General features: G+C 58.7%; 1 protein-coding gene across 1 annotated transcript; it reads left to right on the top strand.

Annotated features, from left to right (window-relative positions):
- Positions 1 to 21,409: 21,409 nt before the first annotated feature.
- Positions 21,410 to 110,166, top strand: RASA3 (RAS p21 protein activator 3). The gene is made up of 24 exons (XM_059995896.1): positions 21,410 to 21,529; positions 57,122 to 57,239; positions 69,163 to 69,266; positions 78,152 to 78,246; positions 84,638 to 84,714; positions 87,912 to 87,992; positions 88,218 to 88,290; positions 88,874 to 88,950; positions 89,694 to 89,798; positions 90,800 to 90,956; positions 91,252 to 91,400; positions 91,940 to 92,054; positions 92,747 to 92,821; positions 93,416 to 93,539; positions 93,866 to 93,972; positions 94,764 to 94,841; positions 96,196 to 96,273; positions 96,732 to 96,805; positions 97,605 to 97,711; positions 98,066 to 98,148; positions 102,810 to 103,018; positions 103,154 to 103,257; positions 106,689 to 106,872; positions 108,844 to 110,166. The coding sequence occupies exons 1-24, from the start codon at positions 21,475 to 21,477 to the stop codon at positions 108,917 to 108,919; spliced, it is 2,505 nt and encodes an 834-aa protein (XP_059851879.1). The 5' UTR covers positions 21,410 to 21,474; the 3' UTR covers positions 108,920 to 110,166.
- Positions 110,167 to 139,639: the final 29,473 nt, after the last annotated feature.

Here is a 139,639-nt window from a genome sequence, read left to right as displayed (position 1 = left end):
GGCAGCCACACACCCTCACCTGGGGCACGGGCTGAAACAGCCCTGGACGGAGACGTCCCAAGATGCCGAGAAAAAGCGATGGCCTCCCTCCAAGGCCCCGAACTTTCCCAGTGTCTCCAGGGCACGACCGTCTTACAAAGTGAGTCGATGTGAGTAGAGCCAGCAGAAGCCTCAGAACCGACGCCCAGAGATGACAGCTACCGAAATCATGAGACGATTATGGGACAACGGCGCTTACTGTGTTTTAAGGGGGAAAAAAAGCCGAAATTTGAAATACCTGCAGGATACAGGAAATCACAAAACTTTTCAATACAGGAGGACCATTTACAGAATTTGCAAAATTTGACCATATGCTGAGCTATAAAAATATCTCCACAAGTTTCAAAGGACCACAATCATACAGATAACATTAAAGTGAGATTGCGCTAAGAATTAACGACAGAGATCGCTAGGAATCGCGTGTATTTGGATGAGCTCTAAGGTCAGGAACAGGGGTGTTCCTGTGACCTTCGTGTGCTTTTAGGATAAACTGGATGTATTTGTTGGGTGTTTTGAAACCAAGGAATTTTAGTTGCCAGTAATTAGTGATGTTGGGCTTATTTGTAGCCTCAGTTATGCAACCACTTCTCAAGAATGTTAGTCCCAGAAAGATTCACTTAGGTCTGTTAATCCTACTCTGAAGATGGTCTTATAGGGAGTTAATCCAGAAAAAAAAGAAAAGCTAAATATACACGGACGACGAACTTCAGTGTTTCTAATTTTACTGCTAGCGGAGCGATGCGCCTGCAGTGTCCTCTGTGGGGGAAGGTCACCTGTGCACATCACATGATGGGATATAGTGCAGCCGAACTACTACGATTACAAAGATTGTAAACCCACTAAAGCAGATACACAATTGTTCCTCTTCCAGCACATAGGCGTCAGGAGAGCTCACAGAGCCTAGAGGACGTCCTGGAAAGGCTGATTTGTTATAGGTGGGAATGAAGCAGGTGTTGATCTTTAAAATGGACCTATCATATGGATGTGAGTACTTAAAAAGTCTCCTTGGGGTGCAGAGTGGGCCTTGTTGACACCATCTGCAGCCCACCCGGCTCCCTAACCCCTGCTCTCATCCACTGAGCCTGGAGAGTTCCAACCGCGGGCCACCCCCCATGACAGAGCCTCTGGTGAAGCGCACAGAATCCCTGGGGCCTCCCATCTGAACAGGGCCTCCCTGGGGTCTCCTGTTTTCCGGTCACGCGGCCTCCCGCTGCTTTCAGGGCATTCGGCTGCCCCGGGCCCTGCAGCGGGGAGCCCACGTATGGAGGAAGAACCAAACACGGAGAAGTTTTCAGGCCACAGAGCATTCCCGGGAAGAGTGTCTGGAAGGATGTGAGGGGCACCTCCCTTCTGTGCCTTCCTGCCTCTTCCAAGCCAGGCTGAGTGAGAGTGGATTTGAATTTTCAGGCAACTGGGAAAAAGGCAAAGAAGTGACACGTGAGCGGCTCCCAGTGGGCTCCTCCAAGGCCAGGCCGGGTGCCCGGGTTTGCACCAGGAACCAGTCCTGCAGGGCCTCTACCCCGGTTCACTTTTCCATCTGGCTCGAGAAGGCTTTTGTGCAGCTAGATAATTTTGTCGCCAGTTATGGGTCCTGCGGTGTGGCCTCTGGCAAAGCCCTGCCTCTGCAGGGCAGGGATGCGGATGCTGGCGGGACCTGTAGGACCACCTGCCGGGAGGCCCCCGGGAGTGCCTTTGACCCACCGGCGGCCGCAGACACTGTCTCAATAGCCCTGAAGTTCGGGCTCTGCAGGGGCGCAGGCTGAACAGGACGTGTGTGTTCTGGGCCCCAGGGCTGCGTCCAGGGGACCCTCCAGATGCTCGTGAGCTCGTCGGGAGCCCAGGAAAGGAGCGGGTCCCAGGTCTCAATCCCACTGTCCCTTGCTGCCATTTTAACGTAGATGCCACTGTACGATAAGAAGCCATTTCCTCCCTCATGGAAACAAGGAGACAAGGAAGCGGTTGACCAGTAGTCTTGGCAGCACGTTGAGGAAAAGGAGAAAATGTACCTGGAAAGAAAACTGCACCCCCCCAACTAGAAGAAAAAGGAGATGTGAGAAGAGTGCCGTTCACCCACGCCGTAACAAAGGGCCTCGGCCTCCGTGTGGGAAAGCAGTTCTGGGGGCATCTGCTGCCCCGTCCGCACCTCTGTGCGGCCACCCTGGGAGGCGGCTGGCTCGGCCGGGGGAGGCCGCATCTCAGCGCAGCTGGCGAAGCCAGTTGAAGTAGTTATGTGTATGGTCTCCCTCCTTCCACACTCTCCCCCAACAGTGAGTGGATGAGTTCTTAAAGTTTGTTTCCTCTAGGACAAAATTGAGGTTAAATGCCAGAAAAGTGTCGTGTTGTCATCTTGTCCTCGGGCCAGAGGCACTCGTGAGCTACTTAATTTTTAAAAATGGAAGTGATTGCTGTCAAAGTGGCAGCAGATCCAGTTAGCAGTAATAATAACAAGGGTTCCAACCTTACACAGTAGGCCCGGCTCCGGTGGAGACAGAGCTGGGCCCAGGGGCTCTGACTCTTGGTCCAGTGATGTCTCCCTCTGCCTAGATCTCGGTGTCTGTCGTGTCTTGGTGAAATAAGCCAGATGTGTCACTGGTAATAGCTTACCTTCTTCTACAGACATCACAGTAGCTATCTTGGTGTCAAGGACATACAAGTTAGAAGGTCTGACCAGGTCTCTCGTTGAAGATGAGCTGTTGCTTTCCTTGAGGCCATGATGTGCAGGCGAAGTGTGTTCACTCTGCAGTGTCACTGACAGTGGCCTGGAAAGGGGAGGGCAGGGCTGGGCTGTGGTTTCCCCCGCTCCTTCCCCTGGCTCACCAGCTGCTACAAGCTGTTTCCTCTGCTGTGTGAGCTTCCAGGGCCCTTTCAGTCAGGCTCCTGACCGTGAGTCTCCATGGAGACCACACCAATGAAAATCTCCAAAATCTGACCTGCTCACTGCCCAGCCCGAAGGTTCCTGTCCCGCCCCTGACGTCGCCTCGCTTCTCTCCCACCTGCTTCTGTACCACTGGTCCCTCCGCAGGAAAAATGCAAGTTCACCCTGAAGCTGAGGAAGCTGACGTCCGGAGCCTACACTGCACCCCCCAGACCCCAACCCCGAGGCCTTGGGAAGAGGCTGCCATTTTCTCTTTGTAACTTTAACCCCTTTTCTTTTTGACAGACAACCTCTCCCAATGTCAAATCATATCGGCTTCAGGGTCTGCCCCTACCTTTTCCTTCTCTGCAAAATGCTTCCTGTTCCCGTGTTCTCTGCCGGGTAGACGTCTCCTGAGGTGGCCCCTGAGCCACCAGAGGGGTTGAGGCTGACACGGCAGGACCCCGGGCGCCTTCCAAACCCAAGCAGAGCAACTCCTCCTGAACACGCTTAAATATGTTGGTTCTGTGCTTTTGTTGGAAGAAAACGTCCTGACGCTCACAGGAACTATGAAAAACTAAGTGATCCGTAGCTGGAATATCAAGTGTTCAGGCTAATAACTGGTGCGTGTGACATGTGATATTTGCCCATAAATAAGGAATAGTAATTTGCTGTGATGTCTAATTTTAAAAGATGTCAGTGAATTGGGCAATGAATCAGCACAATTCTTCCCAATTCAGTGGAGCTGCTGAGCTGACACATGCAGGTAAGTAGAAGACACGGTCGTAGATACTGTTTTCCCCTCTCTGTCCTCGAGTATAGGGATTTGGCCTATTAGTGAGGCCAGGAGATTTTTACCCATGCCACAAGGCACCCTCACAGAGATGAGTGGCACAGGGAGGGTTGATGGGACCTGCGACATCCTGCAGGCCGTCCAGGAGAGCGTGACGGGTCTTCTGGGAGCGCCACACAGACCAGTTCAGAACGGAGCAGGCAGAGCCCTTCCCCGTAACCCCACAGGTATGTTAGGCCCCCCGCTCCGAGCCTGGCCTTTACTAGAAAACCGATTCACCCAAAAGGTCGACAGTCAATAGTGACAGAGCGGCGTCTGAAGACCCCAAGTGTCCAAGCACTTCCGCACAAGCTGAACCTTAATGACCAGACAACAGGACAAAGGAAAGACGAGCGAGGGTCCTGTTGTGTTGAAGGTAGATCAGCAACAGAGGCGATTTTGAAAAGATGATAACCTGCTGCCCACTGCTGTTTCCAGGGAAAGACCAGAGACAGTAACTACCCCGTCTCAGCACTTCTCGAGCTCCTAGAAGAGTGACAGGTCAGTTTCGCTCCACACCGGGGGTCGTGAAGTGGCAGGACGCCCCCAGACATCTGGGCCTCCCCCCGCCTCAGGCCCCACCAGCGGGGAAGGAGACACACGCAGGCAGGATGACCCCAGCGCTGCGGAGGCTGCGCTCACCCGTGGGAAGGGCCCTAGGCCCGAGGTGTGGGCGTCACGGGGCGTGGTTTTGTGCACGAGCTCCCGCGCCTGCCCCCTGCCCCCCCAGCCCCTCGGCTCGCCCGTGGGGCAGACACAGAGGGCCCTCCTTCAAAGACCTGGGTTGGGCTGCAGCTTCTAACCGTGTCTGTGGACCCCCGAGTAAAGGCTTCCTTATTCCGCTTGGGTTGGGATATGGTGGGGGTGGGGGAGGGGGATGGCCCGTCTACTTCCCAGCTGACTCCTCGCCCATCTACCCAAATAAAGCAGCAAAACCCATCTGTGGACGCACAACCCCAGCTAACCTCTCCACTTTGAGCACCCAGGGGATCCCACAGCTGCTCTCCAGAAACAGCCTGATTCTTAACCTAGAGCCTTCCAGAAGAAAGTCAACACAGAGGAGAGACATGAATCTCTACAGAGACGCTGACCTTGGAGCAGACAGCTAAGTAGAAAACAAAAGAGAATTAAAAGTCCAATTATTGTCCTCAGAAACGTTCCAGAAAATATTGCATGTCCATAACGTAAGAACAGGATGCTCTTTTCAAACAGGCAGAGAACAGGAAAGAAATTAAAGAATGACTGCTGAACTTAAATCCCACGGAAAAGCTGGCGGCCAGGATGGAGCTCAAATGGGGAGAGATGGGGAAACACACAAGGAGAGGAAGGGCGATCGATGATCAGCCTGGGAGCGATATGCCTGACTACTAGGGTGTCAGAGAGAAAAAAGAAGGGTGAGTACTCACTAGCACGTAACAGAGAAAACTTCCCAAGCAGGAAGAAGCCGTGGCTAAGGAGACTGACCCCATGGAGGCTGAGGACGTCAGGAGTGGGACGGGCTACCCAGACCCGGCCCGAGGGGATCTGGGGACACCGGACCCGTCAACGCCAGTTCACAGGACGCGAGCCATCAAGCCACACAGGGTGAAACAGCAGAGGGGAGGTGATATCCACCCCCACTTCTGGGAACAGAAATACACACAGGGTGAAACAGCAGAGGGGAGATGATGTCCACCCCCACTTCTGGGAACAAAAATACACACAGAAAAGGAGAAGAAACACATTCCACCTCCAGCGAGACAAGGAGCCAGCCGAGAGTCTGAACTACGCGGACTGGAGACATGCGAGGGGCAGGAGACTGCGGGCCACGAACCTTCGGAGTCAACGCCAGGCCCCCAGCGAGGAACAGAGCGTGGGCGTCAGGGCTCGCGGCGCGAAAAAGCAGCGGTTAGAGCCACCAGACCAGGCCTCGCGCCTCGCGCCTGCCAGCGGGCTGGGGGTCACCCGGGCCCAGCCCTGGTCTGGGGCGGGTGCTGCCAGCTGGACAGGCCCCACCCCCGATGGAGCCCCCTGTAAATAGCTGATCCAGGGAGGACTTGCTACGCACAGGTGAGTCATCATCAGAAAGGAACCAGCACAGGACCTGTGCAAAGACACGGTGAGAATAAAACACACAAAATAAAGGGAAGAGAGCAAGCAAAACACAGCAGAAGGAGCAGAAAAAATGGCCATGAAGGGGGTGAAAACTGAGCAGACACCCCTTCGGGAACAAAAAGATTGCCCTTCCAAACGAGAACATGCAGCAAATGAGAGGCACAGCATGAAGTTTCTTAAGGAGAATTAATTATAACCAGAAGCTATAACAAGAAATATGATGACAAAACTAAGACTAACCGTGTCCTTGATATCAACAAATGTCCTTAGTTCAGCTCAGCTCGCCTTTTAAAAGAAGAAGGCCGTCAGGTCGAATCACAAAGCAGGAACCTGCCTAAAGCAGAGGGATTCAGGGTTTGCAATGAGAGGACGGGCAGAGGCATGCCAGGCAAATGATCCCGAAAAGAACATCAGAACGGGGTTGCATATTTTTTTAACTATAGACAAGGTAAAGAACCAAAGATAGCCGCAAAAAATATGTGAGGAAAAAGAATCATGGTGGTGGGGTGGTGCTAGTCTATAAATAGACCCATTAACAAGTTAGAAAACCCAGAACTACCCTCAAGTTTATACAAGAATCTATAATAAAAGTGGCGCTTCAAATAACCAGGGAAAGGATTAGTCCTCATGTGGTCCTGAGAGAAGTAAATAGCCATCTGAAAAATCAACTTCAGTCCACACCAAAATAAATCCTAGAGGAATCAGAATTTAACTGGAGGAAATGAAAGCATGAAAGTAGTAAATGAAAATATGAATGACTTTTAAAATAATATGAGAGGGGAATTTCTTTCTAAAGTATGATACAGAACTCCAGAAGATAAAGATTAATAAAAATAATTTTTAACATAAAATATCAATAAATTTTATCACATAAAAATAAAATATATCTTCAACAAAACACAAGCCAAAGACAAAAATTGCAACCTATAAGCATAAACAAAAGGTTAATTTCTTTAACAAATGAGGATACCAACAAATCAGTACAAAAGACCGCAGACCCAACAGAAAAGTGAGCAACAATTACGAACAGACGTTTCACAGCAAAGGAAATGCGCTGGCCTTAAAACCGTGAAAAGATTCACGACCCCAAGAAACACACACAAACGTTACGAGGAGTGTGGGGTGGGGTCTGCTGTGGTCCTGCTGGGCGTGTGGCTGAGTGCCTCTGTGCCCCCGTTCCTCAAAGCATTTTTACACTTCTTCAGAGCCAGCCGTGCCTTCTTTGGAGTATCCTTATATATGGCAAATCTCTGTCATTGAAGGTAAGTGTGAATTTTATTTTTCAACACAGACCACAGTAATTTGGAATCATGACTTTAAGTGACGCGAGTGTCGAGGACAAGGCAGCAGCACTTCCCAGAGCTGAAGGTGCCGCGCAGTGGTTCCAGGAGATGCCGTGGCGGCTACAGCTCTGGGCTCCGCCGCTGGACGGGTCCAGCCTCAGCCTGTGGCTTACTCACAAGAGCATCTGGGACAATCCGTTCATGCCCCCAGGCCCCGTTTCCTCCCCTGCAAGATGGGGTAACAGTGGGTGGGAGTCACGGGGTGATTACAGGGTGACTGCTGTCTCAGTTTGCCCAGGCTGAGGGGTGTCCTTGGACACTAGATGGGGGCTGTGCTGGGGGACTGTCTGATCGGCCCCAAGGAACTAGAACTGGACGTGCCTCTCGGCACGGATTTGGGGGGCACTCTGCTGGTGAGTGCCCTGCTGGTGAGTGCTCTGCTGGTTAGAGCTCTGCTGGTTAGAGCCCTGCTGGTTAGAGCCCTGCTGGTGCGTGCCCTGCTGGTTAGAGCTCTGCTGGTTAGAGCTCTGCTGGTGAGTGCCCTGCTGGTGAGTGCCCTGCTGGTTAGAGCTCTGCTGGTTAGAGCTCTGCTGGTGAGTGCCCTGCTGGTGAGTGCCCTGCTGGTTAGAGCTCTGCTGGTTAGAGCTCTGCTGGTGAGTGCCCTGCTGGTGAGTGCCCTGCTGGTTAGAGCTCTGCTGGTGAGCCTCTCCTTTCTCACAAGTTGCTTTGAAAGACAATTCAGAAACCATGAAGTTTTTGTTCAGAAATTGTGGCAAACTGCTTAAGGGTTTGTGGCTGAGCACAGGTGGTCCCTTTCCACGCTGTTTCTGGGCTCGGCCAGGTGACTTGGTTCGGCCGATGGGACAAAAGCAGATGCTTGAAACGTGCATGGATCTTGGGGTTTGCCACCTGTGCTGTGGGGAACCCCTTGGTACCGAGTTAGCAAGCCCACTTTGCTGGCCTGAGAACGAGTGACCAAATGGTGGGGCCAGCCCTGCACTGGTGAGTGAGGCCCTCCTAGGCCACCAGCCTGGCCACCAGGAGAACTGCCCACCAACCCCAGAATGAGAGAGCGACGCCGCTTTAAGCCACAAGATGTGTGGCGGTTGTTTTATAACCGGCAGAGAGATTTTGTTAAAAAGTTAGTGGTTGAAGCTACAGTTGCTTAGTGCATAAAATGAAGATGTGGAATGATTCTATGCGTGGACGTTAGAAAAGAACATAACACTTTATAAAGTGCAGAGCTAAGACCTAAAGAAGTGAAGTGTATACAATACATCTTTAGCTTAGATGCACAATGGTCTCTGAAAGGTTTTTTACCCCCGTTTGAATGGTTACGTCTTTCAAAGTTCCTCTTTGTAAGAGAAACTTTCTTGTAAACAAATCCAGGTTAGGTGTTGGGGCTTGTTCTGCTGTCTTCCTGGTGCGTTTATATCTCAGGAGAATGTCTGCCATGAACGCAACAACGTTCTGGACGATTCATTGGTACTACAGGTAGAACTCCATCACTGGGGTGGGTGCTCAGGTCAGGGTCTCAAAGTGCCCTCCCAGGTTTGCCCCAGGATGCTCCAGTTTTAAAGCTGAAGTCCCATGTCCTGAGAACCCCCTTTGTCCCTGGCAGACCAGGACTGCTGGTCATACCTTTCCAGGAACAACAGTGAAGAATCCTTTGGGACCTGACAGAAATGCCAATTCTGGGCCTGCCTTGGACCTGCTGAGTCAGAACCTCAGGCCGTGCTGTGCAGCTAAGGGTTGTGCGCTGGCTCCAGGAGGGGCTGGGGTCCAGGCGCGTCTGGCAGGGGCCCAGGGAGGGCTGGAGTTTAGCAGAAGCACCTCAGGAGCCCAGTGGCTGGGCAAGCCGGCAGACCTGTGGTCTGACCACCGGCTCTCAGCCCTAAGCAGCCAAGACTCAGGAAGCTGGGTTTTCCCGGCTGGCTCCAGGCCACCTTCCAGGCTTCCTTTTCACGTGGGGACATTGTCAATGTTTCCAGCAGGTGGCCCATGCTAATCACCCCGTCAGAAATCTGAGTAAACCCAGTGGTTGACTTGGTTGCTGAAGCATCAGGTGTCTCTATTGGCAAAGCACACGCGGTCAATCGCGCCATCAGCGGTGATGAAGAGAAACGTATAATTGGCGTAATTAGCGCTGCAGCGCGGTCGTGTGTAATTACAAAGAACTCTCTCCGGCTCCAGTCAGGCTGAAACTGGTAAGCACAGATTTTTGAGGAAAAAGAATAAAGGAGGATATTCTGAAATTCAGCCCATTTACTCAATCACATTTTAGCTTTTACTTTGCTTTGGAGGTGATGCGCCAATGTTGCCCGGTCCTGGTAAAGACCTATGGGGTACCTTCACCAGGACAGAGAAGAAAGTAAGATGGTTTAGTGACGAGTGTGGCCAAAAATGCAATCTCTTTTTTATTTCTTAAGGAGGAAATTTGAGACAAAGTAAAGACAGTAGCTGTATAAATTTTTGTAGTATTCCCGTTACTTCACAGTTGGCTTAAAATAAAACACACATAGTATAGGTTATTTCTGTTACCTGAGAAATTGCCCACATCACAGCGACTTCTGGTGACTGACTTCCACGAGTGACTGTCTACTCTCTTGGCGTTGGAATCTCCTGCAATGGCAGCAGAGGACGTGATCATGGGGCTGCTCTGAGCAGGACGTGAGCTGAGAGCAGCAGAGCCGATGCAACGCGATACCTGAGCTCCCAGCCCGGCCACGGCTGGTGCGGAAAACTTGGCAGGTCCCAGTAGCCCGTCGGGGCCACAGTGGAGACATAGCTGAGAACCGCAGCGACAGGTGTGCACAGAGCCTCGGCTGCCCTCATCACTGGCCAGATTTTGGGAGAAAAGTTAGCTTTGAGATCAGCAGTGACATGGGACTCTCTGAGTTTTGAATAGAGAGTCTTGTAACTTAACCAGGGATTAAGCATTTCAGCACAGTGTCGAGTAGGTAAATATGGCTGGTTATCCTTGACGCTCTGGGTTGAGCTGGGCTTTGCCAACCAGCTCTGAAAGTCTCATACAGAGATCAAGCCGTTAAGGGCACTATGAACATGGTTGGGAGTTTTTTAAAAATCTGTTAGTACAAAAGCCTTTGAATATCTAAGTCCATCTTAGGAGAGTCTCATACTGGTAATTACACAATGATGCCTATCTATGTATAGTTTAGATGTTGGTGTTTAGTTTAGAGCACACAAAAAAAATGAAAACAAAGATGAAACAGAAGTACCAGATCCTCTCCAAAATGAACCAAATACAGCCCTTTTGAATAAGAATTTCAAAATACCATGCAACCACCTTTTTCATATTTCTGATTATTTTATGGGGAGACTGAGACACAGATGACGCTAACACACACCAGCAGCTGAGGACAGAGCCAGGAGTGGCTTATGTCAATGCCAGATTCTCATCTCGAGCTGGAGCAGTTGTTTCTGCTTCCTTTTCTCAGTTCTGGCTTAACCCCACTTAAGAGTTAAAGAAATTAAATCTGTATGTGTTTCCGGCCCTGGGACTTCTCAGTTGCCTTTTTAAACTCAGCACTGAGGGCTAGAAAGGAATTCGGGGAAATCCGCCAGCGAGGTGCTCTGGTTTGCTTAGCGGTCCAGAAATCGCGCTGGGGGTTTCCCATCTCGACACCTGATGGGACCCACCAAACCTTAACTCCTGGCTGCTTGGGGGTCAGACAGCTGCTAAATCAGAAAACATCGTCAATCGCAACGACAAAGACGATGATGCCACACATCTTAATCCACCGTCTAAATTCCCTGTGGGCCGAGTGCCACGTGTGTGGAGGGAGGTCAGACCAGGGCACAGGCCACGCACACAGTGGGAGACCTGCTCGCGGGCTTCTGGGCCACGGGAGGCCGGGGCGGCAATGCTTCTCGTCTCCCTGGCAGGAAGCCCTCCTCCAGGGAGCAGGAAGGAAGTGACTGGAGGGCCGTGAGTCACCAGACTCCGGCTGAGAATCCTCCGGTGAGGGCATGCGGAATGTTCAGGCCCTGATTAGCTCTGTAGGCCAGACGGCCGCGAGCATCCCTGAGGCTCAGTCCCTCCCGCCTTCAGATGTACACTCACCGCGGTTTAGAGACGGAATGCCTGACATAAACATGGGGGGCAGATTGACTGACGCCTGGGGGTGCGGCCTGGCCCTCTTCCCACTGGGAATCACCTTTCAAGTAAACACGTGAGTCTCAGGAGGAGCCTCGGTGTCACTGTGGTAGACTTTTAAAAGTAAATTTCTCTTTCACTGGCTTAGAAATTTGGGATGAATTAGAGCACGGTCACTGCGACCCAGCCAGCACAGGGATAAACATCTTTTCCTCGCCTCGCAGCGAAAAGGCGACCCTCAGGAACCTGACAGCCGCTGCCGCTCTGTGCAGACCCCAGGCCGGCGGCCTCCGTCGAGTCTCAGGCCCTGTGTGACCAGGCACTGCTCTGGCCACCGGCCTCCGGCTCTTCCATCCAGCAGACTCATACATTTACGTTCTGAGTCCCGTCCACTGTGTGAGCTGGAATTACAAAGACAATTCAGCTGGGAGCCATGAGGCTTCCTGCTACCCCAGCCCCCAAACCTGGCACCTCAGCCCGGAGGCCCCGTCTGGCCCCCTCTGGCCCCGTCTATCCCGGGGCTCCTCCAGGGGCCTCTCCCTCCTTCTGCTTCAGGAAGCTGCTCTACACGATGGGGGTGGGCGCGGGACACTGAAGGCGGGACCTTTGGGTGGTTGGGGTCCAGGGTCATGATCTCGTTAGGGGCACACGGCGTTTGCCGCTTTCTTCGTCCAGAGGAAAAGAGGCCCCGCTAATTGCATCTGTCCTTAATCAAAGCTGGAAAAGGCAGGGAGAGAGTTGTGGTGGGAGAGGGAAATCGTGGCCTCACTTACCTCATCCCCTTCCAACGCGCAGAGCCCAGTTTCGCCGTCCATGCCAGGGAAACCCTCAGGCCGTAGTGCGCGCTCCGCTGGTGTGGTGCAGGGGTCCGGCTGTCCAGGACCTTGTGAAAATACAGGCGCTCAGGGACAGGACTGCTGCAGACGGGAGGGGGGCACGCGTGGGCTCTCAGGTTTCCCGTAGCTCTGCTCGTTCAGCAACTGGCAGCGGACACGCAGAGAAGTGCTCTGGGCGCTGGAGTTGGACGGAGTGCGTAAGCAACACACGGCCACATGCAGCTCCCGCCGTGTGCTGTCCAGAGGGGCGGCTTGGAGGACGACCCTCCGGAAGGCTGGGCGTTCTCACTCGGTCACTGGCCTCTCCCCACGCCTCCTCCGCCAGGTGTCTTGACAGGGACAGTGAAGACGCCCCCCGAGTCAGCAGGACGGCAGGAAGCCAGGGCCCACACCTCCCCGAAGCTGACGCCCGGTCTCCACGGCACGATTGTGGGTGTGACAGCACTGCACCCCCAGCTCAAACACCAGCCAGTCCTGGGCGCCGGGCCCTCCCACACCCCCGTCAGTCCCTCCACATAAAACAGAGCTGGGCAGGCGAGGGGACCTGCCTGGAATAGGGCGTTTCAATTAGTGGGTCATGGCCAGCGACGGGCAGGTAAGAGCTCGACAGCTGCCGGGGAGCGGGGAGAGGGGTGCGTGCAGGGCTTGTCCATTTCCATGGCATCAACCCTCTGGCCGGGAAGAGACGAAAGGGGCCCATCATATGCGGTGTTTCCACCGTGTAACAGCCAGTGAGGACTTCAAGAGCAGGGGTTTGTACAGTTTTATAAACTTATATAAAGCTTCTATAATTTAATTTAAAATAATGGTCCTGTTTAACAACGAGCTGGCAGAACTCCCGAAAATGTAGCAGTTGATCTCGTGGGCTGCTCCCTCCAGGCCACCAGTGGCTCGCTGGCTCATTGAGGTCCTGAAAGCAATTTCAAACTTATGTAAACCAGACGAGGTTAAGTGAAGCTGGAATAGAATACGAAATTTTAGAGCAGATTATATCTAGTCAGGATGTCAAGTACTTGTGTGAGTGCGTCAGGTTGTGACCTAAAGTGTATTTACTTTTGTGGGTCTTTTAACAAGAAGTGTGAGCAGTTCTGGAATCGGGACTCCAGCTGCCTTTCCGTCCAGCTTCAGAGTGACCGTCGGGAGGGCCGCGCCCATGACCTGCTGCCTGAGGGAGATGCCCCGAGAGCTTGAGGAGACAGACTCTGCGAAAGGAGACCCTGGAGGGGAAAGAAGATGCAGAGCCGGGTTTCTCCTCGGGCCCCTGAGCCGCGGGCGCCCGTCGCCGTCCTAGGTGTGGACAGGGACCCACACGTCACCGTCTCGTGACACCAAGGGCAAGGTGAGCGGTCGTGAGGGGACCCCTCCCGGGGCGCCGGGTCTCAGACTCCCCGCAGGAGGGACCTGGGTCCTGCGGGGCTGCAGCAGGAGCACAGGAGGGACGGTGAGTGCTCACCTACCACCGTCTTGTCCTTTGCAGAAAAATTATTTGGGGCTTCCCTGGTGGCGCAGTGGTTGAGAGTCCGCCTGCCGATGCAGGGGATGCAGGTTCGTGCCCCGGTACGGGAGGATCCTGCGTGCCGCGGAGCGGCTGGGCCCGTGAGCCATGGCCGCTGAGCCTGCGTGTCCGGAGTCTGTGCTCTGCAACGGGAGAGGCCGCGGCAGTGAGAGGCCCACGTACCGCAAAGAAAAAAATTTTTGTTATTTTGAGGTCATCGTAGGTTCTCGTGTGATTATAAGGCGTAGGACAGAGACCCCGCGTCGCCGTCCCCAAGGCCTCGTGTGGCGACGTCCTGCGTGACCATGGTGATTCCACAGATCTCAGCAGGAGGTGGGAGAGATACAGCCCGCTGCCCGCTCGGGGTGCACTGGGGCACAAGCACGCGCGCACGTGTGTGTGTAGATCTGTGTCATTCTGTCACACGTGCACACGCGTGTGGCCACCACCACTGTCAGGGCACAGAACGCGTCCACCCCCCAGGGTCCCTCCTGCTGCCTTGTTATGTCCACAGCCGTCGCCTCCCCCTTCCCCGGGCCCTGACCCCCACTGTCCCTTCCCTGACTCTGCAGTTTGTCATTCTAAGAAATTTGTGTAGGAAGTTCCTGGTGGCCTAGTGGTTAGGATTCCAGACTCTCACTGCCAGGGCCCAGGTTCAATCCCCGGTCGGGGAACTGAGATCCCGCAAGCCTCACGGCCAAAAAAAAGAAGAAAGAAAAGAAGTTGTGTAAGTGGCATCACGCATGAGCGCGGCAGGCTCTCCTCGGCCTCAAGGTCGCCGGGGTTACTGCGTCAGTCGTCTGTTCCTTTCTGTTGCAGAGCAGAGTCGGCTTCCGCTCCTACCTGCGGAAGGGTGGGTGGAGGTCGCCTCTGGTTTGCGGCGTCAGTGAGCAGCGTGGTTTTGTGAGTGTCCTGTCTTTCGAAGGAGACTTTCTTCCTCCAGGCGGAGGGTCTGGGGAGAGCGTAAGGCCTCCCTCTGCACTGGCTACAGGCTCACCGGGGGCGGGCGGGGGGGACTGACTCCTGGGAGGAGGTGGAGGTCTGGAGGGACCTGCGGGGACCGCATCCCAAGGTCCCAGGGCAGAGTCGCCGTCGCCCACCCCCCAGCGTCTCCCAGGCCCAGCACAGGTGCTGCAGGACAGCCAGTGTCTCCTGGGCACTGGCGGGGGGGAAGCACCCCGCCCTCACCCTGGGGCTGATGAAACCGCCAAGCCGGCCCGGGTGCTGAGCGCCGCACAGCAGCACACGGGCCCCACGGCAGCCGGGTGGGTGGGCACTGCTGCTGGCCCATTTCACAGGCCAAGACACTTAGAGACAATCAGGGGGGAAGAGTTCTGTTCACCTCAAACCATGTGGAAGGAAGAGAGGTAATTTAAGTGGGGTGTCGTGGGCTACGTCTGTAGTAAAAGCCGTGTCAGCCCGTCACTTTCACACTCAAAGTTGATTGCCACGTGTTCACACCCCCAGGTGCTGTGCTTGTACAGTCTGCCAGCTGCCACCGTCCACTCCCTCCTGTGCCACCCACGGCCCTGAAGCTGGGAGTGATGGCCACACAGCTCCCGTGAAGGGGTGAGGGGAAGTCCCGGCCAGGCCGTCCCGAGGCAGCTCCCCCGTCCCCAGAGTCAGCACAACCTCAGAAATGGGCTTTCCCACCATTGCAAAGCAATTATACTCCAATAAAGACGTAACAACAAAAAAGAAAGAAATGGTCTTTCCATTCTTCCTCAGTGCTGCCACTGTGTTCATAGCTTCGAGACCACGTCGGCTTCTGGGGTTGTCTCCTCTGTTTGTTTCCCTGCACCATTCCAGGTGGAACTCACTGCAGGCCGCGGGGTAGACAGTGATTTCCTGCTCTTCCCACGGGGTCTCGCGGCTTCTGGACATGTGCCCCGTGCTCAGTAAACGAATTGCTAAACAAGAGTACACACTCATTCAAACACCTTGTCCGGCCACTGTGCAAGATTGTCTATAGATATTAATAAAACCCTGGAGGAAATACAATGTAATGGTGGGCGCACAGGTATCATTTTGCCCTTTTCCAGTTTCTTTACTATTACGTTGCATCTCCCAACCTAATGTTTCACAAAAGCGGCAGCTCCTACTGGCCACTGATAGAATCTGCTGCGCGGTTGTAACAGCCTGCCGAGCAGTTTGCCACCGCGGCTGCCTTTGTCGCTGGGTCTCTGGAGCCTGACTCCCTGGACAGGAAGTGTCTGCGGTCAGAGCTCCTGGGTTTTCTCCTTTGCAGCTTGTGCTGTGATTCTGTTGTGAGGACTGACTGACAGCAAATCCCCATCTCCCGTGGTGGGGATCAGTTACCTCCTCCGCTCCTTTTAGCTTCTGGGATCCTTCGATGGAGATTTTAGAAGAAAAAACACACCATCCGTCCATAGCTAAGAAGGCAAGACTTGGAGGCTAGTTAATTGCTGATTTCAGGGGTGTCTTCAAGGAGCTACTTGATATTTGGCTAATTATGGTCAAAAATAACAAGTTAAACTTTACTATGATGAAAACGTAGATATTTTGAGCAAATGTTCTTGATAATAAGCGATCAAGGCATTATGCGAGTGTATTAACAGGTGACGCCATTAGGTACCTAGGGTTATATTTCACTATTAACTCGACCTGACAGGTATACTGATACGGATCAATGGCGTCGCACATCAGCGGTTAGGGCTCCTGTTAGTGAGGCCGGGCCAGGCGTGGGCTGGGCCCGGGATCCCTACATCTCGTTGGCTTTACACAACAGGGGCCATTTCTCACGTTTGTTCATCAAGACGGTTCCAGGGCAGCTGTCTCTCCACAGGGACTCAGGGGTCCACTTAGCTCTGAACTTTGAAGCGAGGCCTCCCAGTCGCCGTCGATGGAGAAGAGAGAGACGAAGCTACACGGTGGCTTTTCCTAGCTTCCAACCAGATGCACTCACTTCCTAGGCACCCGGTCCCTCAGCGAGCTGCCAGGAGGGAGGCGGCGTGGTCCCTGCTCCCCCCCGCCCCCCAGCCCATCCCAGGAGGAGCTCCTGGTGCTGGCAGTGGCTCTGGCGCTGTCTCCTTGTAGGCGGGCCGAGCCGGGCCTCCTTTCCACCAGCAGCACAGAACATCTGGGCTTCGAGCATCCAACGGGAACTTCAGTGCAGGCGTCTCCCCTCTATGGCTTTTCTCCCCAGTGTGGCCCAAACGACAAATATTGGAGAAAGATTATTTGAGGGTGTTATTACTCATCTCTCTGGATTCTCCAAATGCTTTCTCTCCTAGACTATCAGGTCACCAGAGCCACATTCCTTGACTCCTACGGGCCTGAGTAAACTATCAGAGAATTAGGATTGAACGTTACGTTCCCAACTTTTCCATGTGACAGTAGGAGAAACCACTATGTTCATTCAGAGAATATTAGTTGGACTTCTACCATGTGCCAGGCAGCGTTGTGAGCAGAGCAGCACAGGTCAGTCATTTGAGACGGAAAAATCCTTCCCTGACTTGTTGAATATCCATATGAAAAAATTTGTCTAAAAAATTCCTCCTGTTGCTTAGTTGGCCAAAATATTCTTTTCTGAAAAAGTGGATACACTTCCTTTTATGAAGTAATATATAACATACATGGAAATATGTTTCCATATTTCCCTTTTCACCTTGACTATCAGGAAACTCAGAGCTGAGCTCTACATTCATTGCAGTAGCTGTTTTCACTGCAGATGTTTGATACAATAATTTCTTCCTTCAAAAATTTTTTGAGTTCATTGTATACTGGTCATTTATTTTATGTCACTTCAGATCCTTTGAAAGTAGACTGAGCAGATATGAATAATAAACTATCTAATTATGCTGTTTTAGCCAATACATAAATATCCACTGGTTGATAGATTGACGCTTCTCAATAAATATTCTTTGGGGGGGTTGCAGAAGAGGATTCTATCAGAGAGAAAAAGACAACAGCGAGTTATAAACAAAGAGAGTATAGATCACCTTTTCCTTTAATCCCTCAGATCTTCCTGTCTCTTATAATCACAACTCTAAGGGAACAGATTCTAATTTAGAAAAGAAGGATCAGTCCCTTTGGGCAGAACACAGATTTAAGAAGGCACGGTGCCCGCACAGGGCTACGGAGGTGAGTCTTCTTAGGGAAGGAACAGAGGAAGGGTGCTGTGTGGGTCTCCGTGTTGCGTGGGGGGAAAGCGAGGTGCTCACCCACATCTGGCCCCACTGATGTGTGGCCCCGCATCCTCATAAACTTATTTCCTACCCTCTGAGCACACGCGTCTTATCAAACCCTCTGGTGAGCTGCCAACCTCGTGCTCATTTGGTCTGATTAAAATGATGTCATCGATATGGCAAACCAGACTGATGCTCTGCAGACTGTCCAGACTGCCCAGGTCTCTTTGGGCTGCATTATAACAGAGGGCAGGAAAGCCTAAGGGTGCAGTGAGATTCCAAGTGTGTGCTAGAGTCTATGGCATGTGATGTAAACGGCTTCTGCTTCTCCTCCTTATTCGGGACGGAGCAGAGGGCATTTCCCAGTTCCATGGCCATATACCATGGATCAGAGGCCATGCTGGTGTGGCCTGGAAGTGGCACCACCTCTGGCGTGGCAGCTGCAATGGGGGCTACTGTGTGGTTGAGTTTTTGGTGGTTCAGTGTCATCCTCCAGAACCTATCCGGCATCAGACATGGGACTGGCGAATTATATGATCCTTTAGGTCTTTAAGGGCGGTCTTGATCTCCATGGTTCCTCCAGGACGTGTCATTGCTTTTGAGCCTTCCCTGCTGGTATGGCTGTTAACCCACATACCAAGGAACCAAGGTGGGTGTTTTGACAACTGTCACATGCATCCCTACTGGTCCCTCACCTGTGGTGCAAGGAGAAATGATCACTTGGGGGTTCCCTGTGAGCCGCTCCTAGCAGAGTTCCATGTGTTTCTTGGGCCTCGCAAGTTTTGCTTTAACAGGGGCGTGACGAGCCCTCGACTCAGACCTCAGCCCGGCAGCCCTTCAAACGTCTAGGTGTTTCCCTTTCCATGTGGAATTACATGAGTAAATGGCCACAGGCCCCTCTGGGGACATCCCAGGGGCATCCTCACTGTCAACACGTGCAGCCGGGTCCTCTCCTCCAGTCAGCAGGCTCCAGGGCTGAGAACTGGCTCCCGCCTGGAAACTGGGTAAAGGGTTGTGACGTTTTATTGAAGCAACTTTCTTCAGCACCCCCGACCCCATCTACGATTTCCTTTGGCAGCATAAACTGACTTATACCGCTGCCGGCCGGCTCTCCGTCCTGCCCTGACACTGTGCTCGACTGACCATCACTACAGCCTCTGCAGGTCAGGGCGCCGGGGCTGCCGCTGCAGCCTTGCTGCACAGTAACTGCCCCTGCCTGGCTTCTGATGTTAAGTGTCACCTCTGGCCTCTATCATGTCACCACCCCATCATCCTCACGCTCTTAGGAGGCCCAGCGCTCCCTGTGACAGCGTCTCCGCCCTCGGCCCAGTCCTGCATGTCCAGCCGCGGTCGAGCTCTCTCCGGCACATTCCTCATCCCAGGCACTGACGAGGTTTCCTGGTCTCGTGGAGCGTATTTACTCTCCCGTGCCACCTCTAAGCACTGGGATGCCTTCCTCGCTGTCTGCCGTGACCACAGGGCATTTCCACTTCACTTAGTGTGGGATGATGCTTTTTACAAGCTTTCAAAGGCCACACTAGGGGCCTGGGGTCCTGGCCAGTGTGCCAAATCCTGCATCGTGGTTGAATGATGCCGTACCAGTGAACTCTAACCTGGTCCCCCTTGCGTGCTGCCTCTCCTGGGTCCAGCATTCTCTGGCTCTGCTTCTGCCTTTGCTCACCCACCCCCACTGGCATGCTTCCCGGGTCTGTTTGCAGACCCAGCGCTTCCCTGGCTGGGAGTGGAGCTGGACACAGCGCTGGTACCGTCCCGCAATCATCTCCAAGCGCAGGGGAAGGGGGACACCTCTTCCGGTCCAGAAGGTTTACGGAAAGCTGGGAGTCAAGGTTTTGAGTGCATTAATTCAGATGATGCTCCCCCAAGCTGCAGGGTTACAGCAACCTTCCTTGGGTTGAGCCTGCAGGCAGCCCTGGAGCACCACTACCTTCATGATTAAGTTCTCGCTCTGATCTGCACCTGTTTTGGTTCTCTGGGGTAGGAGATGAGGCTGTCTTTATATGGTAGCAAGAAAACCTTTTTGTCACACTTTTCTTTAAATGGGTGATCTTTTCACTGCCTTGCCCTCAGCAAGAACCACCTGATCCCAAAGTCGAGGTGATTCCTGCTTCCCAGCCTCCCCATGCCTGAGACGCTGCACCCCACTGTGTGCCCCCCACGCTCAGCACTGCTGCGTCCACCAGCGGGTGTCCTGCTCTCAAACAGAGGCTGCTCCTAGAACACTCCCGGCCCCAACCATCTTATGCCGGGTTCCTTTGGAAACAGACTCCGAAGAGACGTCCGTGTGCGGGCTTTTATTGGCAGTGTTCTCAGAAGGGAAGTCCTGTGAGGGTGTGAGGGAAGGTGGGCTGGACAGAGAAGCAGCTTGACAACAAGGCTGCTGCTCCCGGGGCTCCGGCCGATCCTCTGAGAAGCTCGGGAGCTGGGAGTGCTTTTCAGTTACGTTGATGGAGGCAAAGCCTTGGTCATGCAGAGGGATGGCGGCACTCGCTACAGAAGCCGCCTGAGGTCCAGGCTTGGAGACAGCAGCTCTAACTGGCTGCTTTTCTACGCTCCGTGTTAAACCTGAGTAAACACCTCCTATGAAGGTCTCGAGAAGATAGACTCAAGCAGAGGACTGAGGACCTGGAAGGAGGCGCGGGTAGTCTGGGTGAAGAAGGGTCATTAAGCTTTTTTAACACGTACCTAAGCATTTTTTTTAGGAAGTGAGGTAAAGCAATGAGAAGAACAGGCCTTTCTCTTTATTAAGCTTGTAGTGTGGTCTACACGTGCTGTGTGTGTGTGTGTGTGTGTGTGTGTGTGTGTGTGTGTGTGTGAGAGAGAGAGAGAGAGAGAGAGAGAGAGAGAGAGAGTGGTGTTGGGCGCTATGAAGCCAGAGGAGTAGGAAGTGGACAGGAAATCAGGAGACACAGAAAATGAGCTGAGGTTGGTGGCCTGCGGGTCAGCAAGGGCAGACAAGAGTGCACTTGGCCTGTGTGAGAAGCTAGGAGCCAGGGTGGCCCGAGGGAGGCCCGGAGACAGCAGAGGGGCAGGAGGGCAGCAGGAGGGACTGGACAGCTTTGGAGCCTGGTCAGGATCTCACCCGGACTGCGCACCCCCCCTGACCCCAGGTGGCCGGCAGCCCCTACTCTGAGGGGGCTGAGCTGGGCCAGGGAATTCTTTTCCTTTGATACCTGTAGGTCTGAGTTTCTTAAAACCCTGTGCATGTGCCCCCCTCCCAAGCCTCCCGGCCAGGTTCCACCGCCCCCGCCCGGTCCCCACCACCACCAACCCTAGCCCGGTCGCCCCCCCCCCCCCCCCCCGCTAATCTCGCCCGGTCGCCCCCGCCGCCCGACTAGGTACACCGGCACTCCCGGCCGGATCCTCCCCGTGAGGCGAGACGCCCCCTCCGGGTCCCTTCGATGCCTCCTCGGAGGCCAACCCCGCCCCGCTGCGGGCCTTGGGATGTGGGCGGAGCCGTCTTGCTCCCGCCTCCTAGCCCTCAGCCAATGGGCAGTTGGGGACGCGCTGTTGGCGGAACCGTAACGCTCCCGCCCCTCTGCGGGCCTTGGACAATCGGGAACTGGGCAGGGCCGTGGGCGGGACCTCCCCGCCCCCACCCGCGTCCTCGGCCAATGAGCGGGCGTGTGGGCGGAGCCGGAGGTGGAGGTGCAGCGGACGCGCGGGCACGGGGTAGGGCACAGAGCTCCGGGACTGCGCCGCCGCTCGGGCTCTGCTGCTCCGCGGGGCTCGGCGCGCGAATTCCGGGCAGACCCAGCATGGCGGTGGAGGAAGAGGGGCTCCGGGTTTTCCAGAGCGTGAAGATCAAGATCGGTGAGCTCCCGGGAGCTGGCGGGGGCGCTGGGGTCTTCGAGGGGGCTCGCGGCGGGCGCCCCCAGGCCCCCGACCCCTTTCCTGGGGACCAAGGCCCTGACGCCTCCTGGCCATGTGTGCTCCCCGGTTGCGGCCCCTCCCCACCCCCTGGAGATCCCCAGCCGCGGCCCCTCCCCACCACCCCGGAGGCCGCGGGCCTCGGCCCCCTCCCCATCACAGGGAGATGATGGGCCGCGGCTCCCTCCTCATCTCCAGGAGATGCCCGGCCGCTGCCCTCTCCCCACCTCCCCCAAGGACGGACTGGGCCGAGCCGGGCTGGCGGCTCCGGGGGACGCAGCTCCCTGCGCTGCCTCCACGCCACTAGCGGCCCCAGGTCCCCGGAGGTGGGGTCGCCTGCAGCAGAGGGAGGTGCGGTGCCGGTCTTGGGTCGGGTCCCCGTTGGGAGTGTGTATCTGCGTGTGCATGAGCGCGCGCGCGGGTGCTCTCCGGATGAGTGCACTTCAGGTGCCAAAAAGACCAACCCCGGGGTTCCGAGCCTCGCTGAGTGCGGTACCCAGACGCTTCCTTCGCTGGGGACGTGGAAGCTCTTTCACATTCCCCCAGGGGCGAGGGGCCGAGCGGGCGGCTGAATAGAGCCTGGGTGTGCACGCGACTGTGTAGGTGGATGTGTGGGCATGTGTGTGTTCCTGCGTGTTTGTGTGTGTGTGTGTCTGCCTGTGACTCTGTGGAACGCTCTGGCCCAGGGCTCCCTCCGGGCAGGTCGCCACAAGAGCCACCCCTCCCCCTTCCATTGAGAACTGGCTGCGGGAGCTTTTGGCCACCAGGGCCTGCCATTCAGGTCGTGTCCCCAGAGCAGTCCGCCTTTCTCACTGGACCCAGGAGCTGGGGGAGGGAAGTGCAGACTCTGGAGTGGCTGGAAGGCTGTATCAGGACTTCCTGGGTTCGGTTTTAACTTGGGAGGGTGATGTGCAAGTTTCTTCCCCCCAAAACAAGATCGGTTCCTGGAGTGACTGTTGCACGTTAATGCCGTAAATGCGCCAGCTGAGGGGACAGCTCCCCTTGGAGAGGGCTGCTGAGACCTGGTGTGTTGCCCGTCCTCGGGGCCCTTCTTGCCCACTGAATGCCTGGGTCCTCCACACTCCCGTGTGAAAAAGGGGCTCCGGGAACCAAGCCAGGCGCCCAGTGACTGCTGGAGCGTCAGTTGCTGGTGACATTCGATGCTGCTTAGGAATTCCAGCTACCCCAAGTCAGCGTGTTGTTTCCCGTCTGCTTTATTTTGGTTTATGGATCATCGCTGAGACGCTGTTGATATCTGGCTCAGAAGCGCTGCAGATAGGATGTGGTCGCGCTTCACCTCGAGGAGCCTGCCTGGAGAGGGTCTCTCTTGTTCACTTGGTTGAAATCTGCTGCCACTTCTGCTGAGAGGTTCAACATGGCACTCCACCTGAAGGCACAGGGAAAGTGCCTCTCAGTGCCAGGGTCCAGTGAGCATGAGGGGGATGCCAACCCAGAGGCCTTGAGGTGCTTCCTTAATCGGGGTACAGGAAGGGGTGGGGCACGGCTGTGAGGCCTGGGCCAGGCTTCTGGGTGCAGCAGGCAGGAAGGGGTCTGGGGACTTCGGGGCTCAGGCCCTGCACGGCCAGCCTGGACTCCACTCAGGAGGGCTCTGGAATGGGGGTCTGTTAAGCAGAGTGGATTGACTTCTTGCGAGAATGGCACCGAGATCTGCTGGCCTGGCAGGGCGCCCTCACGGGAGGTTCTGGACCTCACACACGGGGACCACGTGTGGAAGGAAGGGCTTTGAAGATGCTGCTCGGTTAGGCTTTCCCTCTTTTGTGCTTCAGTTTAAACAAGTGAGAGAAATGCCCAGCTCAGCTGAGGATTAGTGCAGCGACTGAACATCTGCTGGTCTAACTCCATGTGGGCACGGGGTATTATTAGAACCTTTGGAGCCCCGCCCCCACGTCTGGGGGCTGTGGCAGAGCGGATGAGCAGAAACGTCTGTGCGCAGTGGTCCACCTCCCTGGACGCGGCTCCAGCTCTCAGAAGCCCCTGTCTTCTCCCCTCTCCAAGGGTCTTCACCTGCAGCTCGGGGCTGCAGGAGGGAGACATCTGTGTCCCACCCTGGCTGCTGGGGCTTGCAGGGAGCAAGGGCCTGCGCACAGCACAGGCATTGGAGCAAAGAGGTGTCCTGGGCTGTGCTGCCGACTTAGAGGCGGGGCCGGCCCCAGAGGTGAGCTGTGGGGACTGGCCTGGGGCTTCATCTTGTTCCGCTGTGAGTAGACAGGGCCTGGTGGGTGGTGCCCCGAGCTCTCCGTTTCTCTCCTTAGTCCTCTGCTGTGGCCAGTCTTGACTCTGACTTGCCTGAGTGCCCCAGCCGTGAAGGTACAATGACGAGGAAGGACACCAGAGATGACCTGGAGGAGGGGCGGCTGTGCAGGAATCACAGGCATGCTCGCCTCCTTGTTCCGGGAGACCCTGGCTGGCTGGCCATTCACGCTGAGCCCTGTCTCTGGGCGGCTGGCAGCGTGCCCGTGTCTGCTGGTGGCCTGCCGGCCTGCCGGCTGGAAGACCCAGGGCAGGCGCCCCCGCCCCCCGCCCCCCTTTCATGGCCTCGTTTTTTCCATTTGCGAAATGCCAGCAGTCATTGTCTGCAGCATCCGGTGGGAGCCCCTCATCCCAGAAAGAGACAGAGAGAAATTCTCCCTCCAGTTACACCCTCAGCAGTGTCACCATTCCTGTTGCTGAGGGGAAAGGCGGAACATTTTGGGGGGCTGAAGAGTTTTTAGTGGGGGGGCCTTGGCCGTTAAGTCCTTCGAAAGTCTGGAGCGTGTGGTGGTAGTACGTGGTCACTGAGAGGCTAACGCTGGGGAAAATGAGAAGAATCTCTTCCTTTTTTCCCTCTTCTCCTTCTTCCTTCCACCTTAAGTGCCAAATAAAAGGGGGGTATTTTTATTGTAACCATTTCAAGTCCTCGTCCTGAAGAGCTTGTGTCTTTCCCCACTTAAATCTCGCAGTTATTTTGGGCCGTTCTGCTGCACACTTGAAAATCTTACCCGCGGTCTATCTTTGGTAACAGCAGTATCTCATGTCACGTAAGACTGAACACACTTCCTGTGAGGCTGCTTGAGGAAGTGTGCTCCTCTGGCTTTCCATGAGTCAGGGCTTCAGCCCTGGAAGGGAAGCGACGTGAAGATTTGTAGGCGGCGACGGGTGAAGACGCCTGGCGAGAGCACCTCTGCCCAGCAGGGTTGTTTTGGACCCAGCACTCCTGTAGGCCTTGCAACATAGCTTTACTTTCTGGTGATATTTCCCGTTTTCCTTGTTTTTAAAAGTGTCGTCTTGATAAATATGTCCAATTAAGAGCAATGTACAAAGGTATTTCTCTCAAGCTAAAAAAAGAGAAAATCCTGGCCTTGCCCTTGAGGGTGAGAAAAGCCCTCTTGGGCTGTGAGTGGGTCTCGTCGTTGTCAGGTTCGAGGGCAGCTTGGGGATGCGTGGCGAGGCCACAGGGCAGACCTTCCTTCTTGGACCCAGAGCAGCGGCCCCCCTGCTCTCACCGGGCGCAGAGCACCCACTCCTGTCCCTTCTCATTCAGATTAGAACCCGTCACCAAGAAGGGCCAGGGCGGTCTGTGCAGCGCGAGCACGGGGGAAGCGGCGCGCCCCCACTCAGCCAGACGTGGCCACGCAGCAGCTGGCTGTCGGCCCGTCTGCCCCCCAAACGTCACCCCCGTGGAAGCAGGCGGCCCCTCAGGTCGGGGAAGCGGGGAGCAGGCAGGGCCCCTGGGCGGCCTGGAGAAGAAGCCCCAGACCACAGGGGCTGGGAGCTCAGGGTTCCAGGGCCACGCTGCCGAGACTGTGATGTTTTTAACCCAATGTCCAATGTGGGAGGCAGTGGCGCACCAGTTCCGGGGTCTGTAAGACTCAGGCGGGGTGGTCCAGTGTATAAGTGGCAGTGGTTGTCAGCAGCCGGGCGTCACAGGCTCCGTTAGAGGACACGCTCTGTGCACACGATGGCCGACGTCTGCGCAAGGCTGCGCGTGAGTCGGGGAGTGGGGAGCTGCGCCGGCCACGCACGGTTCTTGGTATCAGGGGCTGCGTGTTCTCCAGAGCTCTCTGATGCTAAAATTAGCCTGGATACTCTATTAACCTGGGAGCGCAGCTCGTGAGCTATTTTTGGCCCCTGAGGACCGGTGTGCAGACTGGCGCTGCCCACGGGGCCGCGAGGTCGGCCACCTGGCCGCAGCCCGCGGATCTGAGCTCCTCCGGGCAGCGGCGTGTGCTGACGTGTGAGGTGGGGAGGGTGCAGACTTAAGGGTCTGGCGTGCGCCTTCTCTCATTGCACCTAAGCTCTCACAAGCCCGCGTGGAGTCACCTGCCCAGGGTCTTGGCCTGCAGGGGGCGGGAGCTCGCCTCGCGTGCTGCCTCCTACCCGGTAATGCGCATGGACAGGAGGGGCCCCTGGTGCCCCTGAGGGGAGGGCCCGGGCCACTGGCGCCTGTGGGAGGACCGGGGCGTGCGCACACGGCCCGTAGTGCAGGTGCTGGCCGGAAGCTGGAGGGGACAGAACTCATGAAGGTGCGATTGAACAGGGCACGAGATCCAGAGGCGACCCCTCGAGCGGGCCACCTGCAGCCCACGGAGCCCCGGGCACGCAGGGAAAAGGGTCTGCAGGTGGTGGGGCCCCGTGGATGGGTCATGGGGCTGCAAAACACCATTTGGCAGGAAACGTCTGGATTTGTTTCTCTGAAGCTAACGAGGCACTTGTGTGCGTCAGCACTCACACCTTGCGGAGAGTAGTTGGGAAATCAGGACATCGGAGCAGCGCGCTTTAGAAACAACCACAGCGGGAGCAGCGAAGCCCGAGAAGTGAGGTTTGCAAGTCACACTGGAAGGTGGAGGTTGCAGGTGCCCCAGCTGCTTCCGAGCGAGGAGGGTCCATGCTGGGCCCAGGCGGCTCAGGAGGGGAGGCTGGGACCTGAGACTGAGTCCCGGCCACCTTTCTCGCTAACTCTGCAACTTCAGGTTCATCGGAGCCCACTCTGCTTCAGTTTCTTCCTCTGCAATAGGGGAGAGTAAGGCCCTTTCTGTGCAGCTCAGCGAGCTCGTGTGGACACAGGCACTTGCATTGCTCCGGTCCTGATGGCAAGGTGTGACTGCTGGTACAGTTTGAAGCTTCTTGTTCTCTTAATCTTGTAACGGGTTAGAGATCAGCTCAGCAAGTCAGGAGGAGTTGGTGAGGCAGCAGTGGGGAGGGCTCACCGGTTGTCTGTCCCCTGCACCCAGTGTCAGCATGGGGGTCTGTGTTCCAGCTGTGCCCAGTCGGTGGGACGTTCAGATAGCAAAATGGGGAGACAGAGTATTGATAAACGCCAGATGAAGGGGCAGTTACATTATGGAGCCTCCACAGCCTGGAATACTATGCAGCTTTCAGAGAAATAAGTTGGAGCCCGGCCCGGCCATGTGACAGGCAGGAAGCCCGTGGGGTGACTGGAAAGAAAGCAGCATGCGGAGCGTGTCTCCAAAGGTCCCGGAGAAGCGCAAGGCAACAGCTACGGGTGTGCAGGTGTGGGGGTGAGACCCACACACGTCTGTCACTTGGACCCCGGGGCTGGGGAGAGTGGAAATGGTTTAGTAGGAAGAGGGAATAAAAGGTCTGTTTGAAAAAGCAAGAATATTACTGGGATGTATAAGATAGGTCAGTAAGGAGTTTAGAAATCACAACCACTTAAAAAATGGAATGAACACGTTCTGTAGGGGACACTGAGGCCCAGAAAGATAAAATGATCTCCTAGACACACACAAGGCTCACTCGGTGCAGGAGAAGTGCGGGGCTGCCGTCAGGTCCAGGAGCGAGTGAGTAGCGGGCTGAGGGCTGGCCCGGGAGGGGACCTCGAACGGACCCAGACACGCGGGCGGCGCGGGCTGCAGCCGTGTTCAGGAAACGCTGACCCGGATGAGAGGGGATTTGAAGTCCCACCATCCACACAAATGACCCTGTGCTTCTCTTTAAGTGTGAGGCAACTTCCAAAATTAACAGTGAACACATTCGAGTTGCGGTGTAAATGCACGTTTCGTGACCCTCCTTAGAGAAAAGCGGACGAGCGTCCCGACCGCGCGTCCCAGCTCTCGCCGTGGCCCGGGACCCACGTGTCGTTTCCGCACGACGGCTCTTGGGTCAGACTCAGAGCTGCTCGTTATCGGAAGCTTCTTTGCCGGAAGTGAGGGATCGACGAGTGGACCGTGGGGCCACAGGTCGTGACCCTAGTCCTCCGAGTGTCTGCAAACACGGGTTGTGTTTCTGCATGCAGGGCAGATCCCGGGCCGGCCCGGCCCGTCCTGAGGTTTGGCCTCGCTCGTTTGCATTTTCAAACAAGCCTGCAGCCCGTGGCAGGGCCAGTCAGCATCTGGGCAAGGGCCCTGTTGGTGAGGCCACGTGTCTACGCCTGAGACCTGCCGTGGAGGCCTGGGGGAGGCTGGACCGCCCCGCTCAGGGTTTGAGCCGAACGCTGTGCCCTTCACTCCTAAGTCAGACCAGTGCCTGTTTCCCTCTTCGCATAGTTTCTCTTCCTGTTGTCTGAATAATTTCCAAAGTGTGAAGGAGTGCTCTGTCTCGGCCCCCATTGCCAACGGGATGAAATCCAGAGGCCGGCAAAGTCGCCGCGTCTCTCTCGGACTCAGGGTGACTCAGAGCCTGGAGCCTCGGTCGGCGGCCGCTTCCCCAGCCAGGCCGCCCCGTTGGTGCTCCGGACACAGCCTCGCTCTCGACTTGGCGGCCACCAGTGCTGTTGGGGCCTGCGGCAGCGCCAGGACCAGGGCCTGGTCGCCGGCCTCTCCTGGGACCGGCTCCCCCTTCGCGCCCCCCAGGGCGTCGGGAGCCCAGGAGTGGGCCTGGGCTTCTGGGTTTTCGGGACGTTTAGCCGACTAGGGGGCTGGTAACCAGCCCGCCTTTCTCTGGAGCTTTGATTTGGACTCGACAGTGGGTCCCGTCGGGTGTGACCCGTGTGTGGAGTCAGGCCTGTCTCTCCTTCCTGTGACGCCCCTTGGCCCTCCCAGGAGCCCCCGTGGCCAGGCCCCCCGTGGTTGAGGGCAGCTACACGTGCCCCTGGATCTTCTCTGGGGCTTTGTCTTGTGTGGTTTTTCCTCTGAGGAAAAAGTTGTCGTTTTCCTTTTTTGCTCTGTGGGACTGGTCTGATTTTGTGCACTCTGTCCGTTTCCACGATGCCGGATCCATCGTTGCCCGCGGAGCCCTGGACACGCCGGGGAGCAGCAGGTGCCCCTGCAGAACGTGGTCCTGTCAGAGTCTCGCAACGACTCTGTGCCTTGTGCAGGCACGTGTCTTAACTGCCCCCCACCCCCCCGAGGCCCAGAGAAGCCAGGTCACTTTCCCGACGTCACACAGCAGGAGAGGTTGTGACTGTCTCAGTTGTCCTGTAATGAACTCGAAATTACCAAGGCCCAGGCACTCCTCCTGTGGTCAGTGAGGAACGGCCTTCTTGGGTGTGTTATCAAGTCACTTCCTCAGTAGACAGCTCACTTCCCACCAAGGCCTCTCCTTCCCTGAGAATCTTTGAACGAGCATTTCTGGGAGAGTCTCAGGAGAGTGACACCTGCGCCTGAACGTGTGGTCCTGAGAGGCCAGGACACCCAGGGCTCAGGGCCTGCTGACCACCTCCCAGCTGAGTGTCTTGAGCTGCTGGACACCTGAGCAATTTCACCCGAGACCATGCTTTCCACAGGGGGCCAGCCTCCGAGTGGACAGACTGCAGGCTGCCCTGGGGGCGGGAGCAGCCCTGTTTCTTCCTGACGCTGCCGTCTGGCTTCTGACCATCTCTTCCTCCTGCTGGGGTGGGACCCAGGCCCAGAGGTTGCCTTACGCAGGAAAAGCCCCCGGGCCAGGCAGGCAACAGCGGGGAGGGGTGAAGTGGGGCAGTTAAACTCCAGCCGGAGGTGGTTCAGCCCCAGGCCCGGAGCCTCTGGGCCTTTGCTTGTTTGGACCCAGCCGACTGGGGACTTCCCAGAGCCGGGCTCAGATGGTGGTACAGAGCTGCTTGCAGAGATCCTGGAACCCGAGCTGGTTCCAGAAATCCCATCGGTGTGCAGATCCCAGGGGGCCTGGCCGAGTGCCTTGTTGCAGAGGTCTGCAGTGGGCTGCTGTGCCGGGACTGCTTTTCCCATGGCCTTTGGGGTGAGCGCGGGCTGGGGAATTCCAGATTGTTCTGGGCTGCGGCTTGGCGAGCTCACCCTTCTCAGGGGGCCCTGCTGGCCCGTCCTGGGGCTGACGGCCACAAGCAGTTTTTAGCTTAGGATCTGACGACTGGGTGTTTTATCTACTTTTTTTTATCTACTAGGAGTGAGTTTCAAGGGCAGAAGACACCGTGTATGCGATGTTCCCATGGAGGGCACACCCCACCCGTGTGTGGTGTGTCCAGGACCTTCTGGAGGAGCGAGGTGTCCCCGGGCTCCCCTGAGAAAGGCCTGCACCCCACGAGGCAGAGCGTTCAGTTGAGGGAGGGGTGGTTCGCCCTGACCTTCTCACGGGGGCGCCTCACGTCCTAGTACGGGTGTGCGCGCACACGCGCACACACGCCCCCGGCCTGTCTCGGGGCAGAGGTGCGTGGTGTCCTGTCACCGCGCGGTGATGGCGGGGGAGGCCGGGAGGCCCACGGCGGCTCCTGCTGGCTCTTTCCCGTTGGCGGGACCCATGGTGCCAGGGAACCGGCCTCGTCTGCGCAGCAAGGCGCGCGGAGTTTAGAAGAGCTTCCTGTGTCTCAGTCATTCTTGCTGTCCTTTCTTCTGCCCGTCGTGGCGGAGGCTGCAGAGTCACGTGGCCCGTGTGGGCCCGACCCCGGGGGTCTGGGGGCGTGCGTTGGGCGGCACCTGCCGTCTGAGAGCCCTGAGGGCGGCTTCGCCGGGTCCCCGCCCCGCCCTGGGGCCTCGCTGCTGGGACGCCTGCCTTTGCGCTTTCTGTGACTCCAGCGTCTTTTCTGCACTTTTTGATTCTTTAATATTTTGTACGTGCATCAGACACCTTTCACATTTTAGGCCCACAGCCGGGTTTTTCCTGTAGCTTCTTTTCCTGTGCGTTTCTGGCCCGTTCTCTCTCCTGGCTGCGCTCAGGTGGGAGCCCCCAGACTTTGAGAAGCTCCGAGGACCCCGGGCAGGGCGGGGCTGCCTGGGAGAGTATGCTGGGATGGAGCGAGAGGACGTGAAGGTGAACAGGGAAGTACTGCAAACGGGGGTGCATGAGCCATAGTGGGTGGGGGCTGCCGGGGGGCCTCCTCGCCCCCCGAGGTGTGAGGCTCTTGTTTCCTGCCCGGCTGTACTGGTGAGAGAGCCCAGCTCCCTGGAAGTGGGCGCCCTGCCTGGTGGGACCCGAGCCGCCCGAGCCAGGTGGGCTGCAGATGCCCCATGGCCCCCTGGCTCTCCTGGCCGTGCTCCCGGAGACCTTGTAGCTCCTGGGCGATGCTTCCTGGGGCGTTGGGAGGGGAAGGGCAGAGGACCCTGTGCTTCCTGAGCCCCAGCTGGCCCCGTCCATCTGGAGTCCGTGGCGTTCCTTTCTCTGTTCATCATTTCCTGCTCCACTCAGCTCCGCCTCCGTATTTGGAGAAAGGATTTCTCAGCGTTTGGACCCGAGGATGTGTTTGTGCACATCCTGGCCAGAAGGAAGGGTCTCGGGGACAGAAAACCCCTGGTCGCTACGGTGTTGCTCAGTCTCCTGACTTTCTGTTTATTGGTTTTGCGGAGGGTGTTCTGGCCTTCTCTTCGAGGGCCTTTCCCTCGCTGCCGGTGTCCTTCCCGGACGGGCAGGCTGTCCAGTCAGGAGGGCAGAGCCTGGGTCCTGAACGAGACGCTTCCACCTCTTTTTCGCCCACACAGGATTCACTATAGTTAGTAGCAATGTAGTTCTAATTGTTACTAGACCTTCTCCTGCCTCTCCCCAGCCCAGCCCGCTTCCCTATCAGTATCTGTGTGAGGACCCACCAGTTTGGTGAATAATATAAGAGTGTTGGGTTTTCTTTTTCTTTTTTTTTTTTTTTTTGTGCTACGCGGGCCTCTCACCGCTGTGGCCTCTCCCATTGTGGAGCGCAGGCTCCGGACGCGCAGGCGCAGCGGCCATGGCTCACGGGCGCAGCCGCTCCGCGGCATGTGGGATCCTCCCGGCCCGGGGCACGAACCCGCGTCCCCTGCATCGGCAGGCGGACTCTCAACCACTGCGCCACCAGGGAAGCCCCGAGTGTTGGGTTTTCTTTAGCAGGAATTTCTGTGGCCGGAAGGAGCTGGCTGGGAGGCAGTGGGTGTTGGCCCCCAGCGCACAGATCTCTTCAGCCCTTCACGTGCAGGAGGCCAGCCCAGGTTTCCTGTCACCGGGGCCTGAAAGCGGTGGAGGCACCCTTTTCGACAGAATATTTCCGACGAGTGTGGGAGGGCTCCGTGCATCTGACCTGGGGCGTGTTGGGGGCGTGTACACACGTGTTGATTTTGTGTATCGGGGCCCGTGGAGGCCAGTGTAAGGGCCACCCTGAGGCAGCAGCAGGAACTCTGAGCCTGACCTAACGTGTGAATCACAAAGACCGTTTGGGAAAAGCTAGTTTCCAAAAGCTCTCCTCCTTGCAAAAAGTGCTCCGGCGTCGTCTGGGGGGCGATTCTGCCTCGCATGGGCTGACCTTTAGGTGAAGTCGGCCCGGGGGTGGGGTGGGGGGTGACCTTTGCCTCCCTGGTTGTCCCACGGCAGTTGGACGCCACCTGCAGATGCTGCACGTGGGCCCGTGGGGCCATAAATTGGGCATTTCACAGGATGCATGGGAAACGTTGGCCTTGCCTTCCAAGACTACAGATCAAAGGATAAATAAGACAAACCGTCAACATAGTCACGCTTTTATGGGAATAATAATAACTGAGATTTTCAGGTCTTGGGGAGGCGCTAAGGAAGACTGGAAGGGGTCTCCCTGCGCTCTTCCTGTTCTCCCAGGAACGGGAACCTATGCGTGCAGACGTGCGCACGCACACACTCTGCACACGGTGTATTTTCCAAACCTGGAGAGTTCTTAGAAGTAATAGAAACTGTATGTGCAGAATTAATTTCTGAATATGTAAAGTGACCCCCATCGAACAAGGGCAGCACTTACTCTTATCATTAAAACTAAACTAAACATTAACTTACCGTTTTCTACTCTAAGGCTTAGTCTGTCCCAAGGTGTACCTGCGCCCTGGTTAACAGCTCTGGGGAGGGGACGCCTCTACAGCGGCCCCTTGATGGTCACTGCTTCCCGCTCTTAGTAGCAGACGACAATAGTCTGTCTTGTTATGAAGGCGTCTTGGGGTCCTTGAAACGTGCCGTCTTCCTTGGAAAGCAGAGGCCGGGAGGGTGGCGGACAGGACACTGTACGTCTGTTTTAGTGTGTCTGAATTTCTGGGTCGCAAAGCACCTTAGGTAAAGCAGGGCCCTGGGCAGGGCGGGCCTGCTCCGGGGACCTGGCCGCCCCCTTGGGCCAGGCTCTTGGGCTGTGCCCCAGCTCGCGGTTTGGTCCTCTGTCTCTTCCTTTTCAGGGTTTTTGTAACCTGTGGGGTCCCTGTAGAGAAGGTGCAGAGCAGGGCACAGAGGAGGAGCACCATTGAGAACATGAGTTGCAGGTGAAGTGAGGGCGCAGCAGGCCCCCTTCTGCAAGGTCCCCCTGGCCCCGGGGAGCTTGCTGGGCTCTGCCCCCGAGGAGCAGAGCGGAAAACAGCAGGACGGCCCGTGGGTTCTCTAAGATGCGCTTGTTCCTGGGTGACCAGTGAGCGTAGTTCCTGCCTTGAGAGCAGACGTCCTGCGGGGGGGACAGTCTCCCCATCGGACTCCGAAAGACCCGTCCTGAGCTCCCTACCGCTGCGGAAGGCGTCTCCACTTTCCTCCAGTGCCCCGGTTCTAGCCAGGGAACCGCCCCCCGGGGACAGGTGGCCCTGCTCTGGGACTTGTTGTTTGTCACGCTGGGGGTGGGGAGTGCGGACCTAGTGGGTGGAACACCCCCCCCACCCCCCCGCAGCTCAGTGCCTGACTGTGCACGGGGCGTGCCCGGGAGAGGGGGCTGTGCGGGCGGCATCGGACCCCGGTGAGACCTGCGCGTGTGTCCTCTGCTCTCTGCCTCTCCTCAGCAGCGTGCGGGCAGGGAGCAGCTAGACCCCATGCTCGCCTCGGGGAGAGACGCCTGCGGTGTGGACCCACCACACTGCCTGACGGTTTAGGGCGTGGACGGGCCGGCAGGACCCTGGGGCAGCGGCACGGTGGCCAGTCCGCTGGCGACCTCCCGCTCTGCAGCTAGCTTGTGGCAAGTCGCTTAACCTCTCTGTGCCTTAGTTTTAGTGGCTGTAAAGTGAGGATACTGATAGCTGCTTTGCAGGGCTGTTAGCAGGCTGAGTGCAACTGTCGCCGTCCTGCCAGCTCTCACTTCACGCTGGAGGAGAGTGAGCCTCAGAGGGTCTGGACCTGCTCGGGTCGCCAGGTTGGGTCCGTGAGCCGAAGCTGCTTTCACGAGCGGTGGGAAGCAGGACCGCGCCGCGGACTCCCGGGGAGGATGTGTCTGTGCGGAAGGGCTGGGCTGGGAGCGTGTGGGCTTGTGTGGCCGCCCCTGGGGTCTGGCGGCACCCTCCCTGGCCGTGCGGTCTGAGCTGCGCTACCCGACCCCACGAGGGGACCCCGGGATGGTACCAGCTCCGCCGCGGGCTGCTTCCGAGCCCGTTCTCTTCGGAGTGTCGGTGCTCCTCTGGGCAGCCGCCGATGACTTAAAGGTGAAGTGTTAACCAAGAAGCATGATCTCGCATTCGGGTGTGGCTTTGCGGGAGCAGGGACCTGTAGCGGCGTAATTAGGGGCTGTGTTCCCCGAGAGAGGCAGGGAGGGGGGGCGGCAGGTGCTTCTGGCTCCCGGGCTAGCACAGAGCACTTAGCCCGGCTAAAAAGCTCGCACAGGGCTGCATGGGTCTGGGAAGAAACGGGAAGAGCAGTCCCCCTTTGGATACTGTGGACGTCAGGTGACAGTTGCTTGTCTGCCATGTTTTGAATTCTGTGACTTTTTCTGGATCATTCTGTGCTTTTATCTCTATGGCGCAATGCTTTCATGACAGGAGGTGCGTATTAATGAATCAGTTAACTATTTTGTAAATCTAGGGTGCTGTCTTATGAAGTCTTTGTAGCCCCCAAACACAGGCGCCACGGGCAGGACTTGCACAGGTGGGTAGGGACAGCTGCCCTGAACCCCCTGTGCTAACCTCGCCCGGGAGATGCTTGGGGAAACTGCTCAGCCTGTCACAGTGGGACAAGGGTGTAAATATTTACCCACCTCTGTGGGCTGGGAATACTGCACTGTCGCCGTGCCCCCCTGCAGCGGTGACCTCTCCATGGCCGGGGGTGCTCTCAGCATGCAGACATTAGCCAGGGGTGGTGGTGGGGGGAGAATCTAGCTCCCGTGTCCCCTGCTCGGGTGACGTGGATCATTTCACCAGTGATTTAGAGAGTCTGCTTCTCCCCACACATGGAAATGAGGCCGCTGAGAAACCAACACCAAACAAGTTTGGAGGATGTGTTTAACCCACTCTCAGGCTCGTCCAAAAAACTTGTCCCAATTTTATTAATGGATAAGAGTGAACAAAGGTTCGGGACTTCCCTGGTGGTCTAGTGGTAAAGAATCCGCCTTCCAATGCAGGGGACGCGGGTTCGATCTCTGGTCAGGGAACTAAGATCCCACATGTCGAGGGCAACTAAGCCCGCGAGCCACAACTACTGAGCTCCCACGCCCGACTAGAGAGCCTTCGTGCCGCAAACTACAGAGCCCATGCGCTCTGGAGCCCGCGCCACAGCTGCAGGCCCACACGCTGCGGTGAAGAGCCCGTATGCCACAACGAAAGATCCCGCATGCCTCAACAAAGGTCCTGCGTGCCGCGACTAAGACCCAACACAGCCAAAAAAAAAAAAAAAAAGAGTAAACAAAGGTTCGTGAAGAAAGACACGTTGCTTTTATAAGTAAAATCATACACATAATAATGTTCCACTCATTTTGGCCCATGCACCGTAAAGACCAGCCGAGAATAAGGCATTTTTAAAGGCAGGATGAGGTGCTGGCCCTTTGGCAGCCTGAGCAGTGTTGTGGCTGGTCCCTGAGGGCCCCAGAGCAGGGATGCGCCCACTTCCACGCCCCTCCGCAGGTTAACTGTCCTCCTCACCCCCTTACAAGTGCGAGGCCGACATGACCCAGAGTCCTTTCTGAGATAGACTTGGACTCGAGTCTAATAAAGGAAACCCCAGGAAGTCCAGAATACACAGTAGCACGTGACAAGGGAAGTTCACTTTTAAGCTCTGCAGATAAATGCGGTTTGGCCTCCTCACATCACGGCAAAGGGCAGGGGCGCGGGGCCCTCGGCGTAAACTGGGGTAAATTAAGGAAGCGTGTGGGAGCTAACAGGTCTCAGTCCTGAGTTCGGGTAACGAAGGCTACCGGACTGGTTTCCTTACTCGCACGTTTCTCTCCTTCTTAGAAGTTTGCTGAAAGCAATGGTGGTTATTCCCCGTGGGGTGACGGGGATCCGCACAGCCTTTTCACATATGTTTCTTTGATGTTCCTTTTGTTTGTTCGGAGGTGGCAGGAACGCCCCGAGCCACAGCTGCTGGTTAGGGTGTGGTGTGCAGGGGGCGGGGCCTGTCCTGGGGGAGACTCTCGGGACCAGAGGCCTGACGATGAATAAGCTCGATGAAGAGGCTGCCAGGCCCACCTGGACGTGGGAGAGGACAGGACCCTCCCCCTCCTGAGTTTCTCCCCCTCGACCCGCTGAGGGCTCTCCCTGGGGGGTCCTCTGGGGCGGGGCCTGGTGGTGTTGCTTAAGCGTCCCACGCGAAGGGGGTCCGAGGGCCCAGGTCCAAGGTCTGCTCCCTTACAGCTGAGCTGGGCACCCACGTGCTTCCTGCGTTGTCATCCTGCACTGTCATCGGCAAGGCTGCGCTTGGCCCTGGGCCCGGCTTTCCCGGCGGGCGGGGAAATCCTCCCTGCCCTGCGGCCAGGTTCCGGCTCCCACGGGGGCCAGCGGCTTTGGCAGCTCCGGAAGGACGCCCCCCCCCCACCCCGCGTCTGCAGGAGAGGGTGGGACCCCACGGTCTGATCTGCTTTTGGCTTCTGCTGCTTCCACTAAAATCCACCCCCTCCCCCATTCTTTGGAATTAGACGGAGGGTGGAACCTGTCAGCGGGACAGGTTTAGGATGGTTGCGTTCTGTGCGTGGTGACCCCGGCCACAGCTCGGGGGCGCACAGCCCCCGGAAGCGCCGGTTTCGCTCAGGTTGCACCAGGGAGGCCCCGATCGCCGGCCGGGCACGGAGACTCCACACGCTCTGCTCTTACTTCTGAGCTGCTCTGAGCAGCTCGTGTGGCTAGAGACTGTTCTGGAAGGCGATTGTCACGAATGTACTTGGAGCACCGAGGCTTTTCACGGTGCTGTTGAGAGGCTGGCCCTGCGTGCGAGCATGGGGTGTGGGACCTGGTGCTTCTTCCCTGGAGCCGCCAGCCCCCTGGAACTTTCTCTCTGCTCGTTGGTGGCATCAGCAGTGTTCCGTTCTGTAGTTCTACCTGGTTCACCTGGAGCAGCCCTGAGTGGCGGCGGTGCTGGTCCCACGTCCTCTGGGCTGCCACGCCGGCAGCTTGCAGGCCCAGGTCAGGGTCTCAGCGCCGTCCTGCGTGCCGACCGGTCTCCACGGGCCCCAGACAGGCGTGAACCAGGGCTCAGCTTCTTAGTTTCCAGAGCAGTGTGTCCCTGTGCAGTGAGGTGCATGCGGGCTGATGACCGAGTGGGTGGAGGCATCCCCCAACCCATAGGAGACGCCCACGGGGCCGGGGCCTACCTCTGTGTCCCCCTGACGCCCACAGGCAGTCAGGCAGCTGTGCCCAGGCGGCCCTAGAGAGCTCTAGGACAACAGCAGTGCCGGGTCCCCCCCAGGACCTGCTTCCGGGGGCTGGGCCAGGCGCCATCCACTTCCAGAGCCCAGGGTTGGAGACAGAGAACAAGGGGAGTGCAGCGAGGGGCGGGGGCGGGGGGCGGGGGGCTCCTGCTGCGTTGCCCTCGCCTCTCCCCTCGCGCTTCCGTCTCGGGGTCTCGGCTGCCCGCTCCCCAGGCTCGTCCCCTGAGGACTGAAGCAAGCGCCCTCTGGATGCCGTGTGTGTGTGTGTGTGTGTGTGTGTGTGTGTGTCTGTGTGTGTGTTTGTTCAGAAGTAAACATCTTCCCTGAAGAAGGTGTGGGGAACATAGAAAAGCAAAGTGAGAACGTGAACAGCTGTAATTGCACGTCGGGTGCCTCGGGCCTGGGTCACCCCAGCCCATCAGCCGGCAGCCGCGAAGTGGGGCACGTTTGCACTCCACGTGCACACGTCCGTGTGGGTTCCGACCTATCGGCCCGTTTCAAAGCTGGGAGGCCCCCGAATCAAAGGGCGGTCCCGCACCCAGGGCCAGCTGCAGCCTCTGCTCTGGGAGCCGGAGCGGAGAGGGGCCTGCGGGTGGCGGTCAGAGGCCGAGGGCCTTTGTTTCACCCGCGTGGGTGCGTGACCCTGGTGCCCGGTGAGTGGCGCAGGCTTAGAGGCGGCCTCGGCTTGGGAGAACGTGGCTCGGCCTCTCAGCCCGTGCCGCGCAGTGGCCGGCCCCGCGTCTGGAGCTGTCGGTGGTTGGGAGTCGTGACGAGACCCGGCTGTACCTGGGCCGGGCTCTGGAGGGGCGTCGAGAGAGAGGCAGCCGGCAACGGGCCCCGAGGACCTGGCTGGGCTTCTGGGTTGGTGGGAAGAGCTCTGTGACAAAGCAGAGCCGTGAAGGGGACCGAGAGCTCGGTGCCCAGCGCTGCAGAGTGCCTGCTGCCTGCCTATAGCTTTTCTCTGGACGAGAGCTTTGGACTGAAATAGGCGGCCGGACGCCCTGCGGCCGTGGGGAGGCTCTCGGAGCCCAGGAGTCTGGCCGGCCCGCGTGGCCTGTGGTCAGACCCGAGGGCCTGACGGCTCCTCGGAAGAGCCTCCCTGGGAAACGCCTGGGATGCTGAGCCCGTTGAAGGCTGTGGGCACCGCGTCCCTGCGTCTGGATCTGGATCTGCACTGACCGTCCACGCAGCCCGAGCCTCCTTCCTGCAGCTCTGAAGGGAGTGGTCACCCGTCTGCTCGCTGCTGCCTCTGTCATTCTGGACGCCTCTCTGTGACGAACTGGACCTTCACGGTGATAACTGTGGAACCAGAGTTCCGTGGAAGGACTCTGACTTACACGGGACGTTTGGCTCGGCTCAGAAACACGCAGGCTGAAGCGCTGTCGGTGTGATTGGGGGCGTGACACCCCGCCGTGGACCCGGCCTCCAGTGTGAGGCTGTGGACCCGGTGGGTCTGGGCGCGCAGCAGGAGCCTCTCCCCGCTGGTCTGGCACCAAGAGAGCCGAGCAAGGTGGTGACAGCAACGGCCCCTGTGTTGTGGCGGGAGCGGGAAGACGAGGGCTCCGATGGTCCCAGGGGAGCGCCTGCCCTGGGAGAGTGCCAGGAGCCGGGCATCTCGCAGGCGGTGTGTCCCCTTTTTACCGACGGGGACACAGGCAGCTGCCGATCTCAGGTGACAGCGGGGAGGCCGCTGGTTCGGAGCGTCGTGCTGGCTCTGTCCTGGAGAGCACAGCCGCGCCGTGAGCCCTGACCCCGGAGGCTTGGAGCGCCCCGGGAGGATGGGGGGACGCCCGCGTTGGGAGCGGGGCGTGAGGGGCAGGACCGCAGACCTTCGAAGGGCGGGTAACGGGGGTGGGAAGTGGCACCGCTGGGCCGCGCTTGAGGGAGGTGGGGACGAAACGTTACATCTGCCATCACCAGCCAGTGGAACAGAAAACGCGGGAAAGACACCCAGGGCGCTCGGGATGTGCGAGGGCCGTAGGCTTCTGCTTCTCCTCCCTCCTTTCTTCTGGGTTTCAGATGTCCTGGGCCGTTGTTCCACTGTTGTAACACACACACAGTGGTAGCTGCTTCCCGTGTTGCTAATTCAGGGAGCGTTCCCTCTGCCCTTGGGCCTCCACCTTCCCTGACGCCCCGCCCTGCCCTTTGGCCTTCGTCCCCGGCTCCCTGCCTGACCTCGGCCCTCTCCCGTCCTCTCGCCCCCGGTCCCCTGACCTGGCCATCGGGGCTGCTCCTCCGTCACTGCCCTGGGGAGGGGCCGCCAGTTGGCCGCTGCAGCTGGAAGCACTTTTCATTTCTTAGAAGTGGTGGTGGCGTTAGGACTGGGCTCTTCTACGAGTGCAGTTAATTTTAATTCATGGAAAATGGCGAATTGGCCCTTGGTTGATTAACGAACGGGCAGGCTAGGCCAGGCCAGGCCAGCCAAGGGCTCAGATTGTGGGAGCTGAAATAGAGGTGCTCTGGGGAGGGCGAGTGTCCCCAGGTGAGGTGCTGGGGCCCAGACGGCACGCGGCCGGCAGGGCACGCGGCCGGAGGAGTTTCTGTAGTTTTATGTTTTGCTCAGGCCCTGTAGACTGTTAAGCAGGAAGAGGATGGTTACATTCAGATTAGAATAAATTAAAGAGTAAGGGTGGAGCGTTCAGTGTTGGCTTATTAGCTGGTGTATAAGTTAGTGTGGGAAATGTGATTACCACTTGGAGGGTGACAAGTGATGGGGTTGTCAGCTTGCGTATATGTCAGTCACCTTTTAGTAGGCAGACATGGTCGACTCAAAAACGTTAGGTAGATATTCTTAGATTCCTAATAGAAAGAAAATATCACAGAGGATACGGAAGCAGATCAAAACGTATATGGGCACCTGATCCACAATGAAGATGCGTTTTAGTCCCTGGAGAATGTGGGAGCTGCCTTCTTTGGCATCCGGCTTGAAAAAAGTTACATCCTAACTCACACCATGTAAAACAAATGCCGAATGGATTAAAGGTTACAAAGTGAAAAACCAAAGCCAGATATCAGAAACATTTTGGAGAATATTGTGAATAACCTCTGGAATGTGGGAGAACTTCTAAGCAGTCAGTAGACTAAAAAGATAGACCGATCTGATTATATAAGAATAAACATTTCTGTCTAAGGATGACCTCATAGCGGCCGAGCGCTCATGCCCGGGACAGGCTGGCCGGGAGGTGGGGGACAGGCGGGCGGGGCCCAGGCCACGTGCTCGCAGACACTTTCCCTGGTGGCTCGGCCTCGCCCTCAGCCCTGCCTGCACGAGGTAGCGGGTGGACACTCCGTGTTGGTGCCACGTCCTGAGGGTGGCTGGCTCGTCCCTGGATCCATGGGTGGAAGCAGACGTGTCTCGTGGTAAAGAGAAAATCGCTCTCGCCAAGCCGTGATCCGTGATCCTGTTTCAGTGACCAAGTTGAGGCTCTCCCCCCACCCCTGACATTTCCTCCCTGTGGGGCTGTGAGGGTGCAGCGCAGGGTCTGGAAGTGAACCAGCAGGGCTGGTGTAGCTCAGGGCTGTGGGGCGGGCAGAGGGAGGCTGGTGACGAACCTTATCTGCAGGTGCTTAGGCAGCATTACCGGTTACAATGAATATGTATTTCTTTTGTAATAAAAAGTGTTCAAAAAGAGGACGAAGAAAGAGTTTCTCTATAAAACTCAGTTTCAAACATAGAGCTTCTAAAAGAGCCTGTGCCTGTCCTTCGGTGGCCATGGACTGTGTGCCCCCCGTGTGCCCTGAGACGGGACAGGTGACTTCCTGGCATGTGTCACAGTTTGGACCCAGCTGGTTCAGGACTTAAGCAGAAAACACTTAATAAGATTAAGTGATTAATTTACCATCTGCCAGGGACTCAGCCTCTGGAGCTGGAAGCTCTCGGCCTCAGTGGGGTTTGTGAGTGAATTTCTAGTTTAGAGTTAATAAAGGGGGCATTTGTTCACAAAGCCCTGAATTACACTCTGTCATTTTACATTTAAACTTACTTATCAGCAATGGCTGTTAGCATGACACATAATAAATTGACTCAGTGTTTAATGTAGAAGGAAGGAATAGCTGCTAGGCGAAAGAGAGATTAGACCTAAAATTTATATTTAAAATAAATCTCAGATGCGGTTGAATTTCGAAGCATTTCTGTTCAAACAGTGCAGGCTCTACAGAAATTTTAGAAAACCTAGTTCTTAAGTTTTCAGGGTTGAGAGAAAGGTGACTCATCTCCCCGCTGAGAGCTGTGCCCCTGTTAGCATGTTGGTCCTTCTGCTCAGTTGTTTCCATTTTTGTTTTTCATATGCAGATATATTGTGTGGGCACATATACTTATTAGATATTAAATACACACATACATACGTGTGCATTACGTTTGCCCCTTAAATTTCCCCTTCAAACATTTCTGTGTGTTACTGGAAGTTCTTCGTAACCTCCACTCTGGTTGCTGTGTCGCAGCCCCCTTCCCTCCTGCAGCCCCCGGCCCTCGCCTCTCCTGCGCTCTGGACACCGGGGGTCCTGCCGTCGGCTCTGGAGGCCGGGCCCAGGCCGTTGGAATCTCCTGTTTTTGGACATTTAACTGTTCCCTTTCTTTTGGCCAACATAAATATTGTTATAATAAACATCGATCCTTCATAAATCTTTGTTTTATGGATTATTTTATTAGGGCAGCAGTCCCCAACCTTTTTGGCACCAGGGACCGGTTTCTCAGAAGACAGGGGGTGAGGGTGGGGGTTCAGGCGGTAACGCGAGTGATGGGGGGCGGCAGATGCTCGCCCGCCGCTCACCTCCTGCTGTGCGGCCCGGTTCCTAACAGGCCACGGACCGGTACCGGTCTGTGGCCCCGGGGGTTGGGGACCCCTGCCTCAGGAGATGTAGATGTAGATGTATTCATGGCCTTTAAAACATGGTTTTGAAAGTTTGAGAAGAAACGGCAGCTATGGGCATGGTAGCCAGGCGTCAGGGGAGGCCGTGGGGCTGCGGGCACGTGTGCCCTGCTTCCTGGACACGGGGCCTCTGCAGTGAGGCGTCCCCACCTCAGGCCGGTGAAGAGGCGGAGGTGGATTTCTGCTTTGTCAGCCGTGGCCCTTGATGTGACAGTGGCTTTGGGGGAGGTGGGTGGCCAGTGGGGGGCAGGTCCCACGCAGGGGCCGCGGTGGCGGGGCTGCTCTGCCCTCGGCCGGGTGGCCCCAGAGTCCCCTTCCCCTCAGGCCGTCGCCCTGGGCGCCCTCCGCGGAGCCTGTGCTGCTGGGCCAGACCCAGGGGTAAGGAGCTTCAGCGCAGGTGTCGGAGGGCCGGCACCTGCTCCCTGCGCCCCGAGCTTCTGCTGCTCTTGTGAACGGACCTGCCCCTCGTGGTTCACACAGCTTGGGGCGCAGGCCTGTCAGGCAGCGGGGGTCCCTCTGCCCCGCCCAGGACCACCCACTGCCTCCTCTCTGCGCACTGTGGGCGGGGCCTCCTGCCCCGGGGCAGCGGCAAGCCTTGGGTTGGGAGAAGGTGGGCCACCCGTGTGCACCCGGGTGGGCCGCAGGTTTGCCGCGGCTGTGATTCAGGAGCGAAGGGACAAACACAGCACCGTGTCTCTGACGTGGAACCTGATCTCGCTCCTGGCCGCTCTTTTCAGTAATGAATGAGGAAGGAAAAACCAAAGTCTTAATTTTGCCGTTTCCTCCCGTCCTAAAGTTGCCATGAAGACTCAGATCCAGAGGCCAGCGCGGCCTTTAGGCTGCGGTTCTCTGCAGGGACAGCGGATTAGAGACCGTCTTTGCAGCGGGTGCACGGAAGCGGGCTGATGCTCTCCGCGGTCACCCACGCCCGATGACCAGGCCTCAGGCGGCGCTCCTGGTGGGCTCACGGCCTATGCTCGCGGACCCCAGGGGCCGTGCTGTGGCTGGCTTGTGCGGGCCCTGGGCCCAGCTTCCAGTGTGGCTGCACCTGGCAGTTGGTCACCTCGTGGCAGGAGCCCCCCAGGCCCGGGTCCGTGCCCCGTGAAACGGGGCTCCCTTTGGGGCGCCGAAGTCTGGGGTGCTGGGCACAGACCCAGCGTGCCTGGGATCCTGAGATTCTGTGTTTGCTGGCATCTCCGAGCCTCTCAGACCCTCGTGCTTTGATGGGGCCGGGATTGCCCTGAGGGGGTCCCGAGTGGCGGACCGCAGTACAGTCGGCGCCAGGCGACGGCGCGCGTGCCAAGATCTGAGGCCTGGGGTCTTGCCGCGTCTGAGCTGGTCAGCCTGCCTCTCCTCCTGCCGGACCCCCCAGAGTGTGGGCACCGCCGAGCTGGCGAGCTCAGAGGGGCCCTGCCTCGGCCGCTCGCTGCTCTGGGCCGGGCCGTCTACCCCTCAAGACCCTGGAGCTGCGCACACCTTCTGGGGAAGCCAGTCCGCAGACTGACCCTCTGCTGTTTGCTTGTTCTACGTGACCTCTGGTCACTCACCGAGACTCTGCCCCCAGACCCGGAAGGGATGACGGCGGGGCTCCCTCGGGGGTGGGTCCCTGTCTCCGGCCTCCAGGGCGCGGCCTGTGCGCTGCGTGGAGCCCTGCGGGTGAGGGGTGAGGCCGCGACCAGCGTGGGCATCTCTGGCACGCTTTGGTCCCCGCTCAGGCCGGTGCCCGTCTGCTCCCTGCGACCTGACGAGTCTGCAGCGGGAATGGCTGGGCAGGAGCCCAACCCTGGAGGCCCACGTCCTGGCGTGGAGGTCCCCCCGCTGGCCGGTCGGGGTGGTGGCCGCGGGGAGAAGGGCCGCGGCGATGCCGCGCCCACGCGGCCGCCGGGATCGCAGCATCTCGTGCCCGGGCGGGTCCTGGGCTCTTCCTTGGCGCGGTCCTCCAGCAGCCGGAGAGCAGGCCGTTGCCACGGACGGTGGAGTCGAGTCGCGAAGCCTGGGGCGCGGCAGCTGTTTCTGGGCGGACGCCGTGCACACAGCCCTCGGGCTCGGGCAGAGGCAGGCTCAGCCTGTGTCCTCTGACCGAGCCGCGCCCGCAGTGTGGGGGCAGCCCAGGCGCCCCCTGGTTCGCATCTGCCGGGTGCCTCCGGGCCTCAGTTCCCCGTGGAGTGGGTGCTGGGGGCTGTGCCTGGCGAGGCCCAGCTGTCGAGCCCTTCGCTGCTGCAGGTCCTGGGGGCCCCTCCCTCCTCCTCCACACAACAGGAGGTGTGTCTAGCGGCCGAGGCGGTAAACTTGGTGGTGTTTCGTGCCTCCTTAGACAGACAGCGGTGTTGAAAATGACTTTGGAGTTTTAAACAGCTCTTGAGATGCAGAGCCCCGGGGGCTGCCGTGGGGCTGGGTCTGCAGCCGTATTCAGGCCCCGAGGGTGGGGAGTGCAGGCCGCGGAGGCCTGAGTCACCCGGAGACACATGGTCCTGGCCTGCAGGGTGGGCCTGAGATCCTTCCCACCCAGAGACACTCGTGCATATGAATCACAGCTGAGCACAGCCCACAGCCCTTTAGAAATCGTTCTGAAGCTTTTATTACTTCACTCGCGGAACCCCTGGCAGGGTCCCGCCTCCCCCCACCCCACCCGCGTGCCTTCCAGCTGCCTCTCTCCTGGGCCCCGGGCTCAAGGAAGCCTGTGTTCCGGAATGTTCCTGGGGCGTGACGCCTTCTCTGACTCAAGCCAGCCTCCACGGGGCCTGCCCTTCCCGCGTCCCCTTGTCACCCCCAGGGGCGGTCACCCCCAGCCTCCACCTTCCAGACTCCTGCCCACCTTTCTGCCTCCACGGGGCCTGCCCTTCCCGCGTCCCCTTGTCACCCCCTTCGCTCTTGCGGGCGCCCTCGCCTGGCCCTGGCTTCCTCTGCGTGGTGGTGCGTGTGGTCAGCCGCATGGCTGCTGCTCCGCTGAGAGAAGGCAGGTGACGAGCCAAGGTCATCCTCCCCTCTGGGCAGGTCCCCGTTAGCGCCAAGCGCGCTCCTTGTTCCCGCGTTTGCCGAGAACCGCCCAGCGACTTGAACGGGGAGGCCTGGCCCCTGCAGGCGCGACCCTCCTGTGGGACCGCGTGGGACGGAAAGGAAGCACCATGGCCTCCGCGGAAATGGCAGAGCGCTGGGGGCAGGGGGTGGGCCTCGGGGTGGGGAGGTGGGCGACGCGGGGGTCTGGACGCAGGGACGCACTGGCAGCGGGAACCGTGGGGGCCTCAGGGGCCCAGCTGAGGGCTGTGCCTCGTTCAGGGGGAGTAGGCGGCTTTGGAGGGGTGGGGCGGGAGGGGTTGTCAGGGAGGTGACAGGCACGCCCACGTGAGCCACCGGGGAGGCCCCTGAGCATCCGTGACCGGGAGAAGCGTGCTTCCCGGGACAGCTAGAACGCTGTGGAATGTCCTGGAATACAGCGCGAGGCATGGGCAGGGAGGCGCCGGCTTTGGGACCGTAAGCGGTTCTCAAATGTGGGCCGGCTCCTGAGGCCGCGGGACCGGTGAGCCTGGGAGTCTACCTTTCCAACCAGGCGCCCAGTGATGCCACCGCTGCCGGTCTGGCCCCCGGCTCAGAGCTGCCGGGTGGACGGACACGGGGAGCCGCTCGTCCTGACAACCAGCCGCGCACCGGTCACCTGGCGGGTGTCCCGGTGAAGCCGTGCCCACACCCTAGAGATGCCGCCTGACACGGGCCACACACGGGGGAGCCTGGAGCCGAGGTCAGGGCCACGCTGCCGTCGCACGGGACGCCCAGGGAAGGCAGGCCTGGTGGGCGCGTGGACATGGGGCTGGGGCAGGAGTGCTCACGGGACTGCGCTTCTGCTTCAGGTGATGAAGGTCCTGGGCATTAGTGCTGATGGCCGTGCAACTCTGTACTAAAAAGCACTGAATCGTACGTTTCCAAAGGTTGCATTTTATGCTGTATAAATTACATCTCAATAAAAAACAAAGGTTGCAAAAAAATTACAAAAAACTCAAATTATCCACCTTCTGAGGGCAACAGGGAGCTAATTCATTCTTTGGAAACTTGGTAAATAAAAGGCAGTTACCGAGTGTTTGCCCTTGGTGTGTGGACCTCAGCAGTGGGTCAGCAAACGGCAGAAGAGGGGCGCTCTCTCATAAAATTACTTCAGCTTATAAACCAGAATCAAAGACTATTACCATTTGCAACCCCGAGTGGGTTAGTGGATTTGGCTCCATTTTTATGAGGTACAGAGTGGGCAAAACCGATGATTCTGTGGAATTCCGAGAGGGCCAGGCTCTGGATGGGGAGGGGCCTGAGGATGTGCTGAGCGCCGGAGATGTTCCCCATCGTACCCGGCCGTGCACGTAGGGAAACTCGTGGAGCTCTGTTTACCGAGTGTGCGTTGTACCCCAACAAAAAAGTACAAGTGAAAAACAACCGAATCAAATGCATACTCCAAAAGAGGTATTTATTTATTCCCACCCTTTCTCTCTCCAGAAAAGGGTCTGGGGAGGTGCGTGGCCGTGAATGACACACGGTCACACTGAACAACCAGTGCTCTGTCCACACCCGTAACCAGCTTTTCTTCGTTTTGCTTAAAATGTGGTAAAATGCACATAACGTAGAATTCAGCAGTCCAGCCGTTCCTAAGTGCACAGTTCAGGGCATTTGGTACGTTTACATGTTGTGCCACTACGTGGTCTAGTTCTAGAGCTTCTGAGTCGCCTGTAAGGACGTGTCTCATCCCACCCCCCTGGCAACACGGAGGATACACCATGTGTTATCAGCATGAATAGAGTTGTTGTGGACATTCACGTACACGTGTGTTTTTTTGTTTTTTTAAAAATAAATTTATTTATTTATTTTTGGCTGCGTTGGGTCTTCGTTGCTGCGCACGGGCTTTCTCTAGTTGCGGCGAGCGGGGCCTACTCTTCGTTGTGGTGCACGGGCTTCTCATTGCGGTGGCTTCTCTTGTTGCAGAGCACGGGCTCTAGGCACGCGGGCTCAGTAGTTGTGGCTCACGGGCTCTAGAGCGCAGGCTCAGTAGCTGTGGCGCACGGGCTTAGTTGCTCCGCGGCATGTGGGATCTTCCCGGACCAGGGCTCGAACCCGTGTCCCCTGCGTTGGCAGGTGGATTCTTAACCGCTGCGCCACGAGGGAAGTCCCCAAGTATTTGTCTGAGCACCTGTTTTCACTTCTTTCCAGCGGAATTGCTGGGCTGGTTGGTGACTCTGTGCTTAAGTTTTTCTTCCCACCCTGGCTGCACCGCTTTGTGTTTTCTTCCTCAAGTTCAAGACAGGACTCTTTCAGAGAAAGGTGTGGGAGAAAGAAAAGCAAAAATAGTCCCAAAATATACAGGGTGGGGTCGTGTGTGGATTGCTTCTGGAAAATGAACCTGGGTCTTTCTGCCAGTGGAGTGGGGTCTTTGGAGGCCAGCGTCTTCCTTTGCGCATCGAGACCAGCGGGGCTCGTGGCTGCGCCGCACTTGGCGACTTTCCCCAGATTCATGTTTCCCAGATTGTCTTTCCTCCTTGAATTCAAGATAACACTAATGCAAGCTGTGAAGAATGTCTTGCTGTCAGAATCCAGAAACCCGGGCTGCAGCGGAGCCAGGCAGCCCTTCGCCCGGGGTGAGGGTCCTTGGCCTTCACCGGGGGACCTGCTGGAGGGCGGGCGGCTGCCCTGCCGCGTCGGGCCGTGCGGGGGTCCCAGCCCCTCCAGTCAGTGCACCACAGGATACTGTAGGGCTAGTCGGGAGGGTGGATCTAGACACAGCTGGAAGATCAGAATGTGACAGCAAAGGAGGTCTCGGCTCCCTAACCCTTGCTTTCACAGCCTCCGTCAGAGCTGGGTGTGCTAACCCTTGTCAGGACTGGTTTTGGGGCCCTTGTCCTCGGAGGACAGAGAAGAGGGACAGGAGAGGCTGGGAGCGGCTTCAACTCCCAAATAAATGGGATGGAATCAGGTCCTTCTAAAAGAGCCCTTCTTAGCAAACGGAGGGCAAAGCACACACAGCACTTTTACCTCTCAGACGCAGAGATGCATGATTTCGACGACTCAGTTCTAGCAAGGATCTGGGAAAGAGTGTTTTCAAACGCGGTGGTGGGCCTGCGAATCGGTGCTCCCGACGAGAGCTGTTTGGCAACGCGGTACATGCGTATGAAAGTTACAAGCTGCCCTTCTGCCAGAAAGTCTGAGTCCGGGCACTCGTTGTTGCTGCCCTCTCGGTCCCAGGAAGGGACCTGTCACTCAGTGGGAGGCAGAGCAGCCCCCCCCCGGCAGAGGGGGTTCTGCCCGGTCCTCACGCGCGGCGCTCACGCGGCCTGGTGGTCGCTGCTGCCCGGGTGCTGCGCTAGCTCCTGTTCACCCTGGATCTCCAGCGGGAGCAGGACCCGGCACGTTGCCGCCCGTGGAGGAGGCCGAGGGTGGGGCTGGTTTCAATGCGCGCGAGCTGCTCCGCGGCTGGGATGGGGCCCTGCAGGCGTGAGGGGAAGCAGCTTGAACCCTGAATTGACACGCGGTCAAACCACGAGGCCCCTCGGGCGGAACGAAGTTGCCAGGGCCTGGGAGTGGGTGTGGGGTGTGACGGGTGAGTTGCACACGCTGTGAATGTGCTGAAAGCACTGAGTTGTGCACTTGAAATGGGTGAACTTCATGGTGCCCCGATCCTATCGCCAGAAATCTGTTAAAAACAGAGACCAAGACATGCACGTGGGGCTTCCCTGGGGGCGCAGCGGTTGAGAGTCCGCCTGCCGAGGCAGGGGACACGGGTTCGTGCCCCGGTCCGGGAGGATCCCACATGCCGCGGAGCAGCTGGGCCCGTGAGCCATGGCCGCTGAGCCTGCGCGTCCGGAGCCTGTGCTCCGCAGCGGGAGAGGCCACAGCGGTGAGAGGCCCGCGTACCGCGAAAAAAAAAAAAAAAACCATGCACGTACACACCTGTCCATGCCAGGCACGTGCAGCATGGCTGTCTGGCCATATGCCCACTGCCAGGTGTCGGCCCGGGTGTCCCCACCTCTCCTGGCTCTCTTCTGGGTCCCTCCCTCACCCCTCACATCTGGGTCTCGTAGCGCGGAAACGTCCCAAGGCTTGTGTTCTGTTCTGTGTCGTCTGTGCTCACGGGCACCTCCGGATCGCTGCCCGCATGTTCAGGGACGCTAGGGGTGGCCTCCCTGCCCTTGCGGAGCTCGTATCCAGGGGTCCTCACTCTTCCCGAAGTTTGCACAATATCCTCACCTTAGTTTGTTTCATTAAAAAGAAAAAATCTAGTCATATCCCTGCCACCTCTGTTTCCTTTTTCTCCTTCACCCTCTCAGCTACCTTGAAATTCTCACCCCACCCTTTTACTGATGACCTCCTAGAGATTCCTGTGCAGTTAGTAAAAGCAAAGCCCAGAGGAGCAGAGGACGGGGTCGCGCAGCCGAGCGGGGGTGGGGGCCTTGCCGACAGCCTTCAGCTGCTGCTTTAGTCGTAACGATGCCGCACGTAATGATACTCTTGGTCCCTGTTTATTTCTTAGGTGTTTTCCCTACTTTGTTTTCCAGAAGCTTCTTCATTGATCTTAGTAACCAGCAAACCAACATCTTCTCGTGTGAAAGTTAATCGGGAGATTTGCAGTTTACAAATGTATGCAAATGTGTCAAACGGCGGTTCTCGGGAGGACCCCGGCTTCTTCAGACTCTGCTCCTGTTCTCGAGGGTCTCGCAGTCAAGAGGAGAGACGGGCGGGAACTTCCACCCGGACGAGGCGCGGGTGCCCGGAGCTCGGGTGGGGAGGATCCCGAGGCCGGTCGCAGGCCGGGGGCGAGAGCAGAGGCACAGCTGCTCGGGGTACCCGGCACACGGGGCAGTGGCGACCGGCACGTTGGTCAGATGCTGTGTCTCAGTCGTGGGGCCTTTGACCGTGCTGTTGATGGAGTGAGCGTGTGTGTCACGTAGCACTCCTCCCTCCTGTCCTGCCCCAGAGGGAGCCCTGGAGGGGGGGCCGTGTGCCCCCGAGTGCCCGCTGGGGCGCCCGCTGCCCCGTTTCCAGTGTCCCCGAGGCCCCTCAGGTGTGTCCCCAGGGTTAGGGGGGCAGAGTAAGTGCCGCTTGTTCTTTTCTGGCCTTAGCAGCCCTTAGGAATGCAGCATTAGGGGAAGAAGGACGTCCTAAACAGAGGCACAAAGTTTCAGGTCCCAAGGAATCGGAAATCCCCATTCACCACAGCATTCTGAAATTAAAGGAAACAAGTGGTTTCTTTTTCCCTGGGCTTAATTGTACAGCTTTTATTTCAGGATTGGGTTGTTGTCCAAGAGCACTATTTTCATTTCTAGCTTAATTGGAAAAGCCCAAGAGAATAGCACTTGATTTTTTTTCCCGATGGGAAGAGACCAGCCTGTAAGTAAAAGCAAAGTTAGCTAATATTTTGTGCGTTTTTAGGTGCTGAATAGGTTGAGTTCAGTTCAGATGGAAGATCTAAATGATCCTGGGGCTGCGCCGTCGTCCACAAAATCCGCCGGAACGTGGGGAAATGGACGACTTTCCACCTGCTGTTCTTCGTGCCATAGGCGTTCTTTCTTGCCCAGGAGCCTAAACTGCACTTTTCTTTAGATTCTAAGGCCTTCTCAGTTCAAGCAGAGAAGTGTGTAGGGTTCTCCACGCCCCCTTGCCTTAGGGGGTCTGCCGGGCTCTGCATGAAGGAGCTCTGAGGGCGGGGGGACAGCCCAGGGTGGAGGAGGCGCCCACCCGCCCCCTGCAGCCCCGACATTTTCCACCGGCTCGGAAGCTGGGGGGTTCCCACGGGTGTCGGGGCACCGGGCCGAGCAGCCCGGCAGGTGTTGCCAGCCCTGCATTTTATGATTGCAGGAGTGCCACAGATCTGTGCCCCAGAGGACCCCCGCAAGCCGTGCAGGGCCGTCCAGCCAGCCAGAAATTCCCATCCCTCCAGGTGACCGGTGCTCGGGCCATGGGGAGAGACGGAAGCTTCCAGGGGCGGGTGGAGGCCTCAGGCGGGAGGAGGAGACCCTCATGTAGCTGGGGGTCCCGTCAGTACTTCTTTCCACAAGTCTTCTGGGCGGCGACAAGATAGAGTCTGACAGTCACAGCACATGAGGAGGGCGGACAGGTGCCCCTGGGAGGGGCTGCCCCGACCCGGCCAGGGACTGTTAAGACGGGGCCGTGGCCCAGCACCGCTGGATCTTCTGAGTTTTCTCAGGGAGCGGCAGTCCTGGCTTAGGAAAACGTGAAATCACCAGTTTTAAATGGCGTCAACTTATTCAGAATTGAAAACTCCCCGTGTAGGGAGAGCATTGCCTTCGCCGCCAGCCCCCAGCTGAGACCTGAGGGGCAGCTCCCAGCCCGGAAGGCCCTCGGTCATCGCCGCACTCGCCCAGCTGTCGACGGTGCTGCTGGAGCCCGGGTGTCCCCCGGCTGCACGGCTGCCGCACTTCATCATTATTCTCACTAGAGTTGGAGGTACTTTGAGTCAGAGTCAGAAGGCAGCAGGGGTGCAGGGCAGGGTCCCCTCACCTGGAGGGACTCTGGGTGTCTCCTGGGCTCTCCACTGCTGGGTTAGTCACACCTTTAAGTCCTCACCGTGTGCAGGGAGGGGACCGGCGAAGAGCTGCTTCGCCTGGAGCCCCGTGAGCGTCTGACAGCTGTGCTATCACATCTCACAACGTTGGGGCCAAGGGATTCGGGCTGGACGTGAGGCCTGGTTGGAGCCATGGGGGGCAGCTGGTGGGCGGGCTGCCCCGCAGGCACGAGACGCGTCCGTCACCAGTGTGGAGCGCTGGGAAGCTAGGCTGGCCCGGGCTGTCCAGGCAGCTGCACTGCCCCCCCAGCGGTGGCCTCCGGGGCCTGGCCTGTGGCTCAGGGACAGAGGGTGTCCAGTGGCCAGGGTGGAAGCACATGGCTCTGACATCTCCCAGGGAGCCGGCAGTCACTGCTGGTCAGTCAGGGCCCTGAGGCCAGCCCAGACCAAAGGGAGGGACACGGGAGTCCCCCTCGGAGGAGCAGAGTAGGAGCTGTGACCGCCCCCACGTCGTGTCTCTGGCGACTGTCTTCAGAAGCTGCCGTGCGTGGTCATTTCATCACAGACTTTCTCCTTTAATCCCTGGAACCAACATTTCAGGGACGCTCGTCATCTGCCCGGCGCTGCTGGGGTGCTGGACGCAGAGAGGAAACGAGACCAGGCGCGGCCGTGGGGTCCACAGAGAGGAGGGGGTGACCAGAGGCTCCTCCAGGGTCCCTCCGCCCCGCGGTCCCCGGGCCTGAGGGGCGACCCTGTCGTGTCTGCGTGCGGAATGGGGCCTCACCGGGCTCTTCCTGGGACTCCTGGCCGCCCAGCGTCCTCGGCCCCCGTCGGCATGCCCCCCTGTGCCAAGCGACTCTCACAGGTTGTCACTCGAGTCCCCACCTGCTGAGGACAGAAAAGAGCCTTGAGCATGTTTCTGCATCTTTTGTCAGACTTTCTCGGAAGCCGTGCCAGCCCCTCTTTTCATGGTGTTTCCTCCTGGAGAGCTGGTGTGTTTCATTTTTAGGTAAATCGCGAGAAGTGTGTGTCCCGCCATATTTCCATTTGCTCCTTAGCTACCGGGAAACTCGGGACCACTCGTGGTGGGGTTGGACAGGTGTAACTTTCCTCCCTCTCACCATATGTTAAACGTTTAATTTCCATTTTAACAGCCTTATTTTAAACTTGTCTTTCATGGTGTCACCTATTCCTTCTGGAAATTGGAGGAAACCTGCGATGCATGTTAGTAAATCTTCCCATGTCCTGGTCATGCCCCTCCCCGGGCGCAGACATCAGCCGAGCCCTGCGGGGTCTGGCAGCTCAGCCTGGAGGTCTCCTGACTTGTAACTCAGCGTGCAGTAGAGGAGGCTGTTGGTAACTTGACTATAAAGTCCAATCTCGTCAGGTTTTACGGACTTTTGTTCTATTTAATATCTAGTGCTAGAGTCACCTAGCAAGGCCGTCAACAACATATTCATGGAAATAGGATGTTTTAGTCATGAAAGTGATCTTCTGAGACCAATAGGCTTCTACGTAGGTATCATGAGCTGTGCTGGCTGCCAGAATTTGTAAACCCGTTAGGTGTTTAGAATGACCAGAAAGACGGGAGCGCCGGGGGCTCTAATTCCTCCACGTGTCCTGCCTCTGTGCACAGAGGCCCTGAGCCGGGGAGGTTCGCTTTTACAGGACTAGTGCACTGGGCTCGAGTACCTGTTTAGGTGTTATTTGCAGAGGTTGGCCTGTAGTTGAGGTGAAAACCAACACACTGAGTAGGAAAGAGCCAAGTTCCGACACTCCGTGGATGTGGCAGACTCGAGGCCCCAGCTCACGGCTGGGAGTCTCTCTTGGGGTGGCTGAGGACACTCTTCTCGAGGGCAGCAGACAGACAGAGCCCCTCGGAGGTGAGCTGGCTGACGTGCGGTGCCCAGGCCGGTTAGACGTCCAACACCCCTCTTGGGGTGCAGACAGCGTTGTTGCCCCACAAGGGCAGTGGGCTTCCTCGTCAGGGCAGGACCTAGCGGTGCCGCGAAGACCGCCCACAGCCCTGCGGGAGGCGTGGACAGCCACACGTGGCCCTTCCCTCCACCGGGTCAGGTGCCTGTGGGTCTGGGGCTCTCTGGCCGTGATCACCCCGAGTGTGGCGCCTGTGATCAGGAACAGGTTTGCTGTTTCAGTGCTGTTTCATCACCGATTTTTAAGTGCTGCCTTTTGCTTCCGTGTAAATTCAGGGTTCAGAGGCGGCACCGGGCGCCAATTTACCGTCTTTATCAAATCCACCAGCAGACAGTTCTGGTGGGTGGACAGTGTACGTTTTGGAGACGTGGATAACGGGAGGGAGGCGTATGAAACGTGACTTGGCTGTAGACTGAAACCAGAGTTTACTTTCCTTTTTCCTTGCAGGCGTTTATCCATCCAGTCGTTCAACAAATGTATACGAGGCGTGGCTTTACCTTCTTAGGCAAATGCCTCCACACGCTGGAAAAAGGGCCATGGCTCTTCTCCTCTGACGGAGACGAAAGGCCCCTAATCTGCCTCCAGGGAGGGGAGCGGCCTCCGGCCTTTGGCACAAGTAACACGCATGGAGGAGACGTCATCTGCTCTGAGTGTGGCTGGGACACGCCCCGCCCAGCCCCCTGGGCCACGGTGGGGTCCGCAGCTGGAGGACCCTGGGCAGACGACACGGCCAGGACCGGGTGCCAGCCCACTCCCAACCCTCCTGGCCTGAGCCGCTCCTTAATGTTGGCTCCGCTCTGCCTGCCGGTGCTCTGGTGTCGCCACTGTCATAGCAACCGGGATGTTTCTGTAACCGGTGGGGTTGGGCAGGGCCAGGGCTGGGAGGCGGGGAGCCAGGCCACGCTCACAGCCACACAAGGTAGTTCGGTATCTCGCAGCTGTTAACCCGATCGTTCAGGGGAGGCGCGTCTGTCTCTTCTGTCCTTGAAGAGAAGTGTCAGCTGCCGCTGCTTGTGTTCTGAGGTTCTTCCGAGAATAAACAGAAAAAAAATCCCAGTTCTGTGTTTTCTACCAATGGCCATCTCCAATAAGACTTTCCAAAAAAAAGGATTTTTTTTCTACTTTTAAGAAACACAGGAATTTGCAGCTAAATATCTCATTTGTTGCCCAAAAAGTTCCAGCAGGAAATAGGGTCACATCCTAGAGGTGTCAGCTGGAAAGTCAGCAGAGCCGGGCTGTGTTAGGGGGAAGATTTGTGAACGTAAATCAGTTTGGAAAGTGGGTGGGAAGCCGCTGGGCCCCTTCGGATGTGGGTCGTCACGCCCCCCGCACGCACCTGTGTGTGCCCACCTGACTGCTCACATCTGCCAGGAGCCGTCGGAAAGTCTGTCTTTGGACACTTAACAGCGGGCTCGAAGCCGGGCGGGATCACGCGCCTCTTCTCAGATGGTCCGTGGTTCTGTGCCTGACGCTTGTGGACGCGCTTCCCGGAGCCTTGCGGCGTGATGTACCGTGAGGATAGCCGCACCCCTAGGAAAACATTCATTGGTTATTTCTTTTTCTTCACCATCTGAGAGTCACTGACGATTCCCAAAAGAAAACTTCCTAGAACCTTTTGAGTTAGAGGAGGCTGGGAGACGTGTGCTGTCTTGCTTTTACGGTCGGGGAAGCCGAGGCCCGGGGGAGAGGCCTGGTGTCCCGGCCGCGTGTGCGGCAGACCCGCCTGTGCAGAGTACAGCTGGGGCTGCTAGGAAGCCTCAGAACACTCGATTTATTGGCCCAGTTACTGAGCCACTTCTGTTCATTGCTGCTCTCCTCCGTCCCGAGCAATAAGGCCAATCAGAAGTTTGATAGAAAGACTTCGGCCCGTCAAGCTCACCTCCACCCTGGGCAGCAGGAAGTTACCACCTGCGTGTTTCCCCGAGAGCGGCGTCAAGTGTTTGTGGGGTGCGGGCGCGGCTCCTCTGGGGGCTGAGCTCTGAGGTTTTGGTTTGCTTTCTGTTGTTGCTGCTTTTCCTTCGGTTTTAACCAGAAGCGGTAGCGCGGCCCTGGGTGGTACTAACAGGTGTCGGCCGCGAGGTAGCGCGGCCCTGGGTGGTACTAACAGGTGTCGGCCGCGAGGTAGCGCGGCCCTGGGTGGTGCTAACAGGTGTCGGCCGGGCCTGGGCTGCGTTGGTGGGTGCTGGGTGCTCGGCCCCGGCCCCCTTCCTGGCCCTGGGTCTGGTGCCTGAAAACGCCCAGCTGGGGGACAGGAGGCCCCTGGGAGGCGGGAGCTCATCAGTGGGGGTTCCTTCCAGGGAGGGGGCTTCTCCTCCCTGGTTGCAAGCCCCTCTGCTCCCTATCAGTCCACAAGCAAAGGGGCTGTTCACATTTGCAGCCCAGGTGCACTCCCAGCTTCTGGCAGAGGGTCCAGCGGCTGCGGCTTCACTAATGGTCTTCGGTCAGACCCAAGGTCAAAGGCGACATGGCGTCCAAGATTCCACGGGGCCGTTGGCAGCTCCTCCCTTTTCTCCAGCGTGTGTCGGGGAGGCATGGCCCGTGGCTGGTCTCCCCACCCCAGACTTCTCCTCACCGGCTTCTAAACAGCTGGAGTTCGTAGCTTACTCATCAGTAAAAAAAGAGTCCTTCTCCTTAATAGTGCCCCAACTTTGACCTAATACTATCAAATTAAATTCAAAATGAAAAGGGACCCGGGGGATGAATAGACAAGCAAAACGTTAGCCTTGGAAAAGAAGCGAATCCTGTCTCGGGCCATGACGTGGATGAGCCTTGAGGACATTGTGCTCAGTGACATCAACCAGGCCCAGAAGGACAGGCAGTGTGTGGTTCCACTTCTGCGAGGTGCCTGGGCAGCAGCTGGGCGGCAGGGGCTGGGCGGTGGCGGGGACACGGGGCTTGTTGTTTAGTGGGGGCAGTTTCAGCTTCACGAGGTGAAGGAGTTCTGTAGGTTGACTGTGCAGCAGTGTGAATAGAGTTAACTGCGGTGCCGCTGAGCTGTATGTGTGAAGGTGGGTGAGAGGATACATTTTAATTTCTGTGTATCTTACCATAATTTAAACATTAAAAATATTAAAGGGACCAATGTGGGTAAAACGAAACAACCCTTAACTCCTAGGCCAATGGATTACTGCTGTTATAGGAACCATCGCTTTAGAGGTTAATGTATATGTTACCTTACACTGTAACAGTACAGATGGTTTTCTCATCAACACTTTGGTGGCAAGAAAACCGAGACCTCGTGAAGAGCTAATGAACGTACAGAAGTGAGCGGGTGCCTTGCTGTGAGAGAAATCCATCATTGGGAAGGTGTCTGTGGTTATCAAGGAGACTGAATAATTCCATGCTAAACTGATGATAGATTTACGTTTGCTTTTTAGGTGAAGCCAAAAATCTTCCCACTTACCCGGGGCCAAACAAGATGCGAGACTGTTACTGCACCGTGAACCTAGACCAGGAGGAGGTTTTCAGGACCCAGATTGTGGAGAAATCACTCTGGTAACGTCTGCTGCCGCTTTATTTGCTGCTGACAGTTGCTTCTGTGCGGAGGGTGTCCTCACTCCATCCTTATCCTCTCTCTCTGCCTGAGAGAGGAACGGGCTCCCGGGGCGGTGACGGGCTCATGGTCCCTAAATGCCCGTAATGACCGGGGCAGAGCGGGAAGGACAGAGCGCGTAGACTTATTAGTCGGCTGAGAGGTGGGTGAGGACTTTCTAAGTCGAGATGAGCTGGGCAGTATATAGTGCAACGAAAGAGTACAAAGCAAGGATTTCAGAGCATAAATACTTGGGGAGCTTTTTTTAACCATCTTCCTTTTTCTGAAGAGGCTCAAGACGGGGGTGGAGGTAACTGTTCACAGAGATCAGAGACCTAGAAAGCATTGTTGCTAGACTTGAGGAACAGAGGGGTCAGGTGAGAGAGGCTAGCATTGAAGCCTTAAGACTGAGAGGTTTTCAACCTAAGAAACACGTCCGTGCCCCTCACCCCCAGCTTGTGTAGGAACCGTTCGGAGAGCCTGTTAAGGCCCGGGTGTCGCCCCAGGCGGGTAGGGTAGGGCGGTGATTTGCATTTCCCACCAGCTCCAGGCCTGCTGGCCCCGGACCCCGCCCTGGGGTAGGAAGTGGTGGCACCTGTGGTCACAGTATGTCTCCGGGAGAGGGAGTGGGTAGGTGAGGGGGGCCTCTGCTGCCCTGGCAGGCGGGCGGGGACGGTGGTGTGAGCCTGGGGGAAGCACAGCAAAGCCGGTGGAGTCCCAACCAGAGTAAGTGGTTCTGGAGCCCGTGCTGACAGTGGGCCACCCTCGGGCTTAGAACTGTGGGCTGTATGGGTCCATCCAAAGAGCTGTCTTGGGCTTGAGAACATTTTTAGCAGATGAATCATATCCTTGCATATTGCTGCTTCTAAGTGGGAACAAACAGCACGTTCTGGTGACTTAATGAATTTAACTTTTAGAAACTGTTAAGATCTCCTGCCCCCGAAACATGCAGACACTTCCCTTCTCCGTGTGCCCCGTTGTCACCCAGACCGGCAGGGCTGCTCCTGAGGCCCTGTGTTACTTGAATGCGCCCTCCGGATTCTCTGAAGTAATTTGTTGAAGGAGAACGAGAAGACTGAGGAGTTTGTCAGGAGTCGCGTGTGGCTTTGGCGCTGATGTTGAAGGTGCTACCGTCGCCCTCAGGGCCATTTCCGTGAGCTCCCCAGGAGAAGAGTCCACGTTAGAGGGTCTCTGCAGAGCTGGGCTCCCCGCAGACCTGCCGGGTGAGGGTCTCTGGGAAGGGAATTTGGGAACCTCTGCTTTAGTTGAGGCCGAGAAATAGGGACCATTCCTGAAAATATTTCTTACACGTTTAGAGGTAGAAATCATAGTTTCTGGTTTTGATGGCATAAGAAAATGAGCTTTTGGAGCAGAAAAGGGAGGCTGAGAGCGAAATAAAAAGAGTGGTGTAGTAATACTGTCTCTTCTGGGAAGTCGGCTACCTGTGATGCAGCCAGAATCGGGCAGCCCCCAAACACTGTCACCAGGAGCCAGTTAGCTCTAGTGAGTATGCCGAGGTGATTCTCCCAACTCGTCAGAGCGCCTAACCCTTCACAGACCATTCCTGCTTTCCTCAGACAGTTTTAATAAGCTTAGTTTTTGAAACGTTAATTTATTCATTAGCTCAATTAATATTTATTGAGTGCTTATCTAATATGCCAGGTAAGTCAGGGAGCGCTGTAAGCAGAAAGTTAAAGCTGACAGCAAATAAAGAGACAAACCTACATGAAATAATTCCAAGAGGTTAAAAAAATATGAGACAAGAAACAAATGGGACCTAATTAAACCTAAAAGCTTTGCACAGCAAAGGAAACCGTAAACAAAGTGAAAAGACAACCTACGGAATGGGGGAAAGTATTTATAAATGATACTACTGACAAGGGATTAATTTCCAAAATATACAAACAGCTCATACAGCTTAATAACAAAAACTCAAACAACCCAATAAAAAAATGGGCAGAAAACCTAAATAGACATTTCTCCAAAGAAGACGTACAAATGGCCAACAAACACATGAAAAGATGTTCAACATCGCTAATTATTAGAGAAATGCAAATCCAAACCTCACTGTAATGAGGTACCACCTTACACAGGTCAGAATAGCCATCATTAAAAAGTCTACAAATAATAAATGCTGGAGCGGGTGTGGAGAAAATGGAACCCTCCTACGTGATTGGTGGGAATGTAAACTGGTGCAGCCACTATGGAGAACAGTACGGAGCTTCCTTAAAAAACTAAAAACAGAGCTACCATATGATCCACTAGTCCCATTCCTGGGTGTATATCCAGAGAAAACCATAATTTGTAAAGATGCATGCACGCCAGTGCTCACAGCAGCACTATTGACAATAGCCAAGACATGGAAGCAACCTAGATGTCCATCACCAGGTGAATGGATAAAGAAGATGTGGCACATATAAATATAATGGAATATTACTCAGCCATAAAAAAGATGAAATAGTGCCATTTGCAGCAACACAGATGGACCTAGAGATTATCATACTAGATGAAGTAAGTCAGACAGAGAAGGACAAATATACGATATCACTTATATGTGGAATCTAAAAAAATGATATGAGTGAACTTATTTACAAAACAGAAACAGACTCAGACATAGAAAACAAACACAGTTACCAAAGGGCATAGCAGGGGAGGGGAGAGGGATAAATTAGGAGTTTGGGATTAACCATACACAATACTATATATAAAATAGATAAACAGCAAAGCCCTACTGTATAGCACAGGGAACTATATTCAATATCTTGCAAGAACCTATAATGGAAAAAAAGAACATATATATATATTCTGAATATATATTCCTGGATCACTTTGCTGTACACCTGAAACTAATACACATTGTAAATTAACTATACTTTAATTTTAAAAATGATTTAAAAATATGGGTGTATGTGACCATTTAGTATTGAGGCAAAACCCCTATTTATACTGGTGAGGGGCAAGCTGGTAGCCCCAGACCTTGACTCTGCAGTGTAAGGGCAAAAGCAAATAACCTGCTGCATAAAAGAAGTTAGCGAGGAAATTGTGCCTCCACTTGGTGCTGAGTACTTGAAATCACAGGCTGGCTCTTGGAGTGTGTAGCCTGAATCCGCACCACATCTGTGGTTCAGAAACCACAATCCATACACATACGTTAATGCAGTCTTGGGTTGGTAGTTTGTACCTCCTGCTGAGGCAGTGACAGGGCAGTTGAAAGCAAATCCACTCCTCTCCTTCAGTCTAGGTCTCAGGATTCTCCAGTATAACGTTTCAGGGAGCTTGAGCTCAGAGGAGAAAATGCACAGAGAACACAGAAATAAAGCGTCATGTGCATTTTCCAAGAGAAACAACAGACAGCAGAATCAGGCCTGCAGTGTTTGCAGAATGTCAGCTAACAAAGTTTAGTGAACTTAAAAGTAATGAGACAAGATTGAAAACATGAGCAGGATAAGGAACGATGAAGAATGCCTGCACGAATTTGAAAAAGAATCTAACAGAATTTCTAAAAGTGCAGATCACAAGAATTTAGATGAAAAACTCAGTGAATGAACTAAATAGTTGATTAGACATAGCTGAAAGGAAAATTGGTAAAGTGGAAGGTACATTTGAAATATACCCCAGAGGGACTTCCCTGGTGGTCCAGTGGTTAAGACTTTGCCTTCCAATGCAGGAGGTGCAGGTTCAATCCCTGGTCAGGGAGTTAAGATCCCACATGCCTCGTGGCCATAAAACCAAAACATAAAACAGAAGCAATATTGTAACAAATTCAATAAAGATTTTAAAAATGGTCCACATCAAAAAAAATCTTAAAAAAAACCCGAAATCTACCCCAGAGACACAAAGGAATGGAAAGTGTGAGAGAGGTTTAGAGACACAGAAGGTAGAGGGATGTCTGAACACGTCCTGTGGGAATTCCTAAGGCCAGAGACCACGGGTGGAGGTCACAGGAGGTGGTGTCTTAATGCAGCTCAGTTCTTGAGGGGCCGAACCTGGGGGGCAGAGCCCAGTGGCACAAGACCCAGACCCAGATGGCAGCTGCGAGGGTGGAGGGAAGGGGGCATGCCTGGGTGACAAGGAGGGCACTGCGCCCTGGACAGGCCACCGGCACCGGCAGCCGTCAGGGTTCAGTGTTGCCCGCACAGAGCAGCTGCACGCCTTGCTGTGTTATGGCCCTAACTCCCGCATCGTCCTCCAGGCTCAGCATCGCCTGTGAGGGTTGACCATCTGTTTGGCAACGTTGCTGTAGGAAACAAAGAGCCTACGTCTGATCTCTGGACCTGAGGGAGCCGGCAGGACCTGGTGCCCTGTCTGGGGCTCGTAGCCAGAGGGGCCTCGGTGGCCACAGAGGGTCAGTGCCACCCAGCGTGGTCTGTCCTCCCTCAGGCTGGAGTGCAGATGGAGCGTGAGGGTGAGAGGGAGGACACACACCCCCTTCCCTCCTTTCTCCAGGGGAAGGGGGTCCAGGAATCGGGCTGCGGCCTGGTTCTGTGGGTGTCCCCATGCCCTGGGTCTGCAGAACGCCGCTCACCCGTGAGCAGGTGTCACCGTCCCTGCCTTCCTTTCCTGCATGTCTGGTGTGGGACAGTGGGCACTGAGAGGGGACTGCTGTTGCAAATTTACTGGGGGAACCCCCCTGGTCAGACCCTTCGGGGAGAAGGAGGCTTTTCCGGACTGTCTCTCCTCCGGGACGGTGATTCGGGGAAAGTTCTGTCCTCCTGAGAATGGTATCTTCCTGATGGTGCAAGTGGACGGTGTTCACATTTAACTTTTTACAGCTATAATTTTTAATCATTTAAATGGCAAGTCATCATTTCTTTACCATTTATTTAAACAGAAAGGCTCTATGAAACTGTGTTGTCAGGGTCCGGACGGGTTAGCTGCCTGCCTGGGGCCACAGTGCATCTGTGGAGGGCATCCTGGGGTCCCCGGGAGGGCAAAGTGGAGCTGAAGGCTGCCTGTGGAGAAAACCACCGTCCTATCCAGTAAAGGGAGCACGTTCGTGCTACAGTTAAAAAAAGGAACTCTTAGGAGCTGGGTTGGCCCAATCGTTTGCAGGCGTATCCCATGAAGTGCTAGTTTTTCATTTCCTTTTGTCCATGTAAGTGATTATTTTGAGGATGACATTGCCCGCCTCTCCCCTCGACAGGCAGGAAGCGGCTCCTACTCTGACCCTCACTTTCCCCCAGGGCAGCTCTGTTGAGGCTGTGCTGAGCCTCCTGCCTGGACGCCCGCCCCCCCATATCCAGCCCAGAAGCCCCTCCCTCCCGCCCCCGTGGGCCTCTGGACCAGACGGCCCTGACCCCGCGACTGTGCCTCCTTGCCTCCCGCAGAGTTTGGTTGTGTCTGTCAAGCGATAAAGGCAAGTTAGAAAGTTGTGTTCACAGTAAGATTCCTTTTTGTTTAAAAAACTGGCATAGCTCTAAAAATGGCCTGGCACGTGAGGACTTAAACGCCAACGTGGTTATTTTTTCTGGGTAGTGGGATTATGGGCAGAATTTTTGTTCTTTTGTTGGTAGGTTTTTTGTTTGTTTGTTTTTGTATTTTACGTAACATTAGAAGTTAGTAAAATAACCGCTTTTAGAGCACAGTGAGGAAGGAGCTAGCTCATCACCACGCTTATCGATTTGCGTGTCATTACAGAATCTCTAATCCCGTCATTCTCGCCAAGAATTCTCCCGAATGAAAGGCTGTTCCCCTGCGGGTGGGCGCGAGCTTCCGGTTTGGAATCAGAAGGAGCCTGTGGGTCAGTGACTTGAGAGGGTCTCTCTGTTCCTCCGAGAGATGCAAATTGCTCAGAAAATAGAGCTTTGTGTGCTGGCCTCCGCGGTCTTCGTCTCCGGGAGGGAGAAGTTGTTTGGGGTTAGGGTGTGACAGCACAAGAGGGAGTCTGTGGTTTGGGACGAAAGACGTCATTTTCTCAGATGTTCTTAATGAAAACCAAGCTGTTGACTAGAAAACACCAACTTTGAGATTATGAGACTGTACAGATAGCATCATCTCTCCTTATGTTTCTTTTCTCTCTAATTTCTCAAGTTAAAGCTTAAAAAGGAAGTCTTTTTGACATAAATGCAGGTCTCAGGCCCAGACGTTCCACACCACCCTTCGCCCCAACGGTCCTGGGGAGCTCCAGGCGGGGACCCTTACCTCCGGTCCTGGGGAGCTCCAGGTGGGGACCCTTCCACCCCACCGGTCCTGGGGAGCTCCAGGCGGGGACCCTTCCACTCCCCCGGTCATGGGGAGCTCCAGTCCGGGGGACCCTTCCCCTCAGTCCTGGGGCACTCCAGGCGGGACCCTTCCACCCCCCCAGTCCTGGGGAGCTCCAGGTGGGGACCCTTCCACCCCCCTGGTCCTGGGGAGCTCCAGGCGGGGACCCTTCCCCCCCGGTCCTGGGGAGCTCCAGGCGGGGACCCTTCCCCCCAGTTCTGGGGAGCTCCAGGCGGGACCCTTCCACCCCCCCAGTCCTGGGGAGCTCCAGGTGGGGACCCTTCCCCTCGGTCCTGGGGAAGTCCAGGCGTGGACCCTTCCCCCCCGGTCCTGGGGAGCTCCAGGCGGGGACCCTTCCCCCCGGTTCTGGGGAGCTCCAGGCAGGGACCCTTCCCCCCGGTCCTGGGGAGCTCCAGGCGGGGACCCTTCCCCTCGGTTCTGGGGAGCTCCAGGTGGGGACCCTTCCCCCCCCCCGGTCCTGGGGAGCTCCAGGCGGGGACCCTTCCCCCCGGTCCTGGGGAGCTCCAGGCAGGGACCCTTCCCCCCGGTCCTGGGGAGCTCCAGGTGGGGACCCTTCCCCTCGGTCCTGGGGAGCTCCAGGCGGGGACCCTTCCCCTCGGTCCTGGGGAGCTCCAGGCGGGGACCCTTCCCCCCGGTCCTGGGGAGCTCTCTGGTCCAGGGTGGGCCTTCAGCTCAGAGCATCCCCCCGACGTCGGGCTCCAGTCCTCACTGAGCCCCTGAATCTCAGGATGTGGGGCTTCTCACAGGGCTTCCCAGATGCCCAGCTGACCGCCGTGCCCAGGCCCAGGTAAGGCTGGGACCCTGCAGGGAGAGACCACCCTGCAGGGAGAGACCCTGGGCCCACCCTGTCCACTCTCCCTGAGTAGACAGTCAGTCCCCGTGGAGCTGTGGGCTGGGCAGTTTGGGTGTCAGAATGCTGTGGTTAATGGGTTCCTCTGGGGTCCCCAAAAGCTCCCCAGGCTGCCGGCCCCCTCACGCCTCCAGGCTTCTCCCTGACACCCTCCTTCCCTTGGGGCCTTTCTGAAGGTTCTGGAGTCCGGGGGCTTCAGTTACCTTAAGAAGCGTGGCCAGGCCTTAAAAGGACAGTCTGGGTGTGAGTTTTTGGTGAGGACACGTGATTTCTCTGGGGAGGGTGCAGGGAGGGGAGGGGCTGCATGTGGGAGTCCCGTGTGGGGTGCACCCCATGTGAGCAGATGGGGAAACTGAGTCTGGAAGAAGTGAGGAACCCACCAAGGCCACGTGGCCGTCCGCCTTGGGCTGCTTAGGCCAGGACAACGGGCTGCAGGTCACCCATGAGGCCGGGCTCCGGCACAGACACCCGGCTGTGCTTCTGGAAGAGCGTGTGGCTGGCCCTGTAGGCGGGCGCCCTGGGTGCCCTCGTGTCCTGTGATCCAGCCTTGTCCTGCGGGCCAAGACTGGCCCAGGTGGGGTCCAGGTGGGGTGCCTCTTCCCCAGCAGTTGGAGGAAACTGTGATCTGACCTCCAAGGCTCCTTCCCCGGGAGGGTCAGCTGCATCCCTCCGTCCACATCTGCATGAAGCTGGGGGCAGGCCCTCATTTCTCCATCCGTCCTTCACGTGGACGGAGCGCCTTTCTCTCCTGGGAGCCGCCCCTCCCCGTGTTCAGGCCGTGACCCACGGCTTGGGGGGAGGCTTCAGCTGAGCACCCGGCCTCCCAGTGAGATGCAGTAGCTTATCGGAGCCTCAGAGACAGGCTCTCGGGTGCCGAGGGCCGCGCTGCTTTAAAATCACCATTTAGAGGAAGTGAGGGAGAAACCAGACAGGGTTCCTCCTGCTTCTGGGCGCCATGGGCGGTTCGCGCCTGGGGCGCGGGCCCTCCCGGTGCCGGGTCCCGCGAGCGCCAGCCGCGCGGGGTGCAGGCTGCACGAGTCCCCTCCCTTCCCGTCTCCTCTGTGGGCGTCTGAATACAGTATTTGGTCTCATGAATTTTAATCCAGGTTTTAGTGACTGGTTTAACCACCTGCACGTTTATTAGCCGAACGCAGAGCTGTTCAGAGCCGGCCGGCACCCTTTTCGGAGAACAGGCCCTGCCTGCCTGGCTTCCAGCTCTCTCTGGGCCTCGGCGTGGGCCCCGGGTCCCCGCTTCTGGGCACCCGGGCTCCGCCAGGGCTGCCCTGTGGCGCATCCGGGGCTTGCGGGGAGGCTCCCCTCTGTCCCCGTGGCTCCCGCGCTCCCCTCCCCCAGTTGCTGGGAAACGGATGCTGGTGTTTGCAACATAGGACACAGCACGCAGCGCGAAACCGGGGAGAACCTCGCGTCTGGCGGCGGCGGGGGCAGGGCAGTGCCAGCCGGGCTCTGGGGGGCCGGGGAAGGACTCTGCGGTCCTGCGGGGGGCGCCCTGCCGGGACCTCTCCGCTGCACATCTGGGCTCGCGGAGCCAGAGGCCAACAGCTTCCTGTCGGAGGCTTTTTCTCTTTTCCCAATTCTGTGAAACTGCATTTAAACTTCTCCCTGTAATTAGCGAGGAAAGCGCTCTGGCCGGCCTCAGACGCCAGAGGCCGCGTTTTAATTCCCTTGTCAGATAGTGGTAGTTAAGGCCGTCCAGTCCTTTGGGTGGCATTTTCCCTTTCCCTGGACAAGCCTGCAACCGTGCAGGGCATGAGTCCTGCCTCTGCTGCTGCTGAGCTGTGTGCAGAGATGCCCAGGCAGAGGCGCCAGCTGGGGGATCTGGGGTTGTGCAGCCCCTCTCAGTGCCCCAGAAAGGAGAGTCTGTGTTGCAGGCATGTGGGGGGACCTCACCCCACTCCCCACCAACCACAGCTTCCTTTTCTTTTGGAAATATGCTTCCAACTCTGCCCCCTTGAAGAAACACTGCAGGCTTTCCCATCGACCAAGAAGGGGGTGGCCTGGCCGCATGCGGGCACCAGGGGGCACGCCTGTCCCACCCCCGGATGTCTGCCCTGCTCCCTCACGCCCCTGTGGGCCCTGCTGATGCCAGCCCCGACCTGAGAGATGCCACGATTGGGCTGAGGAGGCCTTTGTGCAGGGACCCCCTGGGCTTCTGGTGGGGACAGCCGGGTCGCCTGCCTGTCCCTGTTCGTGGACGACAAACATATTCCTTGTATGTTGGGCGTCAGGTACTTGTCTTTTACTTTGCAACATAAATTTAAAAGTTCTCAGTGGATTAGTATCCTGAACTTGAAAAGAATGTGAAAAGATGGTCATTTGACAGAAAATGAGCCAGACATTTCAGCACAAAACGAAACAAAAAGTGCGTACACACACACACACGACAGACATTCAGCCTCACCAATAATGTAAACTTTTCAAATGAAAGCAGTAGTTTTGGTCACCAGCTTAGCAGAGTTTGTAAACATTGATGGAGACCTTCCTGGAAGGTCCGTGGTCCCAGAGCCCAGGATGGAGGACGCCCTCCCACCAAGCAGGCCACCTCGGGGACTGTCCTGAGGACACCAGGGCTAGGGAAGCTCCCGGTGGTGGACGTGGGGGAGGACTTGCTGTCCGCGTGTTGGAAGGTGTGAGTCCTGCGGTTGTGGTCACTCAGACCTCAGGTGCCGTTTGGCCTTTATTTACTTGGGAAGTGGTCCATGGCCTCATGTTAAAGGAAGAAGCCGACTGTGTATCAGGTTGAAGAATGTAGCCCCACTTTTATTTAAAAACATGTCTTTATTTTTATTCTATATCCATGTATCTTTAGAGAAAAAAACCTTAAGCATGTGTGGCCATCACCACAGTCACTGTTAGAACATTTTCATCTCCCTAAAGAGAAAGCCATTCCCTTCCCCTGCTCCCCAGCCCCTGGCCACCAGGAATCCACTTTGTCTCCACAGATGAGCCAGTTCTGGTCATTTCACGTACAGGGAACGGCACCCTGTGTGGCCACTTGCGTTGGCTTCTCTCGTTGAGCCTCAGCGTCAGAGCTGAAGGCGCCAGTGGGTCAGGGGCTCCGTTCGGTGTGTCCGTCCTCTGTTGATGGACGCTTGGGTTGTTTCTGCTGTAACCTTGCACGTACCGGTTTTTGTGTGGATGTGTTTTCATTGCTCCCGGACATACCCCTGGGGGTGGGCTGTTGGGCTATAATGGTTACTCCGGGTTTACCGTTTTGGAAGAGCGATGGCCCCGTTTTACATTCCTACGAGCAGCTCAGTTTCTGCACGTCCTCACCTGGGAAAGTGCATTCTGGGTGCCCTTGTCCCGGGCCCTGTCCCGGGGCTCCTGTGCCTCCAGGGGCCGGGGGTGAGATTTGTGTCCCCCATGTGTAACCGGCTGGTGTCACGGCTCTGCGTCAGGAGGTGGCAGGTGTGGGACTGAAGGTGCTACCCTGTGAGCCACCCATGAAGAGGGTCCTCTGAGTGGGGCCTGGGCAGTGTGTTTTCTAGAAACCTCTCCAGGTGATCCTGATTTGCAGCCGAGAGTGGGGACAGTCCCCCGAGATAAAGCCGGGATGGGGGCCAGGCCGTGGGCAGGGACACTGGAGTCAGGACTCGCGTGTGTGGCCGTCTCGGGGGCAGCCCTGGAAACACCTGCCGTACGCGTGCGCCTTCTCGCGAGGCCTCGGCCGCAGCTCTGACTCCTGGGGGACGTGCCTTCTGGGCTCTGGCCCCCAGGACATGGCGGGGGGAGAGCAGCTGCCTTCTCTGCACGCCTGGACCTCAGGCCAGCGCGGTCCCTCTTCCTGCTCTGGATCTGAGCTGGTCAGTAAAACAAGCGATACCTGTTGGGTGCTTCTGACGGCAGCACCACAGGTGGGCTCGTCCCCCTCCCGAGGGGAGGCTCTGAGGCAGCTCCTGCGTACAGGTCCTTCCGTGTCTGTCACCTGCCATCGCCTCCCTCCGCCCCTCCCCACCGCCTCCCTCGGTCCGCCGGGACCACCAGCTCCCAATTTCGTGTCCCCCACGTGAGGTCACAGGTGCATGCCTGAGGCAGGCGCTTGGAAGCCGGCCCCCCCCCAGGACTGACCCCACCTCAGGACTGATGACCCCCCAGGACTGACCACCCCTCAGGACTGATCCCCACCCCAGGACTGAGTCCCCCCTCAGGACTGATCACCCCCCCAGGACTGACCGCCCCTCAGGACTGATCACCCCCCCAGGACTGACCGCCCCTCAGGACTGATGACCCCCCAGGACTGACCCCCCAGGACTGACCCCCCCCTAAAGAATGATCCCCACAGGACTGATTCCCCACAGGACGGATCGCCCCCAGGACTGACCCCCCCTCAGGACTGATGACCCCCCAGGACTGACCCCCCCTCAGGACTGATCACCCCCCCAGGACTGACCCCCCCCTCAGGACTGATCCCCCCCCAGGACTGACCACCCCACAGGACTGATCCCCACCCCAGGACTGAGTCCCCCCTCAGGACTGATTCCCCCCAGGACTGACCCCCCAGGACTGAACCACCCTCAGGACTGATCACCCCCCAGGACTGACCCCCGCCTCAGGTCTGATTCCCCACAGGACTGATCCCCGCCCCAGGACCGATCCCCCCAGGACCGATCCCCCCTCAGGACCGATCCCCTCAGGACTGATCCCCCCAGGACCGATCCCCCCAGGACCGATCCCCCAGGACTGATCCCCCCAGGACGGATCCCCCTAGGACGGATCCCCCCAGGACTGATTGCCCCCAGGGCAGGGGACGCCGCCTCGTAGAATCTAACGGTGCCCCTTCTGTCTGTGTCCAGCCCCTTCTACGGAGAGGACTTCTACTGCGAGATTCCGCGGAGTTTCCGTCACCTGTCCTTTTACATTTTCGATAGAGACGTTTTCCGGAGGGATTCAATCATAGGTAGGTACCGACCGACCAGGGTTTTCTTCATTTTCTCCGCCTCTTCTGAGCGGGGCTCATTCTGGCAGAACTCCCGGGCATGCCGTCTGAGCCGGTGAGCCACACCAGCATCTCGCCTGCCCTTGCTGGCCGTCCCGGAGCTGCCCTGTCACTGTGTTCTGGGGCGACACACCACGAGCTCACGCGGGGACACGGGGACACGCGGCAAAGGCAAACCATCCTTCAAGGCGAGAGTGGCGTCCCCCCAAACGACTCCCGAAGCCTTCTCCAACCATCCCACCACCCCAGACCTTGCCCATCCCTGAACCCAGCACCCATGTATGGGGGACTGGGATGGTATTGGGGTGCTCAGAGGTATTGGGGTGCACTCATAAGTATTAGGGGCTCTCAGAGGCACTGGGATGCTGTCAGAGGTACTGGGGGTCTCAGGTATTGAGGGTCCCAGAGGCACCAGCGTCCTGGAGAGAGTGAGACCCACCTTGAACGTGGAGCCCAGAGCCGCCCGTTTGGTGGGCGCCTCTGTCCCGGGAAACCTATCAGCTCCCCGTGGCACCAGAATTAGACCCGAGCTGCCCAACGTGGGCTCAGCTGTGGCCATGGGACCCCAGCTGATCGTCGCTGGCCCGGCTGCTCCTGGCAGGAGGCGTCTCGGTGCTTTGCTCCTGGACAGAGCAGTTGAATCTGGCGGGCCCGTGACACTGCAGTCTCCCGCCCGCTCCTGGGGCGTCTGACCAGCTCCACGCACTGCCCATACGTGACTGGTCAGGGGTGTTTGCACCCAGGCCAGCAGCCCTCAAAAAAAAAAAAAGTCTGGGGCTTCCCTGGTGGCTCAATGGTTGAGAGTCCGCCTGCCGATGCAGGGGACACGGGTTCGTGCCCCGGTCCAGGAGGATCCCACATGCTGCGGAGCGGCTGGGCCCGTGAGCCACGGCCGCTGAGCCTGCGCGTCCGGAGCCTGTGCTCCGCAACGGGAGAGGCCACAGCAGAGAGGGCCACGTACCGCCAGAAAAAAAAGAAAGAAAAAAAAAGTCTGAAGGCAGCTCTGGAGCTGAGGTCCTTTGAAGAAGCATCTGGCAGTGTTTCCAGCACATGGATCAGAGCTTCCCACACTGTCAAAATGCAGATGCTGGGTATTGGGTCTGGGGCAGGGCCCAGGGTCTGCATTTCCAACAAATAGCGTTCTTGGAGACTGCTGTGTTTTACGTAGAAATCACCAGTTTGTTCAGGAAGCACACGGCCTAGATGACACAGCAACTCAGATAATTCACACTTGACTTCATTTAAGATGGAGCCGTGATGGGGCCCCTCAGCAGCCCTTTACCTCTGAAGCGAGGATGTTCGCGTTTGCGGGACCACTTCTGTGCTGGGCCTGTGGGCCTGCCCGCTTTGCCCTCAGGATGGCGCCCGAACCTTAGCTTGGCGTCCCGCTCCGGGGATTCCTCCTCCAGCCCAGACATAGGCTCTGGCCCTCCCGGCCCCTCTCCCGGTGCCTCGCAGCCTGACGCCCACCTCAGGCCCTTCTCCGATGCCCTCGTGGCTGCCGCTGTCGGCCGAGACCCTGGTCAGCTGGAGGCTGCCCCTCGGTGTGTGTTATTCTCACCGTCGCCTGTGGGAGCATTTCTTTTGTGTCCACTGGCCCGTACTTCCTGTGGCCTGGGGCTGTCGGAGCAGGGCCCGGGGGTGTCTCCGTCTAGCGCCTGCTGGGTGCACCAAGGTTTGTTCAAGGAGGAAAGGAGGTGGGCAGAGTGGTGGGTCGGAAGTTTACACGTTACTTGATGGAGCTCACCTGGGCGACAGGTGCGACCCACAGGGAGATGCAGTACCACCAGGGCAGTTGGCTCAGATTATACCAGAATGAAGAGGAGTTTGACTAATCCCTGGAGCTACACGGGAGCTTCTTTGAGTGGTAATCCTAAGGAAAAAGAAATTTTAAAATATCTGCCCATTTGAATCAGAGAACCTGATCTAGCTGGTTTGGGGTTATTTCCGCTCATAAAGACCAAAGAAGATGTTTATCGATCATTCTGTTTAAGGCGCCTGCTGTTTTTAAAGAGAACCAGCGGAACCAGCAGAACCATGGTTTAGCAATTCCTGGTGACTTTAAAATGGGGATGTGTCAGGGTGCAACCAGATTTAGATGTTTCCAACATTGTTCTCACAGCCGTAAAAATAAGAGGCTGTCTGGATCTCCAAGGATAATTTGAAGTTATGACTAGCAATTATGTTGTTACCAGGATGAGAAACCAAGTTCTAGGGTATAAATTTATGTCGCGGAAACGAGCGTAGTGTCACCGGCTTCTCACGTCTGCCATGTGATCTGACGGCGCCGCGCCAGGTTCTCCGGGTGCAGCAGCGCGTGGGCCCCCCCGGGCCGAGTCCAGGGGTGGGGTTTGTCCCAGGGAGGGTGTGGCGGTGCAGTGCAGGTGTGGTCGAGGCAGTGCTGGCTCAGGGCCACCGGCTCCACTTCCAGTGCAGGGCGTGGGCTGCTGGGGCTCTGGGGGCCCAGCCAGGCCTCCCCCTCTGCCCCACTCCGGCTGTGGGCCTGTCATCCCAGCATCTCCCCGCTTGGTCCGTCCAGCCCCGCTGGCAGGGGCTTCCTGCAGGTTCTCTATTGAAGGGTGGGGGTGTGAAGTGAGACCGTGGTGCTTTTGTTGATAAGCCAGGGTCATCGAGGTGTAAGTTGCACAGCGCGCCCACTGCCCACTGCGGGGGCTCGTCATTCGACGGAGGTGGGGTTGTGTCCTGCTTTTAGTGATCGTGAGCAAAGCTGCCGTAAGCATTCTTGCCTAGGTCTCTGTGTTGGCAAATGTGTTCATTTCTCTTAGAAAATACCTAAGAGTGAGATTGCTGGGGCGTACTGTAGGTTTTAAAGGACGGCAGAATTTGCCATCCCAAATAGGCCACTGTGGCATAACGATTTATTTGAGCTGCAGGCAGCTGGGAAGAAGCAGACACAAGGAAATCTCTCTACCCTAGAAGCAGAACATAAATTTGTCCAAATCCGAGACGACCCTAGACCCTTGGCGGCCCAGAGGCTACACCGAGGAACCCACACAACGAGCCTTCCGGGCCATTGGTTCCCACATACATTTGCCTTCCTCGAAACTCAGAGTCCTTTCCTTGGTCTTGTCACTTCTCTGAAAATTGGTGGTGGTTGTTTTAGGTTAAGATGCTACGAGTTCCAGCCACCCACCGCCTTGCGATACTCATCACCCGAGTTTCCCCCACGTATATCTGAGATACACATGTTGATAAACTTCTGTTTGTTTTTCTCTTGTTAATCTTTCTTTTGTTACAGTTCTCTTTGTCCAGAGAACCTAAAAGAGTAGAAGGAAAAAGTTTTCCTCCCCTGCAGTGTGTTTACCTTTATTAGAAACTGACAAGCTGCTTTCCTGAGTGCAGCATTTTGAATTCTCTCCGGCACTTGTATCATCAACTTGCATTTTGGATTCATTTTTGCCCTTCTAATATGTGTGCAGTGTTTTATTGTAGCTTCACTGCTTTTTCATGATGAAGAATGATGTTGGGCACCTTTTCATGTGTTTTGTTTACCATCTGTATCTCTTCTTTGGTAAATCATTCAAATCTTCTGCCCTTTTAATTGGATTTTCTTATTGAGTTTTTGAAGTTTTTAAAATATATTCTGGATACAAGTCCTTTATCAGATGTATGTTTTGCAAATATTTTCTTCTAGCTTGTGGCTCGTCTTTTCATTTTCTTATGAGTGTCTTTTGAAGAGCAGAAGTTTTTAATTTTGATGAAGTCCAATTCATCAAACATTGTTTTTTTTTTTTTTTTTGCGGTACGCGGGCCTCTCCCTGTTGTGGCCTCTCCCGTTGCGGAGCACAGGCTCCGGACGCGCAGGCTCAGCGGCCATGGCTCACGGGCCCAGCCGCTCCGCGGCACGTGGGATCTTCCCGGACCGGGGCACGAACCCGCATCGGCAGGCAGACTCTCAACCAGTGCGCCACCAGGGAAGCCCCCCATTTTTTTCTTTTATAGTTTGTATTTTTGATGTCATGTCTAAGAAATCTTTGCCTACCACAGGGTTGTGAAGATTTTCTTCTCTTTTCTTCCAGAAAGCTTTTGGTTTTAGCTCTCATGTTGCGATCCATTTCAAGTGAATTTTACATATGACAGGCTTCGTTTTTCTCCTTACAGGTGTCCAGTTGAATTACCTTAGCACCTTCTGAAAGTCAACTGACTTCATATGCATGGGTCTGTCTATGGCTTCTGTGTTCTGTTCCACTGACCTGTATTCCTCTCCTCACACCGACACCAAACTGTCTTAATTCCTGTATCTTCACAGCAAGTCTTAAGTCAGTCGTGTGAGCTCACCAACTTTATTCTTTTCCAAACTTGTTTTGCCATTCTACGTCCTTTGAATTGTCATTTACATCTTCAGTCATCTTCTCAATTTCCAAAATGACTGAGATTACACTGATCTATAGATTAATTTGGGGAGAGTTAGCGTCTTAACGAAACTGAGTCTTCAGACCCTCCAGCGTGGCTTGTCTCTCCACGTACTTGGGTCTTTAATTTCTCTCATCAGGGTTTTGTGACGTGTTTTCAGCACACACACACGTGTGTGTGTGTGTGTGTGTGTGTGTGTGTGTACATAGAATTTGTCCCTATATTTTGTGATTTTGATAGAGTAGACAAAGACTTCTGGGCTAGTACACCACAAGCTGAAGGCGTAAAGGCATCATTTTGTGGATGTGCTGTTGGTATCTTTTCAGTTTCAGCTTCCATCGTCATTGCTCGTGTGTACAAATACAATTGATTTTATGTATTGACCTTTGTTCTAAACACACCTACTCTGCCAGCTTTTCTTGTAGCTTTTCCTATAGATTCTGTGAATAAAGACTTGTTTCTTCACTTCAAGTCTCCAGGCCTTGTCTCTCTCTCTTGCCTCTGTGCACTTGCTGGGCACCAGGGTGAACAGGCGCGATGAGAAAGACACCTCTGCCCCCTGCCAGGCCCGGGCAGCGGGGGGCATCCGGCTGTCCCTCCTTAGTCGCCACCCTGCAGGGGTCACCCCTGGCTGCCCACCTTCCCGCACCCTCTGACCTACCGTACCTGGTTCCCCACGTCACATGCTGCCTCTTGAACTACCTGACGTGCTTCTCTCTTCTGAACAGACCCTGGCAGGTACAGCGCCCACCAGAGGAAGTAATACCTGGGGCTTTTAGTGGCGGAAAGGCTGCCACACCACCTCTGTCCTCATCAGAGGGTGAGGCCCAGGGGGCATAGTGACCTGATGTCACTCAGATCGATGGGGACAGCTGTGGATTATGACACATCAGGCACGTTTAAGTGGGAATTGTGGTCTGCAGCTCAGGTGCTCCCCAAGACAGCCTGTGCAAACACCTACCTCTCACGTGTAAAGAGTGCATGTTCATGTGTTCTTGATGTGGTCGGTCTCTAGAAGGACAGACTGGCAGCTGGTGACAGAGGTGACCCTGAGGTGGGACCCTAGTAGCAGGGGAGAGAGAAAGTTATTCTTGGCTGTATTTTATATCCTTTCTAATGTTTCAGACTTTGTTCTATGTTCTGGTATTACCCGTTTAAAATTAAGTACTTCCAGAAATAAAGAATAATGATGATGTGTAAGTTGTAGGGGTCATATGAGCATTAAATACGTGTCTCCTCCTATTCCAGCCAAAGCTCATAAAAACATTGTAGTTACTTAAAATTTCAGACTTCAAACGTAACCTCCTATCCAGGTGAACTAATCGTGGAGTCTGCAAGTTTCTTTATCCCTTTTCAGTAGAATATTATTGCCCAATTTAGTTCCAAGAAATGTTTTTTTCTTGTGGCTTTATTCCTGCAAGACTCAAAATTGTATTCCCATCAGGGAAGGGGGTGGAGTTTTGCAGGAGCCAAGCAGAGAGAAAGCCAGGGGCTCTGCCTGGTGACAGGTGGTTGGAGGTGGCGGGGTGCCCCCAAGGCCAGGAGCGGTGGGAGGGGCTGGGCTGGGCCGGCCCGGGCCGGGGTTAGTCCTTGTGACTTGATGCTGGCTGGAGAGAGGCCTGTGTGGCCGGTAGCTCCGGTTCTCTGAATCCCTGTGAGCCCCTCTTTCTGCAGCCTGTGCGCTCTGTCTTCCGTCCTCTGCCCCTGCCCAGCACCTACGGACTCTGCGTGCCGTGGCCTCGGTGCCCTGTGAGGCCTATGGCTGGGTAGGACTTGGCCGCAGACGGGTCTGCGTGGCCAGAGCTGAGCCAGCGAGGTTGATGTGGGCAGCGTGTTGACCCTTGCAGCCAGCTGTGCTGCGCCCACCTTGCAAGTGGACAGAGGGGCTGGCCTTTCCCGAGGCTGTGTGACGGTGGGAGGTGAGCGTGCTGAGGTGCTGCGGGGACAGTGGGCAGGGAGACGGGGCTGCCGCGGGTGATGGTGGGGAGTAAACAGACCCGAGTCCGCCGCGCTCAGCCCGTGGTGCTCGGGGCGGCGTGTCCCTGCTTCATTTCCAGTTTCCCGTCTGTGCCCGGCGGGTGTGCCTGTCGGGTCTGGAGACCAGGCGTGAAGACTGCAGGGCGAGACCCTTCTCTCACCCACCTGGGTTCCCCGGCTGGACCCCTACAAAACTAGACGGAAGATGGGCTAACGAGAGAAGCAGGCATTTCTAACGCCTTTCAAACGCACGTCTCGGGAGGAACCTCGGCGTCGAGTAGCTGGGCGCTGGCGACACGTGGGCCCGCAGTGCATCTTAGCAAAGGGCCAGCACATTCAGAGGAGGCAAGGGGTGCAGGCTCCTGGGGCACCGTGCGCTGGAAGGGACCATGGAGGCTGCCTGGTGGGGTGCGTGCACGGGCCTCTGGGCCGACGCCCCCTCCTCACGTCTGAGCCGCCCTCACCTCTCGCTCACCTCGAGACGCGCCGCGTGTACGTTGGGTGATGGTCTGAGCTCCCCCAGGAGCCAACTGCAGAGTGTCCTTTCCCTTAAGCCTACCAACCAGCAGGTGGCTGGGCCCCAGCAAGGCCTCGTGTGAGCCCCTGGGAGCAGAGTGGAGGCTGCCCTGCGGGCCCCAGGGGAGGCCGGAGAGGAGGTGACGTCACAGGAGGGCCTCGTGGGGCGGGGGCGTTTGGGGAGAAGGAGTGGTAGGAGAAGCAGAGGGCAGAGCTGCAGCGACGAGGCCCGAAGCCCATGAGCGGGACGCCTGCCACATCTGTGACCAGCACCCGCCGTCTCGTGCCGGGGTTGCTACAGGGCGACGTGAGGGGAGGGTGCAAGGGGCTGGCGGGCAGCATGTGTGGGCAACCCCAGGATCAGCTGGGGCGTCCGGCCCCGCTGTGAGGCCGCCGGGTGCTTCTCCTCAGAAGCACAAGTCTTTGAAGAAACAGGAAACGGAAAGCAGTCCCTTTGCGGAGAGGACTCTGCGTCCTGGGTGAGGGCAGGGTGGGCCAGCCAGCTCGGGGCTCTGCAGGGTGGCCGCAGGGGCCTGGGGAGCGTCCCAAGCAGCAGATGACGCGGGGTGAGACGGCGCCAGGGGCCCAAAACGTCTCCTTTGGTAACTGGACTGCAATCCCGAGTTAGGCAGTGTGTCCTGGGCTGTACGCCAGGAACACCTGAACTTCAAAAATGTTTACTTTTATGTTGTCCTTTATCGTTCCTATTTCCGTGTGTGATTTACAGTGTACGTAAGACATTATGTGTGTGTACGTGTGAACTGCATGCATATACACGTGTACGCAGGGTTGCTCACGTGGGCAAGCACCCGACTCCCCTATCCTGGTGGACAGCGTGGTCCCCGGGCCCGAGGCCACGGGGTGTGGGGACAGGAGGACAGCCAGTGCCCGGCGCCCTCCGTCCTCCCGAGCGGTGGGGTGGGTGCTTGCTGGCCGCCACGTACGTCTTTGGAATAAACAAGGTGAATGAACGATGCATGGCGGTGGTAGATGGATATTTAAATACTGTAAATCTATGTCAGTGATGTACATCACACACGTATGTTTACATGTGTATTTTCGTTGAAATTCTAGCTCCTAAGTACCCAGCCTATGTCAGGAATGTAAAACTATTGAGAGCAGACGTCCTTAAACTTTGGGACCCACAGAAGTTCCCTGGGGACCTCGCGAAAACGAAGATTCCAGGGCCCCACCCCAGAGATTGTTTCCTCACGCAGGATGGGGCCGGGGAACTTGCATTCAGGAAACTCTCCGGCTGTTTTGATGCAGGTGGCCTGTGATTACACTTTGAGAGACACTGATTCATAGACCCAAGCAGGCGACAGCCCGGCTCATTCCACGGGCCCGACAGGAACACGTGTGCACACATGCTGCGTAAGCTAGGTGTGCACGCACACGCATGTGCACACTCTGTGTGAGCCGGCTGTGCGCGTTGCCTGTGAGCTAGACGCGCGCACGTGAATTCTAAGCCACAGCTCATACGGGCGCACGCGCACTTCCAGGGACTCTGCAGCAAAGCCCTCCCGGCAGACGCCGCCCTGCCTCGCTCTGCAGCTCGGGCATCGGGGCAGGGGATGGCCGGGACGTGGCTGCCCGGGGCGCCTGCTGCCTCACCCCATCCCACACGCCGCCCTCCGGGCCCTGAGCAGTGCACCTGGCGTAGCCGCTCCCTGATCTGTAGGGTCTGCGCCAGGTGCCCTCATCTCCCGCAGCCTGGGTGGCGGGGAGAGGCTCCCGTCCACGCCCAGGCTGTGGACACCGTGGCAGTGACCTCGGGACGGGCCCTGCTCAGGGTGGACGTGGCACCTCCGAGATGCAAAGTGGCATCTGTTGCTCTTACTGCGTCGTCTCTTTCCCGATGATCTGTTCTGGATTTCCCATCTGGAGTGACTGGCAGAGGTAGTGGAGACTGCTCCCAGCCCTGCTGGGTGGGTGGGTTGGTGCCCTCGTGACTGGTCTCCTCTGCATTGATCTTCCAGGGAAGGTGGCCATCCGGAAGGAAGACCTGCAGAAGTACCACAACCGGGACACATGGTTCCAGCTGCAGCACGTGGACGCCGACTCCGAGGTGCAGGTGAGGCCTTGCGGAGCCCGTGGGACATGGGGGCCTTGGCGGAGGAGGCCTGATTGTGGCTAGAGACATAGACGCTGGACTCTGGTCTTCAGAGGGAGTGAGGCGTAGCAAGCTGTCCCCTGCATCTGTCCTCCTGGGCTTAGGCATTAGGTTGGTTCCATCGGTTACTGTCGGACTTAGTCGTGCAGCTTAAAAAATGTAACACGCGAAAGAATGCAACGCGTAACTGAAGGTAAAGAGAGAATAGGTGAGAAGACGTAAGGCTGTGGGCCTTGCCCACTGGAGGTGCCCATGTGTGTTCCGGGCTCCCTGCCCTCAGCAAGGCGGGGCTGGAGCTGAAGGGAGTGACCGGAGTGATGACGTCCCCTGGCCTGAGCGTCCCTGGGGCTCGCCCAGCGCCCTGGCGATGTGTTAACTGGAAGTGACCCCTTGACCGGTGCAAGGTGCCCCCACCCCGGGACTGGGGGTTTCTCCCCCAGCTGGCCCGCTCCCCATGCCCAGGGTCCAGGAGACGCCCGTCGGGGGGGCCGCCTGCATCTTCTCTTCTCTGGTGACCCTGGCACGAGTTTCCGGTCAAGCCCGTCCCCGAGCCCGGGCTATGCCTGGAATTCCGGGGCCAGCGCCGAGCCAGGCCTGCTCTGAGCTCAGTAGAGTGTGTGGCTCTGGTGCTCTCTGAGCCTCGGTTTCCTCCCCTGTAAAGCGGGGTTTTGTGAACAGCAGGGTCAAACAGCAGGTGTCGCAGACAAAATCCCCAAGTGGGCACCTCGCGAGGCCTTCCCCGGGCTCCCGGCCCAGCGTCAGCACGCCTCCTCGTGGACCCGGGGCCTTGGCCGGGCTTGGAACTGCACACCGGCGGCTCAGGGTGTCCACTGCCGAGGCCCCTGGTGGCCGCCGGGGCCGATGCTCAAACTGCGACAAAGAGGCAGCCAGAGGGACGCCTTGAGAAGCCCAGCCCAAGGGGCATCGTAAGGGTGCTTCACGCTCAGTTAATTCCGACCGAGGGGCCCACACGTGCTGTGGAAATTGGGGGGCTGCTCAGAACTAGTCACGGAGCCCCAGATCCAGGAGGACGGCGGCCACTGCTGCTCAGGAAATCGCCTCCTTAGGAAGAAGTTTCCGGCCCCCTGTGCCGTGTGTGCTTTACGCCTGGGCCCCGCCTGCCTCCATCGCCGTCGTTCTTGAGAGATTCTGCCTGTGGCCGCGATGAGCCCAGATTTAAGTTCTGTTTTGTTGGCAAGTGTAGCTTTTCCTTTTTCTTGCCTTTAAAAAAAAAAAAAAACCAACTTTTAATTTTGAAATGGTTACAGAGTCATAGGAAGCCACAGGAAACCCTGCACAGGGAGTGATGGTTAGCAAGCCGTGTGTTCTGCTGTTTACACTCAAAGACTGAAAATAGGAGCAGGGCCACGTCCCTTCCCGGGTCCCGCACAGTGACATCCGCGTAACTGGTACAGGGTCCCCGACTCCATTCAGGTCTCACCAGCCCCGCGTGTGCCTGCATGTCCCCATGGGTGCGTTTCACGCGTGTGGCTGTGTAACCACCACTGTCCAGATCCAGAGCCGCTGGGTCACCGCAGCCTTGGGAACGTGACGCGTGTGTCCACCTGCAGCCTGAGGACGTCCGGGCCATTCCCTGATGGTCCCCGTGACATGGGTCCCGACCCACTGGTGATTCCACGGAAGCGGGACTGGGCGGTGGCGGCCGCTGAGTTCCAGGCACCAGAGGGGACCTGTCAGGTGCCAGGGCAGCAGCCTTTAAAGGGGCAGTTACACACCTGCAGCCACGAAGGTCAGGGGACACATACGGTTTCTCCAGCTATCTGCTCAGCGATTCACAAAGACAGCAGAAAGGGAATGTCACAAAGCCAGGGCCCACGAGAGACCAGCAAGTCATGGCATTGGGGGAAGAGAGGCGTGAAGGGACATCTGGCTTCCCTCTGGAGCTGATGCTTGTAAAGGCCTCTGCTCAGTCACCTCATTAAAAAGGACCCGTCGCTCTGCTCCTTCCCCGTCCCCGGCCGGGCACCTTCTGGATGAGGCAGTCGGCAGGGACGGCCCTACCCGTGGTCCGCGCCAGGCAGGGTGGCCAGATGCACGCTCACGTCCACGAGGGCCCCTGCCGATCCTCCAAGGACGCCAGCAGCCGCGAGCTCTGCATTGAGCGGCTTCTGTGAAACTTGTTCTTGGAGCACATGTTCCGAAAAGGCAGAGGCAGGGGGGCTGCCCCAGCAGAGCCGCAGCCCCCCAGCCCGTGGCCTCCTCTTGCACCTTTAGCGACAGGGCAGTAACTTTGGCCTCGTAGTGGACGCCCTGGGAACGTCCTCTGTGTGTCTGCCGTCCTGTCTGAGGATCTCCCCAACAGTCAGCGCCTGCAGCCATACACCTGCGAGGACCCGAGTCTTTCTAAGGTTCGGGGGTGTCAGAAGGAGAGGATGGGGTGGCCCGCGCCTCCCCTCGAGGACGTGGCTGCTTCCCTTGGTCGCCCTCGCGTCCCTGCCCCTTCCCGATGCTCTCAGCTCCAGCGGGGCTGCAGGTCCAGCACTCAGTCGCCTGCGCCTGCGTTTGCTCTGCGCGGACCTCCGCCCGGCCTCGCAGGCCCTGTGCAGAATGAGGACGGGGCAGTGATGGCTTGTGTGCTGCTGGGCCCCTGCCTGCAGCCACGGGCCCTGCAGACCAGGGACCGACGCCTTCCTGAGAAAATTGCACAGGAAACACCAGTGCTTTTCTCTCGTAATTAATAAACTTTATTTTTCGAGCAGTTTTATCTCTGCAGAACAGTTGAGGGGAGTGTATGAAGAACCCCGTGTACTCCTCCCCCAACCATTGCTAGCGTCCTGGGTGCATTTGCTATGGCTGACACCTTATATTCGCTGAAGCCCCCGGCTTACAGTGGGGTCCACCTTGGGCTCTGGGCCCCCCTGGCCGACAGGTGGGTGACGTTTCGGATCCCCTGTCGGAACCACTGCTGGTTTTCTGCAGCCAGGAGTGACGGCCCTGCTTTCATTTCTGTTTTTTCTTAGCTAGAACTTTACCAATTTTATTGATCTTTTCAAGAAAGCAGATTTGGTTTGTTTATTTTCTGTATTGATTTCCAGTTTCCATTTTCATTGATTTCTGCTCTAGCTTTTATTATTTCTTTCCTGCTCACTTTGGATTTAATTTGCTCTTCTTTTTCTAGCTTCCTAAGGTTAGAAACTTACATTATTGATTTTTGCCTTTCGTCTTTCCCAATATATGCATTCACTGCTTTAAATTTCCCTCTAAGCATTGCTTTTGCTGCATGTCACAAATTTTGATGTTTTATTTCATTTTCACTTATGAAAAGAAATGAATTCAAAGTATTTTTCAGTTTCTCCTGGAACTTCTTCTGTGGCCTGCTTGTTACTTGGAAGTGTGTTCTGTAACCTCCACGCATTTGGGGGTTTTCTAGCTATCTCTCTGTCACTGAGTTCTAGTTTAATTTCCACTGTGGTCTGAGAGCAGCTGTGATGTAATTTTTATTTTCCTAGACTTGCTGACGTGTTTAAGGCCAGGTCGGTCGATCCCAGTGGATGTTCCGTGAGGGTGGGTGATGCTGTTCAGTCCCAGCTGTTTTTTTAAACAACTTCTTATCCTTACTCTCCTTAAATGAGACTGGGAACGACTATGAAGTCAGCATTCTCAGTGCTCTGTCCTAAGGTTTCTCTTCTCATCTCATACACCAACGTTAATGCGAGAACTCCGGCCAAGTCTCAGCACGTCCTGCCTGGGCTAATTGTTAACGAGCACGATTCAGCTGGACCCCCCTCCGGGGTTCCAGCCCCTATGGGAGGCATGGCCACCTCTGCCCTCAGCCTGCCAGGTGGGCCTGTGACCGCCTCCCTGGGGAGAGGGCTCCCGCTGGGGTCAGAACAAGCGGAGGGGAAGTTGTGTGTGTAGCTGTGCGTCCATGGAAGGTCGCGTGCCCTGCAGAGGCCGAGCCTGGGAAACCACACTTCCTGCCTGCCCTGTGCAGGGTGTGGCCCGCACCACCCCGGGCGTTGGTGTTTGCGGTGGGATTGTTTGTGCAGTGAGGATGGGTGTGAACTTCCGAGCTGCAGATCCTGGGTGGTTCTGCAGGGGTTTCTCTCCGAGATGTGTGTGTTTGTGTTTTATTTACCTCATACCCCCCTCCCCCAAAGCCCCCGAACTGTAACAGCACGAGTCGGCTGACAGCACTGCCCCTCCTGGAGGACGCGCTGCCCCAGGAGAGGAGCGCCAACGGTCACAGCCCGCGCCCGTCCCCCACTGGGGGTGCGTCGGTCTGAGGGGCCGTGGCCCACCGTCGGCCTCAGAGCGGGCGCCCGTGCACCTGGGGTGCGACAAAGGACAGCAGGCTGACCGGGCCACCAGTGACAGCTGAGCTTCCTGCGGGGCTGGTTTCCAGGCCGTCAGTCTTTCTTGTTCGATTGTAAGGACGGCGGTGCCCGCTGGGGGACAGTGCTGAGGGTGGGGTCGCTCAGGATGCGCCACTGGCCTTTGGGGACTTTGTTTCTTCCACCCGCACAGGGAGGCCACCCACCCCCCGCCACTGCCACCCCAGTTACCGGCCTCAAGGATTCGCTGTCGGACCAGCCTGCCGCGTGCGAGGGTTGCGGTGTGCCGTGGACCCTGTGTCCGCGCCTGGCGGGTGAAGGGCGCTCGGGCGGACGCCCCGAGCCGCTGTGGGAAGAGCTGCTGCTCTAGGCGAGTGCGTCCCCGCGAGGGGCGGGACCTGTCGGAGCCTCCGCAGATACAGACGTGACTCCGGGTCGGGATGCTGGTGTCACCCGGGCCGCGCGGCTGTGACGCCTGCGGGCTCGTCCCACCTCGCTGGACTTGTCGCGGGTTGCCTGCCCGCAGGTGAGGGCAAGGCCGGGAAGGCGGCACCTAGCCCTGCCCGCGGCCGGGGGGCCTGGACGCGTGTGCGGCCGTGAGCGCCGCCCGCGGCCTGGGCTCCCACAGGGCGGCGTCCGTGTTGTCGGGAGCCCGTGTCAGTGTCGTAGGCGAGGTGTCTGGTGCGTGAGGCCGGCGCCCCCCCCCCCACCACCACGCTGCTGCGGCCCGGGGCACCTGCTCGCTTCCAAGCTCGCGATCCCGGAGCTGGTTTGCTCTGAGTGGGAGACGCTATCATGGGGAGCTCGTGTCACCTGCCAGTGCGGGGCCCGAGAGGTGTGTAGGAGACAAGAGGGCCTGGGGTGATGGAGGTATCGCCCTTGACCCTTCTCATGGCCAGACCCTGGTTTCTTGTTTATTTTCTCTTGTCTGGCGGCGGGGCTCTAGCTGGGGGTGCTCCCCACGCCCCCATCCTCAGGCTGCGTGTCCGGGTCCAGCCTCGCCCTTTCTCACAATCGGTGCTGCCGGCATTTTGTCGAAACACTTCTCTGGTGGCTCCGGTCAAGCTTAGAAGCAGCAGGTGGGAAGGTCTGGCCGCGGTTGGAGCGGGCTTCCCTGGGGCGGAAGGAGCAGCAAGGATCCCGGGCCCAGGAGCTGCTGGCCAGGTCTGCACACGCCCCGTGCCAACGGCCCGGAGCGCCGGATGCTCCCGCGTGGGCTCGGGGTCCCGCGCTGCAGTGGGCGACTGTCGGGGCTGAGCGCCCCACACCGACCCCCCAGCTGGTGAGCCGTCCCCACCGCGTCCTGGGCTCTCCTGAGACGTGGCGGCCCTCACAGGCTCTTCCCAGGCTGCAGGGTCCGGGGGTTTCAACTGGAAAGGACCTTAGAGACAATGGATCCAGTTCACCTCCGTGTCTAAGGAAAGTCAGTTTAGTTTAACCGAACGCTCGCTCACGGAAACACGCGCATCATGCATCTTCCTGGTGGACTTTTCGGGAGCTCGTCTCCCCGCTGCTCCTCGTGGCCCTCATGATGCCCTGGCCATGTCCGCCCCGCCCACTCGCCGTCCTCAGCCGGCGCCCTTTGCACAGCCAGACGGGTGGAAGCACAGCCGCAGCTGCTCCATTACCCCAGCTGCTCTGCCCCTCTTCCCAGAGCGCGCGTGAGCGTCCGCTTCCTTCCTAAAGAGCGGGGCTGAGGTTCCTGGCCTCCGACCCTGCCTGTCGCAGACGCAGAAGCACTGAGACGCCTGGGCAGAGCTGCCCACGCCTGCCCGGGGCCTGCGCGCCATGAGTGAACACAGCCCAGAGCAGACAGTCAGGCCCATTTGGGACACTGCTCCCTCCAGTACCTTTTCCTTTTCTTTCTTCTGAAACAGTGCCTGCTGTCAGCGTCGTGCCCGATGGGCTGGAAGCTTCTTTAACTCTCTGGGATCTGAGCCGGGCGGCTGGACACGTGTGGATGCCACGCAGGGTCACGTGTCACCAGCCTGTGATCGGAGCCCAAGAGCTCCCGCCGCTTGTGGCCCCCCGTGACCCCCTGTCATTGTCACTTTCAGGGCAAGGTCCACCTGGCGCTGAGGCTGAGTGAGGTCATCACCGACTCGGGTGTCGTCTGCCACAAGCTAGCCACGCGGTAAGACGCGGGACGGCCGCCACGGCCTGTCTGCCCAGGGCTGTCTAACCCCAGGGTGCGGGGCGGCCCATGCTTTATAAACAAATGACTCAGGAGTCCCAGACTTGGGCATTCCCCAGACGACTGTCTTAACATCCTTGCTCACCCTGGAGGTGACGCGTTTGGCTTTTGCAAATAACCAGTTACTCAGGGCGACGTTTAGGCAAAGAGGTTGGGGTTGTGGAAACGGTGAGATGGGGGCCGAGCTGGGGCCTGACCTCAGACCTCGACCCCGAAATCGGGGCTCCTGCTACCCTGTACGCTTGCTGAGTGTGCACGTGTGAGTGTGTGCAGGCGTGAGTGTGCACGTGTGTGTATGGGATCGGCGTAGACAAATGCCTGGGGTGTGAACATACCTTTTCCAGTGAAATAGGCTCTGGTCGGATGTGATGCAAGCAGCCGTGACCCCCAGATTGTACAGCTGAGCCGTGACCCCCAGGTTGTACAGCTGAGCCGTGACCCCCAGGTTGTGCAGCTGGTGAAGTGACGTCTGAGGGAGGAGGGTGCGATGTGCCCATGACCCCTGTTTTCCTGTTGTGCGTTTTGCATCCAGGTGTCAGCGTGTCAGTTTTTCTTTTTCTCCGGGATGTGTAACTGCAATTGGGGCCAGTCAGCGTGTTGGTTAGCGCCTTCCTCACGGTGGTCTGTGAGGAGTGGCAGTGACGTTGACGGGCGGCTGCTGCCCTTCATCTGGCAGCGCTTCCCCAAGACGCCAGCTGCGGGAAGAACTGCTCCCCCTGTCTGAGCTGCTGCCGGGAAAACCGTTATCTCTGCGGATCCAAAATGCACCACTGTCCCAACCTTCCTGATCAACAGCTGAATGTGATAAAAATGCATTTGCCTTGAACTCTGGGCTTTGGTGCAGGGAGGGGACGAGTGAGCCCCTTCTCATGCTTCCAGCCCCAGAGGCAGCAGCCCCCCAACTGAGGGCGAGTCGGTCTTGTCCTGAGACCTCCTCCCACCTGCCCACCCGACGGGTCGCCCTGTGTGTTCCTCCCATGCGTGACCCACCACTGTCCCTCTGGCTGCCAGGACCCCGAGCCCCCGGGGGCTTCTCAGGGTGTCAGCCCGTTGTACAAGCTCTCGGCTGGCTCAGGGTTCTGTGCCTGTCCCTGGAAATGTGCCTGAAGATACTTGTTTAGTGACGAGTTAGTTCACAGAGGGAGGAAGATGACCCAAGACCAGGTTATAGCAGGGAGAGAAGTGCAGAAACTCCAGAAAGAAGAGTGAAAGGAGAAAGAGTTGAAAAGATTCACTAAAGTCCCTGAGGGCCAGCCTGTGTAGCGGGGCGGAACACAGTGGTGGAGAAATGGAGAGAGAAGGGGCCCCACACTCCAGGGAGCAGGAACGGAGGAGACGGGCCCTCGGCCCGAGAGAAGAGGCCCCGTAACGCGTCAGGACCACCAGGCTCCCAAGGGGCGGCAGCCGCCCGGGCCAGCTGGCGTGCAGGAGTGAGCGAGGAGGCAGGGCACGCAGATCCTCGCATCCGAGTGTGGGTTAGGGCTCTGCTTCCGGCCAGGACGGGACAGGGGGCCTCACCCCTCTCCCGCCACAAAGGACTAAGGAGCCGACGCCGTGTGAGCCAGCCGTGCGGGCGGAGGGCGATTGGCCCCCAAGTGGGGAAACAAACAAGGTCGCCGCAGGCCAGCTTTCGTCCTGGAGGTGCATCGGCGACATGGCCAGCAGGGCGTCCCCAGCAGGGCCCAAGGCGGGTTAGGCAATGGGAGCTGGGGCGTCAAGGCCACCGTGGGCACGTTCTGCAGGGGAGGGGACCTCGTGGCACTCCCCAGACCTGCGCCAACGAGCAAGGTGGAGTCCCTCAGGGCCGGGCAGGCGAGGGGGCAAAGGGGCGACGGGGCCATAGAGCTGGGGGTCATTCGAGTTTCCACCAGCCCAGTGGAGCGCCTGCACTCACTCCGACCCTCAGCACGGACTCCAGGGGCCACACCGGGCGGTCGGGCCGCGCTGTCCCCGAACAAGGCTGCTGACGCCTCCCGGACAGAGCCGCAGACGAGAATTGCTCTCCAGACAAGAGACCCCGACCACTGACGGCACGGATGAGCCCAGAATCCGGGCACCAGCGACGTGAAGTTCACAGCGCCCAGTGTCCAGCCGAAGCAGGAGCAGGAGCTGTCCAGCGACAGCCCAGGGTGACAGGCGCAGGAGTGACGAGGGCGGTCCAAGAGCTGGAGTAACTGCGGTCCAGAACCCAAAGGGGGCCAGGCGCCGGGGCGGTCGGCAGAGTGAAGCCTGAGACGGGGTCTCCCGGCCCGAGAGGTGCGTTGCAGGCAACGCCCGGCCTAGGGCTCTAAGCCCCTGGGGTGCCAGGCCCTCAGGTCCCCACCGATAACACAGACTTCACCACAGTTCCTACCTGGCAGGCCGGGCCGGGCGGACCTCTCTCGAGCTCCCAGGAAGGGAGGGCAGGGGCTTCGCTCAGGAAATCTCCACTGTGGACGAAGAATGTCAGCTGCGGGATCAGGAGACAGGGTGTTGCGGCCCCCAAGCCTGCAGCCACTGCAGCTGCCTCCACGGCGCCCCTGAGGGGACTCCGGCTGGGAAAGCACAGGACGCGGCCCCAGAGAGCTGAGGTGCACGTCAAAGGAACGATTCCAGTGAGCCCAGACTCCCGTACCTCACTGCACATAGAGAAGCGCTACATTCCTTAACTGGAGATGTCGGGTTTTCTTTCATTAACTGTAATCTTTTGATGTTCCGACTACCTGGTCTTTGTTGCAGAAGCTCCTGTATATCCTGGCTTCCCCCCGACCTCTTCAGCGGAGTCCCTCCGAGCCTTCTGAGAGGCTGCGTCCCGGGCTTGAATCCTCAGAAAGTCCACCAAATAAAACAAGTCTCAACATTATTTGTTGTGCGTTTTTTTGCAGTCGACACCAGCAACGTGTCCTCCGCAGCCGGGCTGCTTTTCCCTTTTCCCTGGTTGCACGCACACCTTCTCCTGCCTCCAGATGTCTCATGACTGCTGACCAGCGCGTCCATCTCTGTTTATTAGACGGGAGCCCCTGGGAAGCACTTTGCAGGGACTCAGAGCTTTTGGCCTGAGAGCTGTTGAGACAGCTGCCCTCCCGGACCCCAGGGTGGCCTCGAGAGATGGCCCGCTGGCCTTGGGTCCCCTCCTGACCTCCCACTTCTTTCCTCAGCATCCTCGAGTGCCAGGGCCTCCCCATCGTGAATGGGCAGTGTGACCCCTACGCCACGGTGACGCTGGCGGGACCGTGCAGGCAAGTACAGCCTCGGCTGGGGGGGAGGGTGAGGTCGGATCCCCCCCCCCCGTGGGGTATCTTTGGCTCAGTAAAGGGCCCTGATTTGCATACCATCTGGGGTTAGAGACAAACAGACACGCCCGTAGGCCACGTGACGTGCGTGCTGGGTAGCCCAGCCGCAGAGGAGAGATTCGGCGTCAACAGTGTTTGTTTTCCACCCCGATCTTTCCCCCTCGATTACAGGTCGGAAGCAAAGAAGACAAAAGTGAAAAAGAAGACAAACAACCCCCAGTTTGACGAAGTGTTTTACTTTGAGGTTGGTGTTTCAGTGGCACAAATGCAGTTGAAGCGCACACCCCAGGGTCTTTGGCACAAAGACCAGTCGCTTCTGAGAGTTCTGGGGTGCTGTCCCCCCACGTGAAGACCCCCTCCTGCCCTGCAGCTCGAATTCCTAGGAACTGTCCTTCCTTCCCTGGGCAGAAAGGCTGTTTGTTGCTTCCAGCATGACCCGGTTTTGAGTTGAATGCTGACAGATTAATACTTGCCAGATTATCAAGACGTTGATTTTTTGTTTGGTTGGTTTGGTTTGGGGTTTCTTGCGTTTTGCCCGCCCCACCCAGTCTTCCCTGAGCAGTGGAGGGAGGCTTGTTTCACCGGAAGTAGTGAGGGTCTTAAGGCAGAAGGGGAAGTGCATGCAGATGAGAGCCCCCGGCTGCCCCTCAGAACGCGAACCACCAGCAGGACGGCGGCGTGGGGGCCGCGGCCCCGGTGACGCGCAGGTGGCCGTTCTCGCCCCGCAAGGGCCGGCACAGATGAGCGCGAGGGGGCCTGGCTCCCAGTGCAGGGAGAACGGGCAGCCAGGGGCAGCAGAGGCCTGACGCTCTCCCTCCGGCCCCCAGGTGACCAGGCCCTGCAGCTACAACCGCAAGTCCCACTTCGACTTCGAGGACGAGGACGTGGACAAGCTGGAAATCCGGTGAGCGCGGGAGGCGCTCGGGGTCGAGGCTCCGGCTCGGCGGGGCGGCCTGACTTCCTCCAACATTGGGGAGTGGATGGAAAGGAACTTCCGTTTTCTGGATTATTTTAACGCGAGGATGTTGGGTGGTGGCGAAAGGGCAAAGGTGGCGTGTGTTCGCTTTGCAGTATCTTCCGCCGGCTTGAAGGGCGGAGGCTCCGAGCCCCTCTGCGTGTGCAAGGCCCGGCCTGGCTCGCGGTCCCGCTGCTGCGGGGGGCCTCGCTGTGCCAGGTCGCAGCGTCCGCTGGGGGACTCACCAGCCCTCTTGCCGCGCTGGCCGCAGCACCGCCCCCATGTCAGGGACAGGTCATGAGCCTGAGGCTGGGGTGACCGCATTAGGTCCGATGGGCCCTGCTCACGAGAACCCTAGGGATTCTCCGGATTTGACATCACTTAAAATCCGCTTTCCTGTGGGTCAGGGTTTCCCGAGGCGCCTGAGGTTCGGAAGCTCAGAGGGGGCAGAATCGGGTCCCTCCCGCAAGCCCGGCCTCGAGCAGTGACAGGCATGGGGGTGGGGCTCCGGGCAGGCGGGCTTGTCCCTCCAAGGGCCTGAACTGCCCAACCTCATGCTCCAGCTGTGCTCAGCGTGGCCTTCATGCCCCGTCCCGTCCTGCCCCGGGTTCTCTGGGGAGAGCTCGGGGGCGCAGGGACCCCGCCCCTCCTCGCCGCCAGGTAAGAGACCCCGCATAACTGCTGTTTTCTAGGGTGGACCTCTGGAACGCCAGCAACCTGAAGTTTGGGGACGAGTTTCTGGGGGAGCTGAGGGTCCCGCTAAAGGTGCTGCGGCAGTCCAGCCCCCACGAGGCCTGGTGAGGGCACCCGGGGCCCCGCAGCGGCCTCCGCACGGAAGGGGGCCGTGCCAGCCGTGCCCGCCGCACTCAAAGCCCTCGCGTGTCCCGGAGACCACCGTCCTGCGCCCCGTCTCCCTCCCTGGTCTCCAGGGCGCCCGGTTCCCTTTCACCAGGGCTTCCAGGTCACATCGCGTGACAGGGAGCAAGTGCCAGTCTCGGCCGCTCCGGCCCCAGGCTGGCTTCACTCCCCACGGCCCCGCAGCAGACGCTTGGGCGGGGCAGGTGCCCGCACCCCACGCCACACAGCAGAGCCCTGAACGCCTGCAGACCCGGGTGGGTAAAATTTGGGTTGTGCCCTGGGGAAACTGGAATTCTCGATTCAGTGCCCCAGGCGACCCTGCTCAGCCAGCAGCCTGGCCTCGTGACGGGGCTGTGCCGGGCGGCCCCAGTGGCCAGTGCCTCAGCCCGCAGTGCGCCGCCCGGCACGTGTGCTCAGAGCAGCCGGCTGCGCCTCCGTCAGGAGGACCGCTGGGTGCCTGTGTGCCCGGGGCCGCCCGCCCTGCAGCACAAGCCCAGCCCCCGGCGTGCACTTAGGGTGATTCCACCCGGGCTCTGCTCAGGGCTGGCCGCTGTCGGGTGTCAGTCTTCAGGGGTAAATTATTTCACCGCAGTTTCCTAAACTGCTCGTGACCCCCTCCCCTGTCCTACCTGTTCCCCCCACCCTCCCGCCTCCCCACCCCAGCGTCTGAGTCTGTGGCTCAGTGTGACCAGCGCGAAGTACACAATGTGGGGGACCCCCCAGGTGCAGGGACCCTGCGGGGGTGTCAGATGGGGGACCCCCCAGGTGCAGGGACCCTGCGGGGGTGTCAGGTTGGGGCCACTGAGGCAGAGGGACTTAAGCAGGGTGTCCTGCAGAATCTCCCGAGTCCCCTTGCCTGCGACGGGAGGACCACCCAAGCGGGGTCCCTGGGGGAGCTGCTGCCTCAGACTGCCTCGTTTGTCTGTGTGTCCTGCACCAGGTACTTCCTTCAGCCCCGGGACAACGGCAGTAAGAGCCTGAAGCCGGAAGACCTGGGGTCGCTGCGCTTGAACGTGGTTTACACGGAAGACCACGTCTTCTCCTCCGACTACTACAGCCCCCTGCGGGACCTGCTTCTGCGGTCGGCGGACGTGGAGGTACCCGCGTGGCTCGCGCACCATAGCCCCCACCTTGGGCCTGCCGTGTGTTTGGGACCATCTGGGCCTCCCTCTGCTGGGGAAGGGAGCCCTCACGTCCCCCGCAGCGAGAGCCACAGGACCCGGCATGGCCCACGCCTGGCGCTCTGTCTGACAGTGACCCCAGGGTCATGGCCCTCTGCTCACTGGCCCCGGTGCTGTGTGGGGGTGCGGGGGGGAGGCGCAGACCCGCCGGGCGCACGCAAAGTGGGGGGCTGGGCCTGGGGCTCGCCTCCTTCATGCCCTGTCTCCCCAGCCCGTCTCAGCGTCTGCGGCCCACATCCTGGGCGAGGTCTGCAGGGAGAAGCAGGAGGCGGCCGTCCCGCTGGTGCGGCTCTTCCTGCACTACGGCCGGGTGGTGCCCTTCATCAGTGCCATCGCCAGTGCCGAGGTCCAGAGGACCCAGTGAGTGCCAAGCGCGCCCCGAGACCCTCCGGGGGTCCGGCCTGTTCAGGGGCTGGACGGGGGTCCGGGCAGCCAGAGGAAGCCACACGGTCAGGGTTCCTTCAGAGACACACTTGCGCTTCTAAAAATGCGCCTTTTCTCCTGGGAACTGGGAGGCACGTGGCACGGAGCGGTGAGCGGGGCACCGGGTGCCTCGGGGGCGGCTCCGTTCCTGAGGCTGGGCCCGCGGGCCTTCCGGGGAGGTGGGTTCTGCTGGGAGTGGCTCCCTGGGACCGTTGGCTCAGAAGGATCCAGAGCGTGCCCTGCTGGAGGTGTCGTTGGGCCTCGCCTCCCGTGCTGACCCCAGGCCCTGAGGAGCGGAGGAGGCCCTCAAAGCGCAGGGTGGGGGGCGCACGGCTGCTGCGCCCTGGGGACCCGGCGGTGGCCGCGGTGGGTTTGTTACACGGCAGGCAGGCCCAGGGCTCAGGCCCCACTGCGAGGCTTCGGTCAGGTGGCCTCCCTGCCCCCTGGATGCCTCCCTATCCGACACTGTTTTCCAGGGATCCCAATACCATCTTCCGAGGAAACTCGCTAACGTCCAAGTGCATCGACGAGACGATGAAGCTGGCGGGGATGCACTACCTGCACGTCACCCTGAAGCCCACCATAGAGGAGGTGAGGGGGCGCTGCTGGCGGGCCAGAGAGTCCCGAGGGAAGGGCAGGTGACACAGAGCCCGCAGCCCCGGGCCCCGCCTAAGCCCAGAACTGTGGCTTCCATGTCAGCTTCTCTCCGGCTTCCCAAGGGGACCTTCTGAGCATCCCAGAAGCTTCCTTGTTTTCTCAAATTAGAAAAATACTTAAGCAAGTCCATCATTCCGCTAAGACAGAATGACACGCAAGAGAAAAACTGGTTCTTCCGAGGACGCCTCCTCCCCCGAATCCACGAGGCCAGAGAGACAGCCCTGCTGCTGTCCCCCCACCCCAAACCCCTGCCCCGGTCAGACACCCTGGGAGGAGTGACCCTCCATCTCTTACTGACACCTTCCTGGGAGGGGGTGTTTCCCCCAGAACAGTTTCACCAAAAAGCAGGTCCTTTGCGGTCCTTGCGGTCCTTTGAGGGAATTGAGAGTAGATTCTGGTTTGATCTGTGAGCCAAACCCTGAGAGCACTTTGAGGTAAAACGTTAATAAGCTGGTGAAGCCTCATCCCGTGTCAGCCGCCGCGCTGCAGTCTCGAGAAGGACCGCCCCGCCTAGGCCAGGCCTCAAGCTGCCCCTCCTGGCCCAGGCCCGCCTCGCCCGCCGTGACCCCGCCCACCTGGGCTCCAGGTTCGGCTCACGCACTGCGTGTCTCCAACGCTCTCCGCAGATCTGCCAGAGTCACAAGTCCTGTGAGATCGACCCCGTGAGGCTGAAGGACGGTGAGAGCCTGGAGAGCAACACGGTGAGGCCCGGCTCGCCCTCCAGCGCCTTGGACGCTGCGACCCCCGGATGGTGGGCGGTGGCAGGCGCCTGAGCTGCAGCGGCCTCGGGGGACCACCCCCCCCCGCCCCCGGCGCCAGCCACCACCTCCCCTGCTCTGTGCCCGGCCTGCGCCTCCCGCCACCCATACCCGGGAGCCTCCATGGTTGGGGGCGTCTCCCTCAGCTCAGCAAACGCGGCTCCCCAGCCTGGGCCACCTGTGGCTGCTCCTGGAGCTCTGCCCCAGTTTTTAAAACAGCCAAGTCCCTGTTTCCATCTTTCCGCCAAGTCTTTGCCTCTAAAGAGCAGAGCCCGGTCCTGGCGCTCGGGAGGCCACGTCGCCGCGGGCACGGCCTCTAGGCTGCCGGTCGATGTGGGCACACAGCGTGCTCCCTCCACCCGCGCCCCTGGCTGGTTGCGTGGGTCACTGTGATTGCAGCGTGCTGCTCCTGGCCCACGGCGGGAAGTCTGTCTTTGCTGCTCTGGGACCCCAGCCTCGCCCTTGCCCCTCCTGGCGGCCGCGGGGCACGGCAGCCCAGGGGAGTCTGGAGCAGACGGCTGAGCCCCCCCCTTGCAGGAGAACCTACGGCAGTACGTGGACCGCGTCTTCAGCGTCATCACCACGTCGGGGCTGAGCTGCCCCACCGTCATGTGTGACATCTTCTTCTCCCTGCGAGAAGCGGCCGCCAAGCGCTTCCAAGGCGAGTGCTCGTGGCGCCCACACCGTGGGGACACCCGCACCCCTCACCGGACGGAGGCCTCCAGGCAGAGACGGACGCTCAGGGCCCCGTAGCGAGGGTTCTGACCCCGTAGCCAGTGGGCAGCGTCAGGCACCAGCATGGGGGCTGCACGGCGGGCAGGGCCCCTGGCTCCTGTCTGCACTCGCCCCTGTGTGAGTTGGGCCCCAGCCCCACCCGGAGGCCACAGCCGAGCTCTGTCCCAGTGGTTCCCAGTTTCTTCCTGCCCCCGGTTATTCCCTGCGGCTCCAGCAGCCCCGGTGAGTCCTGTCTCTGTGTCCTGGCCACAGATGACCTGGACGTGAGGTACACGGCCGTCAGCAGCTTCATCTTCCTGAGGTTCTTTGCTCCAGCCATCCTGTCCCCCAACCTCTTCCAGCTCACACCCCACCACACGGTAAGTGAGCCCCTGTCCCGGAAACTAGTCAACCGGACCTCCTGACCGTCCGGCCCCCTGGGCCAGCAGGTGGCCGGGGCAGCTCCCGTGAGCCGAGCCGGGGAGGTGCAGAGGTAGCCCCAGGTGGTGGCTGGGTTGTGGACGTGCACATGCCCTTACGTCTTTGTCTCAGGAAGGTTTCAAGACGTTCTAATCAAAGTTGTGTTGTTAAAACCGCTGGATGGTGTGGGCCCAGGGCTTCCTCTGGGCTTTTGTTATGACGTTACCCACTGCCCACACACAGGAGGACGGAGCGTGGATATCAGTCATCATTCAGGCCATGTGGTCCGCAGATGATTTCTGAGCTCCCACCGTGAAAAGGCCCGAGGCCCGAGCCCTTGCAGAGAGAGTGCCAGGGGGCCACAGTGCCAGGCGGAAAGCCCAGGGTGATGGGCCCATTCCTGGTTTTGCTGGTTTTAAATTAAGCCTGCGAACCGTGTGGAGGGTGAGAGGCCCCCAGGCTGGGTTCCCCGGAGACTCAGGCCCAGGGTCGCCAGGGGGATCCGCTCCTTTGCTGGAAACGTGGGGTCTGGGGTCAGGGGTGGCCCGAGAGCCCGCATGTCAGCAGCTCGCAGCCACCTGGGTTGGAGGGCCCACAGGGACCTCCGACTCCAGCGCCAGCGGTTCACCTGCTCACTCACGGACGACGCTCGCTCCGTGCAGCTGTTAGGGGTGTCGTTCGTTCTGTCGGCGGCGGTTCTGGGCTCATTCACGACTCAACTGTGAGACCGTCCCCTTCCCGTCTCCGGCAGGACCCGCAGACATCGAGGACGCTGACGCTTGTCTCAAAGACCATTCAGACTCTCGGCAGCCTGTCCAAGTCCAAGTCCGTGAGTCACTGACTTGAGTTCTCTTTTCAACATGAAGGAGGAGGAAGGAGTAGTAGGACGAGGAACAGGCATTGCCCAGAGTCCCCGCGGGCCGTGGGGGGGGGGGGGCCTCACCGCGTGGAGGCGTCCCCCGTGGGCGGTGACCGTCCCCTGTGGGTGGTGACCGTCCCCTGTGGGCGATGACTGTCCCCCGTGGGCGATGACTGTCCCCTGTGGGCGGAGGCGTCCCCTGTGGGCAGTGACCATCCCCTGTGGGCGGTGACCGTCCCCTGTGGGCGATGACCATCCCCTGTGGGCGGTGATGTCCCCTGTGGTCAGTGACCGTCCCCTGTGCGTCCCCCGTGGGCAGCTAACACTCCCGCTGCCATGTCTGGATCCACAAACCATGTCCCCTTGGCTCTAGGGACTGCGTAGCCCTGCCACACAGCCGGGCGTCCTCGGCCTGAGCACCTTAAGGAAGTCGGGGTGCTGCCTGGTGACCGAGGGCTCGTCTACGTGGGGCCAGCGAGAGCCCCTCCTTCCCTGGGTCTGAGCTCATTTTACCCCATTTGGTGACAAATCTGCGTCTCCCCTTCACGGGGGCGTCCTGGAGACTGACGACGTGCCAGGGCCCCGGGGGTCCACCCCGTGACAGCAGCAGCAGTGTGGGCTCTGGGTTCCCCGCACACAGGCGGTGACGTGGCCTGTTCCTCAGGGACGGGCCTGTCAGGCTCTGTCTGGAAAGGGTTGAGCCATGACCTACAGGATCACCCCAGCTCTCCCCATTCTGTTCTTTGTGGGGCGGAGTGACCCAGGCTCTCAGCACTGCAGACAAGCAGCCCCCTGCAGGGCAAACGTTCGGCTTTCTCTGAATCCGAGGGACACAAAGCCGTGGGCCAACGCTCTCCTCCATCCGTCAGCCCCAGCGTTTGTCGGCTGGAAGCCCAGATAAACAGGCACCTGCTGGGCTGAGGTCTGCACAGACTCGCTCGTTTTCACACCCAGGGTAGCAAAGTGCCGTCATGCGGACACAGGTCCCCCCGGGTCCCTCTTGCCGCTGCCCCAGCTCCTGGAGGTGAGGACCCCTCCCGTCCCAGCAACCGCGTCTGGGAGCCACGCGCCCGCAAAAGCTGTTGAGTCGTGCATGACGAAGATCTCACCAAGGACCCCGTGCGGTTCGCGTTTTGAACACGGCTTGCGTGGAATCCGCCCTGCGGCTGGGGCCCCTCCCTGCGACTGGGGCCGGGGTACTCGGCACCCGGACAGCATCCACCCCTGCGTGTTTTGCTGTTCAGCGCCCGTGGCCGCACTCCAGATCTTTCAGGTTCGGGCCGGGAGACCTTAGGCCTCCATTAAGTGACCTGTTTCATTTTAGGCCAGCTTTAAGGAATCCTACATGGCTGCATTCTATGAATTTTTCAACGAGCAGAAGTACGCTGATGCAGTGAAAAATGTAAGCATCGGCGTCGATGAACGCAGACTCGCGGCAGCAGAGGCGGCTGACTCGGTGGGAGGGATCCGGACGGTCGTGGGTGGTTGAACTGAGCGGGGAGGCCCCGTGGGGGCAAAACCCGGGGCGGGGGCCAGGGAGGGGAGCCGCGATGGCTTCCAGCTCCACGAGGGGAGCAGGTGGACCTCCAGGTGTTACCTGAGGCCTGGCGGCCTCTCAGGAGCAGTAACAGCTGTGGGTGCGGCCAGCCCTTCCCGGGAGGGGCCGGGATTCAGCTAGGGCTGGAAGCGGCTCAGTCTCAACAGAGTCAAGACCCCATGGTCCTCTCAGAGGGACCCTCGCCCGACAACTTGCTTCTCAGAGTCTCCTCTCTCCTCTGGTTCCAGAAGGAGATGCAGGGCACCCAGGCACTGTTCCTACGAAGGTTCGCCTTTTAACCATCCGGTTTCTTTCCACTTCAGTTCTTAGATTTGATCTCGTCCTCCGGGAGAAGAGACCCCAAGAGTGTGCAGCAGCCCATCCTGCTTAAGGAAGGGTAGGGCTGGCGGGAGAGAGGCAGGGTGGGGCTCCCAGGCTGGCTCAGCGCCAAGCAGGCATCCCTGCCCGCGGGGCCAGAGGGCATCCAGACCCGTCTGGGGCCTTGGTCCGTCTGGGAGAGATGCCCCAGGGCTGCGCCACGGCGTGTCTTCAGTCCTGTGCCTGTTCTCTGCTGAGGCTGCGAGTGGAGGAATGCCCATCTGGGAGTGGAGTTTGAAGGCGGGGGAGACTGAACAGCCCCCAGATAATCAGAGGCTTCTGCCCGGGTGGCCCCCTCACCCGAGTCCAAGGCCCCCCTGCCCTCCATCAGCCCCTCGCTCAGAAGTGCCCCCCGTCAGGGGCTCAGAATACAGGACGCAGCGGAGAGCAGCTGCCTCTCGCCTCCCGTCTTTGCTCCCAGAGCACACCTGCGGGCTGGGAGCCTGCCGCCGGCACTGTGGGAGCATCTCTTGCCCATGTTTTCAGGGTGGGGGTGAGGGGGGTGCCCTTTGCTGGAGCTCAGATAGACCCGTGGTCATCACCAGCTTGTAACTTGAAGTTGACACCAGCACAGGAGCTAAACTTTTCCGAAGTAGAGACCTTTGCCTTTTGATTTTTAAATCCTGTCCCTTGGAAATAAAATTATGAGATACTGAAATCCCACAGTCTGCTTCGAGTACCACAGGTACGGCAGCGGCGACCTGTTGTGATTCTGCAGGCTTTGACTTTGTGACTTTGGGCTGCCGGAGCTGGCGGGCAGGGGGGACATGCACCCCGCCCTAAGCCGCTCACCCACCAGCCTGTGCCGTTCACGACAGGTTCATGATTAAGAGAGCACAAGGGCGAAAACGCTTTGGGATGAAGAATTTTAAGAAGAGATGGTTTCGCCTGACAAACCATGAATTTACCTACCAGAAAAGCAAAGGTACCAAGAACAGTGCGCTTTTTATTTGTTCTCACATATTGTATTCCGAGGGACCAGAGCCTTGCCTCAGCCCCCGTGGCGGTACCGGTCGCTTTTCTGGGGTGGGCGGGTCCTTACCCGGGAGGCGGGCACCGAGAGGGCGGCCTGGGCATCGTGGAGAGCAGGGTCTCGGGGTGGACGCTCTTGTCCTGCGTGGGTGGCTCTGATCTAGATCACAGGATGTCCCCATGGAAACGTGGGGTTGGCTTCTCAGGGACCCGGGTCCTGTGGGGGGTGAGCGCGTGAGGCCGGCGTCACCTGCCTTCGAGGGGAGACCGGCCCCTCCTGGCGGCTCACGGGCACACTCTGCCACAGGGGACCCGCCTCTCTACAGCATCCCCATCGAGAATATCCTGGCGGTGGAGCCTCTGGAAGAGGAGTCCTTCAAGATGAAGAACGTGAGTGCCACCCCATCCCCTCGACCTCACCGCCGTCCGCGTCCCGCACCTGCTCCCAGACCCTTGTGAGCTGGCAGCCGCGAGGCGCTGCCGCGGGGCCGAGAGCCCGACCCTGCCCACTGGGTTGGCAGGACCCGCGGGGTTTCTCTAAGACTTTCGGTTTAGATTGAGTCTTGCGTCTACAAGCTCCAAACATAGAGCGAGGGCTGCAGCCCCTCACCGCGAGCCCCTCACCGCGAGCAGTTGCTCGTCTGCACTTGTCCTGTCGGCTGGCTGAGCCCCCGACCTCCTCCCGTCTCTCTCCGTGTACATGTGCGTATGGCTTCTGAAGCATGTGTATCTTCAGTGTGTTTCTTAAAAACAAGGACATCCTTTATGTAACTCTGCAGCCAGCATCAGGACACCCAACCCGCGCGCAGCGTCACTGCTAAACCGCCGCCCAGCTGCCCAGTGACATTCTCTAAGCCGTTGTGTGTCCCAGGCCAACACCGGTACTTGGTTCTCTGCTGTCTCCTTAATCCGGGACATGGCTCAGCCTTTCTCTGTGTTCTGTGGCCTCGGCATTTCTGAAGCAGAAAGGCCAGTGTTTGGAGGCGGCCCTTGGTTTGGGTGTGTCGGGGGTCAGTGTGGCAGCTTCAGGTGATGTGTTTTGTAGGGACTCCCTCGGATGTGGCACAAGTGCTGGTGACTTGTATCAGGGACCCATGGCCCGGGGTCTGTTGGGGACTCGTGGCCCGGGGTCGGTCGGGGACCTGTGGCCTGGGGTCAGTCGGGGACATGTGGCCCAGGGTGAGTCAGGGACATGTGGCCCGGGGTCAGCTGGGGGCCCATGGCCAGGGGTCGGTCGGGGACATGTGGCCCGGGGTCGGCTGGCAGCCCGTGGCCGGGGTCGGTCGGGGACACGTGGCCCCACTGGACGCATCAGCTCTGCCCCGTCTTGCTCGGCCTCACGCTTTTTGCTTCTCTTGTCCCTTTGCTGCATCCTGTCGCTTCCTTCTGCCGAGGGCCTTTCTCTCTCCCTGGTGTGTTTTGGGCTGTGCGGCCCCGCAGGGCCCCGTTTCATTCAGGCCGGAGCCCCTCATTGGTGAGACCACGTGGGTGCTCACGTGGCCCGGATCTGGCCGTGGGAATGGCACGGTTTTTGCTGCCCCTGTAGCTCCCCCCTCCGGGTACATGCCGTCCATGCCGTCGGGCCCCACGGAGGTGTCCGCGTCTGCAGGAGCCCACGCATGGCCTGACCGGCAGGAGTGAGCAGCTGCCACTGGTCATTTCGAAGCCAGACTTCGGGCGGAGGCTCTGGGGGACCCTCCCATGAGGTCCGCCTCTGCTGACCATCCAGGTGCTTGCAGACAGCTTGGGGAACCCCCGCTTTGCGTTCACTTCCCGACACTGTGGGCACCATGGTGGAGGGGGGCTGGGGGGACGGTGCCTGAGTTCTCGTCGCCGAGCACCTCCGAACGCTGGGGAGGAGAAAACACTCCTGCCCATCCCCCGCCATCACCGCCGTGTCCCCTCCTGTCCCCTCCGAGGGGGAGCACGGGGTTCCCACCGGGTGCCAGGACGACTCTGCTCTCCAAGGGGTGCTCTCGTGGGGAAGTCCCCTGCAGCCTCGCGCGGCCACTGGGGGGCGATGGCCTTGCGTCCCACCTCCCCAGGCCACCAGCCCGTAGCCCGATCTGAGGGCTTTTCTGGGTTGTCTGTTTTCATTAGAAAATCTGCGCACTTAGGTCCTGTTTCTCCCAAGTCTGTTCCCATTTCTCTTTCTCTGCTCCTAAGTTTCTAAATATTTTTTATATTTTTCAGTTTCGTTAGATATATTTTGTATGAGTCACACGCGGTCTTTTTTGAAGGAAGGTGGGGCTGTAAATAATAACTAAGAGTTAAAACTTCAAATCCTCCAAATTCTTCCCTAGTCTTCCAGCTTTAAAGAGACCCCAGCCTGTGGCCGGCGCCGAGGGTGACTGGCGGCATGGGCGCCACGCCCAGGGGCCGTGGGCGGAGCCTCCCTCAGGAGTGCGGGCAGCTCCCCAGCGTCCCAGACTGGGCACCTCTTCTCTGTGGCTCTCCCTCCTGTCCTGAGGCTGCAGTGGTTGGAGGGATGGCCCCACCGGCCGGGGTCTCCCTGAGGGTGATGGTGGCGGGGACGTCCCTTCCACAGATAGGCAGAGCAGGTGGGACCCTCGCGGCTGGGCGGTCAGCCCTTCAAGCCCTCCGCTGCAGACGACGGCAGTCCCCGGGGTGGTTGCCGGGCGAGGCAAACGGCAGATGAGGCTCCACGCGGTTCATTCCCCTCGTGACGCGTTGACTTGGAATGTTTTATTCGGGGGAAGGTCCGGTCGGGCAGAACCCTGCAGAAGCCTAACCGAGGGTAATAATTTGGAATCCTTTGCCCAAAGGGACACCTTGCTTTAAGGAGGAGGGAGGTGTTCTCGGGAGATCAACCCTGTTTAAGGCTCTTCACTTCAACGTTCAGACAAATTACTGCCCTTACTCTTAAGAGCTGCGGCTGGGGGCCTTAGCGGGGTCCAGGCCCTGGGCGTCCGTGCTCTCCCGAGGTCACTGAGAGCCGTCTCCCCCCATGGCCGTCCTGAGGAGGGGTCACGATGCTGACCCAGAGCTCACACCCGTGCGTGGGGGCAGAGCCCGGCCCAGACCGTGCGGCCCCAGAGCCTGGACGTGCTCCACGCAGCCACAGACCCGGCCTCCCCTCCTGTGTTTCACGTCGCCACCCCGCCCTGCTGCCCTCGAGCCCCCTCCGGGCCCCGGGAGCCCCGGTGTCTCTGTGGGTCACGCGCTCCCGGCTCACGGACCCCCGAAGAGTCGGGCTTGCCCCCGGGACCCGACTGGCCGCCAGCCTCCTTCCCCGTCCTCGCGTCCATCTGCCTTGCGCTTCCGGTTTCAGTAGGTGCCCACGGCCGCACTGGGTCTGTCTGTCCGGCCTCCGTCTGGTCTGAGGCCGGCCCCACGGCCTCAGAGGGTTAGGCTGCTCGCTGGACGGGTGGTCGGAGACGGCAGCTGCGCTCGCCCTGCGCTGGCTCCCGACCTTGGCGCCTGGTCCTGCCCCAGGACAACTTGAGGCCATGTTTTGGGCCGCAGATGGCCCCGTGGCAGGTGCGGGCGGGTTTCTGGGCCTGAGGGAGGTTAGCACCCTCGACCTGCCCCCTTGGTGGGCAGCGTCCTGCCGTGTGTGTCTGCACGGCACCTCCCACCCCTCCCCTGGATGGGGCTGGGGACGCTGTGCTCTCAGCCGGTGGCCTTCCCGACGACCACAGAGGGACAGAGTGTGGAAAATACCCTGGAAGCAGCCGTGAGCTGCTTCGTTCCGTCAGGGCTACAATTTCAGGATCCTTTTCTCATCGGCCTGTGCTTTCCCGCTGCCTTCCCCAGAGGCGGCTTCCACGCGCTAACTACCAGGCCAACGTCCTCTTCCATTTGTGAGACGTCTTTGAAGGCCTGTGGTGTGCCGGGCCCTGGCGGAGGGGCCCGCCTGTGAGGACGATCGGAGCAGAGCGCTCCCTCCAGGGCCTTCCCTCCATCGGGGATCGCAGCCACGTACAGAGCATGCAGTCTGAGGCCTGTGCGACGGTGCACGTGTGGGTGGGGTGGGGCTGGGGGGAGCCGTGGCTGTTCACTCCGGAACTTGGGCCCAGGCCCCTCCCAGAATCCTTCGAATCCTGTTCGTCCTCCGGGCACACCGCCCCACCTTGCAGAAGGCCTCCGTGGACTTTGACGTCCCGACTCCTGGCCTCCCACATGCCCTCTGCCAAGTCCAGCCTGACAGCCTCCCAGGGCTCAGGGCTGCCGACCTCCCTGCCCTTCTGTGTGCAGCCGGGCCTGCGTCTGCTGGGAGCACCTGCCCCTCGCTGCCCCCAGGGCCTTTGCACCTCCCGTCCCCTGCTGCCTGCTTTCCCCACTGAGCTTAATTAACTCTGCGTCGCCCGTCTGATCGCAGCTGGGGGATCGTCTGTCTCGAGGGCTCCCTCCTGACCCTCCTTTTGGCCTCCTCCTCCCCCCTCACAGCCCCCGTGCTTTGTGTTCGCTCTTGTCTTTCTTGCTGGCCGGGAGCTCACGAGAGCAGAAACTATGTTTGGGCCACTGTGTCCCCAGGACCTAGGACAGTGCCTGGTACTCAGGAATGTTGGTTGAGTGAATAATAAATAGGAAAGGCAGTGGAGGCTCCGAGAAGCCTCACGGGGGAAGTAACTTCTGCCTGGAAGAAGGAGGGGTCCCTGGAGTGGTCAGTCTTGCAGCGGGAGTACATTTCAGATGGACAACAGCACATGCAAAGGCCCCGAGGCAAGTCTGGGGAAGCGGACGGGAGAGAGGGCAGGGTGTGCTGTGGCGTCTTGTACGAAGCCCATCCCGCCCAAAGACGAAGGAGGCTGAGGAGCCAGCGCGTCTGTGTGACGGCCACGTCCCAGTTCACGTGTCCTGGTGCAAGTGGTGCAGCGCCTTTGCTTTTCCAGGGGGACCCCAAGGCCCCCGAAAGGCAGCGCCCTGGCCCGGGTGACCGGGGCTGACCCCGCCGAGCCGCGCAGCCTCCTGTGTCCCCGCTCTGCCCCCACTCGGCCCCAGGCTGGTTGGCGTGGACAAGAGTGGCCCTCGCGGTTCAGGCAGGAGGCCCTGCCGTGGAGCCCCCTGAGCCCGCCCTTGCCCCTCAGATGTTCCAGGTCATCCAGCCCGAGCGGGCACTGTACATCCAGGCCAACAACTGCGTGGAGGCCAAGGCCTGGATCGACATCCTCACCAAGGTGAGCCAGTGCAACCAGAAGCGCCTGGCCGTCTACCACCCGTCCGCCTACCTGAACGGCCACTGGCTGTGCTGCAGGGCCTCCTCGGACACGGCCGCCGGCTGCTCCCCCTGCACCAGGTAGCTTGTGCCTGGTACCCCAGCCCAGGGCGGGGATAAGTGCGGGGTGGGGCCCCCGTGTTTAGTGACCTTTAAATGACCACCGCCACAACTGACCCCTCCTCCTCTCCGCCCGCTCGCGCGGTGTCTGGGCAGCGGCCTCCCAGCAAACATCCAGCTGGACATCGACGGGGACCGAGAGACCGAGCGCATCTACTCTCTCTTCAGCTCGTACATGAGCAAACTCGAGAAGATGCAAGGTGAGGCGGGGCGGATGGCGGTGAGCCCTGGGGGCCGCCAGGGGCTGCGCGCGGTGTCATCGTTTATGGCGCCGACGGGGAAAACGTTCTGCAGGTTGAGTGGCTATTGGGGGGCAGTTACTTAGATAACAGGTTCTATGGATAATTTTAAGATGGAATTTAGCTTGCAGCCTCTGAAACTGCCAGATTCTTGAGAAGATCCTGTGTCTTAATAACCTCCCATGCCTCCAAACAAGGAGTTTCAATCTTGTGTGTTTTCCAGAGGGACGTGTGCACGTGTGTGTGTGTGTGGACCCGTGTGTGAGTGTGCGTGTGCTCGTGCCCCTGCCGGCAGCTCCAGGTGTTTTCCTGCATTCCGTTGCTCTCCGTGCCCTGCAGAATGAAGCAGTGTAGGTGGGGCAAGTCGGGAGACCAGGGGGGCGCTTGGGCTGTAGCAGGAGAGGCAGATGCAAGGCGAGCTGGGGGCGGTGAGCTGTGTGACCCTGCACTGGGGCTGGCACTCCTCAGAGCTGCTGTTAGAGATTCTGTGGTGGGCCCTGCAGCCCCCTCAGAAGGTGCCCGGACACAAGCCTGTTGGACTCTTTTCCTGTTCGTCTCCTGGTCAGTTGTGGGCCGCAGCCTGGAGGGTACTTTAGCCATGCCTTGGTGAGCACGCAGCTGCCCGCCCATGTTCTCCAGACCCCCGCCTCCCTCTCTGCCCCGGCACCACGCAGCAGACCCCTGTGCCTTTGCCCCCGATGCGCCCCTCATCTGGCTGACGCCGTGTGTCCTGGGGGGGCCCCTCCCGAGCTTATCCTGCCCCCCTGCGGACAGCCTGTGCTGATCTCTGCCATTACGATGATGCCCTCTCAGATCTGTTCACCAGCGACACACATGACCTTGCGAGGAGAGGCAGGTGTCATTCATCCCAGTGCCTAGCACACAGGAGGGACTCAGTACCTGTTTGCTGGATGCGTGGATGGATGGGTGGGTGGGTGGGTGGGTGCATGGGTAGATGGATGGACAGTCAAATGGAAAGGGGTCTTGAACACCCAGCCTCCCTCCCAGGATAGCAGTGATCTTGACAACAAGGGTTCACAGAAGGTCAGCCGGATTGGAGGCCTTACTGCTCACTTCACGGAGGCACCAAAGCACTGAGTCACTTTCCACAGTCTTCAGGCCTCTGCCTGGAACCTCAGCGCTTTCTTGAGGCCGATACTCTGCTGTCAGGGGCTCTCATCTCCTTGAGACCCTCGTTTACGTCGGTCAAACTGCCCTGAGCGCTCAGCCCGTGGGCTGACGACATACCAAGGCCTCTCCTCCGGGCACAGCAGCCTTTCCGTGCTGGGAGGCGGCTGTGTCCCGGTCGCCTGTGAGTCTGTCCGCCCACCTCCCTCACGGCGGTGTCCCCCTGGAGTTCGGTGCCCAGTGCTGCAGGTGGCGCCGGGCCAGTGCAGGGCTGGGTGGGATCGTGTGCGGAAGGGCTGCCGGACCGAGGTCACGCGGCCAAGGTCTCGGTGATGGTGGCCGGCCACCCCGTCTGCGCCCTGGAAGGCAGCCTGCACGCACACCTTCCCGCAGGCATGGCGAGGGGGCCTGGGAAGGTCTCGGGGTGACTTCCACAGACACGGAGCCGTGCTGCACGCGAGCCCGTTAAATCAGCATGAAGGCTTTTCGCCCTCCCCCCCCCTCCCCCCGCAGCTCAGCCAGCACCTCGGTGCAGCCCATCAGCTACGGGCCACCGTCTGCCCTTAGAAGGGACCAGGACGCACTTTTAGTCTCGCCCTTCCCACCTCGGGGCACGGACATTGGGCTCACTGTCAGGGCCTCTGTGTCCTGTGCCACCTGGCTGTTGGGTGTCCTCCCGACGTAGATATCTGCCCCCCAGTGTCACCGGCAGGGGCCGTGCTCGCTGTCCTCCCGTCCTTGTCGGTCAGCAAGTCCACCTTTGCACTGTCCTGCGTCTGCCCTGTGCTCTTCCTCGTTCCTAGGGCCGTTTTAGAAACGTGTACCCGCCGCCAGCCGGCCCCAGCACGCGCTCCAGCGTTGCCCAGGCTTGGTTTGGGGAGCCCCGTCAAAGAGGAGCGGAGGGCGAGCTTGCCGCCCGGCCCCGTGGATGCTCCGGGTCTGTTTTGGGTCCAGTCACAAATCTCGCGTCTGACGTTGGGCCCCGAATTAAGAGCTGCTCCCCAGCCCGGTCCCGGGACCTCCTCCCGGGTCTGTCCCAGCTCCCGCCACTGCAGCCACACTCGTTGGCGCCCTAGCAGGAGATTCCCCGCGACGCACAGGCCTCAGTGCAGAGCTGCCTTGGCATCCGCTGCGAGACCAGCTGGGCACACAGCCCCCTCCTCTGGGAAATGGCAGCGACGGGCCCCACCCGCCAGGCTGGCCCAGGGGCCGTGTGGAACAACCCCTGTGAAGCGGTTCACGCAGCCCCCGAGCTGAGGCGGCTGGGCGTCCCTGCCTGTGTCCCGACCCTGCCACCGCCCGGCCCCCCGCGTGGGATCGTGGTCCTTCGGTGATTCCCATCCTACTCCTAAGCTGCCCTGTTTCCCAGAAGGGTTCACTGAGGCTCGGGAGCCTGAGGGACTCGCTCGAGGCCAAGCAGGCACAGCCAGAGGGGACTCGGGGGGGACGTGCAGGCAGCCGGGCTCCAGGGACTCATCAGTGCGGCTCACCGCGCCCTGGGCGCTCCCGCCCGCGTCTCTGCCCCTTTATCCCTCGCGTGCGCAGCCCTTATGTCTTTCTCACGTCATGTTCCCATTTCCTTTGAAATTTTGAATCTTCCCAGGTTCCCTTTGCACAGACTTGTGGTTTTTCAGTAAGAATTAAGAGGTTTCCCTTGAGTTGGGAGTGAAGGCAGTAAATCTTTCCGTGACGGTGAGCCGGCAGCACATCACAGGCCGTGCCGAAGGGGCCTGCTGCCAGCTCACCTGGGCCGGGCACCCGTCTCTCTGTGGCCCTGGAGTGCAGGACGCAGCTCGGGTGTTTGTGGGCAGGTGGGGGGCCCGGAGGCCACAGCGTGGTCTTCAGCAGGAGTGCGGTGGTCGGATGAGAAAGGTACCTGTTGAGCAGGTGGGGCGATGGAGGCTCTAAGAAGCTGCTAGCACAGACTGGCCGACAGGTGACGGCCGAGAGGATGGCTTCTCGTCCGCCCTGCACCCTGCAGGTCCCTGCCGTGGCACGTCCCAGGAGCAGCCGTCTGGGAGCCCGGGCCAGGCTGCACAGAGCCCGGTCACCCTGGAGAGGGGTTGGGCCCTCGTGCTCGGCGTTGGACCCTCGGGTCTGTGGTTCCGGCGCCGCAGGCTTCTTCGGGGTTCAGGGTTGGCCCCACTCTTAGCGGCTTCTGGTTCGTGTGCGTTTGCGTGAGCGGTCGGCCCTTCCCGTGCGCTCGGGGGGCAGCCTGTCCGCTCGCCCCAAGCTGACCTCAGCCCCTGCCCCCGATGCTGCAGAGGCCTGCGGGAGCAGGTCTGTGTACGATGGTCCAGAGCGCGAGGAGTACTCCACGTTCGTCATCGACGACCCCCAGGAGACCTACAAGACGCTGAAGCAGGTCATCACCGGGGTCGGGGCCCTGGAGCTGGAGCACGCCCAGCACAGAAGGGACAAGTTCAAGAGGACCAAGTACGGGAGCCAGTGAGTCCGGGGTCTTGGAGGCGTGGGGAGCCGGGGAGGGGCCGCCTCGGGCTGCCTGCCTGTAGGGCGCGGCGGGCCCCCATCTGGCTTCACCCCTAGCGCCCTCTGCACCGGGTCCCCAGAGGCGCCTCCTGCTCCCGCCTCGCGACCCATGTGCTTCTGAAATTAGGCTTCCATCGTGGGCCAGCGGCCCTGCCCCTGGGAAGCACGTTTTGCCTCTCCAGGCTGGCTCTGGACCCCCCCCCGCCCCCCGCCCCCCGCATCCTGGGAGGGAGGGGTCGGCCGCAGAGGGGCAGGCGCAGCCGGGCCACCCGCGCTCTGTGCCAGGGGCTGCAGCTCCGGCTCCGGGCAGGCAACCAGGCGGCGCCCTCCTCCTGCACGAAGGGTGTGGGTGACGAGAGCCTATGAGTACTTGGAGCCCACGGACCCACGGCAGAGCCCGCCCCGACACCTGAGGCGGGAGCCCTGCGTGGGCCCAGCCCCCTCCCTGCTGGCTGCTTCCTTCCAGGGAAGACGTGGCTTGGGTCTGGGAAGGGAAGGGGGGCTCTGGGAGAGACCCCGACTCTGGCCAGGCTGCAAGGGTGCCCAGCACCCCTGGGGATGCCGACCGTGCCTGCTGCCGGCTCCACAGACGTTCACGTCACATTCTAGACCCTTTAACACCCTCTGTCAGAACCCACGCCGACCGTCTAAAAACGCCTTTTCTTAGACACGGCAGAGCCCGTGACTCACGGCTGTGCCAGCGTCTATCAGCTAACAGGGCGCAGCGCCACGGTGCTCACTCCAGGAGGCCACGGTCTCCCCACGCATGAGCACACGCGCCCCGCACGTTGAGGCCGGGGTCACGGGCTGTGCTTCCACAGGCAGTTTTGGGCTAACTTCTTCCTTTGCTGGTCCATACTTCTCATACGTACTACGATGAACACGCATCACAAGCAAAGGTAGGGAAAGGTGATGAGAACAACACACACAGGAAAGGGTGCTCAGCGTCACTAATTAGAGAGAAATGCAGATCTCCCCACTACGGTGAGGTACCACCTCACAGCAGTCAGAACGGCCACCGTCAGAAAATCTACAAACAATAAATGCTGGAGAGGGTGTGGCGAAAAGGGAACCCTCCTGCACTGTTGGTGGGAATGTAAATCGATACAGCCACTATGGAGAACAGTATGGAGGTTCCTTAAAAAACTAAAAACAGAATTACCATATGACCCAGCAATCCCATTACTGGGCATATAACCAGAGAAAACCATAATTCAAAAGGGTCATGTACCACAATGTTCACTGCAGCACTATTTACAGTAGCCATGTCATGGAAGCAACCTAAATGCCCATTGACAGATGAATGGGTAAAGAAGGTGTGTCACGTATATATAGTGGAATATTACTCAGCCATAAAAAGAATGAAATTGAGTTATTTGTAGTGAGGTGGGTGCACCTAGAGTCTGTCATACAGAGTGAAGTAAGTCAGAAAGAGAAAAACAATACCATCTGCTAACACACATATATGGTATCTTAAAAAAAAAAAATGGTTCTGAAGAACCTAGGGGCAGGACAGGAAGAATAAACACGCAGATGTAGAGAATGGACTTGAGGCCACAGGGAGGGGGAAGGGTAAGCTGGGACAAAGTGAGAGAGTGGCATGGACATATATCCACTCCCAAACGTAAAATAGCTAGCTAGTGGGAACCAGGCACATAGCACAGGGAGATCAGCTCGGTGCTCTGTGACCACCTAGAGGGGTAGGATAGGGAGAGTGGGAGGGAGATGCAAGAGGGAGGGACTATGGGGATATATGTATACGTATAGCTGATTCACTTTGTTATACGGCAGCAACTAACACACCATTTTAAAGCAATTCTACCCCAATAAAAATTAAAAAAAAAAAACAAAAAACAGGCGATGGCAGTTCAGAGGCGCACCAGCCACAGGGCGGCCCACGCTCACGCTGCTCCCCCTACACCCCCGCAGGGAGCACCCCATCGGAGACAAGAGCTTCCAGAGCTACATCAGGCAGCAGTCTGAGACCCCCGCCCATTCCATGTGAAGCCCGCGGGACCCCCTGTCCCAGGATGGTGCCCTGAGCTGCGCCGGGTGAGCCCGTGTCCAGGAAGGAGAGAACACCAGACCAGAGGGCAGCTCCTCAGCTTGCAAGCCGACAGGGGTCGAGCTTGTGAACTTCTGAGGCTCCCGGGCCATTTCCGGGTGGCTGTGCACTTGATCACGCCAGTGGCAGGCAACCTGAGCTGGCCTTTCGGGAACAGGGTGCCGGCGACACCGCGGCCTGCGGAGCGTGTGCCCTGTGCCGCGTGCACGTTTGTCTCTGCTGGTCTGTGACGCCCGCACCGTGGAGCCTCCGGCACTAACGTTCTGCTTCGACTCAGCGGGGGTGTTGCGAGCGTTATTCTTCTCCTATGAGCCAGACGTCCAGGCGGCCACCAGCACGAAGCCTCCTGGTTTCAGCTTTTGACGTTTGTATCGGTCCTGGCCAGAGGGTCGGAACCGCACGGAGATCCCAGTTTGAGGATGCCCTCGCTCTTTGGGGACACGGGGTCCTTTTGCAGAGAGATTTCCTAGGGGTCCCAGCCTTCGTTCCCGGGGTGGGAGCCCCCCTGCCTGCTGCTGATACGCGTCCACGCAGCCGCCACGTCAAGCGAAGTTGTGTTGTTTGCTGTCAGTGGGGCTAAAAGTAGAATCCACGTTTGCCACCCTGGTGGGAGTTGGGGGAAGGTTGTAAAAATAGAAATGTGCATTATTTTCAAGCTGTTTTTCTTAATGTTTTTAAAGGACTGTTTTTAATTAGCTCTTTGATATCAAGTAACTCAGAACATCCAGGCCTCTATGTGCCTCCAGACGACAGAAAAGGGAGTGGTTGTGTCTCATGGCAGCCAAGTAAAGGTCCCCGAGGGAGAACGGGGAGGGAGGCAGGGGGAAACCTGGGCCCGCGCTGGAGGCTTGGGAGCGGACGCCGGGCCAGCGGCAGAGCTCGCCGTCTCTGAGGCCCTGGGGGCTGCCAGGGCTGCCGTGCGTCTGGGGCTGGGGGTCCTGACGAGCTTCTGCTGACTCCCCCGAAGGCCTCGGCTGTGTTCAGACTCGAGATCTAGACGGCAGATGGTAACATTGCCTGTTGTCGCAAAAATGGTGGAGGAAAGTGTTGCAAAAAAAAAGCTCCGTACCCGCAGCTCTGAGGCTGCTCCAAACCGCAGTTTTCAACGTGGATTTGTAACAGTGTCTCTGTTTGTACGATACTAATGATCGGGATGCATTTTACTGGCCAATTAAAACAGCCCTTTTATTCTTTCTGAGACTGGCGTGGTTTCACAGGAGCGCCCGCTGATAAGGCACACGTGGAGATGGGGGGTGTGGTGGAGTGGGGCAGGAGGGAGCTGGACGACATGCCTGTGATGACAGGTGAGGTACCTTGACAACAAATGTGGTCCCTCTGATGATAGAGGGTGTCCCCCTGATGATAGGACAGGTCCCCCTTACGACAAGTGTGATCCCCCTGATGACAGGTGAGGTCCCCCTAGCGACAGGGTCCCTTTGATGACATGTGGGATCCACCTGACAACAGGTTTGGTCCCCTGACAACAGGTAAGGTTCCCCTGACGACAGGTGGGGTCCCCCTAACGACAGGTGAGGTCCCTCTGATGACAGGTGTGATCCCCCTGATGACAGGTGTAGTCCCCTTGATGACAGGTGAGGTCCCTCAGATGACAGGTGAGGTCCCCCTGATGACAGGTGAGGTCCCTCAGATGACAGGTGAGGTCCCTCTGACGACAGGTGGGATCACTCTGACAACACATTTTGTCCTCTGATGACAGGTGTGATCCCCCTGATGACAGCTGTGGTCCCCCTGACGACAGGTGAGTTCCCTCTGACAACAGGTGTGGTACCCCTGATGACAGATGTCCATTTGACGACAGGTGGGATCCCCTGATGACAGATGAGGTCCCCCTTAATGACAGGTGGGGTCCCCGTGATGACAGGTGAGGTGCTTCTGATGACAGGTGAGGTCCCTATGATGATAGGTGAGGCCCTCAGGACGACAGGTGAGGCTCCTTGGATGACAGGTGAGATCCCTCTAGTGACAGGTGAGGTCTAGTTGTGGGGCTTTGGGTTGTGCTGGAAACCACAATGCTTCTGGGATGGAAAGGTGTGGAGTGGGGCCCTGTGAGGGCCATGGGGACCTCAGGGCGGACAGAGACGGCGTCAAGCTCAAGGAGGGTGGGAAAGGCAGGGCCCCTCGTGTCTCCGAGGACTCAGCAGCGGGGTGTGTGCTCGAGGGCCAGACACAGGTCGGTGTCCCGAGGGAGGGGGGACAGGAGGCCGGTGGCCCGAGGGGAGACAGAGGGAGCTCAGTGCCGTTGAGCAGATATGGCTGCTCCCCTTCGAAAGGGGGGGAGGAGCTGGGTGCACAACATGGGGGACCCGCCCCGCCCCCTTCTCCTTTCTCCTGTCTTCTCCATTTGGTTTCCACTCAGTTGTCTTTTTACTTCCAGCCCCGGTCGGCCGCCTGGTATGAGAGAGTCGTGGGGGGGAGGGGGTGGGATCTGGCTCTGGGGAAGCCGGGTCAGGCCTTCAGGGGTGCCACGGCCCTGAGCCGAGGACAGTGGCGATGAGCGTCCTTCCCAGGTGCACGTGGACTGGGGAGGAAAGCGCTGTTCTGCTGCTCTCCGGCTCCCCCTGTCTGCTCTGGGTGGGGGCCAAGGGGTTCAGACGCCCCGAACACGAGCGTCCACGGCAGGGCCGCAGGGCGGCTCCCAGGGGCCTGTGCAACGCAGATTCACACGCAGGACCAGGCCCAGCGGAGAGAGTTGGGGCTGGCGGGGGCAGGGAACGAGCTCTGCCCATGTCGGGGTATGTGGGAGGACTGAAAAGAGAACACCTGGGAGAATGAGGACCCAAAGCCCCGCCCCGAGGACCCCAATCTTTTGCGACCCCAGTCTGTGCCCACTGACTTTCTCCAGCCCACCTGTTACCCCAAGAGGGAGCTGGTTCAGCTGCCCGCCTCCATCCGTGTCCCCCCGAGGCACAGAGCCTCTGAGCAGCCTCCAGGGCGGCCCCTGCACCGGCCCCCGGCTGGCGGACCCGAGGCCTCCCGGGAGCTAAGATGCGTGAGCTTGTTTAGGGAATGGAAGTGCACGTGGAAAAAGGGAGCTCGTCACTTGTACTTCATTCGGAACATTACGACACACTTAGTGCTGTCGGCTGGGTCCTCAGGAAACACCTGCTCTGATTTTCCCCCGTGGTCCCAGGTGAGAAGAAAAAATTGTGTTGAATAGATTATCAGAAACTTTCTGTTAGGCTGTGTTATAGGCTGAACTGTGTCACCCCAAAATTCATGTGTGAAGTCCTGGTCCCCAGGACCTCAGAAAGTGACTGCCTTTGGAGATGGGCCTTTAAAGAGGTGATTAAGGTTACATGAGGTCACTAGGGTGGCCCTGATCCAGTCTGACTGCTGTCCTTTTAAGAAGAGGAGGTCAGGACACAGACACGCACAGAGGACGACCCCGTGAGGACACAGGGAGGAGACGGGCATCTACGCACCGAGGAGAGAAGCCTCAGGAGGCCAGCCCTGCCCACGCCTGGACCTCAGACCTCCAGGCTCCTGACCCAGAAAGCGAATGTCTACTGTGGAAGCCACTCGAGTGAGCCTTTGGTCACGGCAGTGTCAGCAAACAGCTCAACTGAAAACGCAGAGAAGAGTTTCCTCGGCACAGGCAGAGGTGCCTGTCCGCAGACGGCTGCCTTCCGAAGCTGCGTTTGCGTGACTCTCCCTCGTCTGGAGGGGAGGACGCAGGACGCCACCCAGGGCCCAGGCCGCCAAGTGGACTCCCCGCCGCAACCGCCGAGTCCTTCGTCCCTGCTAGGAATCGAGAGATTCGCCTGAAGGCTCAGCAGACCCAAAACCAGAAGCGTCTGCAGAGCCGCATGAAGGCCCCCGGCCGCCTGGCCCTTTGCCGTCTCTGCTGAGAGGCAGGAGGCCCTGGGAGGAGGCCACTCCGACCTAGGGCCGCGGGAAGGGCCAGCGGGCTGGCCTCTGCCTCTGCAGTGATGTCACAGGGGCCACCTAGCAACGGGGCCCAGGAACACAAGGGCAGCTCCCCGTGGAGGGGGTGGAAGCCATGCGCTCCGTCTGAGGGCTGCGTGAGAGCCAGCGTCCTTCTTCTTTCCCGTGGCCCGAAGGCAGGGAGGTTGGAGAAGGACACCACGGCTGCACACAGGAGGCACCAGCTGGGCCCCGGGGCCCCTCCCTCGGCCGTGAGCCCCGGACACCTCAAGGCGGCCAGCGGGATGGCTGAGCTCCAGAGGAGCCGATGTGTGGGCGGCCTGCACCAGAAAGGGGACCCCCCGAGCTGCATCAAGACGCTGTGCAAGGAGCTAGGTAGGGCCGGGGTTAGGGCGGGGCAGACCGCTCTCCCCGGGCCAGCGAGGGCCACACACCCACCCCCCACCCCGGACCCACTGCCCCTGCCTAAGATCCTGAAGGCCAGGGTGGGGCGTGTCGGGCACTGAGGTCTGAGGGGGCAGAGCCAGCCTGGGACTGTGTGGGGACACGCCGGGGTCCAGCACGGGAAGGGTCTCAGGTTGATGAGAAGGCCCTGGGGTGAGCCCCAGTCCCGCTGCCAGAGCCAGGGCCCTCGCGGCCAGGGGCAGCAGTGAACCCACGGGGCTGGGGGCCGCCTGTCTGCTCGTCACTAACGTGGCCTTTACGTTGTAAAGTGTGCAAACTTACACCTGTGTCAGCCACGTGTCCCACGTTTCTAACCCTGCGAGCGGGCCATGGTGTGGCCGAAATGGGGATGGGTGCCCGAAACGCCCTGGTCCTTACGTGGACCTGCCCCTGGAAGGTCAGCTACCCCAGGGCAGCGGGCCCGAGTTGGCGGAGAGACGGGGTGACTGCCAGTCGTCGGCAGGACCCCAGCAGTTGTGGTTCACACCAGCAAGTACCCTTTGCTATGACCGTCGTGTAGGAAGCCTAAGTGACGCTCTTAGGAGGCGAAACACAGTAGGCGGGAAATGCGGTTTGCTTGTTCAAGCCCTAGGAGCGATTTTAAGAGGTCATTGTATAAAAATATTTGTTCTTCTCTCAGCTTAAAAACCCAAAGCTGTGTTATCTCTGGAGGAGGAGGGGAAGGGGGAGCCGGCGGCCACAGCACAGGGGCCGCTGCCTCTCCACTACCTCCGACCGATAAAAGTCCGCGCACAGGGCTTCCCTGCTGGCGCAGTGAGAGTCCGCCTGCCGATGCAGGGGACACGGGTTCGTGCCCCGGTGCGGGAAGATCCCACGTGCCGCGGAGCGGCTGGGCCCGTGAGCCATGGCTGCTGAGCCTGCGCGTCCGGAGCCTGTGCTCCGCAACGGGAGAGGCCACAGCGGTGAGAGGCCTGTGTACCACAAAAAAAAAAAAAAAAAAAAAAAGTCCGATTACAGCCACTCCTTCTCAGGCTCTCAGGAGGGCCGAGCTCCCCAGAGAGGAAACCAACCTATAACCTGCTCAGGAAATATTGCAAGTAGCCACAGTGTGTCCCCAGTAGTGCCGGCCACGGACCTTCCCACCCAGCACCGATGGGTTTGCCGAGGCAGGATGGAGGGCAGGGACGCACGGAGCGCTGCACTGCCAGCCGCCGTGCACACACCCGCCCCAGGCGCCAGGCCCGGTGGGGCTCCCGGACAGCATGGAGGGGATGCGCCGCCCGGAGTCGGAGCCACGCGGAACACAGCTCGCTGTCTACAGGGTAAAATGAGACGAGGTGCGGCCTCCCGAGTGAGGGCGGGGCACCCGCCAGGCCTGGGCGCCCACACTTGGAAGCAAGAGCCAGGAGGCTGGTGCCGCCGGGCCCGCAAGCGCCAAGGTGACGTGGACTCAGGAGGCGGGGCCGAGCGCCTGTGGGACACGCCCCCCAGCCGGGCGGGAGAGGAGTCCGCGCACGGAGGGCCCGCGCGAACCCGCGGATCTGCGGCTGAGCTCGCGCCCGGGCCCTGAGCCTTTGCCTGGGACGCCAGACCGCAGCCGCCGGCCTCGCTGCCGCAGAGCCTCCGGGCCAGGCGCCCCAACGACGCCCCCACTGCAGGGGTGCGTCCAGGGCAAGGAGGGGGCTGTTCCCCGGAGGGGCTCCAGGCATCGGCGAACTGGGCCTGCTGAAATCCGCAAGGCGGAGGAGGGGGCGAGGGGCGCCCTGGCCGCGAGGTGGCGTCAGGCCGGTCGTGCAGCGGGTTCCCGCCCGTGTCGGCCCCGCCCCGGCCCGCGCCTGTCCCGCCCTCCGCTCCCACCGGCGCGAACCCCGACTTCCGGGGGCGGCTCGCGGTCCAGACAGTGACCTGTGAGTGTTTGGCGATCACTTAGAGGCCAGCTGAAGAAAGGCAGCAAAGGAAATAGTCTCTTCGCGTGCGGGGGCAGCTTCTGCCCGGCCTGCTACTCCTCCCGGAGCCACGCACGAGCCCAGCCTGGAGCCTTACTGGCTGAGCCCTGCAGGTGCGCCCAGAACCCCGAAGAAAGCAGGGCCTTTCTTAGAAAGCGGACAAAGGGGGAACCCGCGAACACACTGATATTTTTACTTTATGATAACGAGGCACGGGGGGCAGGTGTGTGTTTCTCATTCCACAGCTGCTTTGGAGCAAAGAAAAACCAGGCTCTCTTTTTACTGATTCTTTCCTTCCTGCCAAATACACGTTACAGGAAGGAGCAGGTTTGAAGATCTATCTGGAGCGGCCCTGTGTCTTCTAAAAACGGATACACTTGCACACATACACAGACATGCACAAGCACACACGTGTGCACACACGTAGGGGCTGCTGAAGATTTTCCGGAAGAAGCCCACCGTAGATCCCTGCCAGAAAACCACTGAGCCGAACCATCCGGGCCCTTCCATCTGAGGTCGACGCAGCGCCCTTCCCTCTGAGAGCTGCCAAGTTCTGAAGTAGTCTCTGAAGACCCAGGGTCGCCTCAGCCTTGGCCTTCAGGGCTTTGTCTCTAGGTGGCCAGGGCCAGCCTGGGGGTGGCGGCACAGCCGCAGGTCAGCAGACGTCCCGGAGCCCGTGTGCGAAGAGGATGCACAGCACCTAATTCTCACCCACAGGGAACTCAGACCAGAGACAAGGAAAGTGTGCGGACGACCCGGCCCAGGGTGGGGGCCGAGTGCCGGGGAGAATGGGCGTGATGGAAAGCTCCCTCCAAGGAAGGTTGCTTAACACTGGGCAGGGGGCCCAGGTCCCCATGAAGGATGGCGCTGGAGGACGGCAGGGGTCGGGGACACGGTCCAGGGGAGGGACAGCGTGCAAGACAGCGAGGACCAGCGAAAAAGCAGGAACAGAAAGCAGGGCACCTGCCGGAGCCGGGCCCTCGCCCCCTCTGTCCGGCAGGTATCCCCGGCCCCGAGGCCTGTGAGCTGAAAGGATCCCGAGTAGCTGATCTGGCCGCCAAATTCTGTAGGAAGTCCTCTGGGATGGCGGCTTGCAGAGGCATCCTGCTGGGTCTCCTGTCAAAAACTTTATTTAAAGCTCAGAGCTCACAGCTCCCGAGGCTCACGCTATCTTGCCGAGGTCACCAAAATGCAGCTTCCCGTAATTGTTTACTGACAACCGCTCCATGCATGAGCCCGGGGCTGGATCCTGTGCCCCTTTCTCCTCACCAGACAAAGACCTTTCCCAGCCAGAGGACTCCCACCGCTGGCAACGCCCCTCAGAGGAGCCAGGAGGAGCGTCCTGGAGGGTGTGATGTGGTTCAGATCTCACCTCCGGGGCTGGGTCGCCGCCCCCCCCCCCCCACCGGCCCTCAGTTCCTGCTGCTTCCAACCCCACCTGCTGCCACCAGGAGGACGCAAGGGGTCCCTGCGCCTGGCACAGTGACAGTAGTGGCAACGCCAAGGCCTCCCGCCACGTGCCACGGAGCGGGCAGAGGCCCTGCGGGGAACCTGTGGGGGCCAGGGGGCCTTCGACACCCTGCACCGGCCTGCAGAGGGCTGATGTGAAGAGTCGGGGCGGGAGGCCTCCTGGGCCGGGGATGCGTGAGAACGCTGGTCAGAACTGGGGCGGCAGCGCCCACACCCCGCAGGTGGCCCGTCAGCATCCTCGCAGGCTAACGACAGACCCGCTGCTTCCTCCTCAGTGCCTGAAGGTCATGGGAAGGACCTCAGAAGCGACACGGAAGATGCCCGCTGGTGAGTGGCCTTGTCCAGCGGAGGCAGCTGTGCAGAGACGTGCGGAGAACACGGCAGGCTGGGGTGGGAGTGGGCGCCAGGGTAAAGACCTGGCGGGGGAGGGGGGTGCTGAGGAAGGCCAGGGCGTCCGGAGAAGACCTCGAGGCTCAGACGGGAGGGTCGGGGGCCGGTGACCCAGGGGGCTCGCAGGGCCTCAAGCAGCCCCCCACCGGCAACCCCCCGGCCCAGCATCCTGGGGCCGGCGCCTATCGCTGCAGACCTTCCCCCTCGGATCCCCGGGCATCTCGCCCGAGAGCCTGCCGGGGCTGCCGGCGTCCCTTGTGTTGGGGCAGGTTGGGGTGACGGCTCCTCAGGGAGGTCAGCTCAGCAGCACTGCCGCGTCCTTCTCTGCTCTGCCCACCCCTCTACCCGGGTCTGCCTCGCCCACCGCCCGCCAGCCCCGCCCTGCTGACCCAGGGGCGCCGGTGCCCAGGAGGGAGGAAGGTGTCTTCTCAAAGCCCCGCTTGCTCCCGCTGCAGCCAGGCAAGCCCGGAGGAGCAGCGCCAGGACGCCGCTGGGCAGGTGCGGGGGCGTTGGAAGGAGGCGGAGCCCGAGGCCAGCGGCCAGGAGGAGCCCGACGGCAGGGAGGGCGCAGACAAGCGCGCCCTGGAGGCCAAGGTCAGGCCGTGGTCCTTTCATGTGCACGCGCTGCCGGCCCTGCGCCTTGGAGTCCTGCCTCTGTTTATCCGTTCGGTGTCTTCTTACAGGAAGGGGAGCCAGAGTCCGTACAGCTGGGTGACCTCCTGGAAAAAGAGGCAAGAGCTTTTCACTTTAGTAACAGAAGTCAGAGGGGAGGCCTGTCAGGCACAGTCCTGCCGAGGACACGCGGGCTGGGCCAGGCCCCACCTGAGCTGCCTCAGCGCCCAGTCTGTGCTCCTGGCTGGCGCCGGGGCACCTTAACCCCGGCTTGCCAAACAGCACAGCTGCTGAGGGAGTGGGGGTCCCGACAGGAGGTGACCCTCAGCTTGCCCTTGTCAGGGAGCCCCAGCCCCGGCCCGCCGCAGCCCAGGGGCAGCGGTGCTCACAGGACCTGTCCAAGAGAGGCTTTCCTTCCCCTTCCCCATCCACGTGCAGGGGTGGAGGGGAGCTGGGCTTGGCCTGCATCCAGGGCCCCTGGGGTCCCCTCCACTCCCCAAAACACTTCTCCCATTGTTGACTAAACTGCTACCACTGGGCCAAGCCAAGGTGCCTGGTCAGAGACCTGGGGGCCGCTGCACCTGAGCCCCCCAGGCCTTCCCAGCTCACTGTGTGTCTCTGCAGCTCGGGCAGCGGGGCAGGGGGTCTGCAGAGGCAGAGCTCAGGCGCTGCCCAGATGAGCAGGCCTGCAGTGGGCCTGGAGGGTCCACCCAGCTCTGGGCATCACCGGCCCTGATTCTCAGGGGCAAAGCCGGGGGAGACCCTCTGAGTTCTCAGGGACCTGATGGGAGGTGAGCAGGGAGGGTTGGGAGGCCACATCCCTCCTCTCCCTGTGCCCGAGGGCACCTTAGCAACCACAGTGTCAGCAGGTCCCACCACACACTGCCGGTGTCTGGTGGGCTCAGTGTAACGCCCAGACCCTGGCCACCACTGGCCCAGAGCCCACGCTCCCTCCCAGGAATCTGTGTGCCTTCCTGGCTCCCCCAAGCCCACCAGCCACGCCTCTTTGGTTTCCATCCACAGAAGCCATCTGTGTTTGTGGAGGTTGATCTGGGAGACGGATCAGAGGAGGTAAAAAAACCCAAAGTTCACAAAGCCAAACCAGCCACCGGGAAACGCCTTGCTTGGAGCCATGCGGCGTTCCCAGGAGCTTGCCCCGTCACCATCACCACAAGCACGGGTGTGCTGGAGGCTGAGGCAGAGATGGGGCCCAGGGTTTGGAGACTGGCCAGGGGACCAGAGAGCACCTCGCTTCTTTCTCATTTTCCCTCACGCCAACCCACGCACATTCCTGCACCTCCATAGATTCCAGGGCCTGGGTCAACCCTCGAGGTACCCAGGGGCCCTGAGAACCTCTTGTGAGATTGTGCTGGGGTGGTGAAAGGGCACAAGCTGAGGAGCTGGGAGACCCAGCCTCCACAGCTCTCCAGTGAATGCTCAAACAAGTCACCATACCTCTCCATGCCTCAGTTTTCTCATCTGCAAAATGGGGATCTTAGTAGCACCCACAGTCCAGCGCTGTTTTGTGACACCCTCAGAACACTGCCTGGTACCCAGGAAGTCCGAGCATTAGATATCATCTTCACCACCTACACCACCACCACCATCATCACTATCTTCATCACCATCAGCGTCATCAAAACTACCACCCCAATCATCATCTTCATCGCCATCAGCATCACTATCCCCATAATCTTCATCACTATCCCCATCGCCTACACCACCACGGTCATCATCACCATCATCACCGCCATCATCACATCTTCACCATCATCACATCACCACCATCATCATCACCATCATCACCATCACCACCATCACCATCATCACCACCATCACCATCATCACCACCATCATCACATCTTCACCATTATCGTCACCACCATCATCACCATCACCATCATCACCATCATCACCACCATCATCACCATCATCACCATCATCATCACGTCTTCACCATCATCACCACCACTGTCACCACCTACACCACCATCACCATCATCACCACCATCATCACATCTTCACCATCATCGTCACCACCATCACATCTTCACCATCATCTTCACCATCATCGTCACCATCATCACCACCATCATCACATCATCATCACATTATCACATCACCACCATCATCATCACCATCATCACCATCACCACCATCATCATCACCATCACCATCATCACCACCATCATCACCACCATCATCACCATCATCACCACCATCATCACATCTTCACCATCATCGTCACCATCATCACATCTTCACCATCATCGTCACCATCATCGTCACCATCACCACCATCATCACGTCTTCACCATCATCACCACCACTGTCACCACCTACACCACCATCACCATCATCACCACCATCATCACCATCACCATCATCACCACCATCATCACATCACCACCATCATCATCACCATCATCACCACCATCATCATCACCACCATCATCACATCTTCACCATCATCGTCACCATCATCACATCTTCACCATCATCACCACCATCATCACCATCATCACCACCGTCACCACCTACACCACCATCACCATCATCATCACCATTATCACCATCACCATTGTCACATCATCATCACCATTATCACCATTTTCTGTAAAAGGAAGTGGGTAACCCCATGGCCTGATTGGGCCTTTCCAACACAAATATTCTCCATTTCTCTGCTATAGTGAGCAGCCATCTCTTTGGAAGTTTTTTGAAATTCTCTCCTGGCAAATGTAAGCCCCTACCCGGGGGTTGCTTTTTTCCAGATCGCACCTTCTATATCTGCCCTCAGAACATGCTGTACGATGAAGAGAGCTGGTTATTGACCGCCTCCACACACAAGGCTACCGCGGGGCACCACAGGCTTCAAGGACTCATGAAGAATCAGTCAGGGGCAGAGCTGGGACTTAGGGTCCAGGTCTTCTGACCTACAGTCCAGGGGTCATGGTAACTCACATCCAGGCACAGTTCCTTGGTCAGGGTCCCCTAGTTAGAAATTCCCACTTGACGGTGCCCCGTCTCGTGGGAGGATGCTCAGTGCAGTCTCCACGCCCCACCTCGTCCTTGGGCAGGTTCAGCAGGTCCGGCCCTGGTCCCTGTCATGACCCCCTCGCCTGTCCCCTCAACTACTCCCACCACATCCCACAGGTGATCACATGTGCCATGAAAGAAGAGAAGCAGTCCCAGATGGACATGGGGGATTTGTCAGAGGACGAGTGAGTGAGGGGTTCACACTGGGGAAGGTGGGAGGCTTTTCCTCCATCAGGGTTTCTGGTGGGCAGAGCGAGCCCCGGGCTTTCGATTCCTCCTGGGCACACGCAGAGACCCAGGCGTTTACTGCAGCTGGGGGGGTGAGGCAGGATCCCCGTGAGTCCCACCTCACCCCTAGCTAGACCCCTCTCCCCACCCTGTCAGCCAACAAAAGGGCCAGAGTAGGAGGGAGGGAAAGGTGGGAAGAAGAAGAGGGGGTGAGAGTGGGAGGGTCTCCTCTCTGTGCAGCTCCGAGGTTGCAGCCCTTGGTCCTGCAGGCAGTGGGGGGACCCGTCACACGTGGCTGCTGGCTCAGCAGGGCAGAGGGACCTGGGGGCGGGGGCGGGAGACGTTTGTCCTGACCGCCTCCACCCTGTGGGCAGAGATTGTGAGGCTGCGAGCGCCTGGGAGCAGGTGAGACACTCGCCCAGGGCAGTGGCTCTGTGGTATTTTAAACAATACAGAGAAACACAAAGGAGAAAACAGCAATTTGTCCCCTTTCCAGCAGAGTCGGAATTAACAACCACGTCAGTGTCTTGGCTAATTTTCTTGCACGGTTTTTAAAAGAAAAATTTCTCTATTTACTTTGTAAAACCGATACGCGGTCATTTAAAATAAATGAAAATGTGAGCTAGCCCAACACAGAGGAAAACGTTGAAATCTGCGAGCGCACCTCGGGAACAGTGGGGGCTTCATGGGAGCGCGTGGCCCCAAAGGAAGATCTGGACCGCGGGAGAGCAGGGCCTTCGGGCCATTGTGGGTTGCCAGCTGTGAACGTGTATAGCATCACAGCCCTTTGCTTACTTGGCAGTCGCTGTTACTGCCTTTCCCCAGGTTGTATGTTTTGGGGGAGAGCGTTCCTGTTAGGAAGTGTCACCCCACGTCTCTCCTGATCTCTGCTCACACAGCCGGCCGTGTGGCTTCCACCAAGATGTCAGGACTGGCTGGCACGCCCCCAAATCTATGCTTGGGGAATTCCCTGGTGGTCCAGCGGTTAGGTATCCGCGCTTTCACTGCCAAGGGCTCAGGTTCAATACCTGGTTGGGGAACTAAGATCCTGCGAGGTACATGGCATGGCCCAAAATAAAATTTTTTTTTTAATTTAAAAATTAAGAAAAAAATTAAACCAAATCTATGCTTGACATGAGAAGGTCTTTCCTAAGCAGACGTCTGTTTTTCTCATCAATTCTTAATAGATGTGGTGATGGATTCGGACACACCGGCCACAGCCTGGCAGCTCCTTTTCTGCCCCAGGCCAGGCGGGCCCAGGCCCACCCTCTCGGCCTCTTGGTCCGGCTCCCCACCCCCTGTGCTCAGTTGCCCCAGAGAACCTGCAGACGGGCCGTGCCCAGGAGCCAAGCCTCAGCTGCTGGAGGCTGCTTGGCCAGCAGGACAGGGTCTGCTCCACAGGGGCCTGGCCTGGACATTTGCCGGGCAGGGCCACCTGTCTGCCCTGCTCACCTGCAGCCTCAGTTTCCCTCAGAGCTAAGCCGCCTCTATCCAGCCAGCCCCCTAGGGCACCCAGGCACTAGCAGCCCATTAGCCGCCCGCTGGGGGGCTTTGGCACTGAGCCGTGGAGGTCCCTGCGAAGGGAAGGGGGCCACCTCGTCCCAGAGCCTCGGTTGCAAGCGGAACCCCCAGAGCCCACGCACAGGGACAGGCACGGGCTGCGATGCTCGGGAAACACTGGGCTGGGCACCGTCCACCTGCAACGCCTCTTCGGAGCCGGGCAGGGGAGGGAGGGCAGCTCGGCTCTGCTGACCTTCAAGGTCTGCTGTGCTCAAGGGGTCCCTCCTGGGCTGGAGACACAGGGGTGGCGGTGGGAGGGCAAAGCCCGGCTCTGCACCGGCCGGGAGCCCCGCTGGCCTTGGCAGGATGGGGCGGGGGCAGTTCTCTCACCCGCCCACCCGGCCCCGCTCTGTCTCCAGGATCGGGGCCGGCTGGGTGTGCTGCATCCCATACCCCGCCAGGAAGAAGGTGGAGGAGAGCTCATAGCCGCCGGAGAAGGTAGCTCACACTCAGAGATGGGCCGGGGCCGAAGTGGGTGCCCGGAGGGGCGGGAAGTAGAAAGGGGGCGGGGACCAGGCCGCCTCCTGGGTCCCACCCTAGCCCTGCCCCCTCTGGCCAGGGGTCTAACCGAGGTCTCCACTTGTCTCCTAGGGTCGGCCAGGCCGGGAGGGGCGAGGGACGAAGCCAGCGGCCCTGAGAGACACCACGCAGACCTGGTGCCGTGACCACCCCACGTGTGACGTCCCCACCACCGCGAAGTGATGACGCCACCTTTAAAAAGGGCTCAGTAAAGCGTGAACGGAAGACGTTGTCCCTCTCCAGGGGCCCTGTCCCTTCTTTCCACACACCCTGTCCTGTGAAATGTAAGTTAGGGGGGAGATGCAGCTCAGGGATGGACGGCACGGGTGGCCGCACCTCCCAGGTCAGTGGTCGCGCAGCCCCGCACTCAGCCCCAACGAGGGCTGCCACCAGAGCACGGTGGGACCCCAGGCATTGGTCCCCAAGCACCGGGGGCAGGCGTCCTTGCAGCTGGAACTGGGAGCCTCGAGGGCCACGTGGAGGAGATGAAGCCGCAGGGAGGTGCTGCTTGTGGGAGCAGGGAGGGGCGTCAGGGGCCGGGGAGCCGCACCAGGGAGACCCGACGGGCTTCGAGGCTCCTCTGTTCAACCAGCTGAGGCTCTGCAGCCTGTCCCAGGCCATTCCTGTGGTTCAGCCCAAGACTAAGGACGCGGTGGCCCGCAGGCCCCCAGCAGCAGGCACAGCCTCCTGAGCAAGTGCTCCCTGTCCCTGCCCGCTGGGTGGCAGCTCCTGGCTCCGGCACCGGCCCCCGAGTAAGGCAGAGAGGAGCTTCCAGAGAGTCCGCGGAGGAGGCTGTCTGGGCTGCAGTCATTTTACCGGTCCCTCTGCTCCCGGGGCTCAGCCACAGCAGGCCAGGAGGGGGACCGGCCCCCGGCCAGCCCTCGCCCTGGTCTGTCCGTGTCCACCTCTGGCCACCGCGGACAGCTGGCCTCGTTCAGAGCCACGTGCCGCCTGTCCGGCCATGGAGGGGCCCCGGGGGGGCAGGGCGGCCTCACACGTGTGCACAACCCGGCTGGCTTGGCGGTGACCTTTCACCTCCCGTGTCGGCTGGGGTGCCTGCGGGGAGCCGGTCCGGGCAGCGCCATGGGAACCTGCAGGGCCGGCCGCAGGTGTGGAGGTGGCGGCTCCTGTCTCCTGCCCGCGGGCCAGGCTCCAGCCCGGCAGGTGGACGCGGCCCTGGGGGCCTCCGCTCTGGCGCCCCCAGGCCCGCCGAGGCCCATAGAGCAGGCGCTACCCATGGAGCCCGACCACAGCCCTGCGTCGCCCACCTCTGCATCCTGCCAGGGAGCACGCCAGTCCCAGGGGTGACGAGGGCGTGACACGGGCCTTGCGGATTTAAAAAGAGCCGACGACCTGGAGGGAAGCTGTACGATCTAGGGCAGTAGGAACCATTAGCTCGCCGTTGGCAACTCAATGCGCTCATGTCAGACCAGGAGGGAAGCCGGAGTCTCCAGCCTGAGCCGCCCTGGTGGCCGTCAGGCCGTCGGAGCTGCTTCTGCCCATCGCGCTGCTTGGAGCTCGGCAGGGGGCCAGCCTGGCCTTTGTGGTGTTTACATTTAGGGAGCGTTGCCCCCCAGCCTCCCCCTGCTCGGAGGCCCCGGTCCTCAGGGTCCCCCGACTCAGCCTGCAGGGGCACCTATGCAAGCTCACCAGAGGCTGGGCCCCCTGTCGCCTGACCCGGCTTCCTCCTCCGTCCCCGCTGGCCCCCCAGCTACTCAGGCACCAGTGAATGAGAAGCTGTAGGGCCCCCCCCCCAACCCGGGGCAGGGACAGCCCCGACACCTCTGGTGGACGCCAGCCGCACGCTGGCGCCCGTCCTGCCTGGGCCCCGGAGCACCACGCCAGTGCCTCCTGCTTGCCTCTCCCATTAGTACTCTCCCCCAAAGCACATACGCGTTTTCACTGTGGGAAACGTGGGAACCAGCAAAAAGCATCTAGCCTGTCATCTCGTCAGATTACCTCTAGATTATCACTGTTAGAATTTCCATCTATTTCTCGAGTGTTTCCTCTCTCTTGATGTATGTAGAGAGAGCTATATCTGGAGATGGGTAAATAAAACTTTTTTACAAAATTGGCGTCACACTGCACCAGTTTTTTTTTTTTTTTTTTACAGGTTTTCCTTATGTCATAAGCCCTTTCCCCAATATCACCGTAAATGTTTGCTGAAAGCCTACCACGTGCCAGGCACCGTTCCAGGTGCTGGGGACATGGCGACGGTTGAACGAATCCTGGCCTCGCGGAGCTTCCATTCCAAGGGGGAAACGAGAGTGGGCGTCCGGTGCGTCTTGCTTTATCTGCACGCAGCCCCACAAAAATGCGCTCCATCGGGCTTCCCTGGTGGCGCAGTGGTTGGGAGTCCACCTGCCGATGAAGGGGACAAGGGTTCGTGCCCTGGTCTGGAAAGATCCCGCATGCCACGGAGCGGCTGGGCCAGTGAGCCATGGCCGCTGAGCCTGCGCATCCGGAGCCTGTGCTCCGCAGCGGGAGAGGCCACAACGGTGAGAGGCCCGCGTACCGCAAAAAAAAAAAAAAAAAATTAGCTCCATCATCTGAAAAGTGATGCTCCAGGGCCACACCTCCCAGGGCACGGTGCACACCTGCTAATGAGCACGCAGAGTAATGTGAAACGTGGATGGCGGGCTGGGCGAGGAAGGGGCTCGGGGAGCGTGCGGCGAGCAGCGGTGACCACGTGACACCTCGAGACGTTTGGCGAGCCTCACTTCACTGATTCTACAAGGTGGGCCCTATTATGGTCCCGATTTGGCAGCAGGAAGGCCGGGTGTTGCGTGTGGAGAAGGGTCAATAGCATGGCGCCGCCCACCGGCTGCTGCCCTCAGAGGCCGCCGTGCCCACGTGCCAACCAGCGTGTGCTGTTGCTGCTGCTGCCGTCGATTCCTGGTCTTTTCCTGCTGCTCCAAGGACTTGGACGTGAAAGAGAGGCGTCCCCGCCCTCCCTGATCCCGCCTAGAACGGCAGCCGCGCTTGCCTCGCACGCCACCTGGTGGCGGGATGGCGCCCTCACAGCCTCTCTCTGTTTTTCAGTAGGGACGTCATCCTCCCAGACCTTTCACCAGGAGGCGGCCCATCTGAAGCAGCAGCCAGAATGTGAACGCGGTGGTGGCCGTCTGTTGTCGGGCAGAGTGAGGCCTGACCCAGGCCCCGTGTGCATGGCCACCGCGCCCTCCAGTCCAAGGCATGTAGCTTACACGCAGCCCGGCGGGCAAGTGTCCTGGCCACTGACCCTCCCTGCACCATGACCTCGCGACCCATGACCCCACGAGCTCTGTAGGACAAACAGACCTGCACCTCTGTCTAGAGTCCTGGGCGCCTCCGAGGGTGGACGACACTTGGCTCATGTGGAAACCCACCCCCCAAATAGATGCTTCCCGTGATGCCCTGACGTACTTCACCCAGCAAAACACAAACACAAAGGTCACTCACACGGCAGCATCCTGAGGCCCCTGTGCCCAGTATCCCTCCAGTGTCCCCATGTCCCCAGGTGCCCCCGTGTCCCCAGGTCCCCATGTCCCCAGGTGCCCTGAGTCTCTGGACTCCCTGGTGTCCCTGGTGACATCCGGCATGGAGGGCCCACTTGTAGGAGGATGGAGCTGAGTAAGGACGGCCTGGCCGCCGGGGGGAGGGGGGTACTTGCTAAGGCCTTTGGAGGTGAGAGGCTCACCAGAGCAACACGCAGAGCTTGTCAGGACCAGCCCGGGCCGTGCAGTGGGAAAGCATCCCCTCCTGTCCCATGAGTTGTCCCTTCCCAGAGTGCAACCTGCCTGAGGACTCTACCAGCTGCCTGGGAGAGGGGCAGGCAGGGGGCAGCCCTGAGGGCAGGAGAGGAGGGGAGCCCTGTCCTGGGCAGGGTTTGGGGGTGGGGGGACTTCAGCGTTTACATCAAAGAGACAGTTATGTGCGCTGGGCTGCAGGAAGCCCAGCGAGGTCTGGCTAGACTCCCCCTCGGTCCCCCTCCATCTGCATGGACTTGGGATGCGTCTTCAGAGGAGTGGGATGCTCACCACGCAGGACGTTTCCTCCGTGGACCCGGCCCGCTGTGACAGTCTGTGGGCAAAGGGCTTTCCGGTCCTGTAAGCATGACTGTGGAGCAGGGTCTTCTGTGTGGAGCAGGTGCTCGGGAGCAAGGGTGCTCGGGAGCAGGTGCTTGGGAGCAGGTGTTCAGAAACCGGGTGCTCGGGAGCAGGTGCTCGGGAGCAGGTGTCCGGGAGCAGGTGCTCCGGAGCAGGTGTTCGGGAGCAGGTGTTCGGGAGCAGGTGCTCGGAAACCGGGTGCTCGGGAGCAGGTGTTCGGGAGCAGGTGCTCGGAAACCGGGTGCTCGGGAGCAGGTGTCCAGGAGCAGGTGCTCGGGAGCAGGTGCTCGGGAGCAGGTGTCCAGGAGCAGGTGCACGGGAGCAGGTGCTCGGGAGGAGGTGCTCGGGAGCAGGTGTTCGGGAGCAGGTGCTCGGGAGCAGGTGCTCGGGAGCCGGGGAGCGCGCCCTCGGGGCGACAACAGCAGCGCTTAGCTGGATGCCACTTTGATGGCGCCTGAGACCAGCCAGGGAGTGGAATGATCCCACTCTACAGACAGGAGCACTGAGGCTCACAGAGGCAGGGACGGAGGTTCCAAGGGTGCCGGGCAGTCGTCCTGCCCCACAGGCGGGAGCTCTGGCCGGTGTCAGGGCACATCCCAACCAGGGGGCCCAGACAGCCCTGCCACCCACAAGTTTCGTCTGCTCTTGGGGCCGGTGTGAGGGGCCGCCTGGTATTCCAGCTATGACTGTATCTGGACAGGTCTTTGAGAACTTCACGCCAGTTCTCGGGAGTCAGTGGTACCCCCAGACCCCACAGCGGAGCAGCCTGAGCCCGCGCTGGGGCTGGAGCTGCTCTCTGGGACGTCCAGCATCCCAAGACCCGACGTTGATTCCTGGGAAGGGCAGGAAGAGCTGTCAGTGCTGACAGCCCAGACTTATGGAGCAGGGAGCGAGCCAGGAGAGCACAAATCACCCCCCGCCCGGGGCTCTGTGCTGTCCCTCCCCAGGCACGGAGCCAGCAGGGGCAGCGCTGCCCCCGGGGGGCTGTGGCAGCGGGGAAGGACCCGGGACCCCCAGGGTAGCAGAGCCGCGGAGGACGTCCCACCCCCACCCCCACCTCCACCCCCCACTCATCTGCTTGACTCTGTGTTTGGAGCCTGCTCTTGTCAGCCACAGACACCCTCCGCGGGGCCGTGATGTAGAAGCTGGAGACTCAGATGTGGACGCCAGGGTGCAGCCAGCGGGAGACCCGGGACGTCCTAGAGCCCACGTGTGCGCGGGTGCTTGGGCCGGGGAGCGCCTGGCCTCCAGCAGGTCCTTCAGGAGCCCAACCCCTGCACGCTCCTTCGAGCCCTGCCCGGGCTACCGTCAGCTACCCTCACATCTGTCCAAGCCCTCACTCGTCCTGGACTCCATCAGTTTCGGTGAAGGAACAGACCATCAGACCTGGGCGCCCTGCTTCTCGAAGAGCCACCTGCCTGGTGCCTGGTGACCACACGAGGCAGGAAAAAGACCTCCTGCTTCTCGAGACGGCCGGTGGCACCCGCCCCCCTGGCCCCGTCTGGCTGCGGGCTCTGGGTTTGTCAGGGGCCCTGGAGGCTGCACCACTGACCGCCCCCGCCCCCGACCAGGCAGGAGCCCGTAAGCAAGCCCTGGTAGGTGCCCTGGGGTCACCGGCCCCAGGCCTGCAAGCAAGCCTGCCTCTCGTTTGTCCAGAGCGGAGGACGCCCTCGGTGTTAGGGTTCACACAGACCCTCCTCCAAGCAAGGAGCTCTGACTTCGCTTCCCGCGGCTTCCGCATGGGTGTATATATTACATGTATACAGTGCACTCGTGTACAGCCCTGGGCTGCGTCCACCTGCCGCAGGACCTCCAGCCTGTCCTACCTCCTCCCATCACCTTTGCCTCCCCACAAACCAGGGGCTGACCTGGCCTGGCGCGCCAACCCTGGCTTCTCTGTTTTCAGCAAAATAGTTCAGGGTGTTACAGAGGCAGCCCTGGTGTTACTGAGGTCACCAAGCAGCCAGGCGGTGAGGGGCACTCGGTGTCTCATCTGACTAGTCCCAGGATGGCCTGCACAGCCCCAGCTGCTGACACACGCTACCCTTCCCAGTGGCCCTCCTGCTAAAGCAGTAGCTCTACTCCTGCCTCCGGCTTAAACCTCTGCCCTGACAGGACAGGACAGAGAGAACAGCTCAGACACCGGCTGTCCCTGCAGGGGTGCTCAGTTAACACGGAGCTGGCCGCCTAACCCAGTTTACTACACAACCAGATGACTACCTAACCCCTTCACTGCTTAACCCACCTTACTACTTAGCCCAACTAACTATCTAACCCAGCTGACCACATTTGTTAGCTACTACCTAACCCAGCTAACTACTTAACCCAGTTGACTACGGATCCAGCTCACTATCTGCCCAGCTAACTACCTATCCATCTGACCACTTACCCAGTTGACTACTTAGCCCAGATGACTACCCACCCATCTGACTTCCCACCCAGCTCACTACCTTTCCAGCTGACCACGTGCCCAGCTGATACCTACCCATCTGTCTACCTACCCTGCTAACTACCTAACCATCTGACTACCCACCCATCTGACTACCTGCCCATCTGGCTACCTACCCATCTGACTACCTACCCACCTGACTACCTACCCATCTGACTACCTGCCCATCTAACTACCCGCCCATCTGGCTACCCACCCAGCTGACTACCTGCCTACCTGACTACCCACCCATCTGGCTACCTGCCCATCTGACCACCTGCCCATCTGACCACCTGCCCAGCTCCTCTAAACCAGCGGCTCCCCCGCTGAGGGTTCTGCTTGCCACAGGGGTGCTGTCTGTCCAGCACCGCCCCGTGCTTGGACACCCACCTTAGAGAAAGACCCGGCTGCACTGTGGACTCGAGGACTAGCCGTGGGAGCCACGCCGATCCCATAAGCGATTCCAAAGGGGTGTCCGTCCTCACGCCCCTGAGATCTCTCTTCGGCTGGTGTGAGTTCGCCCAGCTAATTCTCTGTGTCCCTCCCTCTTTCCCCGTTACTTATTGATGGAAGCTCTCCTGAAAGGAGGGCCGCCCTTGTCCCGCCTTATCCAGGCGGCCGTTTCCATCGGTGCGGCTCTCACACGTTACTCTGTGGGTTAGGACCCATCACCACGTATTCGCTGCTCACAGGGCCCCACCTGTGGCCACCGGCGGCGCCTCCAGGGCTGGGACGCGCTCTTACTTCTCTAATTAACTAAAGTCGGGAGCATTTCCTGGCTTTCTGGCCCCGCTAGGTGTTCCGGGCTCATCTCACTGTTTGCCCTGCCCCTGCGGACCTCCCAGGACCTGGACCCCACTCAAAGGGGAGATTAAAGGCGTAATTGGAAACGCTGAAAGGACGTTCTAATAGGAAAATTGACACGCTGGTCGAGCCCAAGGGCAACCTCTCCACCCGGGTTGCCGCCGGGGGGTCCTTCAGGCCAGCCGGCCGGGCAGAGGCTGGTCCAGGTTGGGGACCATGCATGCGCCCCCTGCCACCTCTGCGGGGGCCCCACCGCGGCCTGAGGGGAGGGTGTGGCCCTGCAGAAGGAAGGGGCAGGCAGCCCGCAGGCTCCAGCAGGCCCCGCGGGCCCACGGCCATCCCCACGTCCCAGGGGGCAGAGCAGGGCCTGCTCCCAGAGTCTGGGGCACCCTCGGCTCACGGGTGCCCCGGGTGAGTCCAGAACACACAGCCACGTGCCTGAAAGGAGACCCTGACGCTGAGGGCGTGGAAACGTTCCTCTGAGGAATGCCCGGCGGACCTCCCCTGCCCGACACCAGCTCCTTGAGGCCCCGGCTCCTTCCCCGACAAGGAGGGACACTTATGAGCACCTCAGACGGGCGATCCATCTGGTCCTCATGTAAAGCGTCTGCAGCAGGGACTGCCGTTAGCGCTGCTTGCAGATGACAGCCTGGGTCACAGAGAGGTCAGCACGCTGGCCCGGGCCACACAGCACATACAAGGCAACCTGGACTCCAGACTGAGGGGTCGGTCAGGGCCTGACCACCGCCTTCCTGTAGGGGCTAGGACTGCTGCTTGTTCCCGATTCACAGCTGGGGAAACTGAGGCAGCCTCAAGGCTTCTCACCGGGGGGCTATGGAGGCCCTGGTCCAGCACGCCCACAGGTGTGTCCCCACCCCCGTTCTGGGGGCTGCTCCCCCCGAGTTCAGGAAGGCCCCGCTCTAAGCTGAGTCTTCAGAAGGGAAGGGGGCGGCAGGTGAGGGCCGTTTGGAAGGGGTGCTGAGTAGTGGGGACGGCTGAGCTAAGATGTGGAGACGGGAGAGGAGAGCACCTTTCCTGGAACATAAAGCTCAGGGCGGGCCACGTAGATAACCCTGTCTGGCAGAGACCCCCTGCCCCGAGCCCCGGGACTGGTGGGTACGTCACCTCACTGGTGAAAAGGACTCGGCAGGTGAGTTTAAGGTGGGGTTCCTGCAACGGGAGACTGTCCCAGGGTATCCAGGTGGCCCCGTCTACACACTGGGTCCTGGTCAGAGGGAGGCTGGGGGCCAGAGCCAGGCGAGGCTGGGAGATGCTGCACTGCTGGATTTGGACTCGGAGGCCTGGCCTCCAGTGCTGACAGGGGAGGCCGGCCTTCACGGAGCCTCTGGTGGACACAGCCTTGCAGCCCGCGGGGCCCGGTGAGGCCACGGCTGACCCCCAGCTCCAGGTGGGAAGGCGCTGAGTCGGCAGAATCCTGAACTGCGCAGCCTGTGGTCATTTATGGAGCAGCCGGAGGCCCCTCGCCAGGGGCTGCCGCGGTCACCTTGGGACCCGGTTGTCTACGAGGAGTCTGCGCGGAGGCCGGGGCCGCAGTCCGAGCCAGGACCCTGCAGCCTGCCCGGCGGCTCGGGGCCGTGACACGCAGACATCTGGCCTCGGCCTGGACGTGCACGGGCTCAGCAGGCAGCAGGGCCGGAGCCCAGGACCGGGGTCCGCATCACCCCCCGACCCCGCTGCTCGGAGTCCGCAATCGCCCCCACCGGTCCCTGACGGGCCTGCACTTCCGGCACCTAAGTCACGTCTGTCTTTTCTGACGCTGGGCTCTTGAAAAACCCTTCGAACTTGGTGAAAACCTATTGTGCGTGGACGTCTTTTCTGCCAGTGCCGAGGACTTCACGCTGGCCAGAATCCTGGCTTTCAGCAGCTCAGTCCTACACAGCCCTGCCGGACTTTAAGATGCTATTCATTTGTGCAGATTTCCTGCAGCACCAGGAGTTTTCAGCTGTGATCACAGTTTGCGAAGTTGCTGGGTTTTAGCCAACATTTGGCGCTGGGCCTGGCATGGGGGAGGCACACGGCTGCTTCCCCTCTTACAAAGCATCGGTGCAGCCCCCTCTGTTCCCGGCATTTCTCCAGGGCCCGGGGGGGATGGGGGGGGTTGGGAAAACACACACCCCGGCCTCCAGCAGCTCACGGCCCAACCAGGAGCCCCGGAGCCTACGACGCAGTTTACACCAAACAGTGGTTGCCACAGCAACAGCACAGGATGCCCGGTGGCCGACAGCCCCCAGTTTGGCTGCTGAGAGACAGCTGTCAGGGGGAGCAGGCTACCAATCCTTTTCCCCACTAAAGAGGAAGAAGCTGGATTTTCTGAGAGATTTAAGAGGACAATCCAACCAAAGCAAGGGCTGGGGAGTCAGGCGGCAGCTGGGCTGAAGGCCAGCCACCCAAGGCTGTGTTTGTTCTGACCTCAGCCAGGGCCCCACTTCGCAGCAGGGGGACAGCGGCCAAACTTTTATTGGTTAAATAGCACATGGGGGCCAAGTCTGCTAGGAGAAAAAACAATGGCCTGGGGCCAAAAGAGGCTTTGGGGAGCTGTTTTCCACTTTTCCTCCAAGCAGCTGTAGGTCCCGAGGCGAAGGCATCACGGGGCATCACGCCTGCGGGACCAGGTCCTGATCCGGGAGTCGAGACCCCAGGGAGGCAAGGAGGACAGGCCCCCCGCCCTCGCGCCCAGGATCTCTGGCGAGACTGAGAGGGGGTTTGAGGTCAAAAGGAGAGGGAAGAACCGCTGGCTCCTTTGAGCGGGGGAGAGGAGAACGGGCGAGCTGGGCTCCAGGCCTGCCCCCAGGACGCTTCCCCACAGCCTGGGCCGCTGTCCTGGGCCGCACCACCCCTCACTCTGCCCAGGGCCGGGTGACCCGCGTCCCACTGTAGGATGTGGGTCCCCTTCTCATACACTCCCTCCTGGTGGCTGCAGGAGACCTTCAACCATGTCACCAACTGGTCAACACTTCCCGAGCGACCCGTCAGGAGCCGTGAGCTAGACTGCGCCGTCCGAGGCAGGGGCGCTATGCAGAGCGGGCGGGCCCAGGTGCTGTGACAGGAGGTCAGATCCAGACCCGGGCACTGCAGCCAGAGACGGGCCAGGCCAGCGAGGCCCCAGGAGGTGGTGCTGATCACGCTCGGGGCTGCCCGGGGAGCGGGCAGAGATTTGGCTGGAACGCCAGGCCGGCCCCGGCTTCCAGACAAGCAGGCGGGAACCTCCGCAAGCTGTGGGGAGCGCTAGACGGGCTGGTGGCTGAAAACGTCTGAAGGCAGAGCCCGTCGCATGTCCCGGGCACCCAGCCTACGGCTCCAGGGGGCACATTGGCCTTCCCGGGCAGACCCCAGAACCAGATGGGCAGGAGGGTCTGACCCTGGGCCATCTGGTCACATTTTTTTGTTTTTCGGTTTCTTTTAGTTTTTTAGGTTTGGTTTGGTTTGGTTTGGTTTTGGTTGTGCCGCAAAGCATATGGGATCTTAGTTCCCCAACAAGGTATTGAACCTGCGGCCCCTGTAGTGGAAGCACAGAGTCCTAACCGCTGGACCGCCAGGGAATTCCCCTAATTACGTTTTATAAAGTATTTCTTCCTTGGGTATAACTCTATTGAATTAAAATTAAAGTGCAATAAACTGTATGTACCTGAAGTGTGTAATTTGATAGGTTTGGGCATGTGTTTGGGCCCAGAAACCGTCACGGTTTCCATCACCCCGAAGGGTGGCAGCTCAGCCCCTCCAGCCCGTCCCCAGAAGCCAGCCAGCCACCTCTGGGCAAAACAGACTAGTTTTCAGGTTATGAATTTTATATGATCGGAACCACACACGTGGGCTTCTTTCACTCAGCGTCATGATTTTGAGACACATCCGTCATCACACGTTTTCTTCCTTTTATTGCTAAATAGCCCTGAGTTGTACAGCAGCACGATCTGTGTGTGTTCACCAGGCGACAGGCATGCGGTGTGTTCATGGTTTTGGTGATTCCAAAGGAAGCTTCATGTTCACACCTTGGTGTGGACATGTTTTTTTTTCCTGGGTAACATCTCGGGGTGGGATGGCTGTAGAGTTGTGTGTGTTTCTGTGATTTATCTTTTCTTTTTCTTAATGGTGTCTTTTTAAGAGCAGGAGTTTTTAATTTCAATGAAGTCCAACTGATCCATTTTTTAAATTGTTTCGTGCTTTTTGTGTTCTAAGAAATCTTTGCCTACCCCAAGCAAAAGATCTTTCTCCTGTGTTTCCTTGCAGAAGTTTTATAGTTTTAGAATTTACATTTACCAATAAATTTTGAATCAAAATTTTAAATTTTGAATGATTTGTGTGCGTGTGTGTTGTATGAGATAAGGGTCAATGTTTTTCTCCCCATAAGGATATTCAGCGGATCCAACACTATTTGTTAGAAAAACCTTCTTTTCCCATTGAGTCGTCTTGGCACCTTTGTGGAAAATTGATTTACCATATATGGTAGGTCTATTTCTTTTTAAAAGCAGATTTTTGGAAGGAAAATTCGAGACTCTTTCTTCTAAATTTGGTCCCTGTCCTACCACTCCCCACATTTGACTCACCTCCATCCATTCTTTGCCTCGAAGTTTCCTAAAAAGTTAAACATAGATGTGCCTCATGACTCAGCAATTGCACTCCTGGGTTATCCTGGAGAAATAAAAATTTACATTCACACAAAACCTGTACAGAAATGTTCACAGCAGCTTTCCTGTGTCAGCTGAAGCCTGGAAACACCCAAGCGTCCTTTCAGGTTAAAAGAACCTTGGTCCATCCTGGAAGGAAGCGTCTTCCAATTACACAATGCTCCTGAAATGACAGATTATCGCGACGGAGAAGAAACCAGGGGTTGGGGGAGAACAGCACAAAGGAGTCCTCTGTGGGGACCAAGGAGTTCTGTGTCCTGAACGTGGTTGTGGAACCTACATGTCACAGAACCCCTGCACGAGGACACACCCGAAGGAAAATGTGAACCTGCACAAGTCAGCCCAGCCGAGGGAGCTCCACAGTCCAGTTAACTGTGCTGTGCCAACATCCAGCTCCTGGTGTTGACGATTTAGGATCGTTGTGTAAGTTTCCACCACTTGGAGACTCTGAGGGGTGGGTACGTGGGACCTCTCCGTACTGTTCTGCAACTTCTTGTGAAGCTGTAATTCATTCAAAAGACAAAGTTAGAAATACAAATACTTAGAAATAAATTTGACAAAAGATACACACGTGACCCATACACTGAGAATACAAAAACATTGCTGAGAGAAATGAAAGAAGACCTAAGTAAATAAAGAAACGCTGAGTTCAGGGAGTGGAAGATCCAATACTATTAGAATCATCAAGCTGACAATCTCCTCAAATTCATGTAGAACCAATACAATCCCAGTCAAAATCCTAGCAGGTTTTTCGGTAGAAATTCAAATTCAAGCTAGTTCTAAAATTTGTATAGCAATGCACAGACTTAAAGTAACCAGAGGAAGCACGAAAAAGAACAAGGCTGGAGAATTTATATTACGTGATCCCAAGATTATTTTAAGCAACAGTCATCAAGACTAACTTGTCATGGTTATAACAGACCAGCTCAGGACAAAACAGATTCCAGAAACAAACCTACTCAGATGCCATCAGTTGACTTTGACAGGGTGCTGGGGCAATTCACGGGAAAAGAAGACTCCTTCCAGAAATGACCCTGGATCATGTGGACGTTCATGTGCACCAGAACAAAGCAGAGAAAAGCCCTCAAGACCCTTGGCTCACTCCAAAAAAGGGATACAAAATTCACCCGAAAGTGACAAATTTCAAAAATTAACATAAAAGAGATCTTAGACCTAAATGTATGAGCTAAAACAATGAAACATCTAGAAGAAATATATGACAAAATCATAGTGACCTCTCCTTTGGGAAAGATTTCTTAAATATGACACAAAAGTTTAAACTATGTGGAAATTATCAATAAATTAAATTTCATCAATCTTGAATTTTTCCCTTCAAAAGACACCAAAGAAGATGAAAAGGCAAGCAATAGAGTGGGAGAAAATATTTGCAAAACATACATCCAGCAAAAGGCTCTTATCTAGAACATATAAAGCAGTCTTACAACTCAAGAAGACCAACAATCCAATTTATAAATGGGCAAGAGATTTGAACAAACACTTCACCAAAGAAGATATACGGAAGGCAAAGAAGCACAAAAAAGACACCGAACATCTTTAGAGAAATGCAAATTCAAACCATAACTAAACACCACTACAAACCCACTAGGATCGTGAAAATTAAAAAGCCAAGCAGAATTGAGGGCGGGGGACGCCTGGGCTCCGTAGACAGCAGGCAGGGCTGTGAGAGCGGAAGTGAGGGCGGGGGACGCCTGGACTCCGTAGACAGCAGGCAGGGGTGTGAGACAGGAAAACCCTCTTGGAAAATAGTTTAGCAGTTTCTTAAAAAAATTAAACCCAGACATTCCATTTCTAGGTTTGTCCACACAAAGACTGGTGCATGAATGTCCATTATAGCTTTTACCAGCCCAAATCTGGAAGCCACCCAGTCGCCCACTAAAGGGCGAGTGGATAGATTAAGACATGCACAGAGCGGAAAGCTACCCAGCACTGCTCAGCGTGCACAAGGTCAGGCCATAACTACATACGCACGGGTAATTCCATTCACAGAAAAATCCAAAACACGCACATTAACCTACAGTGACGGAAAGGTTAGTGATTCCCCGGCAAGAGAAGCAGGAAGGGCGGGGGGACTCCGGGGTGGCAGATGCGTTCGTGACTGTCTTGATTACGGTGACGATTTTACGGGTGTGTCTGGATGTCAAAACTGACCAGGGTGTGCATCTTACACGTGTGCATTTTACGTCAAATACAGCTCAAAAAGCTGAGAAGTGAACAGAAGCCCACAACGAATGGCTCCAGTTGTGATGGGAGGGACTTAGGTCAGTAGAAGGGCGACTCCTTCAGTAGAGGCCGTGGGTCTCTGGGGACGCGGCACAACCGCACTCCGTGAGTCCTGCTTGGGTGCCATTGGAGGACAGGCGTGGGTGCCGGTCACACCGGTGACCCATGGGCTACTCCTGGGAACTGACATAGAAATAACAGAGCAGCTGCGATTTCTCGTCTTGGAGGGCTCTGCAGTTTACAAAGAACATTCCTCTCCTGACCTAAGGGGTTCCTGGCATCTTCCTCCTGAGCGGCTTCTCCTCCCATCCACTGCCCCTCCCAGAACAGAGGCCTCACCCCGCCTCACCTGGACAGCTTCAGGCCACGAACTGCGTTCCACCCGCACAGTGGAGTTCTGTCCGACACAGGAGCTACTGATGGAATAGAATTACTGTGAAGGCAGGACAAGTAAATTTAACATAAAAGTTTCCCTGCCCTTGAGCCACTGGCCCTGCCCTTCAGTGTGCACTGCACACGCGCACTGCACACTTGCTAGAGCCCCTTAGAAGACGCAGGAATGCCTGCTCTCCAAACAAAACAGAGCAAGTTCCTCCTGGCGCCGGCAGGTGCCTCCTTAGGAGATAACATTCCTTTCTCAGCCCTGCAAGGCCACGGTGGCCCACCGCTCGCCCTGGTAGACGAAGTACACTGTCAGTATGTGACTCTGACGTAAGACCCTTTGTCTCAAAAACTTATCTAACTGTGCTTTGACCTCAACCAGGCAGAACCGTCCTCAGAGCTTCTGAAAGACTGTCTCCTGGGTTATAATCCTCAGGTTGCTCGGATAAATCTTTCCATTTCTTTTTTAGATTGGCTACCGATTAATTCTTCTCGTCGACGTTACAAACTGAGTCTCACAGACATAATGTTCAAGGGAAAAGCCAGACTTTTCCCTTGAACATTACTTTTCCCTTGAATGTTCTTCAAAGAATGCAGTTTGGTTCCATCCTTGTGAAGGCTCAGGACGGCCAAGGATTCCTTTTCGGCCTGACAGTCGGCCCTGTAAATCCATTTGGCTAACGCGACGCCCTAGCCTGGCAGGAGCGGCCCACCTCCGCCCGCCGGGCTGTGCTGCTCCCAGACAGGCCTGGCGGGACCTCAGGCAGACCCCTCCCAGGGTCACAGCCTGGGGCGCAGGGGCAGCCGGAGCTGTGAGCTGCCCTCTACTGGGGGTGGTGCTGGCCCCAGACGAGGGAGTAGGGACGGCCGGGGTGGGGGGCGGTGGGGGGTGGGGGGAGGAGGGATCCCTTCCCGAGGACACGGCTCCCGCGGCAGGGAGGGGCAGCTGCGGGGACAGAAGGGGCAGGTAGCCGGGGGAGGGCGGGGAGTGGAGCCCGAGGGCCTGGAGGCCCCAGCAGCTCTGTGGTGCGGCCGGGGTGGGACTTGAACCCTCTGGCTTGGCGGGGCCGGAGGCTCCGTCTGGTGGTTGGAGCTCCTCCATCCTGCTAGTACGGCCAGGGCTTAGATTCCTCTGACCTTGGCCTAAATCCCAGCCTCCCAAGGTAGGGCCCCGGACTTCTCCATAACCAAACACTGCCTTCTCCTTGGCATGCGGACTTTTCCTGTCCTGGAGCAAACAGGGGCGGGGTGGTGGGGACGGTGACCTGGGGAGTGTGACATTCCGCGTCAGCATCAGAGGTCACGGAGTGAAGTGGACCAGGACCCCTCATGGGCTCCTGAGGGAAGAGTGTTCCTGGCACACGGCTGACGGCAGCTCACAAGTGCTTCTTGGGATGGCGACGCCGCCGGGATGGGGCAGCCCTCTCGTCCCCCTTCCCAGGTGAGGAGGCCCAGAGCCCGCTGCAGTCTCCCTGGTCCCCACCCCCCAGCGCCACGGGTCTCTGTTCCAGGCACCACCCTCAGCTCCAGCCTCTCTTCTCACCCAGGCCACTCCCCTTCTTCTCCACAGATGGCCCCCCCCCCGGCTGCTCCCCCTGCACAAACCTCCTTCCCTGGCTCAGTCCCCTGAAGGAGCCCTTGGAAACAACCCCCCATCCCCCACAGTGAGGGGTACGATCACCCTCCCTGTGGTCTGGCCAGGACCCCTGCTCCAAGCATCCTTCTGGCTGGGAAGACGTGATACACAGTCAGCACTTAAAAGGATAAACAGAAATTCCAATTCCCTTTTCACTGCTCGGGGCCACGTCTGGAGTGAAGGTTTCACAACATCTGGAGGAACACGGTGCTTCCTGTTCCAGGAACCTCCAGAGTTTTGTGGGTTTTACCGCAGAGTTGAGCAGCCTTTTACCAGGAAAACAGGTCTGTGTGAACGCGACGGCGGGGGAGTCCCCCAGGCCAGGACGCAGGCTCTGGGACACTCACAGGGACTCAGCCCAGGAAGC

This window comes from Delphinus delphis, chromosome 18, assembly GCF_949987515.2.
Source record: "Delphinus delphis chromosome 18, mDelDel1.2, whole genome shotgun sequence".
Taxonomy (NCBI): Eukaryota; Metazoa; Chordata; class Mammalia; order Artiodactyla; family Delphinidae; genus Delphinus; species Delphinus delphis.
Note: the sequence above shows the minus strand (reverse complement) of the source record. Positions and strands in the feature narration are given on the sequence as shown.

Coding starts and splice junctions, on each gene's coding strand:
- RASA3 (XM_059995896.1), top strand. CDS start 21,475: ATGGCGGTGGAGGAAGAGGGGCTCCGGGTTTTCCAGAGCGTGAAGATC. Junction 21,530..57,121: donor GAGCGTGAAGATCAAGATCG/GTGAGCTCCCGG, acceptor TTTGCTTTTTAG/GTGAAGCCAAAAATCTTCCC. Junction 87,993..88,217: donor ACGCTGGCGGGACCGTGCAG/GCAAGTACAGCC, acceptor CCTCGATTACAG/GTCGGAAGCAAAGAAGACAA.